The sequence below is a fragment of the Oryzias latipes genome, chromosome 4, assembly GCF_053564925.1.
Source record: "Oryzias latipes strain Hd-rR chromosome 4, Olatipes_Hd-rR_3.1".
NCBI classification, from domain to species: Eukaryota; Metazoa; Chordata; class Actinopteri; order Beloniformes; family Adrianichthyidae; genus Oryzias; species Oryzias latipes.
Genome location: NC_136240.1, coordinates 27,481,264 through 27,595,742, shown reverse-complemented (window position 1 = coordinate 27,595,742; position 114,479 = coordinate 27,481,264). Strand labels below are relative to the sequence as shown.

General features: G+C 40.6%; 10 protein-coding genes across 12 annotated transcripts; 6 read left to right on the top strand and 4 right to left on the bottom strand.

Annotated features, from left to right (window-relative positions):
* The first annotated feature begins 558 nt into the window (after window positions 1-558).
* rpl5b (ribosomal protein L5b) lies at window positions 559-5,407 on the top strand. Its single transcript, XM_004068153.5, has 8 exons — window positions 559-721; window positions 1,144-1,213; window positions 1,322-1,437; window positions 1,610-1,744; window positions 1,888-2,090; window positions 3,116-3,293; window positions 4,267-4,355; window positions 5,268-5,407. Exons 1-8 carry the CDS (start codon window positions 719-721, stop codon window positions 5,365-5,367), a joined length of 894 nt encoding a protein of 297 aa, XP_004068201.1. The 5' UTR covers window positions 559-718; the 3' UTR covers window positions 5,368-5,407.
* Window positions 5,075-13,299, bottom strand: dipk1ab (divergent protein kinase domain 1Ab). Of its 2 annotated transcripts, XM_078946210.1 has the most exons (6): window positions 13,281-13,299; window positions 13,042-13,121; window positions 7,564-7,698; window positions 7,381-7,488; window positions 6,552-6,725; window positions 5,075-6,474 (listed from the first exon to the last, which is right to left on the bottom strand). In XM_078946210.1, the coding sequence occupies exons 2-6, from the start codon at window positions 13,093-13,095 to the stop codon at window positions 5,662-5,664; spliced, it is 1,284 nt and encodes a 427-aa protein (XP_078802336.1). In that variant the 5' UTR covers window positions 13,096-13,121; window positions 13,281-13,299; the 3' UTR covers window positions 5,075-5,661. The 2 variants fall into 2 exon arrangements, with proteins under 2 accessions (XP_078802336.1, XP_023810219.1); XM_023954451.2 differs by lacking the exons at window positions 13,042-13,121; window positions 13,281-13,299 and adding an exon at window positions 12,811-12,924.
* A 7,511-nt stretch (window positions 13,300-20,810) lies between these two features.
* LOC144992047 (uncharacterized) lies at window positions 20,811-22,741 on the top strand. Its single transcript, XM_078946641.1, has 2 exons — window positions 20,811-21,170; window positions 21,266-22,741. The coding sequence occupies exons 1-2, from the start codon at window positions 20,990-20,992 to the stop codon at window positions 21,481-21,483; spliced, it is 399 nt and encodes a 132-aa protein (XP_078802767.1). The 5' UTR covers window positions 20,811-20,989; the 3' UTR covers window positions 21,484-22,741.
* Window positions 22,742-24,182: 1,441 nt separating this feature from the next.
* On the top strand, window positions 24,183-28,324 carry LOC101168360 (retinol dehydrogenase 8). Its single transcript, XM_004068149.5, has 6 exons — window positions 24,183-24,972; window positions 26,281-26,442; window positions 26,597-26,776; window positions 26,848-26,941; window positions 27,332-27,515; window positions 27,634-28,324. Exons 1-6 carry the CDS (start codon window positions 24,876-24,878, stop codon window positions 27,865-27,867), a joined length of 951 nt encoding a protein of 316 aa, XP_004068197.1. The 5' UTR covers window positions 24,183-24,875; the 3' UTR covers window positions 27,868-28,324.
* Window positions 28,325-29,333: 1,009 nt separating this feature from the next.
* dr1 (down-regulator of transcription 1) lies at window positions 29,334-32,945 on the top strand. The gene is made up of 3 exons (XM_004068148.5): window positions 29,334-30,213; window positions 30,384-30,547; window positions 31,775-32,945. Exons 1-3 carry the CDS (start codon window positions 29,994-29,996, stop codon window positions 31,919-31,921), a joined length of 531 nt encoding a protein of 176 aa, XP_004068196.1. The 5' UTR covers window positions 29,334-29,993; the 3' UTR covers window positions 31,922-32,945.
* Window positions 32,946-45,141: 12,196 nt separating this feature from the next.
* Window positions 45,142-52,557, bottom strand: LOC101174338 (uncharacterized). The gene is made up of 6 exons (XM_011474309.4): window positions 52,400-52,557; window positions 49,068-49,268; window positions 46,467-46,966; window positions 46,119-46,337; window positions 45,672-46,004; window positions 45,142-45,549 (listed from the first exon to the last, which is right to left on the bottom strand). Exons 1-6 carry the CDS (start codon window positions 52,416-52,418, stop codon window positions 45,346-45,348), a joined length of 1,476 nt encoding a protein of 491 aa, XP_011472611.1. The 5' UTR covers window positions 52,419-52,557; the 3' UTR covers window positions 45,142-45,345.
* Window positions 52,558-54,905: 2,348 nt separating this feature from the next.
* LOC101174094 (protein-glutamine gamma-glutamyltransferase K) lies at window positions 54,906-60,256 on the bottom strand. Its single transcript, XM_023954450.2, has 13 exons — window positions 60,115-60,256; window positions 59,850-60,032; window positions 59,059-59,310; window positions 58,217-58,335; window positions 58,026-58,133; window positions 56,790-56,967; window positions 56,569-56,707; window positions 56,290-56,482; window positions 56,029-56,182; window positions 55,668-55,952; window positions 55,420-55,580; window positions 55,199-55,335; window positions 54,906-55,082 (listed from the first exon to the last, which is right to left on the bottom strand). Exons 1-13 carry the CDS (start codon window positions 60,221-60,223, stop codon window positions 54,941-54,943), a joined length of 2,160 nt encoding a protein of 719 aa, XP_023810218.2. The 5' UTR covers window positions 60,224-60,256; the 3' UTR covers window positions 54,906-54,940.
* A 4,172-nt stretch (window positions 60,257-64,428) lies between these two features.
* cpt2 (carnitine palmitoyltransferase 2) lies at window positions 64,429-78,775 on the top strand. 2 transcript variants are annotated; one of them, XM_078946640.1, is made up of 6 exons: window positions 64,429-64,580; window positions 75,128-75,313; window positions 76,455-76,535; window positions 76,612-76,718; window positions 76,789-78,090; window positions 78,236-78,775. In XM_078946640.1, the coding sequence occupies exons 1-6, from the start codon at window positions 64,543-64,545 to the stop codon at window positions 78,562-78,564; spliced, it is 2,043 nt and encodes a 680-aa protein (XP_078802766.1). In that variant the 5' UTR covers window positions 64,429-64,542; the 3' UTR covers window positions 78,565-78,775. The 2 variants fall into 2 exon arrangements, with proteins under 2 accessions (XP_078802766.1, XP_011472612.1); XM_011474310.3 differs by lacking the exon at window positions 64,429-64,580 and adding an exon at window positions 74,937-75,053.
* A 47-nt stretch (window positions 78,776-78,822) lies between these two features.
* Window positions 78,823-82,626, bottom strand: magoh (mago homolog, exon junction complex subunit). The gene is made up of 5 exons (XM_004068146.5): window positions 82,418-82,626; window positions 81,862-81,920; window positions 80,945-81,055; window positions 79,088-79,170; window positions 78,823-79,021 (listed from the first exon to the last, which is right to left on the bottom strand). The coding sequence occupies exons 1-5, from the start codon at window positions 82,506-82,508 to the stop codon at window positions 78,922-78,924; spliced, it is 444 nt and encodes a 147-aa protein (XP_004068194.1). The 5' UTR covers window positions 82,509-82,626; the 3' UTR covers window positions 78,823-78,921.
* A 538-nt stretch (window positions 82,627-83,164) lies between these two features.
* aatf (apoptosis antagonizing transcription factor) lies at window positions 83,165-85,491 on the top strand. The gene has a single exon (XM_004068248.5). It carries the CDS (start codon window positions 83,723-83,725, stop codon window positions 85,397-85,399), a length of 1,677 nt encoding a protein of 558 aa, XP_004068296.1. The 5' UTR covers window positions 83,165-83,722; the 3' UTR covers window positions 85,400-85,491.
* The last annotated feature ends 28,988 nt before the right edge of the window (window positions 85,492-114,479 follow it).

Below are 114,479 nucleotides of genomic sequence, written 5' to 3'. Positions count from 1 at the left end.
GACTTTATAAAAAGAGTATGGGTCATTGTTGGAAAGGTAGTCACTGCCACAGTTATAACAGACATAGCTTACACCTATAATAAAAAAAACATAGAGGAAATTGTTTAAATATTAAAATTAAGTATAAAATAGTTACCCATAACATGAAAACTATTCCTCATGAAATAAATAGGCTATTTGAAGTATTGGCTCATTTGAAGTTCTGGAAGTTTCGAGTATTTAGACCCAAAATAGGAGATACCGTTTTTTTGTTTTTTATAAAGTAATAAATCTTCAAAATTGTTTAGATTTTGCTGGTTCAGAAAAATAAGATTAACAAACTAAAATCTATAGTTTAACTTGAAAATACAAATTGTTAGGGGAAAGGACTAATAATTCTAGATTATACTGCAGGTTGTATGTTTTGGGATTTTTTTTAATATAATTTAACACTTTTTCAAATACATTTAAAAGTGGCCATTTTAACTTTTTTATTTTGCTTTAAAATCTTCTCTTCCTCAACAGAACCCCCGTTTCACTAACATTTCATTAGATTTGTGGACAAATCCGCTCCAACCCGGTAGGGGGCAGTACAGGGCGAACGACACCACCGGGCCCATCCTGCCACAGTACATTTACCGAGCATGCGCACGTGAAACTTCCTTTTCCCAGTGCAGCGGAGTCAATCTTCAGTCTTTGGCTCCGGCCTCCTTTATAAGGAGACTAAAAAGACTGCAAAATGGTTTGTAAATCGTCCTAATTTACATATGTGCTGATTCCCAACACCCCAACATTGCGATGTATAGAATCAGATTAATTAAAACATGCCAAATGTGAGCAGATGAAGGAGGATTCATTCTTGCTAATGCATTTCAGGGTTTTGCCTCAACGTGGCCTGCCCGCCGCTTTTCCTGAGTCGTTGCTGATTGTCAGATATTGTGTTTGGCCACTTTGGTATTATTTTTTACGAGCGCTTAATCAACACATACAAGACGCTAAATCAATATTTTTCGGTGTCGTTTAGTTTCAGTAAAGCTTAATTAGCATGAATGCTAACTCCTCAGTCATTAACTAGCTTTCCTCTCTACATCAGTGAAAGTTGTGGTTTTTTGTGCACGCTGAAAGCTTCAGACGTCGTCTCTTTAAAGTTTTCATCTCTCTTAGGGTTTTGTTAAAGTTGTCAAGAACAAGGCCTACTTCAAAAGGTACCAGGTCAAGTTTAGGAGAAGGAGAGGTAAGAAACTTGACTTTTAGGAAATGTTAGCCCCCTAAACAAAGCAGCAATCTCAATTTCTACTAGCTTTGCATTTCATTCATATATTGATGTTTGTGTTTTACTCAGAGGGCAAGACTGACTTCTTTGCTCGGAAGCGCCTTGTTGTTCAAGATAAAAACAAATACAACACACCCAAGTATCGGATGATTGTCCGCTTCTCCAACAGGGACATCGTCTGCCAGGTGAGAGCCATGCAATCACCTTGTGGTCCCTCCAAGCTTAAACTGTTCAGTCATTGGTTGTCTGCATTACAAATGTCCTCATAAATGGATTTTAGAGACCGGAACATTTGCAGGGGCTGTACTCTCGCATTGCAATGAAGTCAGTCATAATGTGCTGTCCATTTTCCTGCAGATTGCTTATGCAAAGATTGAAGGTGACATGATTGTGTGCGCTGCATACTCTCACGAGCTGCCAAAGTATGGGGTCACTGTGGGTTTGACGAACTACGCAGCAGCCTACTGCACTGGTCTGCTGCTGGCCCGTAGAGTGAGTAGAATACCAAAACCCCTGTTGACTTTTTCTCATTTGAAGAATATCCGTCTGTATTTGTTAAGAGTTTTAGGCTCCATAGCTTGGATGAGAATTTGGGAGATATTTTTTGGGGTCTAATTTTGTGTTTTTGTTTCCAGCTTCTGAATAAATTTGGCCTGGATAAGGTGTACGAAGGCCAGGTTGAGGTGACCGGAGATGAATTCAACGTGGAGAGCATTGATGGACAGCCTGGCGCTTTTACCTGCTACCTGGACGCTGGGCTTGCTAGAACCACCACGGGCAACAAGGTTTTCGGGGCTCTGAAGGGGGCTGTGGATGGAGGCCTGTCTATCCCACACAGGTAGCATCCAAACCTTTTCATCACACGCACACATTTGGAAGATTGTATGCTGTGTTTAAAACCATGGCTATGTTTTACTGTACTTTCTCACAATGTTTAACGTCCTCCTTATAACTAGGCCGATACTTAATGGACTCTATCATTTCTCTAGGAAACCAAACTTTCCATTATCCCCCCTAATCACCTGATCTCATTGGAAAGGCCAGGATGTCCTTATTTAAGCACATCAGGTCTTCGTTAGAGGAGAACTTCCAATGACACAATCCTAAAATGTATGTCCCCCTACTGAGGGCATAAACGGATGGCCTGGTTCTTAGCAGGATATAGGAGTTAAATTTGAAGTGTTAAATTTTAAAATGAGATGGATGAAACATTTGTGCAGTGATTTCCAGCCTTAATTGTGAAACGACTATTGTGATGCGCTGAGTGGATGTAAATGCAGAGGGGATCTGACTGGGTTAAGCGGGCAAAACTGCCTGGTCTTTCTTGCTTAGTTGTAGAGCCAGGCGTATACGCCACTTTGGCGTTGTACGCTATTTATTTATTTTTTAATTGGAGTGGAATCAACTATTGCTTTTACGAATTTCTTTCAATTATTTTCCTGATGTTGGCTGTTTGAGGAGATGCTTTGAAATCAAACCAACATCCAAACGATGCAGCGTTCCTTTTCTTTTACCAAGTGTCACTTCTGTCCTCACGCTACGTTTGTATTGTCTTAAAGAAAACCGTGGTCACAGATTTTCTACAAATCTTCAGTTCTAAGTTATTTACTTTGGTGTCCGCTTCAGTGTTTTTGAAAGTCTAACAAAATGTGTTTGACAGATATTTACTCAGTTTGTTTGGGAATCGTGTCTTCTTCATAGCGCTCTTGGTTACGTAACGTTACACTGAACAGACTCCAACCAAAACTCAAATCTTTTGGTTAGCGCCCACTATGACTGTATTACAATGCTGTTCTTTTTGATTCAAGGGCTTTTCTTGCCTGAATGAGAGTTTGAGATTTAAAGCTGTGCTTTCCCTTTTAGCACTAAGCGCTTCCCTGGATATGACACAGAGAGCAAGGAGTTCAACGCTGAGGTCCATCGCAAGCACATCATGGGCGTCAATGTGGCTGAGTACATGAGATACCTGATGGAGGAGGACGAAGAGGCCTACAAGAAGCAGTTCTCTCGCTTCATCAAGAATGGAGTCAACCCCGATATGGCAAGTTTTCTTAAAAATATAGAGTTTCTCCTTTCTTTTCCTTTTAGTTGTTTCTGTGTTAGACAACAGAAATGGAATATTAGCAACTACATTTAATAGAAATGTAGATACTTTAAAATGTTTTATGTTTATACTTCCTGTTCATAAAATTGAGAACTTAAAACATCAGATCATTTTATCTGAAGTACGTAGTATTGTCAGGCACAAATGTCATTTTATAGCTGCTTGGAACTTTTCATCTCCCCCATCTTGGTGTTTGCAATGGGGTGTTTTCTGCTAACAGCTGCTGCAGCCACAAACCCCTTTCCAACATCGGTCATTAAAAACTCTTTTTCAGCTACGCTGCCTTCTGTGGAGTCAGTGATTTTGAAAGTTTAGTAAAACCGCTGCTGCTCTGTGGCGCAGTGGTTAGCACTCTTGCCTCATATGGACGGGCACCGTCCAAAAACATGCTTCATAGGTTCATTGATTACTCTAAGTTGTCCCTAGGTGTGAATGTGAGTGTGCATGAGTGTGTGATTGTGGCCCTGTGACAGACTGGCGACATGTCCAGGGTTTTTTTTTTTTGCTGAAATCATAAAGTTCTGGACTGGAGTTTTATATTTTGATAGATCTAAGGTTAAATTTGAACCAGTCTATTGTTGGAATGGAAATTCTTTGAATCGGATGATTTTAAAATTCTGTTCTTTTATAGCCACCAGCAGGTTTGTCAAAGTTGTGGTTTGAGTCCCATCATTTAATTAAATTACTTTTTTAAAAAGCTCTTTTAAAACGGTTTATTGCCGTTCAGTAAAGTAGATTAGCAGATTGTAACAAAATTTAATTAAATATGATGGGAGAAAATTGTTGCATCAGTTTTGTTGGATGATATGTACAGGTTGATTTTTATATAGCAACAAACTTAATATTTTATATTTAATCTGTAAATAGAGCAGTTTGATGTATAAAAATTTTATTGTTTTGGTGTTTTTAGATGGAGGACATGTACAAAAAAGCTCATGCCAGCATTCGTGAGAACCCTGTCCATGAAAAGAAGCCCCCCAAAGAATTTGTCAAGAAGAGGTGGGAAATGGCTCTTGTGTTTTTTTTGTTGTGGATCTTTAGAGACGCCAAAATCCTTTGTCTGATGGAATTTCTCTCATTTTGTTCCAAGATAAGAAACTGGTGTTTTTATTCAGTTTTATCCCTTTGTTTAAACACATACATTTTTCATTTAGCAATTTGAGTGTTCCTAACACTCTGGACGCTCCCTTCAGGTAAAAATGTTTATGTAAATATTGTGGATGAGGGAACGTTTATATTTTAAGTAGCATAGCACTATGGGACACATCGAATCACATGTATCACCGTCTATCTTGGAATATATATGAATACATGAGGCGCAACAAAATATAAAGTGGACTAATCGAGACAAAAGTCACGAGAATTGTCAAGACTGAAACTGCGTTCTCTCTAACTCTCAAACATCGTTGTGGCACGCTACTCGTTAGCCGCGTTAGCGTGTTCACAATAACCCCCAACCCAGTTTGTAATATGTTAAAAAAAGACTGATTTTTTTTGACAGAGCGCCGTGTTCCTTTCTAACTTTTTTTCTAATCCCTATATACGGCACTCCAGATTGTAAGACACACTGTCATTTTTATGAAAATAATTAAGTCTTATAGTGTGGAAAACATGGTACATTTAAGTTTGGCTGAATGCTAAAGCAAATGTTTTCTTTGAAAAGTGTCAGTCACAACTTTTTAATCACTCAGCTTCCTTTTACTTTCAACAACGATACATTCTTTTATCCAGTTTCTCTTTATTTTGTAACACAATTTTGACAGTTCTTACTGTAGTTGTATCCTTTTGCCAATAGGGGGCACTAAGCATCTTGTCGCCGATATCTTGAGCTCCTGGCTGGTTCAAACAAATAGAACAGACTTGTCATGTTAAACAAATACTAGAATTTCATTGATGCTTGTGGATCCTCAGGTGGAATCGTGCCAAGCTCTCCCTGGCCCAGAAAAAAGACCGCGTCGCCCAGAAGAAGGCCAGCTTCCTCCGCGCTCAGGAACAGGAGGCTGCAGACTGAGTTTGCTTTCAGGCTACATGCTGAAAGATGTTCTAATAAAATCGATGAAAAGACTGCGCTCTGGTGTTCTTTCTTTAACAAACAACACTCCACATGAGGTTAGAGTAGGTTGGTGTGTACTGCTGAGAAAATTGTTGAGGTTTGTGGAGCTAGATTTATTTTGACTTTTTAAAAACAACATCCATGATTTGTTTCCTTATACGCAGTCAGTTGTAGAAGAAATTGAAATACCTGTAAATTATAGCTGTAAGGCTGAACGTATAAAAACTTGATCTTGAAAGGTGATTCTGGAACTTAAGAATCTTTAGTGTGAGAGATCTTCTTCCACAGCAACGTCTTGAGATTGTTCAGAACCAGCGAGTGCTCCATTTCCATCTGATCCGCAGACCCCTTCAGAGCGATGCAGACGTAGAGCTGCTTCTCCAGCTCCTCGCTCACATCGGCCGGCGCCCCCCTTAGGATGTAATCTTTGAGGGTTTCACAGACCTTGGCCAAGTTGGGCCTGGTGACCTCTGTTGTGCAGCGATGCTTGGTGAGATCACAGGAGGTGAGGCAGTCGGCTCCATACAAACAGTCCTCGTCCGCGCTGCAGTGCTGCTGCCGAATTCTCTCCTGGAATGTCGCCTCAGGAACGATGTAGCGTGCGTCCACCACCTTAAAGTCATGGCGGTCGTTGTAGCCGAATGAGCCAGTGCTCACGTCGCACATGAGGAAGCTCCCGAATGTGCCGTGGAAAATGTCTTCGACCAATTCCAGCAGCCCAATGGAGATCTTGGCCTTGTGGGGCCACTGAGGTGTGAACCACTGGTCCATGCTGCGGCGCAGGCTAACCGGGATGGACATCTCCATGATCCAAGGCAGGCTTATCCCGTACAAGGGGGAGTTCGGGACCTTCTCCATCACATACAGGTCTCCGCAGAAGCCCAGGATCTTGGGTGTGTGTCCCTGGCCTTGGAGGACGAACGCCAGCAGGAACTCGTTGAGCTGCAGCAGAGCCCAAGTGGAGCGAGCTTCTGGCAGTGAGATGTAGCCGTCTTTATTCACATCAGCAATGGATAACACTTGGGTCGTCAGGTCGACGAGGCTGACCCGATCGCCAACTTTAGCCTGTGAAAAATCTTAAATATGTCAAACTGGAGCTTCTGGTTCCGTTTTATCTGAATACATTTTTGTTTTTTTCTGACCTTGAAGTGGTTGTTTATCATCTCCCTGAAGGTTTCCACTGAAGTTCCTTTGGTGGGCTTGTCGAAGACCGTTGCCTCCTTCCTCGGCTCCATCTCACCTTCCAGACCGTCATGAGGAGCCTCCATCTGGCACTTTATTATACCCTCCAAGTCGGCCCAGTTCCCTGAGTAAACCTACAGTGAAGGAGCAGCTGGATTAAACAAGTTAACCGCTTGAGATTAGTTAGATCAGGCATGTCCAAAGTCTGGCCCTGGGGTTTGAACAAGTGTTTAAATGTCCAGTGGCCCGCATGCAGGTTCCTTTCATAAAATCGGTTAATTTGCCCCCTGGCATTTTCTAAAAACTACAACTTCTTGATTATTGTTGGCTAAATAACGTTTGAAGCCGTTGTAAACCTCTGGCAACATGGCCCTTTGGTGACCCTTTCGATATTATTTCTAAAATGTCAACTGAAAATGAATAAATAATAGATCTTGAGATTGAGGGCCACTCCTTCCAGGACGGGTGGAAATGGCAGATTTTTCAGTAATATATGACACAACTTGGTCTGCCAAATACGCAAAGAGTCTGGCTAATTTGAAGGGGTTCAATATCAAGAGGGACAACAGGCCAACTATGAGAAGCTGTGACCGGTGCCAAAAATTCTCAGTATTTTTGGTAAAACAAGCATTTTGATGCATTTGTTTTCTGTGTGAAGAAATGAAAAGTAATTAATAGTAATTAAATGTTCATCAAAAAGTTAATTTACATTTAATGCTATTGAAATAGTTCAAAGATTGTCGGGCTGAATGGTTGACACCCCTGACTCAGATCTTACAGGCCACTGACCTGACTGCTGACTTTGGCGGTGAGGCACTTTGCCAGGTAAAGGGTGTCCTTCTCACAGAGGCTGCTGCAGGCCGAGCCTCCAATGACGCCTTTCCTGTATTTGTCACACTGAAAATAACAACCACATAAACTAAAGGAGATGTACACACCACGTCAACAGACTCGACACGTGGAATTACTAACAATGGAATTTTTGCAGTCCTTCCCTCGACAAAGTTCTGTGTAGGATGAGTACTCCACGTACACGATCCAGCTTCCCACAAACAATGCCAGCCAGGAGAAGAACAAGTATTTCATGTGCAGGAAAGAGAACTTGGCCTGTTGGCAGAACAGTTTAAAGATTCAACATTTCTGCTTCAAACATACAAAGAAAAAAAATCATTCTGTCGTAAATGTAAGTTTAAAAAAAGTGGATTTTTGACCAACTTGCCAACTGCAGCTTTGAACAGGGAATGATCAGCATGTGTGTGAGGCTTTTGATCAGATGTAGAAGTACGAACACTAAAAACACGCTTCATAGAGCAAATCAAAGGTTGCAGGTGAAAATACTTTGGATTTGGGCTTGATTTCATTATTTTATTCCTTTTTTTTCATTTGTAGAGCACTTTCCACCCCCATTTAACGAAGCCCAAAGTGCTGAACATTTTTTTATATCAACAAATAAAAAATACAAAATAAACATGCATGTATACGGAGCTCAAAGCTTGATGTTTTCAGGAAGCAGCAAAGAAACCTCCCAAACAGCACAGGATGCAGGAGCTAATCCAAAGGTGACAGTAACAAGGAGACCAGGCAATAACTAAGCTTCATTACAGATTCTTGCAGAATTTTTTCTCATCTTTTCTGTTGTCTGTGGGTTTTTGATACTTCACACCTCTAGGGCAGGAGATGCCAGTCATAGATACTGTGATGAACTCTCTTTCAATGTTGCAAGGGCTCCTCCTAGTGGCGGCGCAATGAAAGCTTCATCAGTTTGACATTTCGCTTCTTCAGAAATATAATCTTCCTCTTTTCTTCCAAACTCTGGGTCTCCCTGTGCCGGTCCCCAGCCCGGATAAAATACAAGAATGTGTCTGGCGTAAAACTCTCTGCTAAACCATCTGTGCAAATCAGTGAAAGATGATTTGCTGTGGTGACGCCTGAAGGGATAAGCCGAAAGGTGAACAACAACAACGTAAGTACAAGAACCAAAGGGAAAAATCCATCTAAGATCTCCATTTGGTCAAAATAAAAAATCACTCACAAAAGAAAGCCTTTGTCAGGGTCCAAAACAGAATCAATGTAAGTAAGAAGACGGTTAAATATGAATACAAACCCATAGAACAAAAATACTTCTCGCTGTTGTCTGGCATGGACAAATAGCAGCCCAAGTGAAGATGATGAAGTTTGACTGGGCAGCAGGAGCATGAAACTGGTCAGGTTTAAAAAAAAAAGACTTTTTAAATATACCTTTTCTAACTAAACACCTCTTAAAAATTGTTTTTTGTTGGTTGTAAATTTGTTGTTTTGTGATCATAAAGCCATTTTTTAATCAAGAGTTAGTCATGGTAATTCATCTGCATAAAGTCCCACTCTGATCATCTTTTGATCTGTTGTAAAAATGTTCCACTTGGTCTTTTCATGATTTTGCTCTAAATTCCCACTAGATGTGAATGTGCATGAGTGTGTGATCTGTGGCTCCGTGACAGACTGGCAACCTGTCCAGGATGTCCCCTGCTTTTGCCCACAAGTAGCTGGGATAGGCTCCAGCAGCCCTGTGACCCTGAGAGGGACAAAACGGGTTTAGATGATGTATGAATGAATGAATGAATGAATGAATGAATGAATGTCCTCCATTATGAGAAAATACTACAATATGTTAAAGATACCAAAAACACGATTTTCCCCAGAGTGGGTCTTCACATCATGGTGATGTTTGGATATGGTTTCTTAAAATTCCGCTGCACTGATGCAATTTCTGCTGCTTTTTAACTGTTAACCATCTTTTTTTTTTTTTACGTCTGACCACAACAGCTTGCAGCTACAAATTTACCAGCTCTGGCCACGTAATTTGCCACTACCTGTGTCCGATCAATTTTTCCATAAGTTATTTGCATTAACGGCCAAAGACATTCAGAAAAAATCTCTCTGTTGGGAAACACAATTTGGCTTTCTCTAATCAATAATGTGGGCTTCATTGCGTACTTACTGTTCATTGGATTATCCATCGATGCTTTGATGGTAAAAGACGTTTCACAATTATGGCTAATGAGGCTTTATTGATTGTGGCTTCTATGATGAATTAGAAGCTGACTGGGAACTGTGGCCATGAGCCAAAACGTGTCCTTACTTTACCGGCTGTCGGGCCTGCAGCACTGAAGCTAATTTAATAAAAGTAGAAGCTTTCAATGCGACGTTTGACACAGGAGAAGCTCAGGGAAATGACAGACAGACAGTCGTGTACGACACTGTACAATTACAAAACTGGATCTGATGTGGAAGTGTTGAGACAGTGAGAAAATCAAAGCTTGTCAAGAGCAACACAATCATGTTTTTGCAGCCACCACAGCGGCCATCTATTATGTATGATTAGAAAGCTCCCCCTCCAGAGGCTGGTGTTTAATGGGCTGCTGCTGTACACAGCTAAACTGATCTGAAAAAACAGACAAAGGGTGGAGACAGCTTTTTTCACCATCACTGATGAGATGAAACCAAAACACTGCCATAAATTATGCAAAGAGTCTTGAATGACCAAATGATGAAACAAATGGAAACAATGTTTGTACTGAAGTGATTTTGTTCTGCACTAGGAGCAATAGAACACACTGGAAAGAAGCTCTCAGTCCAGCTTGGCTACAAACACATAAATAATAAGTATCACACTGTGGAGTCATGAGAAACAGTTCGGAGCTGAGATGAAGTTTTCAGGGTTGTTGAACTGGAATCAATTAGATTTTGTTCAAACATTCCCACGTTGGCTCCAATTGAACTCAATTTGATTAAACATTTTGATTAAATATCAATTTGTTTGTCAAATTTTCAACCTCAAATCTGTTTGTTTGTTTGGAAAAAAATTGTTTTTAGATAAATAGTAGTATAATGAAGTGGAATATTAATTAATGAAGTGATGAATTCTGCTGACAGAGTGGCCGTTTTTTTTTTTACCACACTTGTTTCTTGGTTTTATATGTGTAAATATATATATATATATATATATATATATATATATATATATATATATATATATATATATATATATATATATATATATATATATATATATATACCATCCGTCTCAACATAAATAGGCCCACTAGTAACAATATTAGCATATTTTACAGATAAGGAGATGCTTTGATGACTGAGAGAGACTAAATTGTTATAAAGGCTAAAGTTGTAAATGCTCAAGGAGGCAATCATGCAGGACTCCCACAGCGGTAAATCCTCTGTTTTCTTGCTATCAAAAGATTAGATTTAATTTAATCATCAGAAAATGCTCACCCATGCTACCAATTGGTCTTTTAGGCCTAAATAAAAAGCAGTTTTAAAATCATTAAAAACTGTCTTTATGTTGGATGAAGTGTTTCCCTGGTGTGTATACAGGAGGGGTAAAAAAAACACATGTGGCTCTGGAGCCTCAGGCTGCAGATTTAGGTTTAGACCTATTAAACAGAACAGAATCACCTGACAGAAGAGTGTGTGCTTCATCCCTCCTTAACAGAAAAAAAATCTGCATATACGCTGCTGATCTGACTCATCACAGCTCAGAGGAACAAAGGTTGAAACGCAGCCCTCACTCCTATGCAGGAGAAGCCGTCATGGTTTCTCTCAGGAAGCCAGTGAATATATGTACTGTAGAGGGATTTATGTGGTGATCCGCAAACTGTAAAGTCAGAACTGAGGGCTGCACGGGGGTGTAGTGGTTATCACTCTCGCCTAAAGTGAGAAGCCTGGTTCAAGTCCCAGCTGAATATTTGATGTGTGACATGAATGTTCTCCCCATGCTTCTTCCCACAGTCCAAAAACGTGCTTCACAGATTGATTGGTGACCCTTAATCATCCCTTAGGTGTGAATGGAAGTGTGTGGTTGTGCCTCTAGTCCACACTTGTTCCTCACGTTCAATATAGGTTCCCCTCAAACAGAAATGGAACCGGCTTTGAAGATAGATGCATAAGAAAACGGTTAATGAATTTTAAAAATCTTGTGCTATTGTAGTTTTTTTTTAAATTTGTGATATTAAAATTATTTACAGACTCATCCAATTCAATCAAGGAAAAAAAGCAGAACACCATAAGTTTAGTTTTACAAGATCAAATTTAGAAAATAACTAAATGTAACCAAAACAAAACACTGTCATTCTTTAAAAAACAGAGCACGCCATATTCATTTGGGTTTCTTTGCTCTGCCAAGCTTTAGCTTTAAGGATTACTGATACTTTACACCAAATTTCTAATCATCCACAGTTTGTTTTTAGTTTATGATTCCTTTAGATTATTTCGGTCAAGTGTCTCCATTTTTACTTTTTTATGTTTTTGTCACTTCGGTTCACAGTTTGGTGTTTAAATCATGTTTAGGTCTGTATTCTAGCAAACCAATAGGAGCACATAAACGTCATCTTAGTTTTAGATCTGTTTATTATGTGAGAATGGTGCATATTAAAAGCCTGCAAATGTGCCAGAGTTAACCAAGAGACTTAAAGAAACACCTTTACAAACAACCCCTCAAAACGTAAAGATAAAAATACTCAAAAGGTTAATTACAATATAAAACTTAACCACAACTTGATTAATGTGAATCACGAAGCAAAATCTCACCTTATACTGCTCCAAAAAAGGGCAAAAACTAGATTACATGAAAAAAAAATAATTTACGTCTAACATTTATTTTTTAACCAAAAAGCAAAATTTGGGATGTTCTCGAAACTGGATCTGATCATAGGGGTTTAATTAAAGAAGAAAACATGACACAATACTTACTTTTAATTGATAAAATCCTTGGTTAGTCAAACATGATATTATTACAACAGATGCAATTGTGTTGCTTATGTTTTTAACTAATGTAATGTTTATTCAAATTGTTAGCATTTTTCCTATACGACAAAGAGTCCCATAATGAGCCGCATGCAGCTCTGGAGCCTCCGTTTGCAGAGATCTGCCCCAGAAGAACAAACGCCTTTGGCAAATATTAAAAGTTTCAGTTTTTAAAACCAAGAAACTTTCTTCAATATCTGAAGGAAAAATGTAAGCATTGAGATAAAAACTTTCTTAGTTTTAGTTGCTGTTTAGGAAGATTTTCACAACTCTTTTCTCTGAAATTTCCCTGTTAAAGGCAGAAAAGTTTGTCATTTTATTTAAAACGATTTTTCCAACATTCCTTATAGGTCGGACAAGAGCGATGAAAACAGGACAGTATAAAGCCTCGTCAAGGACCTGCAGCCTCAGAAACGCCACCTTTTGAGGTATGATGCTCCAGATTCACCGACATGGTTGCTACAGCAACCGGGATCTGGATGATGGTTGATTCCTCCAGCCGTCGAGTGTCAGTGGACTTTATGAGTCACCCTGTCGATTTTACTGCATATTAGTCAGTAGCCACAACATGAATGCAATCCCGTGACGGTGGTGGGGTCGATTCCCCGTTTCCAGGAGCGGAGAGGCTTTTCCCTTGCAAGCACAGCTTACCTGGACATGCAGAGTCTTTCTGAAGAAACCCAGCGGAGACAGTCCTCTCGCCATGGCAACTGCAGAACATCTCACAGCAGCTGCCGAAGGAAAAAAAAGAAGGAAAAAAAATCACATTGGCGAGCTGGAAGTGGAAAAGGTCCAAAAATGTGGCACGGATAACCCAGCGATGCGCGTCATGCACGCGCTTCCGTTCTCACTCCCGCCGCGCTCAGACCACAGAGATGCTGCTCCCTCACCTGTCAGCAGAGAGATCGTGGTCACTCACTGTTACTCACCGCCTCTTTCTAACAAGGAAAAATACTAAATTCAGTGTTCATAAATCAAAAGACATGTAGGCTTCCATCTCCTTACAAGTGGTTTCAAATTGCGCATCCACTATCATTTGGGGTGGAAATGAACCTCAAGTCTGCTGTACTTATTAACAGTGTTGTGCAAGTTACTTCCAGACTGTAATGCGTCACAGATTACCTAATATTTTTTTAAATTTCAAATAGTCAGTTGTAATGTATAACAGGATTTCTGTTTCTTTTTAACACCTGCCTGACACCTAATACATAGGTAACAATGTACCACATTCTGGAAAAAAAGAAATAAGAAATTGATGGTGACTTTTTTGCAACTAATGAATAGTGGTGTAACGATTAATCACTTCATTGATTAATCGGTTTCTATTCTTACGATCCAACCAGATCGATCTGTCTGAGGCAATTTGTTAATCGAATTGACCTATGCAATCATAAAATTGTTTTAAAAGGAAATGAACCGATTATAATTGATATTGGAAAATACCATTTGGATTGAGGCATGGTAGGTTTATTTCACTTTAATGTAAAAACAATCAAGTTTCATCACATCGGATAACGGATAACAAAGATGAGATAGCATTAAAAAAGGATCAAACCATCATTACAGTCCAATGTGTGGAAACACATGTGTTTATTATTTTGATGTGGAAAAACAACAGTGGGCTGAACTTCAGGAAACTAAAATATGAATGGATTTGCCATTAGTTCTTGCTTAGTTGTTTTTTTGTACAAACATTTCATTCACACTTGATTATCTTGCAAGAAAAACAAGGAATCTTCTTTATCATGAGAAAAACCCCACAAGAACATGTTTAACCCTTGTACTATCTTAGATGACCCCACCCTTACATTGACGTGTTCTCCCTACCATGACAAAGGTGGATAAAGGTGGAAAGATTTCATGTAATCCATGGACACCAGTGAAGATCACAAATCATTGAAGAAAAAAGATTCAGCGCACTGTCTAGTGGGTCTAGATGACCCAACTCCCAATGTTAAAGTGTCTATAGCACAAGGGTTAAAACACAAAAAAACACAATAATTATCGGAGTGGATTTTTAAAGTCTGCCAAAAGTCAGCACAAGATAAAACTGAAGATGCAACCCAGTCTCATCCTAAAATGTGTAGTAGCTACATTTGTCCACATGGAAATGCGTGAGAATTTTACAAAAACGCCCCCTAAACTGTGAGGGGGATACGTTTCATTTTTCTATTCATTTTCTACGAGCCTTCTCAGGATCACGTGACTTTGGAGGTTTGAATAGAAAAATGAAACGTATCCCCCTCACAGTTTAGGGGGCGTTTTTGTAAAACTCTCACGCATTTCCATGTGGACAAATGTAGCTACTACACATTTTAGGATGAGACCGGGTTGGAAGATAAGTCCAAGGGTACAACAGGTGAATAGCATTACTCTGGCAAATATTCAGGCAGCTGTGAAGAATACATCCACCATTCGAGAATCCTGAAACACATAACATGTATCTCCAAGCAACATGTCTGCCTTTCCCCCGAGGTACCATCAACAGAGAGAAGAGGAGGCAGGAGAACGGATGTTCCACATGAGACACAGGAGCACTTTTCCACCAATAACTGACTTCCATGACCCTGAGCTCAGCTCTTATTGGTATCACCTATGCAGACGACTTTTGATTTGGCAAAGAGCCGTGGAGAACAGGCCACAAGAACCTAGAGGGGCCCCTCCCGTATGGGGAACCACTATTGTTTTAGAAATAGTAATAACAATTTTGGATGACAATTAAATCGTGAAATGCAAATAAAAATGACTTAACACAGTTTTTGTTCAACATATAATCAAAAAAGTAATTAATTAAATTGCAAAGTGTTTTGTAAATACAGAATCCATCATTCATAGTTTTATAAATATTGTGATGTGGTAATGCATTTGCAAATGCATTTCTTAAAAAACATCACTGAACCACGTTATTTCCCCCCTTTTGTTTCTTTTTTTTAAAAAAAAAAAAAGCTTTTCATTTCACAGGTTGAGGAAATAGATTTTTTGCGTTTCCTTATTTTTTTCATTGGTGCCTTTTCTTAACCCTTTTGCATTTCCCCTCCCCATTTAGCTTTCATGTGACACTTTGGGCCTCAAACAGAAAAATAAATATCTTGTTTTTTGAACCATCATGATATGACAACTACAACCCTGTGCTGTGCCAGCGTTGTGCAAGGCTATGCCTGCCTGATGAAATTTGCATGCCCTCCCCGGGGGTGCGTGTTGATCTATAAACATAGGATATAGCATATCACTGGCACATAACATACCAATTTATATATTTATTACAGATACTCAAAAAGCTGAATTATATTTCAAAGACACTCTTGATCCTCCATACTTGTCTTTCAAAGGCAGTCGATGTTGACATGAGCAAGATTCCCTCTCCCACTCGGATTATGCAGAGTATGTGTGCATGAGTGTGTAGTGCGAAGAGTGATGTGGAGTACACACACGAGATGCGGTGCTTTTTGACAGTGAATAGTGGCCACAGAGAAAGGACATGAAGGGCTGGATTATAAATAGAACACAGGTGAATCAGAAAAGAAAGGTTCTTCAGTGATTGGTGGGGGGGGGGCTCAGAAAAGCTGATCAGACCACATTGCTAAAAAAAAATAATTTAATTCCCAATAACAATACTTATATTTGCATTTTTTGTACGAAGTAAATGTACTAAATTTAAATACACTTGAATTAATAAATCAAAGTTGCATTAATTCAAATAAAATCGTTGTCCTGTCTGAAAATGACTGTAAAACCATTGACAGAAATGTTGTTTCCTGAAGAATTCTATCATATTTAAGATATACAGTAAGTTTACCGAGAGCTCCCTCTAACGTTGATAGATGTGTATTGCAGATTCTGTTTGCAACAATCTCTGAACAACCAAACAATAAAAGCACGACTTTAAACATTTTATATTAAAGTTTTTATTTGTATCTAGGAATTCTTGATTGGAACCTTTAACTAAAGAAGTTCTTTTCAGGATTCTTTTTAAACTTTCTTTCCTTACCACTTCAAAAAACAGCAGTGGACAGGCATTTTGGATTGGATGCCCCACATTTGCAGGAATCCTTTTTTGACCCAAACTCAATTGTAATCTATTACTTTTTTCTGGATTACACTCTGCTGTGAATTTGCTGACTATGTTTCATAAATTTCTCAATGGATTCATGATTAGCTTGTTATATAATTTGTTGATTGTTTTCTTGAGTCTTTATTAGAGCTCTTTCTAGAAACTTTAGCTGTGAGTCAAATTAGTTGAATAGAGGCTTGATGAACAGTATGTTTTTCCATGTGCCATCCATGACTGTCTAAAAAAACATCTGGTGTGGTTTCATGTTTGCATGTGACCAGCCTGCAGGATGGAGGACAAAGCACAAGTCATGCTGCAGAAGAAGAACAAAGCCACAGAAAACCCTGGAGGAGAATACGCTCTGTGTGGTGAATTAACAAATTAATAATAGCACAGACTGATATAAACCTCCAACTGGAGCATCACTGTGTTCACTTAAGTCTGTGCTAAACCAAGCATGCTAAATCCCCCTCCTCACTCTTTAGACTGCTTTCCAGACGCATCCAGTGTTGGTTTTTTTGTGGTTCCAGTTCTGTAACGGACCCTAATCTAGGCCTCTGCCCCTCAGTGAATCTAACCTGTTCTTGGTAATGCTATTGGATGTTTGCTATTGAGATTCAGGACATCTGTTTTTTTAATAATTGGAGGGTTTGAAAATCACAAAAACCAAAACATTTAGAGCCATAAGTAGCTAAATGAACAGATTGTATGATACCGATGTTAAATTTAATATTCAATACAGAAAGGAATTATAACTAATAGAAAAGGATCAATAAAGTAAAGAAAATAAACCAAGGTCAACAGAGAACTGGAAGAAATGGGCAGCAAAATAGGATTGATATTTAGTAGGGTTGTGTATTTTTCCTTCTCACAGTATTTGATCAGGACCTCGATACACGGTCCACAAATATATACATAAAAGATCAAAGTCACGTTGTGTCGACACAATACAATGCGATTCCATTGCCTAAATGGATCCAATCTAGATATATATTGTTTATTTTGCATTTAAAACTAGAAATGAATTTTCTTTTGTTCTGTGTGGTTAAAAAGTGTCATTTTGATTTATTCTGATGAAGTGCGGTAACAGAAGGGTCATCAGATGTTTAGTGCACTCATGCCTTGATGAGGTTCTCTCACAGCCAATCATAATTGACTCGACTTGATAGAACCAAGCTTGTGATTTGACATCTTTTTGTTTGGATCAAATGTACATAAAAAAGAAAAATGACAGTAGAGACACAACAGCAAGAGAAACTAACAAAATCAATTGCTTACTTCGTTATTGATTTTTTACATTTTTTATCAATATAGTCCTGTTTATTTCATAGGTTTTTTGACCGATACTACTGTTCATCCTATTACTAGATTGATTTTTCAATATGTATCTGTATCCTATACATTTATTAATTAGGTTTTTGAAAGGGACAAAAACATTTTTACTGTTTCAAATGTAACCGATGCCATGTCCACAGGCCATCTGGCTAACATTCCTAATATTTAAGAATAACTTTGGAAAACCAGGTTTGAGTGACCTGAAGACTTTAGCTAAAAGTACGTATATTCTTAAGTGTACTGTAAGTATGCTCAGTCCAAAAAAATTAAGACAATATACACTGATCAAAAATATAAACGCAACACTTTTGTTTTTGCTCCCATTTTTTAGGGTATGAACTCAAAGATGTAAAACATTTTCCACATACACAAAATAACCAGTTCTGTGAAATATTGTTCACAAATCTTTCTAAATCTGTGATAGTGAGCACTTCTCCTTTGCCAAGACAATCCATCCCACCTCACAGGTGTGCCATATCAAGATGCTGATTAGACAGCATGATTATTGCACAGGTGTGCCTTAGACTGGCCACAAGAAAAGGCCACTCTGAAATCTTCAGTTTTGTTTTATTGAGGGGGTCAGGGGACTCAGACAACCAGTCAGTATCTGGTGTGACCCCCATTTGCCTCATGAAGTGCGACACATCTCCTTCGCATAGAGTTGATCAGGTTGTCTATTGTGGCCTGTGGAATGTTGGTCCGCTCTTCTTCAATGGCTGTGCAAAGTCTGATTTTGTCAGGAACTGGAACATGCTGTCATATACGCCGATCCAGAGCATCCCAAACATGCTCAATGGGTGACATGTCCGGTGAGTATGCTGGCCATGCAAGAACTGGGATGTTTTCAGCTTCCAAGAATTGTGTACAGATCCTTGCAACATGGGGCCGTGCATTATCATGCTGCAACATGAGGTGATGTTGTTGGATGTACGACACAACAATGGGCCCCAGGATCTCGTCACTGTATCTCTGTGCATTCAAAATGCCATCAATGAAATGCACCTGTGTTCGTCGCCCATAACATATGCCTTCCCATACCATAACCCCACCACCACCATGGGCTACTCGATCCACAACATTGACATCAGAAAACCGCTCACCCACACGACGCCACACACGCTGTCTGCCATCTGCCCTGAACAGTGTAAACCGGGATTCACTTGCACTTCATGAGGCAAATGGTGGTCACACCAGATACTGACTGGTTGTCTGGGTCGCCTGACTCCCTCAATAAAACAAAACTGAAGATTTCAGAGTGGCCAGGCTAAGGCACACCTGTGCAATAATCATGCTGTCTAATCAGCATCTTGATATGGAGCACCTGTGAGGTGGGATGGATTGTCTTGGCAAAGGAGAAGTGCTCACTATCACAGATTTAGAAAGATTTGTGAACAATATTTCAGAGAACTGGTTATTTTGTGTATGTGAAAAAAGTTTCACATCTTTGAGTTCATACCCTAAAAAATGGGAGCAATAACAAAAGTGTTGCGTTTATATTTTTGGTCAGTGTGTATAAAGTTTACTTTTTATAGTTGTTAACTTAAAATGTTCCAACTTGGTCTGTATTTGCCATACTTATACTTAAGTATTTATAATATAATAAACTTCAAGTGTACTATTTTCTGCTAAGGGGATGGATGACTTCCTGAAAGAATTCACAGTATTTGTACTTTAATATATTTGATTAGATAGATTTAAAGTAAAATTGGGCTCAAATAAACATTATAAACCATTTCTTTAGAATTGAGTCTCAATGAGTTGGGTAGAAAAATGCAGAGTCACTGTTTTATGACCAGAGCACCAAAGGAATGTTTTGCTATGGCTAAGATTGATCCATCAGCTTCTTTCTTTTTATCAGCATCCAGGCAGAAATCACAGAGGAAACAGAAGATGAGATAGTGCTGAACAGAGTAGATTTTTCTCTTTTTGTTGGAAATTAGATAATACTGTGCCAGAAGAGTTGAAATAGAAAACAATCTGCTCTTTTCTACCTGAGAGCACTTTTACACATACATTCACCATTGTGGGAGCAGCCATGCCACTAATTCCAACCTATACTACAAAAGCTGAATCCGAGGAAGAGAAAAGATCGTTGTTTCAAGTTAAATTGTCTTAATTTTTGTCTTGCAAGTAAAACAATTGTTTTAAAAAAGTTCTTTGATGGCAAAATAATCTCAGTTTGAGAAATCACGTATTTGTCACTAGAATCATTTTCTTTAAAAAAAATGTGGCAAGACCATTTTTCTTGCCCCACATGTAGATTAAATTTTTTGCTTATTTAGTGAAAACTTTTCAAATTTTAAGAATTTTTTTCTTAACATGTGACTGAAATAAGCAAGAATTTAACCAACACCTATTCTGGTTTTACCTTAATTTTCCACAACTTTTCTCTTAATGAGAAATTTTGGGGGTATTTTTCTATTGTCACGAGTTTACAACTTTTTTTCTCAGTTTTTCGTTTTAACGACTGTTTTCATAGACTTAAACAGAACCACTGCATGCCTCAAAGTTCTCCAAACGCCACAAGGTTTTTCCATGAAACCTCTCAATGTTTTTAAACTAAAATAAGCCATCAAAACAGTGTGAGTGTCATAAATATAAGAAGAAAGATCAGAAGTGTACATTTTGTTCCAACCACACAAATAAAACCAGGAGTTGTTATGACAGAGAAACGGCCTGGAATTGCTACTCTAACAAAACGCTTTCCATCAATATTTCACAGATGGCAGATTTGTCAAGCAGAATTGCTTTGTTTTTGCTTTTTTTTCCCCTATGGATTCAAGTTGCTTGATGTCCTCCCTTTTTGCTGTTACTAAAAGCCTTGTTAACTCTGAGTAAATGAGAAAAAGATCTATCTCTTGGGGGCTTTGCAGGGCCAGTCTTATGACTGTGGAACCATAATGGTTTGTACTGAAAGACGGTTGTTTTCAAATGACTTCCAGCCATGTGCTGAGGTTATGGCTTTTAAAAGCCAAGTATCTCAAGAAGCACGCTGGGTTACAAAACAAATCAGTGTTTCATGTGTTTCTGCAGTAGAAAGAGAGGTCTGTGCTGCTAGGAGGCTTCGAGTGTGGAGCAATTATAGATCTCTGGGTTATTCTTAGAGGCGCTCCCCTTTAGTGTTCACTCAAGCTGCTGGTTCTCACACTGCAAGACCTCTGCTGACCGGGGACCAAGTTTCAGGCTGTGCTCTCTGGATTCACAGCATCAGACATGAGTAAGTGTCACAGTGAGCTGACACAACAGGAGCAGGGACGGTTGAAAATTCGTCGGGACAGTGACACAAAGGCGGCTGAACTTGCCAAGATGGAGAAAATGCTGCAGCAGACCAAGAGCCTGATGGATAAGAAGACAGAGTCAGGTTCAGACAGTATGGCCTTCCAGGAAAACTTAGGTCGGTACCAAACTGTCTCAACCTTTGCACCTAATATGTGCTTTTGTGTTTGAGTGTCTTTTTCACTTTTCTTCTTTTGCTGCTGCTCTCTGCAGTGGAGGACCTGGAGGAAAAGGTGAGATCAAGCAGGCGCTACAGGAGAAACTCTCTTCATCACACGCAGATGCTGGAGAGCCAGATGAAAACGGTGAAGGGAGAGCTGGTGGGCACTCTGGATCACCTGCAAGAGCTGAGGAACGTCTTGAGACGTTCACAGCAGAAAGCAGAAGAACGAAAGGCTACAATGGAGAAGCTAGCAGCAGGGCTCAGATGAACCAAATGGCTAAAGTCTACACAAGTGGGACAGAAGTGTCCACTTTCAGTCGCTGTGCAAGAAAACAACCTTCTACTTTTGGGAATTTTAATGACTATAAACAAAAATGTCGCAGATCCTCCTGCATGTTTTCATGCAAGTGAGCTTTATTTTTAGAATCTTAAGTGTTTGAAGAGAATTACTGGTTTGTGTCAGAAACACAATAAATTTGGACAAGTGTTGGAATAAACTTTCAGCTAAGTGGTCCAGCTGTGGAGAACTGTGATGGAGATGTGTTGATTGTGGTTATAAAACGCCCTCATTGACTGTGTTGTGACTGTGTGTGAATGCTCCAACAAGTCCTTGAATTTTTCTAGTTTGATGCATTTATAAGAATGATTTGATCTGTTACAGCAGCACATCGAGATATCTAAATTTGGAGTTTCTGGAGCAAAAGAAATCATTTGAGTTTTTCTTTTTTCCAAAGTAATTCAAGTTGCCCGGACACCGAAATAGAATACCATAAAAATATTGAACATTTTTTACTAATTTATTATAAAAATGAATAAATGCAAAGCTAGCTTAAAAAAGCCAGTACAAAAAACAAGGATTTTAGTTTTGGATGAAAAAACAAAAAGAAGAGCTGGACCGGCTCTAACAATGGGAGGGAAATCATTCTATACTGCAGGAAATTGGAAACTTCAGAGGAAGCCAATTTCCTTGGAGCCCATAGATGCAGAAGCTGATAAATAAAATAAAGCTAAAACCACCTAAAGCCTTAAAAATTCAAACTAACTGCTCTCTTTAGCTCAATGGTCAGTTCCGCTGTGCAGTTCTGGGCTTTTTCCTCATTTTTCTCGAGATCTATTGTACTTCACCAGGTGAGATTTTCCATGGAGCTCCAGGTGGAGGGAGATCATCAAGGTTCTTGTATTCCTTACACTTTCTAATAATTGCTCCAACAGTTGATTTCTTCTCACCAAGCTGTTTGCTTATAATAGATTGGTTCATCCCAGTCTTGTCCCTGGTGTCATTTGACAGCTCTTTGGTCTTAATCGTGGCGGGGAAGTTAGAGTCTAACTGTCTAAGGGTGTAGACAGATGTAATTTAAAGAGATAACAGTTCAAACGAGTGACATTAATACTGGTAACAAGACGAAGATAGAAGAACTTCTTAAAGAAGAAGCAGCAGGTCTGTGAGGAACAGAATTTATGCTTGTTTGAAGGAACTTTTTACTTATTTTCTGTACCATCATACAAATAAACTCTTCAAAAGTTAACACAATGTGATTTCTTGGATTCTTTTTTTACATTCTTTCTCTCGCAGTTGGAGTGTGTCTATCCTGAACATTACAAACCAAACTCATCTTTTTAAAGTGGTCAACTTGGGGACATTTTTGCCCCATTCCGAGTCTTTGAAGTTGGTTTTACAATTCTGTTTGTGTTTGCTCTCACCCCATGGAGTAATCCATTTAAAAGACAGCAGGAACCTCAAATATTTTGGCTTTGGACTGACTAGTCAAATTAGCCAATCAGAGGAGACCTAGCATTAAGGGAGTGGATACCGGAAGCAAAACCTTTTGTGAGAAGAAGGGAGGAGGTAAATATTTGTGATTGTTTACTAAGTACAAAAAGTTTTTAACACAAAGATGAAAGTTGTTGTAAAGGTGTAAATGACTAATATTAGTCTTAAAAACCTAATCAGTCACTGGCCTGAGTGAAGTCTATGGTTGAATAGAAAAAGGCTTAAAATTTTAAAACTACAGTTATTACATCTTTCAACATTTGCCCAAATTCAGCTGACAATGGTATATTGCTGCTGTAAAATCCACAGGAGCCACATTGACGACTCAAGACTTCATTTAGAGAAGATTCCATTCTAGTGGGTGAGGTCACCTCAAAGCACTTTAAGTATCTCCTTTATCTCTAAACCACCTGGAACATTAAATCTGATTTAACACTGAGTAAGAATATGAGTAATAAGCGCAGGTAAACACAGCTGTTCATCATAAGCTGCTCCTCCACAGGCACATTGCATATCACAATTCATTTTCTTCTGTGTGATACACACAATAAAACCGTTTGGTATTCATCATGTTTGTAGCTTCTCAAACAAGACTGATGGGATAATAGCCTAAGTAGATTAAAATGAAGCAAACAAGTAGATTCATTTTTACATAGTGCTTTATGTTTGTCATATCACCACTACCTAACCACAATCTTTACAACATGGGAAGTTAACAGGGTTAGTGACGGCTAAACAGGGCTACAGAGAATGTCATCACCAACAGGGGGAGGGATGCGCCCCTTCCTACACCTTATAGTCTCACGCTTAAAACACCAAGATGTGGGGCAAGGACCCTGTAATCCAACAACAACAAGAATTGAAAAAGTATTTAATGACTGGAATATTTAATTAATCGTGTTCTTACATGGAAATGATTAACATAACTTCATCTATCCATCTATATCATCTATCTGTGTCCCTTCTTGGGTCATGGGGATGCTGGAGCCTGTACCAGGTACTGTAGGGCTAACTTACATTCACCAAACATTCACCCCCTCTCATTCATAGATCTGATCTGTAGCCTTGTAACACCGGAGCATTAAAGAGCTCTTTAGTCATTCTGTGAAGAAGTTCAGAGAGAGCCTCGCCTCACTGAGGAAGCTCCTCCTCTTCATCAACCAGGTCTGCACTGGGAGGCTGCAGTTGTTGCAGTTATTTCAGTGTTCTCCTTTCCATCACTTTCATCACATCATCCTGTTCTGCCCCAGGATGCAACGCCCTACCTTCTGCCTTCAATCACTGCATTCTGGTCACCACATGTCCAGATTTCTACACAGATTTTAAAATATTTTAGCCTCCTCGGGAATTACATCCTACTCTACATTTTTCAGACAAGCTCAGTGTTTACAGACCGGTCCAATTTTTCATCCACCTGCAGTCCAAGGCCTGTAAAAGAGGCACCCGCCTCAATCTCCTCACTGCTGATGGCGACACCTGCTCCATTTTAACTCAATGATATTGAAATTTCCTGTAAAGTTAATCACAAGATGTTTTTGTTTTACTCTTTCTGTGCAATTGTACTTTCATCATTCCAGTTTTCCATCACACACAAGTTTGATCAAATATAATTTTCTAACCTTGTACTTTTACCATGATATCAGATACTTTCTTCATCTTCAGTTCACTGCAACACAAAACTAGCTCTTATCTGCTTTAATCTGCCTTGATCAGCAGCACTATGTGTATACTACACTTCACGGTAATCTTCAGGGCAGGTGCATGAGGCTCTGCTGAGTTGCAGGCCTGAGGATTACGGTAAGGTCTTTAAGATTGCCTCCACATCCAGTCTTTTATTCTCCTCCATCCTTACCTGCTGCAGCTGCAAGACGAACAGTAAAAGCGGGAAAATGAACCAGAAGGTGGTCCTCATAACTGGCTGCTCCTCTGGGATTGGGCTCGCTTTGGCTTGCCGCATTGCAAAAGATGAAAAGAAAAGGTTTATGGGTAAGTTTCAATGATTTAGTGTGAGCCTAAACTGTTTCTGAAAACATCCTTATTTTAATATTTGTACAATAATATGTTTGAAACAATGACCGCAATATTTAACAGTACACTGAAAACAGGATGTGGATGTTTAACAAATTAATGTTTTAAAAAAGAGACACCATCAGCAGAACTTAAGTCCATTTTTTAAAGTTTGAATATTTGGAGGCTGAGACTAAAAAGCATTTTAACCAGGTTTTAGGGTTTTATTGACGTTCTCCATTCTTGCCTGCTGCAAAAGACAAGAATGATGGAGAATGTTTGTTTACATGGTATTTATTTGCAAAAAATACAATGAAAAGAAATGTTTATATGGTTCTCATTGTAATATATTCTGTTGCTGTATCAAAATTCTGCTTTTATTGTCTCCGTATTAATTTATTACATAATCACTCTGAGCATTTCCAGATCATCTCAATCTGATTCCCTGCATTTATCTCCAAAATATCTAACATGAGCTGATCCTCCGATCTTTTAATTCTTGATCCTACCCGCCCTCTTCACAGAGAACCAATATTACGGGTAAAAATGCTTCCTTTAAAAAAGATTCCACTAACGATGACAAATGTTTTCTCTTTGGTTTATACTTATTCTGTTATCTTATAGGATATTGTTTTTTTTGTTTTTGTTGTTGGAAAGTGTTTTTATAAAGTCACATGCATTTCATCCATCCTTATATACAAGCTGTGGTTGAGTTCTTTCCTTCACTTTGTCCTTCCAGGCTTTGGCATGATGGTTCTGAATGTTGTAAAGATTACTCCACAACTCACTAATGAGGCCAGCCATGGCTCTGGACCCCCCTGAGGGATCTAAAGGATCAGTGTTTTGTCAAATGGGACAATCTGAAATGTGACTGAAGAATTGAATCACCAACCCTTTCTCTGAAAGGCAACTGTGAGCCACAGCCACCCAGGATTATTTCAAATTCAGTCTATGTGGAGTGGACTGTGCTTACACTAGGTTTCTGGTTCCAAGGTGGGACAGATTATTTGGGTTTAATTTCTCCAAACAAAACAATTCTAAAATGGTGAACACCTTTCTTAGCACACCAAGCAGGGGTTAGGGGATACTTCTGCTGCTTAAAAAGAGATCATAGTTACAAGTTTTGGTCAAAGTCTTTGAAAATGACTGTTAATTTTCTAAGGACAAAAGATGCCTGAAGAGCCTCTAAAATCAAGCAGAGGTCATTGTGCTTATTATAAAACTACTTTTATTTAGTGACACAGCAACTAAAAACTGCATCTTCCACTGAATGTTTTTCTCTTGCAGTCTATGCAACCATGAGGGACCTGCACAAGGCTAAGCCACTGATAGATGCGGCTGGTCGGACACTGGGCAGAACCTTGGAGATCAAGAAGCTGGATGTTTGTGATGAGGATTCCATCAAAGATTGTATTGACAGCCTACCAGAACGCAGGGTGGACATCCTCAGTATGTCGACTCTAGGTTCCTTTCATACATGAGTATTGTCTTGATATAAGTGTTATGACGCACCATAACAGACTTATTGAAGTTCTTTTTCGTGCAACATCTTTTGAGCACACTTTGTCAACATGACCCCCACATTTTTATTTCCTGGTAAAAGTAAGCAATGCAGGGATGGGCCTGATCGGACCCATTGAATGTCAGTCTATTGATGAGATGAAGACGGTCATGGACACAAACTTCTTCGGACTTGTGCGATTGCTGAAGGAAATCCTACCCGACATGAAAAAAAGGAAGAAAGGCCACATCGTGGTCATTAGCAGCGTGATGGGCATTCAAGGTGAGGACGGCTGCAATGCCTAGTTGATCATTTGTCTGTGACTCTCTGACCTGTGATGTTCTCTGTTTTAGGGATTTTGTTCAACGACGTCTACGCAGCATCCAAGTTTGCAGTGGAAGGTTTTTGTGAGAGCCTGGCTATACAAGCCTTGAGATTTAATCTCAAGTAAGATACTCAAACACACAAGGACAAAATTGTTAGTAACTGTCTTTTAATAGACACTGTTTACATTGATGTACTTTGGGTTCACCTTTAATATCTATGGAGGTTGTGTTGGGCTCTTTAGTTAATTTTAAGTGACCATTGTTAGGTTTTTTTTTATTACCAATAGAGAAACATCATCAATTTTGTCTAGGCAAATATTGCTAAATATGTATAACAGTGAAACGACAAGACACCAGGTTTTCCTAAACCCCTTTCCAAATTACAAAAAACAGTTTCCAGTTTACACATAATTTAAAATGCCTAGTTACAAAAGAAAACCAAATTTCAACCCCTTTTTTTTTTTACCAGAATCCAAGCAATTGTAATTAAAACTGTGAACTATGTTTTTAGCATCAGTTTGATTGAACCAGGCCCGGTGCTGACAGAATTTGAACGAAAGGTCTATGACGAAGGTGTGAAGATCGATCTCAGCAAAGCTGACAAACCAACTGCTGATATGTTCACAAACATCTACCTGAAGAACTACAAGCAAATCTTTGAAACCCTTGGACAAAGTGCTGAAGACATCGCAGAGGTACACAGCCCCCCAAACATGCTCGTGTGTCAGTTATGTCATGTGTTTTGACATTCTGAAGCAAAGTTCTCTTTTGTTTTAGTGTTGTTGATTTTTTTGCTGTGTGTTTTCTTCTCAGCACACACTAAAGATCATCACCATGGAGAACCCGCCTTTTCGCCATCAGACAAACACACTTTACACCCCCATGACAACACTCAAATATGCCGACCCCAATGGTGACCTTCCAATTGACACATTTTACAAGATGGTGTTTGAGCACGACAAAGTCTTCAACGCTAGCCTTAACTTCCTCAAACTTCTGCGCTGGAGAAGTCGCAAGAGTTTCACCCTGGAAAAAGACAAGAACTGAGTGTTTCAGGATTTTAATTTCAAATGCAAAATACATCAGTGGTTCAGAATTTAAAATTACATTTTGAAAAGCCTTCTACAGAAGTAGTATTTGAATTGAGAGAGTATATGTATTTGAAGGCAATCTTAAATAAAAAAGGTTTGAGAAGTGTGTAAATTTTGATGCATGAGAACTGCTTAAACAGTTAACACAGTGGCGAATTCCACTGTGTTAATTAAAATTCACTTTAAACATGTTTAAATCCCACTTCTACCATCTTTTGATCTATTGTAAAATTGTTCCCAGTTATATTTTTCTGTTGCTCTCAATAAGCTGGCTAGCTTCTGTTAAAAAATCCAAAATTATTATTTAAACGAATTAACTAACACTAACAACAATATTTATCATAATTTCAAAGGAAGTTCTATTTCTTTATTAATTTTTCTATGCCACTAAATAAAGATCATTGTGAGAGAAACTACTGTTTGGCATTTTGAAATGTTTGTCTTTAGAAATTACATTAGATCAAGTTCTACAGGTAGAACTTGATTTAATGTATATTTACACTTTTTGGAAGTGTAAATATAACTTAAAAACAAAATGTTCACACATGGCAACGGGGCAACTCTAAGTCAGATAAAACAAAGAATAGTAGGGATGTAACACTTAATTAATTTATTTATCCAGATCAAAGTCTGAGACAAGTTGTTAATCAAATCGATAAATACCATAAGATCATTTCAAAATTAAATTGACTATAATCTTTACTGAAAAATACCATTTGGATTGAGGCATTGTAGGTTTATTTTACTGTAACTTAAAAATGACCACGTGCATCACAGTGGACAACACACACACACACGAGATGACAGCAAAACACTTTTGATTTAGCAAAGACGTGACCAAACAGTGTGGTAGAATGTTCTGATAATGTTCCATTTGTATTATTTTTTATGTGGAAAAACAACAGTAGGCAAAACTTTATGAAACTAAAATGTGAATGGATTTGACATTGGTACTTGATTACTGGCTTGTTTGTACACATATTTAATTTACACTTGATTATCTTGAAAGAAATACAAGGAATGTGGAAAAACTTCACCTTGCACTGTTAGTACCCAGGTATTTATCTCTGAGCCACATTGGTTGAATATTTGGCTGAAGATGTTCTGGATCAAAATAAGGTCAGTGAATCGTAATAAATTTACTGGTTCACTATGATCTAAAATTAACTATGAATCATATCAGCAACCACAAATTATATGAATCAAATTATTCTTAATATTAATGTTACAACTGCTAAAAACAATGCATTTGTAGATACATACTTTTTTTTTCTTCATTTAAAATAAATATATTTCCAAAAGTAGGCAATCTTAGAAAAATCAGAGATAATAGTTTGGTTTTGTAACGAAAGAAAAAAAAGATAATTACATCTGTAGCTCCCTGCGGAACAATTTCCAATCATTTGTTGTACCACCCGACTCCATCCTGGTGGGCACCGGAAATTGTTATAGCGCACACTCGGAGCCAATCAAAAACGCCCTTTGTCTGACGTCGTAACCGGACACATTTCAGCTAATGTTTGTACAGTACACAACTCCAAATTATAAACCTAAACAAAACATCTGCAATCAAATTTTGGTCAAGTTCAGGACTTACATATAAATACTCCAATTATTTACGAGTAGAACTGACTATAATTCTTGCGCTTCGTAAAGCAAACAGCTCCGCTTCATCTGCGCTTAATTGTTAGCTTAGCTTAGCCATGCTCTCCGCTTTCATTGGACTTGTGTGCTGCGTCTCAGTTTCGCCACGGACGACGGATATAAGGATATAATTTTTCTTCCCCCTCCCTTTTTTTACTGTAAGCTTCAGAGCAATCTTGGACATTTATTCGCCGATTAAATACGATATAGGAGCGCCGCTCAAGCAACAGAACCTGCTCATTGTTTGACATTTGGTTGGTAAGCTAGCCAGTGGGCTAACTTAGACTAGCTCGCTTGGCAACATTTCCATCGATATTTTCTTGAACCGTTATCTGTCTACTGTAACATGGACATAGAGAAGACAGTGAACGCGTGATAAATCTTCTCGAAGAAGCGGAGTTCCACTATTCTGTTCCTTTCCCCCCTTTTTTCATCACTATGGCTTCCTCGTCTGGAAATGACGACGACCTCACCATACCGAGAGCAGCTATCAACAAAATGATCAAAGAAACTTTGCCTAACGTACGGGTGGCCAACGATGCCAGGGAGCTTGTGGTCAATTGCTGCACAGAGTTCATCCATCTTATTTCCTCCGAGGCGAATGAGATCTGTAACAAATCCGACAAGAAGACCATATCTCCAGAGCATGTCATTAACGGTTGGTTCTCATTTACATGTATTTACCACCTCTTTAAATATCGCTCGTCCTTTATGTGGGTGGGTGTGTGTGTGTGTGTGGGGGGGGGGGGGATGCAAAGGAGCACGGATCCTCCTGCAAGCTTCACATCATAGAAAGTGTAGTTTCAACCTCGTGTTTCTGCACCACAGCCCTCGAGAGCCTTGGTTTCGGCTCGTACATCACAGAGGTGAAAGACGTGCTGCAGGAGTGCAAAACGGTTGCTCTTAAGAGGAGGAAGGCCAGCTCTCGACTGGAAAACCTGGGCATTCCGGAGGAGGAACTCTTGAGGCAGCAGCAGGAGTTATTTGCCAAGGTCTGATCTCAGAAAACTGCACCTTCAAATGTGGCTTGAACACCCACAATAATATTAACCTACAGATCATGATGAACACGGGCACACAACTTGTACTTTTCATTTGAGGTACAGAAGGGCTTGGTTTTGTTAACATTTTCAAAAGTTTCTAAACTGGTCATTCCATTTAAGGATATCAATCCCCTTTAAGATTGGATGCAAACAAATTTAGGTGTTTTAATAGAAAATACTTAACTAAGCTCATAGAGGAAGTATTTAAGATGAAAAAAAATCTTTTCCTGTCAAGTATTGTAGAAATGAAGACATGTACACACAAAACAATTTCAAATATCATATAGGCATACACATTTAAATCAACCTGAATGTAACTTCCTCTTTGAGTTATGCTGATTGTCCTGAAACAAAGCACTCTCTGCTCATTCAAAGTAAGTTAATGTGGCCCTTTCAGCTTTAACTGACAGGCCATGGTGTGTTTTTGCTAAAGGTTTTTTACTTTAAAGACCCACTCAAATAAAATATCATGTTTTTGGTGTTTTCTAAAATCTTCTTGTGGCATTTTTCTGATGATGGAAGACGTATCATAAGAAAAACAAGCTTCATATTACATTTCTGAGCATTTCTTCATTCAAATAGTTCTGAGTCAGGAGCAAACGACAAAATGCTGTGTGGAAAAAGCTACAATCGGCGGGCCACAAGCTTCCCTCTCTGCTCCATTCTGATACATCCTCTTGCAGACAAATGCATCCATGTACGTCTTTTTCCTCGTCTTAACAGGCTTCCGACTCAGCTATACAGCTGGAAATCCAATATTGCTTATCATTTTTGTCGCACTGGTAAAGTTAGGTTGGGGGTTTGAGGGGCTGTAAGCTAGAAAAATGCTACAAGAACATGTTAAAAACACCAAAAGCATGATTTTTATTTGAGTGGGTCTTTAAGGTCAGAGAGATGTATTTTGTTCACATTCCTTTAAAAAAAACATTTTGTTCCTATGTATTGCTTTGTTTGATTTGCTGCGTTGTATTTGATATTCATTTAATAAATATCCAACAACACAAGATAAACCTTTTTGAGAAGTTACATGTACGGTATATATTTAAAAAATTACCAAAAACTATTATTTCTGCAGTAACCGGCCGGACTCACTGCAGGTTGCCATGAGCTTGAATGGGTAAACCTGAAGTGCCACATTGTGTCAAGCACTCATGATAGAATGTGCGTCTTCTGCAGGCGCGGCAGCAGCAGGCGGAGCTTGAACAGCAGGAGTGGCTGCAGATGCAGCAGGCTGCCCAGCAGGCACAGATGGCAGCAGCATCTGCAAGCGTTGCCCAGCAGGCGGGCTCTTCTCAGGATGAAGACGAAGAGGACGAAATGTGACCCCCCCCCGCGACCCACTTTACTGTGTTTGAATTTAACGTTAGGAAAGTTTTGGTACACAAATCTCAGTTTTGCCATGAACAGGGACTTAAAACATGTTTGTGTACTTGAAATTTAGAAAGCTAAAGAAAGGGATGCGAGGGGAGAAACGGCCCCACATGCACATTCAAAGAAGCGTTTTTACCGGAAAATGGTAAAAATGGAAAGGCTGTTTGCGAAGTTTTTCATTAAATTTATATTCCCCTGGGTTTTTTTTTTCACTTTTATGTTCATTGTTAATTTATAGATTTTTCTTTACGTGTTGAGAGCACGTTCAAAGAGCAGACTTTGTGACAGATAAATTCACAGCAGATCTTTGCTCCTTCTGATACGGCATTAGAAGATCTGTTCAACTCATCCTTGGAGCTCAAACATGTTCAGAATTTCTGTTCAGGAATTTCCAAGCATCTGCTTTCTGCATCTTTCTCCCTTCTCGGTTTATTTGTCAAAGTGAATTCATGCAGCATGTGTGTTGGTATCTGTGCATCAGCGTCTGCCTGTGTACTGTGTAGGGTTAGATTTAGAGAGCATAGGCTAATGGCAGGACGCTAATGCCCATGTACTGCTGTTTGCTACATAGAGAACTTAAAAGGCATTATTGTTTAATTTTTAGATCATCCAGGCACTTCTTTTCCTTTAAACACCCACAGTATTGATAATTAGCAGCACCTACACATTTTTGTTTCATAGAACCAAAGATGGGGGATTTAACTTTTGTAGTTTTCTTTTCCTTTTTTAGATGTAGGTGCTGCTTAGTCAAGATCTTCTAAAAACCATGTCAAAGACAATAAACTTGAATCTCTGTGAGGCACTTGGGTGTCTAGGCTTACATTGCAGTTTCCATTCTAGTTCTTTTACAACATAATATATTTCCATCAGGAATTTGGGACATCTTTGGAAAAAACCAACCACCTTATTGTGATATGCATTTATTGTCTGTTCTACAGAAATGTATTCTTTCAACAATAAAATAATTTTTTATAGACTTTTTTTTTTTTAATCTTCTAAGATGTACTGTTCTGCTTGCTTACATTATTATGGTATCTTTTTCTATGACCTTTGTATAATAAAGCAAAGTACATTCTGCTTCATGCTTCCTAGGAAAAAAATAACAAAATAAAAATAAACTACTACATTAGTATATTTCTATCAACTAAAAGTGGCAGAACTGTGATCAAAAACAATGTTTCTGAAGTATAGACTAAATTAAACTACTGCTCAATAATTAGGTTAAATCTTGATTTTGAGCTTAATGCATTTTGTGGAAACAAAATGTGGAGTGGTAGAGTGGTCGACATATGAGTGGAAGGTCGCTGGTTCAGTTTCCGCTCTGCTTGGCGATGTGTTGAAGTGTCCTTGTCACCACTGAAACCCACATTGCTCCCCGGAGGTTATATGTTGGCGCCAGAGTTCAGCAGCAGAGCTGCTATCAGTTTGTGAATGGGTCTCTGACTGTAAAGGGCTTCTTAGAAGGTAGCAAACCGCTATGTAAATTACCCTCATATACTATTTACGTCACTTGATCCCGGCATGCTTTTCAAAAATCCATGAAAGCGAAAAACAGTTTTACTCTCAAACCTGACCTTTACTAATGAAATAAAATGTTTCTATTGCAACATTTACTGTAGAGTGAATGACAGCTGTTTATTCTGCTGTGGAGGCCACCATAGGCTGTTTTTTTGCTGCTAAAGTTTATGGAGCCTTATGCAATTGCACCTGTAACCCTTGTGCTATCCTAGGCACTTTAACATTGGGAGTTGGGTCATGTAGACCCACTATACAGTGCGCTAAATCTTTTTTCTTTAATGATTTGTGATCTTCACTGGTGTCCATGGATTACATGAAATCTTTCAACCTTTATCCACCTTTGTCATGGTTGGGAGAACACGTCAATGTAAGGGTGGGGTCATCTAAGATAGCGCAAGGGTTAAGCAGGCATCACCAGTCAGTGCAATATCAATTTGGTTATTGTAGGTGGTCCAGTCATTGCATGTTTTTACCTCAGAAACATCCTAGAACCTAGGGTTAACATTTAGAGTAATCAAATAACCTATGAAGCATGTTTTTGGACTGTGGGAGGAAGCTGGACTGCACGGAGAAAACCCATACATGCATGAGGGGAATATGCTAACTACACACATAAAGGATCCAGCTGGGATTCAAGCCAGAGCCTTCTTGCCATGAGGCAAGAGTGCTAACCACTGTTCCACAGTGCAGCCTGAGCTGGATCTTCTTACTCCATATTTGGTCAGAAAGGGAAACACTGCCCTCATTTGACAATGTAAAGGAACATCAGTTAGTGATAGGGGAGTAATGATTTGTTTTAACAATGATTCGATTCATATCACAATTTCTAGTTGACCATACAATTCATGGTCAATATTCGTTCATTTTGAATAATCCGATTCCCTGACCCAGAATCAACCAGCGTGACTCAGAGATAAAAACTTGCGTACTGAACAGTGGTAAATGGTAATGGTAAATGGCGTATACTTATATGGCGCTTTCTACCCTCTTTCAAAGGCCCAAAGCGCTTTACAGTCACAGTCCCATTCACCCATGCACACACACATTCACACACTGATGGCGGCTCCGCTGCCGAACACTGGCGCCAACCTCCCACCAGAGGCAAGGTGGGGTTCAGTGTCTTGCCCAAGGACACTTCGACACATGGGCGTGCAAGGCGGGAATCGAGCCTGCAATCTTACGATCATGGGTCGACCGCCCTACCGCTGCACCACGGCCGCCCAATGCAGGGGAAGCTCTCCACATTCCTTGCAAGATAATTAAGAGTACATTAAATATGTGAACGAACAAACATGTAAACAATAATTAATATGGTGCTAGTCTTATTAACCCTTGTGCTATCTTAGATGACCCCACCCTTACATTGACGTTTTCTCCCTACCATGACAAAGGTGGATAAAGGTGGAAAGATTTCATGTAATCCATGGACACCAGTGAAGATCACAAATCATTGAAGAAAAAAGGTTCAGAGGACTGCCTAGTGGGTCTAGATGACCCAACTCCCAATGTTAAAGTGCCTAGGATAGCACACGGGTTACACAGGCTTGCAGTTGTGTGGCATTTACCCAACCATGTCTGAGTGCAGAGGTCCTTCGGTCCCGGTCATGGTTGTGGTCTGTCACTGGCGGGGCTCCAATCCTGTGTCTGTCACAAGCTACTTGTAGTTCTGTGACTTGATGTTAGCCTGCTGATGACACTTTGAGACACCAAGTTCATCTGCAACATCTGACCGCCTACTACCAACCTGAAGGGGCACTATGGGAGGGGATGCTGCCCCCAGTATGTTCATGACTGTTTGAATGATGAAGTTGGAATGACTTACGGCTAAATCTGCTTTTCATACCGACAGAATGTTGAAATTGATGCCTCACTTAAAAGGTTCTTTTTTTTTTTTTTTTTTTTAGTCTCATCCTTTTTCTTTCTTCTTGAAAATGTTGCTCTGCTTTATGATGTGGAACATCCTTCTTTCGTACTCCTTCCTTTAATTGAATTCACCTGGCAAACTAATTATCACAGGTGTCTGAGATTGATTTAAGTGGTCCAAAGATGGGTTTAGTTGAAAAGCAAAGAATTGGATCTTTTTGACACTTCAAATACTTTTGCATAATAATTTGGAACACACTGTACATCTGAATAACTGACACAAGAGATTCTTGATCATTATTTAATCAAACATGGAAAGTAGTTTGTTTATGGAAGAAAACTTGGGCTGAAAATCCAAAAGTAGCAGAACCATTCATTCTAGCAGCGTCATGTGACACATTATATCTCCTAGGATGCAGAGTGTGGGCGAAACTGAAATAAAGACTTCCTGGGAGTCAGCTTGCGCTTTCTTTTGTGTGAACTCTAACGTGGCGCAGCAAACTGCTTCTGAAGCCGAAACACTTTCCACACGTTTTGCATGAAAATGGCTTCTCCCGCGTGTGAGTGGTCATGTGACAGGCTAGGTCGTTGCTGCGACTGAAGCCTTTGCCGCACGTCTGGCACGTGTGTGGCTTTTCACCCGTGTGGGTCCTCCTATGAATGATCAGGCTGCCCCTTTGGTTGAAACTTTTGCCGCACGTTTCACAGGAATATGGGTTGTCCCCGGTGTGAATCCTTGTGTGGCGCAGGAGGCTGTTGCTGAGACTGAAACACTTTCCACAAATGTTGCAGAAATGAGGCTTCTCGCCTGTGTGCGTCCTTGTGTGATACAGCAGGTCGCTGCTGCGTGTAAAGCGCTTTCCACAGGTTCTGCAGGAAAATGGCTTCTCCCCGGTGTGAGTCCTCATGTGACACACCAGGTCATTGCTGCGGCTAAAACCTTTTTTGCAAGTTTGGCAGGAAAAGGGTTTCTGGTCGGTGTGGGTCTTCATGTGATTCATCAGACTGCCGCTTTGATTAAAGCTCTTCCCACACGTGTCACAAGAATATGGATTTTCCCCCGTGTGGATCCTTATGTGGCGCAGCAGCGTACTATGAAAGCTAAAGCGTTTGCCGCAGATGAGGCACGGAAACTTCAGCAGGGAACCCTGAGCGGCCAAAAAGCTACTGGTGGCACTCTGAGTATCAGAGAGAGCAGAGCCTCCATAGTGTCTGTTAAAGGCTTCTTCTTGCTCCTCTTTGACCTGTGAAGGTTCAGACCCTTCAGGAGTCTGTTTGACGCACCTCTCATCACAGTCTTCATCAGTGAGAACCTCATCCTCAGCTGCAGAGATACAGAAAACAGGAAACAGGCTTAATTTGGCAGAGAAGTAAGTAAATCTTTGAGAAGATTCTGTAATGAAAACTCACAAATTACAGTTCACTTAAATGTAACAGAAGTAAGAAAGCTTTGAACCATTTCTTTGTGAATTGATAGTAGTGAAGGAACTTGGTGCCAGACTTCTTTTTATGAAGATGGAATACATATAAAGTATATATAAAAAGTTAAGCACAACATTGCATTTCCTAGTATTTCTTTATTCAAATTATTGTCAATTAGGAGCAGACGAAAAAAAATGACGGAAATGTACGTCTTTCTTTTTCCTCATCCGAGCTGGGATCTGGCTCAAAACTGTATGGCTGGATAGCTCCAATATTGCTAGGTACTGTATCTATGTTGCATTGGTATTGTTATGTGGGCAGGCGTGAGGGACGTTAAGCTAGCGGGAGAGTGGCTAAACAGATGGGCAATGGGGAGTGGGGGCCCACAACTCAAAGGCAAATTTTTATTGAACTATTTTAATTTTGGCCAAAAACAACTTAAAAGACCACATGGGAATGCGTTTACAACAGATTAAAAGATGACTGGAGTGGGACTCCAAAACAAATTCCAAGGAGAGGGGATTTGGGGAAGCTCCGACTCAAAATGGTCAACACTTCGGAAGATAAAAAAAATCTTAAAGACAGGCTGCTACCAAAATTTTTTTTTCTGCAGTGACTCATCTACTCATTTATTTGTGGTTTCCAGTTGACCTTTAGCATAGGGTACAGACCATCAATCTTCTCGGTATACTGACCCTCAAGCGACGCACACATCAGGCATTTGATTAAACTATTGAAGATGACAGAACATTGCTTTACCCTTGTGCTATCCTGGGCACTTTAACGTTGGGAGTTGGGTCATCTAGACCCACTAGACAGTGCTCTGAACCTTTTTTCTTCAATGATTTGTGATCTTCACTGGTGTCCATGGATTACATGAAATCTTTCCACCTTTATCCACCTTTGATATGGTAGGGAGAACACGTCAATGTAAGGGTGTGGTCATCTAAGATAGCGCAAGGGTTATCACACAGAGAATTAACTAAATCAATTAGTACCGTAATTGCAGGCAAAAGGAACACATAAAAATACAGAATAAAAAACATTTTATAAATCTGTAAACTAAGGCACGTCTGCTCCCCACAGTTGGAAAAGTTGTAGCAGTGCAAATTTCGTGAATCGCAAATTGGGTGCAAAACGGAAATGGTTCGGTTCATTTGCTAGCATTCTTGCAACAGTATATGGATAAATATCATGCCAGGAGTGTGGCTTTGGTTTATCTTTATTAGAAAAACAAACACAAACATTGTCCTGGTTATCGCTGTGCCTGTGTTCACCAGATAAACCAGCTACACTCTAAGTTTGGTGAGTTTCACCACCAGCTTTGGGGCTGTGACTGGTGGTCCCAGTGGTAAGTCTGTCTCTCCCAGGCCCAGTTTGACAACTTGCTGTCCGGCATCGATGGCTGAATTACTTAATAACTGAGAGAGATCTTCAGGACTTTGATACGGTAGATCCCCAGATTTGATTAGACAGACTTAAGAGTCTTGTGGGCCTCTCAGGAACTGTTTTTAATTGGTTTTATTCCTATCTCACAGATCAACACTTTTATAAGTATGGATATGTGCTCTTTGAGAATCCATGGAATGAGCTGCTGGGTTTTCCAGGGGTCAATGGTAGGTCCGTTACTTTTTAATTTGTATATGTTGTCTCTTGGGGATGTCGTCAGGAGACATGGCATTGACTTTTACAGCTAGGCTGATGATTCACAGCTATATATCGGTGTGTCTCCTGATGACCTTGAACCTGTTAATACTCTTTTAAATTGTATTTTAGACTTAAAGTCGTGGATGGCAGAAAACTTTTACAGCTCAGCCAGGACAAAAAAGAAGTTCTAATCGTCGACCCTGAAGACAAGAGAGAGATGATCTTACCAAAACGTAATCATTCACTGTGTGAGAAACTTGTGAAATTTAATCCCACGCATTAGAAATGTCGTCAAGATTTTATAATCTTAAAAATATTGCCAGAGTCCGTCCATTCCTCTCTCTTGCCAGCACAGAGGTTCTAATCCATGCTTTTATTTTCAGTAGGTTAGATTATAGCAATGCGCTGCTCTCTGGTTTATTACAAACATGGTTTGCTAGCTTACAATATTACAGAACTCAGTGGCACGAGGACCAGGGGGGCGGCAACACATTACATCCATTTTAAAATCGCTGCATTGGCTCCCTGTGCGTTTCAGGCTTGATTTTGCGATTTTTTTTGGTGTGTTTTTTAAATGTTTTAATGGTCTTAGGCCTTCTTATCTCTCATACTTCTTTTAAAGTATGAGCCTCCGCGGACCCTCATGGTCCTCTGGCACCGGCCTTTCAGTTGTCCTTAAGGTGCAGACCAAAACTTACGGTAAGGCTTCATTCTACCATTATGGTCCTCGCTTGTGGAACAGCCAGCCGGCGAGCCTCAGGACCACAAAAGCTCAAGACCCACCCTTTTGACATGGCTTTTATATAATCTTATCTGATTTTGTTTTGTTTTTAAAAAAATATTAATTGATTTTTTATGTATTCATTTCAATTTACTTTCACTTTTAGATATTTAAATACATTTTCTGTATCTAATTTTAACTTTCTCTTTAATAAGATTTCAGCTTCAGTGGTCAGTGATTGTTGCCCCAGTGCTTGCCCTTGCTATGGGGTCAAACATTGCAGCCTCACGACTGTGGGGTGGACCCTGTTGCTGTCTGGTGTGAATGGGCACTGTGGGGCTGTTCTGTAGCTAAGCTATTCCTGGCATAACAGATTCCTGATACATTGTTTTCTCAAAGAAGAACCAAGCCTTACATCTCTTTTTTTTATAATAGTCATTTATTCGTGCCTGTATGCATTATCTTGGGGGTCATGGGGTGTATGTGTGGATGGCGGGAAGGGCAAAGGGGTGTTTTTTTTTTCTTTTTTGTTGTTTTTAATTGTAAAGCACTTTCAGCTGCATGCACGAAAAGCGCTTTTTATAAAAAAAACAACAGGATTGATAGATTAAGTGCCACTTAAAAACACTTAAGAGCTTGTTCTTTCCTCGTACTGACACTGTGATTAAATTTTATGTGACTTTTTAATTCGGTGAGTAATGCAAAAAACCTCAACAGTGTGATCATTTTGTATAAAGTCAACACCACAATCTGCATGAAAAAGAAACATTTATTTTATAAGAAGTCAGATACAGCCTCAAAAACCAGACTGTGTATTTTTAACTTTAAAGCCCCCCTCCTCAGAGGAGGGAGGCTGTCAATCATTGGGATTAAACTTTTCATAAAAAGCTCAGTTTCTGAGAGAGGAGGTGGTGGGGGGTGAACATGTGGTCTGGCCTGCAGAGCTCGAAGGATCTCTCTGTCAAGGTCCACAGACTCCTCCACGGGCCTTTTCCTCTTCTTTCTTGATCCTATATAAAAATAAATATAAATATATTATTAACTGGGATGATGGAATGCTGAAACATGACAAGACTGTTACAGTTGTGGTATAAAGATCAGGTCTTTAGAGGGCATGAACCAGGGTTCCTGCAAATTTCTTCAAGTTAAATTCAAGACTTTTTAAGACCATGCGTATCAAAATTTAAGACCAATTTCTCAGCTTATTGCCCAACATCACCAACAACGAAAAATGAATTCCTTGAAATTCAGAACAGTGATTTATTAAACAAAACTATAATACCTCTGAATGTTAAATACAAATAAATGATAAAAGTAAAAAATGAACACAAAGTCAACTTCTTAGCTCCACACTTTTGGGAGCAATCTCTTGATCAAGTAGAGCTCCTTCTACCATATTTTCCTTATGACCTCTCTTTGAAGTTGAGTCATCTCAACTAGACTTCAAGTCTTCTTTCTTGAAGTGTTTTGCCACTCATCTAAGACTGGCAACCCCCTGCCCTTGTGCTGTTTTCCCATTGCACCATCCGATTGTTGGAAATCCTACGGTAGCAGTGCAGGCACTCAACAAGCGCTGTTGACATGGGCTGGAGGCCTGGATATGACCTGGCAATTCTGGCCACCGTGGGTCCAAATGGGGAGATGGCATTGATGCTGCACAAAACTCACGGCGTTGATAGCACCATAGCAACTTCCAGACCTGTGTCTTTATGAATTGTGGTTGATGCTGAGAAGAATATGAAGATAACAGAACATTGTGCTTGCTGCACAACTGCTTACCCACAAGAAGGGCAAAGAAGAATAAGTTGTTGGGTAAATCAGTGGTTGCAGCACAGAGCGTGTACGACACAATTATTAACGAGCTGAGGATTGAGGACTGTGGGGTCTTTGAAGATTTCTTCAGGATGGAGTCAGATGTCTACACACAGATACAGGAGACACTTTGTCCAAGCCTGAAGCTGGCCATCACTCTCCTACTGGGAATCTCCTACTGGGCTCTGAAGTTCGACTTTGTGTTGCACACAACACTATTTCACTCTTTATGCCTGAGGTGTGCACAGCCATCATAGAAGAGTACCCCTATGAGCAGTCTGGCACCCCCAGTACACCAGACGAATGGCAGGAAGTTGCAGACAAGTTTGGCACCAGATGGAACTTCCATCTTCCCTGCGGAGCATTGGACAGGAAGTATTTCCGTATTACTAAGCTAAAAAAGTCCATCAGCCTCTACAACGGGGGTCTGGAATCCATGGCTCGCGAGCCATATCTGGCTCTTTTGATGGCCACATCTGGCTCGCAAACAAATCTTTATACATTTTTTTTTCAGTAGACCAGTCCTTCTCGGGCGCGATGCGATGCCAGGGGGGTGCGCGGTAGTAGCAGTACTTGGAGAGAAAAAATCTGCGCCACTATCGGTTTACTATTATCTGTTATATCACAGAGTTTGTACCAGCCGGAAACCTGCGAATTGCCATGCCTGCGGCATTTGTGAGCAGGAAAGGGGAAGGGTAGTGGGCTCAGGCAGCGAGGGGAAACGGTGCACTGATTGTCAAAACTAAGAACATGCTGCCCGTCACATACCACACACAGCAGCGTGTGAGTATTGCTGTCCTGACAATGTTTGGCTCCACGTACAGTACAGACCAAAAGTTTGGACACACCTTCTCATTCAAATGAATGGGAAGGTGTGTCCAAACTTTTGGTCTGTACTGTTTGCATGTGAGCAGTCTTTCTCACGTCTAAAGAACATGAAGACCAACTTATGATCACGTTTAACAGATGAAAGTCTCAACGCCTGCATGAAGCTTAAACTCAGCACGTATCAACCAGACAAGATGATCAGCGAAACCACCATGCAGCACCAGAAGTCGCATTAATGCTGAGAAACTCATTTTTTAGCAACAGCATAACAATGTTATTAAAAAGAATCCACATATTTATTGTACTTTTAAAGTGTTGAAATTGCATAAAATGCACACATTTATTTGTATTTTTAGTTTTAAAGATATTGTAGCGCAGGGGTCCCCAACCCCCTGGCCGCGGACCGGTGCCTAGTAAGGTGAGAGGCTACCACGCAGGAATCCAGGGTTTGATTCCCTGAGGGGAATGAACACTGGTACTGGGGCAATTACCATATAAATGTACGTTAATGTGTTTTTAAAAAAAAAAATCAGAATAAAGAACCTTAAGTCTCCATGCGCAGCGTGGGAAAGGGATGCTACAATATTGTACGTCTCTCACAAAATTGCATTTAAAAATGTTGGTGTTTATGGCTCTCTTGGCCAAAAAGGTTCCCCACCCCTGCTCTACAACAACTAAAAAAGGTTTCTTTTCCATTGTGCTATTTGGACTGGTGGATGCAGGCTACAAGTTCATGTAGGTGAATGTGGGGGCCCTGGGATTACACTCTGACTGTGGTGTCTATAGCAGGTCGTCCTTAAAGCCTGTGCCTGTCAGGAGCAGAATAAGTTTCCCAGAGCCAAGCAACCTGCCCCACGATGACAGAGACATCCCCTACTTCATCATTGGGGACAAAGCCTTTCCCCTCCACACTTACATGATGAAGCTATACTCAGACAAGTACCTGGAGCATGACCATAGGATATTTAACTACGGCTGCTTAAGGGCCAGACGTGTGGTGGAAAATGCCTTTGGCATTTAGGCAGCCCGCTTCTAGTGCCTACACACCTGTTGGCTGGTTGCCCCAAGTTTTGCCAACAATATCACCAAGGCCTACAACTTGCTGCAACACCTGCAAGGTTGGAAATGGGTGCAAATACGATCAATGTGGAGAATGACATTGGCCAGATCAAACCAGTAGGGAGTGCTGGAAGAGGCCAGCTTGGAGGGGTGTGGGCCACGGCAGACAGCAGTGGACAGAGATTTTTTGTGCTTCTTTGAATGGATACTACAATAGCCCAGTAGGAAGTGTGCCTTGGCAGGAGGTCGCCATTAAAATGAAGACATTTCTGTGGTGAGACCTTTCATGCTCATTATGTTGCAAACATGTATTTATTATGAAAATCTAAAATATGTAAATATGTATTTATCGAATTGACTGTGTGACAGAACTGTATATTGTGAGTGTGACATAATCCACAGAAAATGACTTACTTCCTGTTGCAAGTCAATTCAGTCGTCATTTTCCACGATGCGGACTTCGCCACGTTGAAACCAGACGTTGTTAGTAAGCAGTGATTGATCTGAGTTGGCCTGACTTAACATTTCTATGGCAACCACTGCCGCTAATCAGGAGTGAGCTCATTGGAAAGCCACACCCCTTCTACTGAAAGCTGGCTCAGGAGAGTCCGTCAATAATATGTTTCGAACGTTAGAGGTTGGGGCCAGCTTGCACCACATGCTTTTATCGCAACATTTGATAGCCCAGTTTATAACTCGAATAACTTTGTACGTTTCTGGTACAAACAGGTATTTCCTATTTGGAACGTGGGGGTGGCGGCACTCAGTCCAGTTCCCACATACAGTCCATGGCTACGTTCACACTGCAGGGCTCAATGCTCAATTCCGATTTATTTTTTTGCAAGGCTGTTCATATTTTCCAATTAAATGCGAACTTTTGTGATCTCCTGTGTGAACGTGAAATGACCCAGAAGGGACCTTCATGCGCAGAAGAGTACTCAATGGGGAACGACGTCACTCGTTTGCAGAAGTAGCTAACGTTAACAATGGATAAACAAATTGAAATGTATCTCAGTAACATCTCTAAAACAAAGGCTTAATCGGAAAGCTGTATGTTTGTATGAAAGTTGTAAAAACCTAAATGTTTTTATGTAAAATGCATGTAACATGTATGCTCCCCAGGCATATTTGAAGCTTACTTTGCAAAATTGTGTTTTGTATTTTACTTACATTTTGTACAATAAAGTTTTAAAAAAAATACGTTAACAATGGATGTCAGTGTTGTCAACAGCGGAGCTCTTTTTGTATTATTAAATTTATTTTCACAAAGGAGCCATTACAACCTTCTCATTTTAAGAAGAAAGTTAAAAAGGAAGATAGCAAGGTTTTTGGCCATGGTGTTTTTTGGAGCAGTGTTGTTAGAAACGTGAACGTCGGTAAGAGAAACGTGTGGGTGCGGAGTCGCAGCCAGCCAGGAGTGGTGGGATGTACTGATCCCATCACCTGTGTATGCATTTAACAAACTGCCACACATCGTATTTCAGTGTTATAAAGTTAAGTCACAGTAGCTATTAGCCATGTGCAAATAACCCACCTGTTTCACCGCAAGAGCGACTAGCCAGGCTGGCCGCGACACCACCAGCGGGACCTGGGCTCTCCTCCTCCTCCCCCTCCACCTCGGGCTCCTCGTGGCCGGAGCAGCTGTCCAGTTCTAGTGACCGAACGCTGGGCTTATTCCCCAAAATGCGGTCCAGCTCTTCGTAAAATGGACAGGTCATTCTTTTACAGCCACTTCGTTTGTTCAAGTTTTTAACCTCCTTGTATTTGGCTCGGAGGCTTTTTATTTTTCGCTGGCATTGGAGCCAGGATCGTCTGTACCCACGCTGGGCCATTTCGCTGGAAATTTTTTCAAAAACCGCCCGGTTGTGATAATAGCCTTGGATTTTGGCCTGAATAGAGCTGTCACCCCAAATATTAATCAAATCGGTGACCTCGCGTTCCTTCCACTGACTGGTCTCAGCAGCACCGTCCGCCATGGTTGATGTCTATGTTCTCGTTCCCGCCTACTTCAACGCAGAATGATGACGTTTGAAGCGTATCGATGACCTACGGGTCGGATACATGTGGCCTGGCCGTTCAGACGGAGGTCGCATTTCAAAAGATCGGATCTGTATTGGATTCAGGACCACATACCCAAGTGGCCTAAGTCACACTTGAAAAGATCGGCTCAGATACAGATTGCATGGGCAAAAAAAAAAAAAAAAAAAAAAAAAAATGGAATTGGGTCGTTTCAGCCTGCAGTGTGAACGTGATTTTGGTAGGTTTTACTCACATCACTATTTTTAACAATAATACACAAAAATAGATATACGAAAACAACACTTTATTTTTACCATAACAAAGCACCACACAAACCTGACTGTCACAATTTACACGCAAGTCAAGTGCCTTTTTGTCACAAAATATATAACAAATACAGAATGTGTCACAGCAAAGATACCAGCTCTCCAAACTTTATCCATAGGCACAAATAGCCACACAGGTACTTCATCCATAGGCACACTAATTATCCAGGCCCTGACTTGCCAAAGCCACTTTTGTTGAAAGATGATCTGGGACCCTCATCCAGATGCTGTAACTGGGGGTCAGATGTGGACGGTTGCTGATGTTGGCTGCCTGAAGGCTGACTAGAATAATGCAAAATTGGAGTGCTTGAAAGCGGAGTGGCAGAGGTGGGCCTGGTATGGGTAGGCTCACCCAACACAGTAGTCTGGAAACATAAGAAGGTGATGTTGTTCATGTGTATTTTTACAAAAACACCAAGTAAAAGTAATATTTTTATACTTAGAATTCATTTGTGTAAATAATGACATTTTACTATTTCATGCTTACATTGTAAGAGGAGTCTGGCTGAACGTATGCTCTCTGGTACTGCTGCGGGGGCTGCTGCCAAGCGTGCTGGAGCGGCTGATGCGGGGGTTGCTGCCAAGTGTGCTGCAGCGGCTGATGCGGGGGCTGCTGCCAAGTTTGCTGCTGGGGCTGGTACTGCTGTGGGGGAGGTTGTGTTGCAACAGGCACAGTGGGGGGGTTCAGGTAACGCATCAGGAGGGAGAACGTCTCCCCCTGGAACTCTCTAAACCGTTTGGCGGGCACATCAGCACAGGCTGAGGCAAACCACGATGACCAGGCCGTTCGCTCGTCCACCAATCTGTCTCTGTCCCGAATCTGTGGAAAACACAATAACAGTCTTTTTTATGTTATTGGGGTCATCTATCAAACTTCAGTAAATCTGAGAACTGAATAAAAATTCCAATTATTTCATAAATATACCAAACTCACCCCTTTGTTAACCTCCTCCTCACGCCCCCTCTCGGCCTGCAAGAATTCCCTCAGGACTGTGGCAATGCCGCTGCTGTCTTTCTTCTGGGGCAAGGACTTCCTGCCTCGGACGCCTTCTGCGGGAGTGAAAGTGGGGGGCTTTGGAGATGCAGCCAGGGTGTCGTCCGCGTCAGATACCTCCTCTGCGTCACTGGCCTCTCCAGCAGGAACAGTGGGCACCTGGAAACAGAAGCACATGACATAAAGTAGAAGTGAAAATGAGAATCTATAATTTATTAATAAGATATTACACACAGGTTCAAAATGTAGAAAACACAATTCTATATTAGTTTCCTGGCTAGTACTTACATTTCCTAGTTCTTCCTCCTCATCAACACCAGCCTTCTTCCGGTGAGGATCGAGGAACTGCATTCGGCGTAACTTCCATTGCTGCTTCGGTGTCAGCTTCTTTGCCCCAGAGTTAGACTTGTCCTTACGGATGACTTTGAGGAGCTTGCCATAGTCTGTCCTCAAACTGACGAACCTCTTCCACAACTTCTCTGCAGTCCAGCCATGGCCCAGGGCGCTTGCGAACTCTGTCAGCTCAAAATTCCTCCGCTGCTTGTTCTTGTACGATGCATGCGTAAGGTCGTAGAAATGGGGCCTCTCTTTAAAAAAGGACACTATCTTCTCTTCGACATCGGGCTCCTCTTCACCATGGGAAGAACGTTCATCCCCTGTATCCGCCACTGAAGCCTGCTCAGACTCTTCATCCGATGAAGACTCCTGCTGTGGTTGGACCGCTTGGACCTTCGTTTTTTTAGGCGCTGGGGCTTTGCCTTTGCTGGGTGTCTTGGGTGACATGTAGTCTAAAAATTAAAATGTGCGCTTTTTATATACCCCTGGACTACCGGCGGCCAGTGGCACTTAATATGAACGGCCACAATCCAGAGGCATTTACACATGGTTCAATCAGAGCTGCTGCCGGTTGGCAATCCGGCAGCAACTGCCCTGTGGCTGCCCAGCTGTCGCCTGATTTCATAATGGCGTCATCGCGTCATCCTCGTCTGACTGATGCCTAGTGGACGCCTGACTCCCACCGCCTACATTCATGACCACACAAACTACTAAAAAAAATATATATATCGGGCCGTGGCATGAAATCCTAAAGATTCTGCTGATGCCTCCTCATCAGCAGTTGTATTTGTGACCGTATGATTAATAAGACAGGAGGACCAAATAAGTGAAAGGATATCACACCAACTTCACCTTTACGTTTTTTGGCAATGTCAGAGTCCGGGAACATACACTTAAAAAATTCTGAAATGCCCTTGTTTCTATTAAAGGACTGGTGTTTGTGAACAGCATAAAGAGTCTAGAAGACCTCTGCTTTCAGTGTTGTTGTGAACCCGAAGGACGAACGCAGATCGACTCTTAACTGCAGTCGCAGCGGGAGGGGCTGCATACGGTGCGGGGGCTAACATCTGCAGCTGTTTCGGGTGCAGCTGGCTAGATAGCTGACATGAACAAGTTCGCTCTTTTACTCCGAAGTATGTCAAGTGCTTTGTAGATTTGACATAGGAGTCGGACGCCTTTAATGTCATTGTTGCAGTTAGCCTCAAAAACGATATGCTTTATTCATACACACCACGTACATTTTCCCATAATCAAAACTGTAGCTTCTTACCTTGTTGTTTGTGGTCTTTGCCATGATGCTTTAGCGCGCTTCTTTTTCTTCTTCTTTTATTTTTAAACCGGTAGTGGGCATCTAGCGTACGCATGCATAACGACTGGTTCTGCCGCTCTTTATTTACGTTATTTGATTCAAATAATCGTAGTTGAAAAAAGAAATGAAATGCAAAACGGAAAAGTTTCAAACAGCATAATTTTTAAGGCTCGGAATTCAAATTGAAGACATTTTTAAGGCCTTTTGAGATCCCTGCGGGTGCCTGCACACACCCCGTGGAGAGGCCAGGAGAATAGAAAAGGGCAGGAGCAGATGATAGGCTGTAAAAAGCAGCAGCTGCCAGTTCCGGCAGAGACTCTGGCTTTGAGAAAGAAAAGCTAAGCTCGCTGAAGTCTGCAATAATGACAATAAACGATTCCATAAACACTGCATCGTCAATATAATCTTAAAGAACGACTTATAAATATGTTATGTTATTTTTCCTTTATCAATTGAAATAAAGGTTTTCTCTGTGCCGCTGACGAAGCTGTGGTTGCTGCTTCGTACCGGCGGTCGGACTCCAATGTCCTGTCCTGCAAACTTGCGTCCATGTTCCCGTGGGGAGAAGAACGGTTCAGGAAAAAACAGGACGGCAGAGTATTTCCATCTTTTGATTGCCCCCTCTGCTACTCCACTTCTTTTTCCCCACCTCCTTTTCTTTCCTCCCTCATGTAGAGGTCCCAGAGGCTCTTACGCCTTTTCTGGCACTGATCCACTGAAATACCAAAGGTAATTAGCTAATGCTACGCAGTAGGTAAAAAAAAAAAGAATTATTCAAACTTACGTGGCAATCCAATCTCCTCCAACACACTGCTCCAGAACTTGTCCTTCTCACCTCTATCGCTCCCGATATATCAAAGACTTGTCATATATTTCCGGCTGAGCACAAATATTAATTTCTCCTCCATGATTAGACCATGATCAAATTTGACGGTTGGCAGTAATCCACACTTCACTACCAAATTCAAGTCCCTGATTGGTCAAAGTTTGACCTGGTTTAGCTGGTTTAACACCCGTTCAATAGCCACGCTTTTTGTACGCTGAATGCAAATACAGTAAAAAAAAAACATGACTAGCCACGCGTGAACGCAAGAGTTTAACAGTGAAGCCCGAAACACGCGCACACTTAAAACTTTTTATTGGAAGTGGCTGCTTTTGTGCATGTTCCCGAGGGCGGTGTGAACGTAGCTTCACAGTTCACAACAACTAAAATTTATCAGATATGTGTTTAAGAAAATACGCACCATCTTTTGGCTTGTCTTCAAAACGGTCTTTCTCCTTTTCCTCTTTGAGTTCCACTTCTGGTTCTTCTTTGATCTGCACAGGATCTGGTTCCTCCTCTTTGATCTGAAGAATTTCCATTTCCTCCTTCATCTGCAGATTTTCTGGTTCCTCTTCTTTGATCTGCAGAGGTTTGTGTTCCTTCTCACAGATTTCTGGAAATTCTGGAGGACAACAATAAATAAAAAGTGGTAAATGATCAGAGGACATTCACACTGTGAGCATCCACTAATAACGAATCAGCTAGAACATCGGTTAGCTTTTTTCAGTCACCCTACGAGCATTAATAAAGGTGTACGTAAAACCTCACCAAACAATTACAAGAAGTATATCACTTGTGCTTCCACTCCCAGTGTATACCATACGCTCCCAAAAGAACAAGCACCCCAAAACAGCACACAGCAGTAGAAGACCAGTATAACACAGATTTAAAAACAGTCCCAGAATGTCAAATTGGAGCAAATATGCCCCAATTCAGAGTTAATTCTAACATCAAGATGGACTTTAGCACAAAAAAACTTCCGCATCTGGATCATTCAGATCATATACAGTGGGACAAAAAAGTATTTACTCTATTTCCCCCATATTTGCAGGGTCAGGGACCAGAGACCCCGTGTATACGCAAAATCCACGAATAAGGAGAACCACCACACCACCACCCACCCCTGCGGCCGAAGAATGCCCATCACCGATCCTTGCTCTTTAAAAACACTTCTGAAACATTTCTGATGCTTCTAAAACATTTATTAAGGAACATTGGAATATTGTTCAACATTGGGCCTCCACAATAAATCTCAAATTTATCGTTATCGCAATTTCAAGCTGTGTAATATCCATATCTCAAAAGTCGTCAAAAATAGTGATAAATTGTAAACCTTGAATGTGCTAAAATAATCTTATGGCAGCTTGAAATATCTAACGAATCGAATAAATCCCTTTATGCATTTGACCAATCAGATAGAGGCCTTCACATTGTAGACCAATCGGATAGACCTTTCATGTTAGATGTTGGCCACCTATGAAGATGAGGGTCATTAGGAGTATAATTTAAGGTATTTTGAATCTTATTTAAATTAAAAGTTGCAGTGAAATAGATTTGTTTTTGGTTGTTTTACTATTTGTTCATATACAGCAAGTTATATCGTCATCGCAATATTCATCACTATTATCGCACATCGCAAGCTTTCCTCATATCGTGCAGCCCTACTCAACATAAATAATTGTTTTTATTTTTTATTCAGAACAGGTAGACTGTACCGTAGCATACTTTATAACACACTTTAGGAGCGACTCTCTGTCACTCTGTGCCTTAAAACCAGGAGCCTGTGCTTCCTCCTTTATCAGTTAAGGGCATCTTCTTCCAGAAGAGGCACAAATTTTGGTTGGTAGCGATTTAGGAACTGGGCGAAGCAGTGCTTGCTCGGGTTGAAATATTACTTAGCAGTCGGCAAGGCAGGGCTCTACTCCCCTCGTCCCCGCTGCACCTCCTTCGGATGCAAAAGTCTCATACAAGCATCTTAAGCTGAGTTTTTGTGATGAACAGGAGGAGTCACATGTCTGAAAAAAATATCTGTGAATACGTGAAACCGTGAATAAGCGGGGAAACACTGTGAGGCACAAATTGTGGAATTTCTCCCACTTAAAAAGATGAGAGAGACCTTTTAATTTTCATCATAGGTATTCCTCAACAATGAGATACAAAATGAGAAAAAATATCCAGAATAATCACATTGTCTGATCTTTAAAGAGTTTATTTGTAAATTATGGTGGAAAATACGCATTTGGTCATCTACAAACAAGCAAGATTTCTGTCTCTCATAGACCTGTAACTTCTTCTGTAAGTGGATCTTCTGTCCTCCACTTGTTACCTGTATTAATGTCACCTGTTTGAACTGTTATCTATATTAAAGATACCTGTCCACAACCTCACAGTCACACTCCAAACTCCACTGTGTCCAAGACCAAATAGCAGTCTAAGGACACCAGAACAAACCTGTCGACCTGCACCAGGCTGGGTAGACTGAATCTGCAATAGGTAAGCAGCTTGGTGTGAAGAAATCAACTGTGGGAGCAATTATTAGGAAATGGAAGACATACAAGATCATTGATGATCTCCCTCCATCTGGGGCTCCCCGCAAGATCTCACCCCATGGGATCAGAATGGTCACTCAAGTTTTGTTCTAAAATTCATCTTATTTGAAATGAGACAGGTGATAAAAACCAAATCATGCCTGGCCAGCTAGGAAAAGTAATTGAGGCCTTCCAGAAAACCATGTTTGGAAAACATTACTTAAGGCATCTGACTGGTCAGTTTATAACTAGAAATATGTTCACTTTGGCAAAAATATGAAATATATGCTGGTCCTCGAGAGCCTCAATCCTGCCTGTTTTCCAGCTCTTTCTAGACTCCTTGATGCTGACAACCGAAATCAGGTGAATTCAGGAAACCAGGTGTGGAATCACTTGAGTAGGCTAATCAGCAGCAAGTTGGTCAAGGAGGACTGGATAACAGGCAGCGATGCGGGTTCTTGAGGAGCAGGATAAGCCACCTCTGTAAGATCATTTTAACATTATAAGTCTGATTTCTGTGGAATGCAAGCATCAACTCTCGTGTTATAGAAGTCCCACTTCAATTATTGTTTGATCTGTTGTAAACGTGTGTGTTATTGGTTATGCAGTTTTTTCAAGCCAAAATCAAAACAAATACCTAAAACCTGTGTCGTTTTCTACAAATGAGTTTCTGGAAAACAGCAACAGTTCCCATGATCCCTTTGTTTACACTCTCTCTTGCTAGTTTACAACCGCTCACAACCTAAGCTAGGATTATTAGCAGTGCATCAGAAATGGCCAGCAATATATCAGAGCTACTCGGCCGTACAAATCTGAGCCAGATGCCAGCTTCGACGACGAAAACCGACACTTACATGGATCTATTTGTCTGCCAGTGGATGCATCACAACGGAGTGGAGAAGGGAGTTTGGAGGGGGGGGGGGACCGAACCGAAAAGCCATGCACAAATACAGTATGGCTCCCCCCCCCCCCCCCCCCCCCCCCGTTTATAAGTCTTCTCCACGATTTGAATAAAGAAATACTCAGAAATGCTGTTTTAATTTGAATTTTCGTGTGTGTCTTCTATCACGAGAAAAATGCCACAATAATATGTTTAAACACAATTTTCACTAGACTGGCTGGGTCTTTAAGTTGATACATCATTTACTACACAGATCTGATCATGAGGCGTCCTGCAGCTCCGCGCGCGCGGAAGAAGAACAACAACATATGGATGAGCTCGTACCTGTCAGTCCGGCGGGCATGGCGCTTCGGTTCGGTTCTGGTTTCCCCGCGGTTCAAATGGTTTCTAAGGTGAACGCGGCCCACGGATTCTGTCTCCGTTGATAAAATGGAGCCGAAGAATGTAGGGAAAAACGACGAGCGGCGTTAGAGCGCCCTCGACTGGTAGAGCATGCATTTTCTTCAAATTAAGCTTTATTTAAACAAAATCCTTTACAAAAACGTTAAAAAAAAACTTTATTCAAAACACTAACATTACACACAGTAGAGCACTGTATATCAAATAAAAAAATAATAACGCCAAGGGGAATTATAACTGTTAAAAAACAACAAAAATAAAAGTAAGACTATCTTATTCTGTAAAGCTGATACAGATGGTGGGTTTTAATTTATTTGTTGGTACTGAGGGAAATAGTGTGTAAAATACTCTCTGAATTGAGAGATACTTTAAAAAAATTGTATTTTTATTGCTTAATTTAGTATATAAACATAATGGTTTGTTAATAAAATCAAGAGATTTATTACAGAATTGTGGAGATTGCTTATTATAATCATAATTCTGATATTATGTTCTTCCAAGTCAGGGACAAATGGGGATAGATTTGAGTCCTGATATGAAATGACAGTTTGTCAATTTGTTACAAACTAGCTTAATGTGCTTACAGGTCCAAAATATGTGTACTGTTTCTTCATAGTGTTCATAATATGTACAGTTTTTATTGAGCTCTTTTTTGAACCTTTGCATGTACTGATTGGTTGGGTAAAATCTATGTAAGATTATAACCCTTGTGCTATCCTAAGCACTTTAAAATTGGGAGTTGGGTCATCTAGACCCACTAGACAGTGCTCTGAACCTTTTTTCTTCAATGATTTGTGAACTTCACTGGTGTCCATGGATTACATGAAATCTTTCCACCTTTATCCACCTTTGTCATGGTAGGGAGAACAGGTCAATGTAAGGGTGGGGTCATCTAAGATAGCACAAGGGTTAAATGAAATCTCTTTGAACTTGTTGTTCAAAATATTTTTTTAACCAACAGATTTGTCTTTGAGGTAAAGTCCAAAAAGTTATCAATGGAGATTCAGTTCGAAGCTTTATTTTGATTTTTATTGTAAAGCTGACTTGTAAATGCAAAATACTGAGATTTTGAGAATAATAATGATTAAAGGTGATTAGTATAAATGGCATTTATCAATCAGACTGGTGGACATATTTCAATGTTATTATTAGTTCCTTACCCGTAAACCATCCTGCTCACCTGCATCTCACCTGCTGAGACGTGTTTCAGTAAGGAACCAAAAACCAGCGAACCCATCCGAAACCCATCCAAATTATGTCCACCCAAAGCAAATTTTGCCTGCAAATTGAGAATCAGAACCACCCCATTGAGCAGGAAACCACCAATCTGGCAACATTGATGTCCGGCAAGGTAGCTGAGGCGCTGTATGATGGGATCTGTGGTTATAATAAGGCTATGTGTGATCTCCTTCCCTCCTCTCCAACCACTGAAAAAACATTATAATGCAGGACTATGTGGTGTCCTTATTTTTAAAAGCAATTCGGTCACCATGCTCACTACTTCGTTTTTTTATAGCAAATTTACATAAAATGTTTATTAATCCACTGTGTTCTGATGAGGAAAAATTGATTGTTTATCAAAAAATACAAAAAAACAATTTTATTTGCAAAAATTGTTCAACCAAAATACAACGTGGTTGATATTGTGATTGACTTGATCTCTGAGGCACCAGCTTTCACTCCATGTGGGTGCCGCCCATTTCATGACATCAACTTAGAGCCGCCCATGACAGGATGTGTGCGTCTTGCCCACGAGAACAAACAACATCCAGACTTTTGCAAAGATGGATGTGCAAACTGTGCACATAAAATGGGACCATTTTGCAGATCACCACTAGCTCCCCAGAGAAAGTGTGTGTCTGTGTTAGCCTGGGGGCCGGTGCTGGCAGTGCAGACTCTTCTTAGAAGGGGCTGTTCCTCACTTATCTACGTCACAATGTGAGGATCTGCTTGTTTTTGTGGATTGGTAGGGGCTGGTGCACAGAGAGCAGGGTTTTAGAAGAATGCTCAAAAAGGCATGAGTGGAACAAAATACTGCTTTGGGGTTGTTTTTTGTGAGGACTTATCATTATAATACACTTAAAAACTCAAAAAAGTTGATTTTGCATGCTATAGGCCCTTTAAATAAACAAAACTCGTGATATTTTTTTTAAATGTGTCTTTATTCGCACTTTCTTGAAAGATAAAAGAACATATTTTCCCCCACACCAAAGAGCTTTAGCCATACTTCATTCCATAACATAATTTCCAAAAACCTCGAGGAAAGGATGCAATTAACTCTTGTAAAACAAAAAAGTAGTGTCATTTTTTTACCCCTACACATCAATATTTTCCCATTTTAGAGCAAAGTTAGCACAGTGTTACATCTTTTCACTTCAAAAGATAATTTTAATTATTTTTAAGCTTTCCCACAGTTTACAGAATCAAAGTGTTTCTTTTTGCGTAGTACTCTTGAGTGTTGCTGCTTCAGGCCTCCACATAGATGTCGGCAACACCGTGAACCTGTGTGAGCTGACTGCAGTGCAAAGAAGCCACAAATTTCTTTGCTCCAGCAAGGGTAGGGGTGAAGTCTTTGGTGATAGTGACTCTGCCATTGCTGCGAATATCTCTATGTGGAGAGAATCAGGTAATCAATTAAAATGAAAAAATAAATAAAACATAAAATAAGCTAGATGGTTAGAGGAGAGAAAAACTGTTGCAGCAAGAAAGTTTTCCCAGACTCACCCATATGTAATCTTTTGTACCGGTAGAAGGCCAATGCCTTCCACATTTAACACCACATCTTTTAGCTCTTCTGGTAGCGGGTTGATGAATGAAATCTCCACCGTCATCTTCTGTCCAACCACGGGTTTCCCGATCGGCTGTGTCAGCAGAACAGACGGAAGCTCAGGCTAAAAAACAGATCCAAGCACAGTAATATGTTGCAGATGTGTGCTGTTTCCTACCTTTATGATTAGGTCTGGGGTTCTGAGGAGGAAACCAAACTGAGTGGCCAACACCTGTTGGGTTTCTTTAACCCTGCCCAACAGTGTCAACATCAGGGCTCCCTGATCAACCAGCAGGTCTTTGTATTTGTCGTAAGTCAAGGCCAACTTTACTTTAGTCTCTGCAGATCACAGCAAACGGGAAAAGAAGTGAAGTGTTGGCAAAGGCAAACTCAGCCAGGCTATTTTAAGTACTCAGTGACTCTTACCCTTGTTGGGTAGTAAATCCAGATCTCTCTTCTCTTTTTGGAATGTAGCTTTGTGAACTCCAGTATAGTACATGACTGCCAGCTGGCTGTTCAGGCTTACATTACGATTCTCACAGCTGTGGTTGATAAACTTGACAATAAGCTCTGCATCGCTCCCCAGTTTGGGACCTTCTCCCTCCATGACCACTTTCATAGTTACATCTTTTGCAGTGGGAGATTCATAAGTATCCGGCTTGGAGCCATAGCTACAGGCTGTTTCCACGGCGACGCGCTCCTCTTCAGAGCCTAAACGTGAACAGAGATGCTAGTTACATAAAGAGAAATTGGGTCAGACAGATTCCTATAAGTTCATTTCAGTTACCTTCAGCATATTTGTACATGTGTGTGATATCATTACGCTCATCTGAACCCACAGCCTTGGTGCTGATGTTGCAACCAACAACCTTCTTCTCAGTGAAGATTTTACTGTAGGTCCCATCTGCATTCCTTTGCCATAAGATTCTATCACTGTTCACCTGCAGGGTAGTCAAAAGAAGCAGGGATAAGAATACATTTTCAGGCAGAAACCAATATCTGGTGTCATCACTAAAATGAACTGAATAAAGAAGAATTGAGTAGAAACCTCTGCAAACACAAAGGGGCAGTCATATTTGAGGTAGACTTGACCGTTGCGAATAGCAGTGAGAGGAGCAGGACCACAGCAATAAATGCCATTGCTCGTTTCCTGAGGTGTGGCATCAACAGCCTGCCAGCCTCCGTTTCCTGGGGGCAAGTCGGGACGAGCCATCCAGCAGTCATTCCACACATGGAAGTTCCTTTAGGTGAAGAGAAGCACTGTTTACTAAAAAATCGTGAGTCCTCTTGAAGAGAAAAGCCATGTCCCAAAAAAGCCAAGACATACCAAATGGAATCCTGATTCTTGTTCGTTATGGTGTCCATGTTCTCATCCACGTACACATCTATTGTCAAGGAAACGTCCGTGTCATGAGCAGAGTTGAAATTGGTCACAGTTCGGGTGGGAATGCCCAAACAGCGCAGCACTGAGGAAAAACAAGAGTCTGTGTTTCATTTTTCTGCAGGACACATGGGAAGAGCGAAAAGGCAAATTAAAAGTCTGTCAACCTGTTGTTGTAACACCGCCAAATACCCAACACTGGCCATACTTGACAGGTGAGCCTTTGCTTGCATAATATTGCTGCAGTATTTCTACACTTCCATTCCAAAATGTTGGACAAGTTCCCCCTGTATAGTCTCCTGACCATTTTCCTACCAATACCCCGGCATCATCATTGGAGTTGACCTAAAAAATAAAAAAGGCAGAATGTTATTTTGCCTAATAGTGTGAAACTGAGATCTGACAAAGTCCTCATGCTGTAGGAGAAAGAGATTCTGAGACACAGACTATTATCCCATCTCATCCAGCTGCAAGGCAAAACGGCATCACCAATAAAGGGATTTGTGTTTTTGTTGTCATTACACTGTGGTTGGTCACAACACTGGGCTCTTGATGAGGCATCTCATTTCCCTGTATACAAACTTTTGTCATTTAGCAGGCAGAAGCAGATATATAAAGAGTATTTCTGTGTTTAAATCGTGGTTAATCAGGATCAGACAAAAAAGTCTTGTCGCTAAAAGCTTGTAGTTTTTATGTACAAACTTCAACCGACAAGCCAAAAGCACGCTGCTCTGCTCCAGTCTAAAGCATCTACTTTTGGGCGACTAGATCCAGGTACGTCTTCGTTTTCCTTGTCTGAGCTGGTCTCTGGCTCAAAACTGCACGACTGGATAGCTCTATATTGCTCACCATTTTTGTTGTACCAATAACGTTAAATTCGGGTTGTGGGGGTTGTAAGCTAGTGTGAAGTGGGATATTAGCACATGCTTACTTCAATGCCAATATCTCGCCCACAACTTAGAAGCAAACTTATAATGAATTTCTGCCATTCTGCAGAATTTGTGTCCTTGACACAGGTTTTTTTCAATTTAGCCTAAAAACAACATACTTATAGTGGAAAGACCACTGGAATGCTTTTACAATAGATAAAAAGAGGATTGCAGGGCAACTTTAATCACGAAGGGGCCATACAGTTTAATATTACAGAGCATCCACAAAACGAAAATGTAATCCTACAAAAAGAAATAGAAGCAAACATGCACATTTTTCAGAATAAACATTTGAGCACTGTCAGACTGCACTGCAGAGAAAAAAATGATTTTGTGCAGGATGACTCTGTTCAGGAAAAGCATCGTAGATGGGCAGAGTACATTCAAGCTACATACGTAAACATACAAAGAACAACATTTGAATGTTCCAAAACAGGGCCACATTGTGGAGATAAAATCCAGGTGGGTCCTCACCATGGCAGAGACGATTCGAACCACATTCACCGGGTCTCCCCAACCAGAGCAGAGTGTTTTGCTCTTTTCCAGGATGTAGAGGCAAGTGGCCAGAATCCCACTGTCAAACTGAAGGAAAGATGGAGAAGAACACAGTGGATCAGAAGGTGTGGTGCTTTCTGCAGCTGGTCACCAAACAAGGACCATCATACCTGTCCATAGTTCCATGTTCTTGCTCCAATTTGGTTTACCCTGCCATTATAAATGCGGCCGACATCATTAAGGACATACTCCTGTCTCTCCTCTTCATCATCTAGGAAGACAGAGTCATCTAAATCAGAGCAAACAGGAAGAGCTATTAGATTATTTTTTATAATTTTGGAATGATGAAAAGCTTGTGAAATATAGACTCATGTTATACTACCAGAAAGTGGCACACTATAATCTTTTTGACTAGTGTTTCTTTTTTTTTTTTAACAAAGAATAACACAAAATGTGTTAAAATTTCCAAGCGCATGTAAACTCCATCATGAAGAGTTTTGCAGCAATGACAAGGAGGGGAGGTTTATCTGGTTATATATCTGTTTTAACTTTTCTTTATTTTATTCCTTTTACATTTTATTTGTAACCCCAGTGTTTTCCTCAGAGGGATCCTCCACATCTGTGATTGACCCTTCTCAGTGAACGGGGTTCCTGCAATGGGATCTCCCAGGTCTGGCTCTTATTCTTAGATCTGGGGGGGGGTCCTGTGGTATAGCGTATTCTGTGGACTTGATTGGGGGTCACTGAAGTAGACATGTCTCCAAAATATTGTTTCCCTGCTTCAGTACAAAGCCAGATTTCTATATTGCATAATTTTTCTTATCATAGTGTGTGTACGTGTGTGTGGTGGTGGGGGGGGGGGTTCTGGGTACTGTACGGGTTTAAGACAAAATATTTGTTTGATGTTTTGTCTTTTGTTTTTAAAATTTGATTCAAATAAAGTTTGATTTGATTTGATTTGATTTGAGAAAGATTCTTTAATGCATCAGCTGTGCAGCACAGCTCACTTTACCTTTACTCCAGGGGTTGAACAGCATGTAGATGTCATCAGAAGGGTTACATGTGTAAATAGCCAAACCATTTGGACAAGTTGTTTCCACAGTGAGCCGGTATCGGCCAATGACAGCAGTGCCTGGTGAATTCACTGACAGCTTAATTCTTTTGTCATTCTCTTTCACCACTGCAGCCTCCCAACAGTTGCCCTTCAGCTCTTCCACCAGAGGGACAATCACATGGGTTCTCTTTCCCACTTCTGGTATTGGCCCTGAGAAAGCAGAGGAGCCACATGTCAGACAAAATGCAAACATTTCCGGATGTAAATTGCATTACTGACTGCTGCCTGTGACATGCACAAACAGAAACAAACCAGTCACATTTTTACTAGGGGTGTAACAATTGATTTATTGATTTATTTCAAGAACGTTCATGACCTCATTTCAGATCTTGATCAGTTTTATTTTAGTTTCTTCCTGGAATGAGAGTTTTATCTGAAAGCACTTTCTTAACAATGTTAACTCAAAGTTCCAATGTGTGTTAAATAAAAAACTGACCTAAACGCTTTACACACTGCTTTCCACCCGGGGTGTGCAGGTGATGCGTAAGTGCACGTAAGATGCCAATAGGATGTCCACACAAACTACGCTTTGATTGTCTAATTTCCTAACTTCTAACAGCCAGGCTGCACACAATGGTCTCGCAAAGAGCACACGCCTCTCACCTGGACAGCACTAACGGGCTCTTTGTGAAGTGTAGAATAAAAGAAAAATCTGTAAGACACACCCGTTGAGTTTCTTGTTCACTCACCTGTTTTAAGGTGTAGGTGAAGCTTGTCAGTGTGACGGTTAAAAGGTCTCGACAAGGTTATCCACATTTGGAACGTCTGGCTTCTGCGGAGAACGCAGATGTTGTCCTGGTAAAGATCTGTGTGATGGTTTTTGTGGTTCTTTAATTTCATCAGGTCTATTGATTGCGCCTTCAGAATGAGATCTGTGAAAGCAAAGATGGAGAGTTAAAGAAATGTGACAGGCTTTTTTCCTCATGTGTGACGTCTAATCTCCTTCAAGTTCACCTTTACCCTTGTCCTTGCCCAGGATTACGGTGTCATCTTTCTCTTGCGGACGGTCAACCCTGACCCGCCTGGCTAACCTGCCAGTTGTTGATTCTGTCAGTGCAGACATTCTGAGGGAAACAAGCTGTTTCTCATTAGATGAGGTAGCAGTTTCCAAAAAAAAACCATCCACAAACCAGTAGGCATTTTCTCTTTTAGGGTGTTGATGATGATGAAATCACAGTTTTTTTTTCTTTATCTGAGTTCAGAACCATTTTTAGACGTTCTAATCAGAACACTCTCTGACTATGAATGGATTGCCTCATTGCAGAGGACTCCAACACAAAACACTTCAAACAGTTCAAATGACAAATTCCAATCAGAGTTCTTTGTGTTGTTTCAGTGTCATTTTAATGAAAACTGGAACGCAAGCACGTAAGTATTTCTATTAAAGTCTCAATCTGATAATCTTTTTATCTATTGTAAAAGGGTTCCCAATGATCTTCAAATTACGATTATGCATTTTTTAGCCAGTATAAAAAAAACAAGCGTTTCAATGTATTTGTCAATTTTTCCCCAGCAGACAGCCGTATCCACGGCTGTGGCTAAAGCTTGACATTCTTCCTCAGCAGTGCGTTCAGGAGCAGAGGAGGCAGGACTCACTGTGAACTCACAAATAGTGGTACTACTAATGGGAGCAAACATTTTTACTTCTTTTAGTGAATTCCACTCATAACGTGCATAGGAAGAAGACTGAGTGACGTAGTGAGTGCAGCATCTCTTCAAGAAATACCATCCAAGTAGAAGTATTGTGTGAAGCTTTAAAAGTGATATTTGAAAGTTCAAACTTACAAAAAAATCAAAGATTTTGATATATCGTCAAATAAATGTGTTTTTTTTATTAAAAACAAATTATGAATAAATAATATTTAAATAATAATTAATCGTATATATATATATATATATTATTGGGGGGCAAAACCGACACCAACTGACAGTCTCTATTCTCGAAAGTTTATTTTTTTGCAATAAAGAAACTGTGAAAAATTACATATATCTGGTTCCAAATCAACACTATTTGAACAGCGTGTGAAATAACAAAACAAATTTGTGTACCAGACCCTAATGTTTAATGAAATTACACACTAAAAAGAACTTTGATAAGCCCATGAAAATGCTTTGAATAACGTTATAATTTATGTTACATTGCACCAGCAAGCAGCACTGGCTGTGGCTCAGAACTTATTTGATGTTAGCACTTCCAGAAAGTTGAATTCACTTGCACAACAAATAAAATGAAATGCCATAAAGTCTGTTTAGTTTAGTTCAGCCATTACCTATTGAATTTTATGACTGTTCATGATTTCACGTTCTTATAGAATTACCGGTATGAAGCCCATTGAGACGACTATTGTTGTAATATTGGGTTACATAAATACCATTGAAATGAATGGAATGAAGAAATTGACTTTTAGAACGCAATTTTCAAAATACGTGCATCCAGTGCGGAACTTTTTTCTTTGCCGCACAGACCCAGAGAAAGGGTTAAGTTTATGATTACAGGTTACAGTTAAGCTGCGTTCACACCAAACGCGATTCACGCGGCCAGTGTCAAATAAATAAAATAATAAAAAAATAAATGTATACTGTATTCATCCCTCAATGGGGAAATTCTTCTCCGCATTTGACCCATCCCCTGGGGGAGCGGTGAGCTGCAGCTGAACCGCGCTCGGGAGGCAGTAGTGTTAAGGGCCTTGCCTAAGGACCCCCACTGGGTGATGTTAACTGCTCGCCATTGATTTGGTAATTGCCCCCCGGTACCATTGCTTATTCCCCTCCGGGAATCGAACCCTGGATTCCTGCATGGTAGCTTATAACCTTACCAACCGAGCCACCCAGCCACTTTGTCACCCAGTCAATGTTAAGTCAATGGTACGGACGCGATCCGAAGAACAGCAGTGCGATTTGGGCGGTGGCAAAGGTCTGGCAGCAGCACGATTTCAGTGGCGCAGTGCAACTTGCTACCTGTCTAAACTGTCCTTAACCAAATCGTCAAACAGTACCCGTCCTGGCAACACCCCGGACAGTATGTCACAGGGCCAATGGAGCTGGAACAATCCCGATCACTATGGCGGTGTTCTAACATCTGTCTTACCCATGATTTTGTCCTACCGATACTAACTGTGCATGCGCATGGCAAAATTACGTCATTTTGACAACAATTTAAAAGAAACACTGAAAAAATGAAATGATTTTTTTTGTTACCGGGACATTTGTTCTCTTTCATAAGAAAAAGGCCACACGTACATGTCAAAAACATAATTTTCATCGGAGGGGGGCATTAATAGCATGCATAATTACTTGAAGTGTCAAATTCTGAAAAAAACAGAAAACAAACAAAACTGTTAAAACTCACTCAGTTAAGGAGAAGTAGTTCTCTGTCAATGTGGAGTCAAGGAAGAGATCTTCTGCTCTCTCTGCTCTTGTGTCTCATCCTTCAAGTTTGGCCCTTCTTTTATACACTTGTTAAGACACAGCCTCCTAATTGCACAATCAACCATCATAGTGAAACCTCTAAATTAGAGATAGAAAACACCAGAATGTTCAAAACATAACTACCCATCAGTCAAAAGCTTGATGCCTGTCATTCCTCAGAAAAGTTTTTGTGTGAAATCCTAGCATCCTCTTCTCTTTCAAAAAAACGTTTTTACCCTTTTGCTTTTGCTTTCTTTATAAACACCTTTTTGCTGGATCTTTTATCTTTCTCTGCTGCACATTTTCTGCTGACATGAGTGACTGACCGCCACCCGTGTCAGTGTGTTGGTAAATACAGATCATATGCAGCCCCGCATCATCACACTCCCTCTTCAGTATTTAACACTTTCTAAAGAACCAGTGTCATGTCATATCATGTCAGGCTTTCGAAATGACAGCACAGCACATTATATAGTCACACTCTAAAGCATTACAATACCTCTTAAGGGAAATGCCAGTTGGCATAAAGCCCAAAGTGACCCTTGTACCTCCAGGGACCTGCCATGCATTGCAGCTGTTTGCTGCAAGGAATCATATTCTTGCCACAGACCTGAAGGCCACAGACCTTTGACCAAAGATTTTGGGTCTTTTCCACAGTTTGGAAAAATGATTAGCAAATATGATTCATATTTAACTTTAAAAGAAAATTCTTAAAGATGAACAAAGGGAATTGATGACATAATCTTTATTGTAGTAGGACAATAGGATCACGATTAGTCAGTACAGAAAGTTTGGTGACATTAGCTTTATTATCTTTATTAACTGTTGAGCACCTTTATTATGAATCATAGCTCTTAAAATGTGAAAAACTATATAAATATTAAAGATGAAATTTCTCAAAAAATATTGATTGTACAATGAATATGCTGACAAGTCTTCATTACCAGCTCATATAACTGTAGACATTTATTCATTTTTGAGAGACTGATTTTTATAGAATGATGTTTTCACGGAGGTTGCACTTTGTTGACGGTCCCTTGGCAGCGTCTTGCTGCTGTGTGTGTATTTACAGCTGGAAGAGATCATTTCTCATTAAAGTGCAGAAAAAAATATATTTTTTCTTTAGAAATGCATTTGTAGTTCACTCTCTGTGTGAGATCAGTTTTGACACAAGGAATGAGTCAGAAGTCAGAGTGCAGTTGTAGCGCACTTGTGATGTGCGCCAGCAGATTCAAGCACACACAGAAGCACATTTGAGCAATTGTGATCACAGATTTGAGGTTGTAACTCTAAATGAACACATGCAAAGGGGAATTTGTCTGTTCTGATTTTGTTTGTCAGACTTTACAGCAGAAGATTTTTACACACAGATGCAGATTTTTCGGTGCGCAAGTTTTCACATTCTATTTTACAAGTTCTAACTTCAAATCCACAAGCTCGTCCATTTAGACACATTTCTACCTTAATAGTTTGTGACCTAAAATCAAAGCGATGCATTTGTTCATACAGGTAGAATTATCTGATAAGGTAACACGATGGCTATGACAACCATTTTGTGCTATGGGTAGAAATTTTTCACGAGGTAGGATGAAGCGTTGCAAAATGGAAAAAGCACAGTCACACCAGTGTTTCTGTCGTGACCTGGGCAAATAAAGCAAATATTTGTTGGAAGACCTTAAAACTCTAGAATGGCTGTGGACAGTTATAAGCTAAGATAAGTAAACTGGGGCAACACCAGGAAATGGCTTTAAAAACAACAGTAAAGGTTTTAACTGAATTCTAAAGTTGACAGGAAAGTGAACTGAGTACCGGAGTGATGTGTGCTCGTCTGGATGTTCCAGCTAACAGTTGTAATGCTGCATTCTGAACTAACTGGAAGCCGTTGAGTGATTGTTGAGTGACACCAAAGTACATTGAGTTGCAATAATCAATTAGAGAGGTGATTGTCATGATTCGGAGGAGCGGCAGACCCAGATGCTGGAACCCAGAATGAGGACACAGTTAGGTGTGAGGTAAGTAAGGATTTTTATTCCTTCCTTCCAGGAAGATGGAGACAGCGTGAATGTAATCCAGAGAGGAGCGAAGCTTTAGGCGTGGCTGGAGGTAGTAGCGCGGCTAGCCGAGCGTGGTGTTTCCAGAACAGCGGGGGGGCTCGAACTGACTTCCACACAGGTGACACTCGAGAGCAGGAATCCTGAGACAGGAATAATAACGTTAGTTGCGAGATCAGCATAGGATGCATAAACATGAGCGAGACTGAGACCAGGTTAGTCACCATAAGGGGTAACGATCTGGCGATGAGTTGTGGAGCTGGGTCTCCTTAAGAAGGCAGAGTTGATGAGGATGAATTGGTCACAGCTGGTGGAGTCAGGAGCAAAGCAGAGGGGCGGGGCTGACAGAGGCGCCATGACAGTGATCAGGGCATGAATGTCTGTTTCGAGATCACTGCGACTCGGGGAAGGTTTCGTTTTAGCTAAAAGGTGCAAGTGGTAAAAGCTCATTTTATCAACATTATCAATCTGTTAGTTAAACTGGAAGCAACTGTCAAGATTCCAACCACCACCAGCCACCAACCACCAGCGTTTTCAAAACAGAACTACCCATCAGTCAAAAGCTTGATTCAATCCTTAGTTCCTCATCTCTTTCCAGTCTGGCTACATTTTTCCAAAACTATTTTTTTATTACCCTTTTGCTTTTGCTTTCTTTAGAATCACCTTTTTGCCTTTCTCTGCAGCACATTTTCTACTGACATGAGTGACTGACCGCCACCCATGTCAGCGTGTTGGTAAATACAGATCACACGCAGCCCTGCATCATCTCACTCCCTCTTCAATATTTAACACATATTTAGCACAATCACAGTGACACATCATAACTAGAGAGAAAAAACACCACAATATTTAAAACAGAACTACCCATCAGTCAAACGCTAAATGCCTCTCATTCTTCAGAGAATCGGTTGAGTGATGGTTGAGTGACACCAAAGTACATTGAGTTGCAATAATCAATTAAAGAGGTGATCGGGGCGTGAATGTCTGTTTCAAGATCTCTGCGACTCGGGGAAGGTTTCATTTCAGCTAAAAGGTGCAAGTGGTAAAAGCTCATTTTGACAATATTATCAATCTGTTAGTTAAACTGAAATTCTCTAATCCAATTCTCAAAAATACTCGAAAAAGTATTCCTCAAAAGGCTGGAAAATTTTGTCGAAAAACATAAACTAACATCTGACGACCAAGATGGTTTCAGAAAAAACAGATCAATATCCATGGCGATTAGGCAAGTGACTGAAGAAATGATTAATGGCACAGATAGTTAAGAGTTCACAGTAAAGGTGTTCATCGATCTGAAAAAGTGTTTTGATACTGTTGATCATAACATTTTAATAAGCAAACTGGAAGGATATGGAATACGAGGACTGGCATTAAACTGCTTAGACAGCTACATTAAAAACCAGCAGAAATTTGTCCAATTGGAAGATTGTAAATCATCCCTGCTAAATTTAAGGTGTGGAGTACCACAAGGGTCAATATCAGGTCCAACACTGCTCATACTATATATTAATGACCTCCACTTGGTATCAAATACACTCAAATACTTTTTATATGCATATATTATATATATATCATATATTTAAGCATATAGGATTTAAGTGACATTTTTGTTTTGTTTTCTGTCATTTTAATCTGTGCATTTCATCATTTCTGTAATAAGTTTGATAAATATGTGTAAATTCTTTATTGCTTTGACTACAATGCTTGAAATAAATCAATAAAATCAAAAAAATCAAATTAAATCATATGCCGACACCACAAGAATAGTCTGCAGAAGGCAGAATCTCAGGAAGTAAATAAAGAATAAGGGAAATTAAAACAATGGTTTGACAAAAATAAATTCTCACTCAATGTTAACAAAACTAAATTCATGATTTTCGGAAATCGCCACCTTCCTGCAGATCTAGAAATAAAAGTTGCCATTGATAATCATGTTCTGGAAAGAGTGACTAAAATCAGGAGTAATTATTCTTTTTATAATAACTGCCTTTTAGATGTTCTTAACAGTTTCGCTCCTGTAAAAACCCGGTCTGTTTCGTTTGTTAAATCTTCCCCCTGGTTCACCCCTGAACTCCATAAAATGAAAGCCAAATGCCGCCAGTTGGAACGGCTCTGCAAAAAAACTGGCTCTCCCCTTCATAAGGAAATCTACAATGAACATATTCTACAATACAAGGACTTGGTTTCTAACATTAAAACGAACTACTTCACTCAACTAATTGATACAAATAAGGGAAATTCCAAAATGTTGTTTTCTCTAATGGATAATGTCTTTCAACCCCGTAACAGTTTTCCCCCTCATTTTTATTCAGATGAGCACTGTAATTCTCTTCAGTTATTCTTTAACCAGAAAATTCTAGATATCCATCAGCATCTCCATTCCTCCACCTCTCCTCCCGTCCCGTCTGACTCGTTTTCTGTAACTCATATATTCACTTCCTTTCTCCTCCCTGATTCCAGTGAAATTTCCCGCCTCATCCATAAGTCCAAACCATCCACATGTTTGCTCGATCCCCTACCAACATCCCTGGTTAAATCCTGCCTTCCTTCTCTTCTTCCCTTCATTTGTGCCATTATCCACTCCTCATTGACATCAGGTATTGTCCCCTCACTCCTCAAGATCGCTGCCGTCAGACCTATCCTAAAAAAACCTGGCTCAGACCCCAATTCCTTTCATAATCTTCGTGCTATTTCCAACCTCCCCTTCATCTCAAAAATTCTTGAAAAAATAGTCGCCTCCCAACTTTCCCATCATCTCACCCAAAATGATCTTTTTGAACCTTTTCAATCTGGTTTCCGTCCCCTTCATAGCACAGAAACTGCCCTACTAAAAATCATCAATGACCTTCTCCTTGCAGCTGATTCTGGACTCATCACCATCCTCATCCTCCTCGACTTGAGCGCAGCATTTGACACCATATCTCACTCCCTCCTCCTCCACAGACTGTCAGCCCTCGGTATAGAGTCCACCCCCCTCCGTTGGTTTCATTCTTGTTTTTCAAGCCGCACTCAGTTTATTCAACTGAATTCTTTTAAATCCCAACCCTCACTCATTTCATCTGGTGTTCCTCAAGGTTCTGTTCTCGGTCCCCTCCTCTTCATTACCTACCTGCTACCCCTTGGTAATATATTCCGTAAATTCAATATTGATTTTCATTGTTTCGCGGATGACACTCAGCTCTATCTGTCCAGTAAACCCAACTCTTCTATTCCACCTGCCTGTCTGAAATAAAAACCTGGTTCACCCTAAACTTCCTCAAACTTAACAGTGATAAAACCGAATTACTCCTTGTAGGTTCCAAATCCACCCTTTCCAAAGTTTCTAATTTTACCCTTTCCATCGATTCCTCTGCAGTTTTCCCCTCCCCTCAAGTAAAGAGTCTGGGTGTCATCCTTGATAGTACATTATCATTCCAATCCCACATCAATAGCATTACTCGGTCAGCCTACTTTCATATACGCAATATTAATCGACTCCGCCCCTCCCTCACCATCCACTCCGCCTCCATTTTAGTTCATAGTCTGGTCACTTCTCATTTCGACTATTGTAATGCTCTTCTCTATGGTCTTCCCAACAAAACACTAAATAAGCTTCAATTGGTCCAGAATTCAGCTGCCCGCATCATCACCAGAACTCCCTCCTTCCATCACATCACTCCCGTTCTCCAGCAGCTGCACTGGCTTCCAGTAGCTTTTAGGATTAAATTCAAGCTCCTTCTTTACACTTTCAAAGCCCTCCATAGCCTGGCTCCCTCCTATCTCTCTAATCTCCTCCATATTAACACTCCCTCTCGCTCTCTTCGGTCTTCTTCTTCCCTTCAGCTCTCTGTCCCTCCGGCCCGTATGGTCACCATGGGGAGCCGTGCCTTCAGTCGCTCTGCTCCCCAACTCTGGAACTCTCTCCCCCCAGACCTCCGTAACACTGACTCCTTTCTGATCTTTAAATCCAGACTCAAAACTCATCTATTTAAGCTTGCATTTCCGGAACACAATTTCACATTTTCTGTCAGCTGATTTTACTAATGAATCCAATTTATTTATTGTTTTTAACATGTTGTGATTTTATTGTGTTTTACCTCTAACTACGTACGGTGACCTTGGGTGTTTTGAAAGGCGCTTTAAATAAAATGTATTATTATTATTATTATTATGGACGACAATATAAGCTTTAAGCCACAAATAAAGCAAGTCAGAGCTAAAATTCGTGAAAGCATAGCAGTGTAGGGAAAAACGCATCATACACTCACTCACAAAGCACGTCTACTAATATATTATTCCATAATACTATCACATTTACAGTACAGTGTAGGAGTTTGGGGAAATACTTATAAAACAAATCTAAAGTGTTTGTAGATTTTACAGAAAAAAAACATTTAAATAGTTTATGGTGTGAATTATGGGACACATACAAACGCACTATTTTTAAAGTCGGGTTTATTGAAACTAGGGGATGTAGTGAAATGGAAGACGGCTCTCATCATGTATAAAGCCAGAAACATTTTAATTCCAATAAACATACAGCAAATGTTCAGAGACAGAGATGGGAGTTACAATTTAAGAAAACAACTGAATTTCAAATAGCGGTGCATTCGCACTACAAAAAAGAAAATGTTTGTCAAATTGTGGTGTGGATTTATGGAACAGATTGGATAAAGGTTTAAAACAAAGCAAGCGTTTCGCTTCATTCAAAAAACGTACAAAAAGTCACTAATAGAAATTATTAAGGCCAGAAATGATTAATAACACAAAAGATGTAACTTTTGCACAGTTGGCATGCAGAATGTAACATGAATGTTCTCTACAAATCTGTAAATACAGAATTGCGCATTGTACATATCTTTAAAAATAAATACGCGCATCATCAGGTGTTGTAAAATAGGTGTGGGATCAGACAAGATTTCTCTTCAACCCACTCCTTTTCATGCACACTGTCTTACTTTATGTCTATGTTAAACGACTGTGTTGATTTGTGTTTGAAATAAAGAATCTGAAACTAAAAATAACTGTCAAAGATAACCCCCAGATTCCCAACAGCGGTAGAGTCAGCTGTAGATCTGTCACCAGAACAATGCTCTCTGTTTTTGACTCATTCAAATACAGAAAAGTCTGGCTCAACCACTGCTTTACGTCATCAATACACTCAGTCAAAACATGTTGTGAGCTTTTTTCTCAAACTGAGGGGTAGATATATCTGCAGATCATCTGCATAAAAAGGAAAATAGACATTATCCTGTGCAATGAAAGAACCAAGGGGCAGCAGATAGGAAGAAAAAAGAGCAGGACCAAGCATAGAATCTTGCGGTACCCCACAGTACAGAGGAGCCACTGATAAGAATGCCTCACCAGTCTTAACAGAAAAACTTCTCCTTGTTAAATAAGACTTAAACCAGTCAAGTGCAATTCAAAAGTAAAAACTGCAGATTGTGAGGATATAGATATGACAGTGGTAGAAAAAATGTGGTGAATAGTTTCTCTGAGCCGTTAACACATTTGTAACTTATCATTAGAAACTGGAAGATTCCCAAACCAAATGAAAATGGAAAAGAAATCACCGTGACAAAATCCCCCTGAAAAAGCAGAGACAAGCACCCATTTACAAACGATAGAACTGTTTCTCTCCTTCCACAATTTTCTAAAACTCTAAAACAAATATTTAAAGATAAATTTGTTACATTTATTGATAAATATAACATCAAGAATAAAAATTAATACAGTTTTACAGAATCAGAACAACTTCAATGATTCTCATTGATGAGGAAATCACAAATGCTCTGGACAAAAGAAATATGCAACTAGAATTTTCCTTGACTTCAAAACAGCATCTGACTCTCTCAACCATGACATCTTTCATGACAAATTGGAAGCATATGGAATAAGAGGAGTAGCTCCAAATTGGATTAAAAGCTTTTTACTGGAAAGAAAACAATGGATCAAGATTGATGAATTCAGAGGCCAAGATTATTTGTAGTTGTGTCTCACAAGGGTCAATTCTGGGCCCACTTCTATTCAAAACTCACAGAAATTGTATCTTCAGTGTTTCAAAACCTTTAAATCTCATATGCAATTGTTTGGCTCTCTGCAATGGACTTGCCATCATGACAGAACTACAAGCTGGCACCTGGTTTGGTGGGTTTCTTTCTGGTTCCTGATGTGGTTAACCCTGTTGCTGTCAAACTGAGACTGGTGTGACGACCAAGAGTTCACCTTACCTTTCATGTCTTGAGAGTCAAGCCTGTCAAAAACGGTGTGTTAGTGCCTGACTCCATCCACTATCCAAAAATATTTATATATATATAAAAGGAAAAATTCAACAAGGTAAATGAATTAACTTCTTCCAGCTCCTTTTTCAAGCAATACAATAAACTCTAGTTCATTTTAGTTGAAAAATTTTATACCAAACTATCGTGTTATATGTGTGTATTGTATGCATTACTATAAAAATTCTCTGATTCTGATAATGACATTATCTACTTGTATTTTTGTATTATATTTGTTATTTTTTAATCAATACATTACTTTATTTCTGAAATGAATTTGTTGTATCAGTATGATTTCTTTTTGTACTGTTCTACAATCAATGCTTGAACCAGAATTAAATTAAATTAAATTAAATTAAATTAAATTAAATTAAATTAAATTAAATTAAATTAAATTAAATTAAATTAAATTAAATTAAATTAAATTAAATTAAATTAAATTAAATTAAATTAAATTAAATTAAGTTAAATTAAATTAAATTAAAACCTATGAACATATCTGTACCTCTAATTCTTTGGTAAACACCAATATGTTTGATGGTATGATATGTTGCTGTCTTCATGCGCAGACAGTATGTTTATTACTTTACTGATTATTCTACTGAGCAGCGCTTTTTCACAAAAAGAAGACATCAAAAACACCAGAATGTTCATAACAGAACCACCCATCAGTCAAAAGCTTGATGCCTCTTATTCCTTAGAGAAGTTTTTTGGGGAAATCCTTACATCCTCATGTCTTTCAAGACTGGCAACATATTTAAAAAAAGAAAAAAAAAATTTAACCCTTTGGCTTTTGCTTTCTTTAGAATCACCTTTTGCTGAATCTTTTGCCTTTCTCTGCTGCACATTTTCTGCTGATATGAGTGACTGACCGCCACACATGTCAGTGTGTTTGGTAAATCAAGATCATACGCAGCCCCGCATCATCACACTCCCTCTTCAATATTTAACACATTTTAAAGAACCGGTTTTTTGTCACATAATGTCAGGGTTTCGAAATGACAGCACTGCACATTACAATAGTCACATTTTTAACCCTTGTGCTATCCTAGGGACTTTAACATTGGGAGTTGGGTCATCTAGACCCACTAGACAGTGCACTGAACCTTTTTTCTTCAATGATTTTTGATCTTCACTGGTGTCCATGGATTACATGAAATCTTTCCATCTTTATCCACCTTTGTCATGGTAGGGAGAACACGTCAATGTAAGGGTGGGGTCATCTAAGACAGCACAAGGGTTAAAGCTTTAAAACACCTCTTAAAATCAAATGCCAGTTAGCACAAAATCCTTGTTGGACTGCAGAGACCTGCCATGCGTTGTAGCCGTTTGCTGCAAGGAATTATATTTTTACTTTTTCATGGGTTGATGTGCCTCTGGGGAAAACGCATACTAAGATGTATATTTTTTGTGCACCATCTATAGGTAGACAGCAGAACTACAGGAAGAATAAAACATTGTTGAGGATTCCGTTTTTTATTGCAGTTTGGCGGGTGTGATTAAACAGTTTAAGGGCCGCATATGGATTTGTTAATGAAAAAAACTATGTAAAAAAAAAATATATATATAGTCGACTTGCAGAAATCATCAATCACCTTTTCAAAGTCTGTTTGTGGTTTATGTATTTCAAGTTTCAACCGTAGTTCAACACCAGTTTTTCAGCTTTCAGTTTCAAGTTATCGTATTTTGGCTTTCAAAACGTTTGGCCTCAATTTGGCACCATAGATCCACGGAGCCCCTAAAGGGACAATGAAGAAGAAGAAGAAGAAAAAAATGAAGTAAAAAAAAAAAGACTAGCTGTAAGTAAGGCTTTTCTTTTCTTATTTCCTTATATTGTTTTCCGTCAATGTTCCTTTAGGGCACATGTGTCAAACTCAGGCCCGCGGGCCAAACTTGGCCTGCAATGTAATTATAATTGGCTACCGAGATCATATCAAATATTATATGACTAATATTACAAATCCCACAATGCATTGCTAGTATGTTGGCGCGCAGTCGAAACCGGCAAGCTTCCTTTTTTCTGTTGACAGTCATTGATAGCCATGCTCCAGTCACATGAGAAAAATTAATTTCACCCTCCACAAAAATGGCCAAACGAGAGATGGACAGAGGAGGCAGTTTATCTGTTCACTAATATAAAGGACGGATCTGTTTGTCTTGTGTGTGGAGCTAACGTGGCTGTAACGAACGAATATAACATAAGAAGACACTTTATGAAAAGTTTAAATCAATCAATCAAACTTTATTTATTAAATAGCGCTTCTCATGCAGTTGTGCAGCTCGAAGCGCTTTAACATTAAAAACAGAAAACACACAATATTACAGTAAAAACCCAACCAACCCTTCACCCTTCCCACTCCCCTCCGTTAAAAAATATGACCCATGGCCCCCACGTACAAAGAATGATGACTATGTAACTGTTTGTAAGTAAATAAACAAACAAATAAAGAAATATACAGACAAGTAAGGCTTGGCTCTGCCATGAGTAACAGTATTTGGGAATCTCTTCATACCAGGAGCCAGCCTGGCAATGGGAGCATCACCACAGCGCCCACCTAGACTGGGACAACGACGGGGTCCACTTCACAGCCGTGAAGCTGCAAAGTTAGACTCCAGCTGCCCCAGCAAGGGCAACAACCACGGCAACAACCACCGACCAAGCCGGCAAGCCCTGGAAGAAAAAATCCCCACAATTAAATGTGGGATAAAATTTAGCTCAGAGTCAAAAAGTATGCCTAGGTTTCTAACACATTGAGAAAGTCTAAAATTATGAAGATGTGGTGAAATCATCTCTCTCTTGTCTTCAGAACCGATGATTATAACTTCAGTTTTGTCCTGGTTACGCTGTAGGAAGTTTTCTGCCATCCATGACTTTATATCTAAAATACAGTTTAAAAGAGTGTCAACAGGTTCAAGGTCATCAGGAGACACGGCGATGTAAAGCTGTGTATCATCAGCATAGCTGTGAAAGTCAATGCCATGTCTCCTGATGACCTCCCCAAGAGGCAACATATATAAATTAAAAAGTATTGGACCTAAAATCGACCCTTGGGGAACCCCACAACTTATTTCATGGATTCTTGAAGAGCACGTATCCATACTTACATAAAAGTGTAAGGTAAGAGTAAAACCACTTAAGAACATTTCCAGAGAGGCCCACTAGACCCCTAAGTCTGTCTAATAGAATCTGGTGATCTACTGTATAAAAAGCAGCACTAAGATCCAGTAGCACCAGAACAGAAAGTTTCTGTGAGTCGTAGTTTATTCTAAGATCATTACCGATCTTTAAAAGTCCAGTCTCTGTACCATGGTTTGTCCTAAAGCCAGACTGATATTTTTCTAAAATTTTGTGGGTATTTAAAAACTGATGCAGTTGAATGGCGACACCTTTTTCTGTAATTTTACTCAAAAATGGTAAATTGGGTACGGGTCTGTAGTTATCTAGATTTTTTGGATCTAATTGACTTTTCTTTAGAAGGGGCCTCACCACCGCCGTCTTACAGGCAGAGGGGAAGACCCCCGTCTGAAGAGAGCAGTTTACCAAATTTAAAAGCTCTGACTCAAAGAATCCATAAAATGTTTTAAAAAGTGAAGGGGGAATGGGATCTAAAAGGAAGGTTGTAATGTTTACTTGGGATACTACTCGACCAAGCATCTCCGCATTAACCAGGACAAAACTCCCCAGTGTTTCTTCTGGTAGAAACAATGCTGGTGATCTGTTAAAACCAGTGTATGGCATAGATGAAATGTTTGATCTTATAGCATTGATTTTACCCATGAAGTGGTCTGCGAAGTCCTCACATGCAGCATTACATGATGGCATGGAGGACTTGTTAAAGTCTTTGTATATTAAAATATCAATTGTTTTAAAAATAAAGTTTGGTTTGTTTTTTTAATGAAATGACTTTTGAAAAATCATTTTCAAACATTACATATCAGTTGCAGTTCATTTTTCAATAAATATTGAGTTTGGCCCGTGACTTTACTTCACTGCTTAATTTTGCCCCACTGTGACTTTTAGTTTGACACCCCTGCTTTATGGATCTGCTACTGTAGGGAGCTTTGTCATTTGTGAGATTCAATAAAGTTAAACAGAAAAAAATGTATCACGTGACGCGCGGTTCCAGTTGCACTTCCTGCTTCTAGTCTACCTTCCTCCGCTGGTCTTGGGGTTCTGGTTCGTATTTTATGCGGTATCTGTTATCAGCTGGTCGTCTATCCAGCCTCTAAGGCGCTGTCATTTCCCCGCAGAATTATGGCGGCTTTGGTTTGGGTTCAGCGGACCGCGTCTCTGAGGAATCCCGGGAGTCTGCTCCATTCCCGGAGCCCAGTTTTGCGGCTTCGCTGCCGGTTTCATGTGGGCAGGAAATCCTGTTCCTCAGAGTTCCTGCACCGGAGCGTGGTTCCGTCCATGCACTACCAAAAAAGTCTGCCACGGTAAGTATGTGCGCGAGGGGTCACAGGGACAAGCTAATTTAGGTCAGAGTTCACACTCAAGAGCCAGCAGGCGGCGCTGCTGAGAACCAAAGGGCTTTATTGTGACTTGTGTTTGCTCTGCAAAGAATGCAATGAAATGAAATGGCTGAAACCTAAAACAAATAAACAACCATTGTGTAAAAATGAATAAATTAAACTGGGATTAAGTAAATATGATCAAAAATGGCATATAAAACAATACGGAATACTGTATATGCATGTATTAAACAAATTGGTTACACTGGCTGGGTTGTTTCATTCATTTGAATCAAGCTTTATTCGTCAAAAGCAGAAACAACACAAGGTCAACAATGTTATGAAATGCTTTGGATGATAAGAACCATCTGGTAAACTAATAAAAATAAGACTAATTTGAAAAATATGTATTAGTTCCAATTTACCACATACTTCCCATCATCGCCGACTGTTCATGACTCAGAGGGCTTCAGCATTGAAGGTTTCTGTCAGTCCTGATCTAATGACTGCATGTCCTCTGTGTCTCTGGACAGCAGTCATTAAGGATGACTGTGGAATTTGGGCTTTAATGAACATGCTACCACCCACCCCCCACCCCAGGCATTCCAAATAGGAAGTACTCACTGGTTCCACAAAGCCAAAATCCCATAGACTAGAGAAATAAACAACAGCTACTCAGTCATTCTACTTGTCGGAATAAAAATTCTTGCCCTCTAACCTTTTCAACATGCTCTTTTTTTGTCATTTTTTACATGAATTGGTTCAAGTTTGACAAGATTTAACTTTCAACAAGCCCAAAAACAGTCTAAAAAATGTGCGTAGCTATGCATCAAGGCAAGAATTGTAAATGCGGATTGCCACGTTTACATCCATTTACATAAACGTTTCATTGGAAATGTGAACTTAGCTTAAAGGTTTTGGTTCCAACTTTTCACTTTTAACCACAGCACAGGTCTGAATGTTGCTATTAAAGTATCTTCCAACTTTAAATGTTCAATCATTTTGTTTTTCTCTGATTGAACCTGTTTGACACAGAGGTTAAACTGAGCAAAACTAGTTTTATACATGATAATTTTCTTTCTGTTCTATGAAGCCTGGTTGAACTGATTGTCTTTTCCTTGATCAGACTACCCATCCCCAAACTGGAGGACTCCATCAGCAGATACCTGGCTGCCCAGATGCCTCTGCTGGATGATGATCAGTTCAGGTCTGTTTTCTGTTGTTGGTCCCCTTGTTGTTATCACCTTAATCTTAAATCGAGCTGCCTTTTTGTGAACATCTAGAACCACAGAGAAAGTAGCTCAAGACTTCCTGAAGGGGGAGGGCAGACAGCTGCACGAGGAGCTGGTGCTCATGGACAAGAACAACAAGCACACCAGCTACATTTCAGGTGTTAGTTTGCTTCACAGCATCACAGACAGATCATGCTAACAGCTGCTAACATGTCTGCCTGTCCGCAGCTCCGTGGTTTGATATGTATCTATCTGCACGCGACTCTTTGGTGTTGAACTTCAACCCCTTCATGTCCTTCAACCCCGACCCGAAACAGGAGTACAACGACCCGCTGGTGCGCTCCACCAACATGGTGTGTTCAGCGGTGCGCTTCATGAAGACGCTCCGGGCCGGCCTGCTGGAGCCCGAGGTTTTCCATCTGAACCCTGCCAAAAGCGACACGGCCACGTTCAAGAAGTTCATCCGCTGGGTCCCGTCCTCGCTGTCCTGGTATGGAGCCTACATGGTGAACGCTTATCCCCTGGACATGTCTCAGTACTTTCGTCTCTTCAACTCCACGCGCATCCCCAAACAAGGGCGGGACGAGCTTTTCAACGATGAGAAAGGCCGGCACCTGCTCGTTCTGAGGAGAGGAAATATGTACGTCTTTGACGTTGTTGATGGCGATGGCAACATGGTGAAGCCGGTTGAGGTCCAGGCCCACCTGAAGTACATCATGTCTGACCCAAAACCGGAGGCGGAGTTCCCGCTGGGGGTCCTGACCAGCGAGAACCGGGATGTCTGGGCAGGACTGAGGGAGAAGCTGATAGCCGCTGGGAATGCAGAGGACCTGGGAACGGTGGACAGCGCCCTCTTCTGCCTCTGCTTAGATGACGAGACCATGAAGGATCACATCCACATCTCCCACAACATGCTGCACGGCGATGGCTGCAACCGCTGGTACGACAAGTCCTTCAGCATCATCATGGCTAAAGACGGTCAAGCCGCCATCAACTTTGAGCATGCTTGGGGCGATGGCGTCGCCGTTCTTCGCTTCCAAAACGAGGTCTTCAAAGACACCACGGAGCGGCCGCTCGTGCACCCCGGCTCTACGCCGGCAGCAGACTCTGCCTCGGCCGTGCGACAGCTGGACTTCAAACTAACCAGCGAGCTGAAGAACGACATCAAGAAAGCCAAGCAGAACTTTGACTCAGCCGTGTCCAAGCTCACCATCGACGCCATGGAGTTCAAGAAGGGCGGGAAGGAGCAGCTGAAGAAAAACAAGCTGAGTCCGGATGCTGTGGCCCAGCTGGCTTTTCAGATGGGTTTCCTGAGGCAGTACGGGCAAACGGTGGCTACCTACGAGTCCTGCAGCACCGCAGCCTTCAAGCACGGCCGCACAGAGACCATCCGGCCAGCCACTGTACACACCAAGCGATGTTCCCAGGCTTTTGTTCATCAGCCGGGCGCCCACAGCGTGGAACAACTGCGCGGCATGCTGCACGAGTGCTCCAAATACCACGGGCAGCTCACAAAAGAAGCAGCTATGGGTGCGTATGAACCACAAAGGCATGAAAACCAGACCATAGCATTTCTTTTCAGAGCCAACCCTCATACCTGCTTCCATGACAACACACCACTTTAACTAAGGCCAACATTTCCTAAATAACCCCCACTTTTCCTGCTCTCCCCCAGGTCAAGGATTTGACCGTCACCTCTTCGCACTGCGCTACCTAGCTACCTCTCAAGGACGGCCGCTGCACACCTTGTACACAGACCCCGCCTATGCTGCCATCAACCACAACATCTTGTCCACCAGCACCCTCACCAGTCCTGCTGTCAGCCTGGGGGGCTTCGCTCCAGTGGTGCCGGACGGGTTCGGCGTCGGCTATGGCGTCCACGATGACTGGATCGGCTGCAATGTGTCCAGCTATCCAGCACGTAACGTGCACGAGTTCCTGCAGTGCGTCCACAAGTCTTTGGAGGACATCTTTAGCGTTCTGGAGGGGAAGCCGCTCAGCTGAGATGGAGTCATCAGACTTTGCCTTGAGGGTAAATGATTGTAAGATTTGGGAAACTTACTGTATGGACTTTAATTCACACGTGAATCATTGAAGCAGATTTTATACAGCTGAACACAGCGTGCCTCATTAATGAAGATGAAGAAAAGTCGTACCTCATCCGTTGATGTTCTGTCTGTGGTTTAATTTAATAATAAAGCTAATGTAACTAAGACTTTGACATTGTTGTCTTTAACGCTCATGAAGGAAGGATGCTGCTGGTTTTCCTCAACTGTTTATTCAGAATAAAAAATTCCCCAAAAAACAAATGTACAAACAAAGTAGAAGAACATAAACGTGCACGGAAGTGACGTGCGCATCTTAGATGGGCTTGATCTTGAAATGCAGGCCGATCAGACTGAAGACGAGACACTTGAGGTCCTGGACCAGGTAATAGAAGACTCTGAGACCTTCAGGATCCCTGAAAAGGCACTGAGGTCAGACCAGACCGGAACACATGGGAGCAGCCTCTGGGGGAAATACTCACTTTGACTGATTCACGTCGATTAAGGACCCGATTTTAGAAGTTGTGAAGGAAATGTGCTCGTCTCCGATGACGATCTCCAGCTCCTGTGAACATGTCACATGACCATCAGCAGACCATCTCAACATCAAACCAACTTCTGTCAAACACAGAGCGAAAATACATCCATCCAAGAAAATGTAAATGTATTTAAATAAAATTCAAAAAAAAACTTGAGAATAATAATTAAAAAAAAGTAACTAGTGTAAAGTGAAAGACTAGAGCTTGTAATTACAGTTGAGGTTAAAAAAATAGATTTATCAGATTAAATTAATCTCCAAATTGATTCACCCAAAACAAAAAAACTGATTTTTTAAATCACTCGTGTTCCATCAAGCAAAAGAGATGTTAGTTCAGATTTATGGATTCATAGCTTGAAAAGGGTGATTCGCTGTGGCAACCCCCTGATGGGAAAAGCCGAAAGAGAAAGAAGAAGCTTTATTACTAAACAATCCACTGTTTTTCAGTTCAAATCTTCTTCCTCTTTCGGCTTCTCCCATCAGGGGTCGCCACAGCGAACAAGTCGCATGGTGAAACTTGGCAATGTTTTACGCCGGATGCCCTTCCTGACGCAACCTTCTCAAACCGGGCTTGGGACCGGCACAGAGGTAGAGAAGGGAACAGGGAGCAGCCCGGAGTCGAACCCTGGTTTCACGGACGGAAGGCGCAGCAAATCAGCACGAGCTAAACCGGCTCCCCTGTTTTTCAGTTCAAATCATTAGGAATATAAACACATTTTTCATAAACTAAATGTTTAGGATGGATATTTAATAAATTATAGACAGTCATTTTGAATTAAATCAATTTGATTTCATAGTTTGTTCTACAGTTGTACTACAAATGATAACAAAAGTGATAGAGAAAAGCGTTGGTATGCTGTAAAAAAATAAAACAACAAAAGATAATGAAAATAAAATGTATTTAAGTCGAACCCAAAATGCTAGTTTCAGGCTTCTGAGGACTGTCCAATGGCGTTAGGATGAGGGGTTGCTGTAGGTTTAAGTTCTGGGTTTATTCGGATTGTTTTTACAGCCCCTAGAATCACTGATGAGAAGTCCTGTTAACTTATGTTAAGAGGCTCAATTTTCAAAGGGTCTTATCTAAAGTTACCAGGTTTGGGGGAAAACCCCCCAAAAAACGTGTTGTGACAGCAGGCTTGGATGGTCTACCCCTTCCTCAGTCATATGCAAGTTTGCTCAGCCTCTCTGTTCTGGGTCTCAAACCTTAAATAACGACAGTCGCCTCGCTGTAAAACTTTTACATCCTTTTAAAAAAAATACGTTTTAATGGAGGATGGGGGTAAATATCCAACGTTATTCACATGATGTCTATATCCTACAAAGGAATCAGCGTCGCATGCCACTTTGAAAACCCACTTCTATGAAAATTGTGTTTTTGGAGGACATATGTAAAGAAAATTCCGTTTTATTGCATTTCTGAGTATTTCTTTATCCAAATCATTGTAGCTGAGGTGTAGAAGCTACAACGACAAGCCACAAGCTCTCTGCTCCGGTTCATTCTGACGCACCCACTAGTACTCGTTTGAGCTGGTATGTGGCTCAAAACTCTACGGCTAGGTAGCTCCAATATTGCTCACCATTTTTGTTGCACCGGTAATGTTAGGTTGGGGGTGTGAGGGGGCTCTAAGCTAGCGGGGAGCATATGTAAACAGATGGATTATGGGAAGTAGAGATACGTCTACTCGACGGCAACTGTCCAAAACGGAGGAAGCGTTGATCACAGTGGGACTATTGCTTCACTGGGACACACATGCCAATGTGTGAATGTAAGCGAGTGCCAACAGTGAGATTCATGACAGACCTGTCTTCCAACTCTGTCAGGTGGCGGCCACAGAGCATCATCTTCCTTGGTTATTTCGCTGTCGTCAATGATCCTCTTGAGCTCCTCCATCACACTTTTGTGCACATAGGCCTGCATGGGACAAAACGAACAAGTGTCAGCACTTTTTCTTTTTTTAAAACATCTGCAAGACTTAAGAAAATACACTTAACACACTTTCAGACACACTCAAATAAACGTGTAAACACCCTCGTCCACGCATGCATTAAGACGCATAATCACTCATGAACTCCTTAGTAAACATACGCTTCAAAACAATCAATAAATTCAAAAGAAAAGAATTTTGTGAGCATAAACTCCATAAAATACTCTCTACACTTTTTAGCACTACTTGTGTGTGTTCACTACAGGCTTGACTCACAGCATGGATTCACAAGCACTCTAAACACACATTTGTGAACATGCTAAAATACAGATTTGAGAAGACACAAACCACAACTCCTACATGCACACACTGTTGATAATCGTTAACACACTCAAACACACATGGGTTAGCACGCACAAACACATTTATCTGTGCACACACTCATGTGCAATCTCAAGAAAACTCAAAAAGACAAAACACACACACAAACCCTGCAACAGAACCAAATAAAAGCTCTGAAGCAAGAGGCACATGGATCAGAACCACATGTGTGATTGAGGATAAGAACCACTTGTGAACTCTGCACCAGAGCAGTGTTGGCTCATCAGAACCACACATGGATTCTGGATTTAGAAAAAGCGTGTTTCAATCTAGATCAGAAACACACTTTAATTGTGGATTAGTACTGTAGATTCTGGAACAGACCACCGAACTGAGACTTCAGATTCTGGATCACAGAACCGGATTTGGACTCAGCATCCAAGCCAAACTTACATTAGGGATCGGCACTTACCTCCTTCCTGATCATGACGTCATTCTTGTAGTTGCTGTTGTTGGCGTACCTGAGTTTACCTGCAGGGAAGCAAACAAGTTGGTGAAGATGAGGAAGACTCCTCACGGCTTATGTCTCTCATTCATTCAAGCGAATGTAAAAACAAATGGTTAGAAACACGCACACGTGGACGTTTACCATTCAAATGAGACTTTATTTAAAAAACAGGAAAGTTGTGTGGCTCAAGATCACCTTAACAATCAGTTTTAATCATTAAAAAGGTTTTAAAGTCAGACATGGTGTCAGCCTGAAAAACTTAGAATCCATTACACAAAAGAGCCACATGATGGCTAAAGGCAAGCGGCTCTGCCTCCATTAGCTTAGGGCTACTTACGAAACAAGGTGGAATTGTAGCGAAAGGGAGGGTTTTAGGCGGGGTATAAGGTTTTACTCCTTCTTCGACGAAAGATTAGTGTTAATTTTCAGTTTTAAGTTTAGACAAATATGGCGCTAACACCAACGCGGCCCGACGTAGCTTAGCCGCGTTAGCCGGAGCTAACCGCCGAACAGGACTCACCGTCAGGCCGAAACTCAAATTCCAAAAACTCGTGTCCAAACTTCCCCTTGTGCCCGACGTAATACCTCAGATAAAAATCACTTGTAGACATGTTTGCTCCTAAAATGACTCTGCGGGTCAACTCAGAATATCAAACCAAGTAGCTGGAGAAGCCCCGAGTCGCCGAGCATTTCACGCATGCGCACTCGAGTCGAGACCACAGATCTTTTTACACCTCAAACTTTGTCTTCCAGGCGTAAACAAGATTCCCGCTGAGATCTGCAACAGCGACTTTGGAAAGTTTTTATTCATAGATGGCCAGAGGAATGAACAATTAACATTTTCTTGTGGAACATCCTGTGGCAACGTTACATGAGTTTAGCACAATTAACAGCTATGTGACAGATAAGCCTTGGCTATCAAAAGTCCACCTGAAATATAAACACAAAGTACATCTCAGTTTACTGTAAACGAACACTTGCAGTACCTTATCAGAATTAAGCAAAAAAGAAAAAAGAAAAAAATATCTTCCAAAAGTAATTATTTAGCACTGAAGAATCTGGTGAATAAAAAAAGCCCGCACCAGGAATGTTTTAAAACTATATTTTGAGAACATCTAATTAATAAAATAATCAGCTCCATAGACTCCACAGCTGCAGCAAATTCCTCCTCATATTGCATGTCTCTTTGATTTTTTTCTGCCGGTCTGCTTTACTGACAAGCAAATCTGCTTTTCAGCACAAAAAATTCTTAAGTATTTCCTAAAGATGTCAATTTAAATTAATTTAAAATAATGAAAAACAAATAACGAAATTTTAAAAAAGTAAAAAAAAAAGATTTTAAAAAGTTGTAATTAATTTGAAAATATCTAATGGTCTACTGTAATCTTGAAAATAAAACTCTCCTGATTCTTTAACAAAACATTTTTATGTTTTTTTTTAATTAGGCCATGAAAACCTCAAATTTCTTTGATCTTACTTTTCAAATTGAAGTGTTACATTTACTTAATTTCTTGCAGCACAGAACAGAAAACGTGTGAAAACTGTCATAGAAAGGAACAAAATAACGTATTTGGGGTTTTTTTTAATTAAAATTTATTTATTAAGTTACAAGCTTGCTACTATCTATTTAAATAGAAGCGCACAGTTTGTTGTCTGGCTTCAACGTGGCTCCAGTCCAAGTTTTTCTTAGGGGAAAAAACGTAATGAAACAAACACGCGAGTGTTTCTGCCTTGCAGACAGCGTTCAGGGATAATCCAAATACCTGTCGCGTGTTGCCTGCGTCACCGTCGTGCTGTCGCCTCAGTGCTGCGTGCATGGCTCGGAATGGCGGGTTCTTTTTCACAAGCGCTTGAAGAACTTCTGAACCCTGAGCCCACATTCATAGATCCGGAGGATCACGACGTTCAGGAGTCCACGCGAGCGCGCGTAATCCACAGACCTAACGATGAAGAGGAGAAGGACGAAGACGAACAACACGCCACGAGCGCGCTGCGGATACGCAACTGCGATCCGCAGTCTGACACGCGGTACAAGGGGAGGGTGGTGACCCGGAGACAGCTGCTGGATGAAGAGGAGGAAGAGGATGACACCGAGGAGGAGGAAGCTGATCAAAAATGTAACAAACCATACTTGAAAGAGAAGAAGGTGAAGTTGGAGGGGGAAGAAGAAATCAGCGAAAAAGATGAAGATGAGAGTGAAGAAGAAGAGGAAGATATGGAGGAGGAGGAAGATGACGATCATTGTGAGGAAGAGGAGGAAATTCAGGATGGTGATTCCCTGCAGGATTCTGATAATGCCTCCTTGATGAAGACCTCTGACTCCTTAATGGACTATCATCGTCTGGCGGAGGGCGTGGAGGATCTGGAAGTTAGCGAGGAAGATGACGATGAGGAGGAGAGTGGAGAGTCTGGAGAAAGTGATGAAGAAGATGAATCTGTTGAGGAAGAGGAGGGTGTGCACACATTTTCTCAGGACAAAGTGGACGGGGAGGTGGAGAAGGGGATGGCTGTGAGGAACCAGCTGGCTCTGTGGGACCAGTTCCTTGAGGCCCGGATCAAGATCCAGAAGGCTCTGGTGTCGGCTAACCAGCTGCCGCAGCCTCACACCTTCCCAGAGTTCCAGAAGAGGGGCGGCACAGAGCTGCAGGGGGTGCTGGGAAACACCCACAAGGCTTTGAAGGCCCTCCAGAGGTCCCTGCTGGAGCTGCAGGACCTGCTGCTGGAGCAAAACCCAGACACGAAGAGCATAGCGGGTCACAGTGAAGATGAAGAGCTTGTCAGTGATGAAGAGCATGCAGAGCGGCGAGCGCCGAAGCGAAAGCTGGAGATGGCGGACTACCCAGCCCTCATGGCCAAACGCTTCTCCTCCTTTGAGTCTTTCCGCACCGCCACGCTGCAGAAGTGGGACGACAGAACCAGGCTGGCGGGGGGCCGCGGCGGCGGGGGCTTCGGGGCCTTTGACAGGAGTGTTGTGACCCAGGTGCAGCAGGTGCTGGAGGACAAGGAGAGGCTGGTGCAGCGTACCCAGATGCAGCGCTCCGAGTACAGAGTTCTGGGGAGAACGGAGAAGCGCCTGGACACATGTGAGAACACAGGCGAGCAGGAGGGGCTGCCGGCCTCCCTCAAACCCAACAGCCACCTCAAACATCTAGACGAGGACATCTTCGACGACGACGACTTCTACCACCAGCTCCTGAGGGAGCTGATCGAGCGCAAGACCAGCGCGACGGATTCGAACGAGCAGCTGGCCACGGGCCGGCAGTGGCTGGCCATCCAGAAGCTGCGCAGCAAGATGAAGAGGAAGGTGGACACCAGAGCCAGCAAGGGCCGCAAGATCCGCTTCCACGTCCACTCCAAGCTGCTCAACTTCATGGCGCCGATGGACAACAGCTCCATGAGTGACGAGGCGCGCAGCGAGCTTTTCCGCAGCCTGTTTGGACAGAGCACCCTCCTGAGGCCGGAGTGTAATCTATTACTGCAGGACAGCAAAGTAAAGGAGTAGTTTTTTCAGTCACTGTCAAAATCTGAGGGTGGAAATCTGTAATCTGGTTTGAAATGTAATCTTGTTTCCTTTAATAAAATTTGACAAAAGTGCATAGGTTTCTGCTCTGCTAGTGGGAGGGAGGAATAAGTCAGTGGAAAAGTTTGAAAAAAAGTACTGAAGCTCAAACTTTATTCAACTCATAAACAAACAGTTCAAGGACAGCAGTACAGTGGCCCAGAAGGGTCACAACTCTTTAGATTTTGCAACACAGCATAAAATAGCACACTACAATTCATCACAACACCAAACAAATTAACTCACAACACAAACCAATAACTTACGACACTTGAACTCACAACACAACAGTTGAACTCAAAATGGAAGTTAAATTCAACAGAAGTTGCTGTGCTTTTATTCTGAAATTCCACTGGGCTAAAACATTGGTGGTCACGTCTCCATTCAGGGTTCATAAACTCGTTCAAAGATTCTCCTGCAGTTTCTCTGAAGCTGAGATTTGTCTGTATGTCAGCCGCTTCCTTCCGTGTGTTTCTGTGACCCACTTTGCAGGCCCTCTCAATAATCCGAGAGGGGAAAATAAAAAAATAAATAAAATTAGGGGACCTTTTTTATTATTAGCATTGTCGCTATGAAAATAAGAAAAATGTCAGTTTGTTAAAGTTTGACAAAGATTCACAGATTCGGACTTCCGGCCATCAAAACTCTTCTGAACAATTTTATCAAAAGGCAAAAAAAAAGATTTTTCTTTAGAAATGCATTTGTAGTTCACTTTCAGAGTTAATACAAAATGATTGACATACTTCCATTTGCATTTAAACGTTTATCAGAAGAGTTACTGAGGCCGGAAATCTGTAAATATCTTTCAAACTTTAACAAACTGATAGTTTTCTTATTTTCACAGTGACAAATTGTTTTGTGTTGTGAGTTATTGTGTTGTGTTGTGAGTTAAAGTGTTGTGTTGTGAGTAATTGTGTTGTAAGTTATTGTTTCGTATTATGAGTTATTGTTTCGTGTCGTTGTGTTGTGTGTTATTGTATTGTGAGTTATTGTTTCGTATTATGAGTTATTGTTTCGTGTCGCTGTGTTGTGTGTTTTTGTGTTGTGAGTTATTGTTTCGTATTATGAGTTATTGTTCCGTATTGTGAGTTTTTGTTTCATGTTGTGAGTTGTTGTGTTGTGAGTTATTGTGTTGTGAATTATTGTTTCGTGTTGTGAGTTAATTTTTAAGTGTTAACTTGAGATTTCACAAAATAGTACACTACAATTCGTCACAACACTAAAAAAATCCCACATTTGAACATTTATCAGAAGAGTTACTGAGGCCATAAATCTGTGAACATCTTTTTAACTTTAACAAACTGATATTTTTCTTATTTTCATAGTGAAAAATTGTTTTGTGTTATGAGTTATTGTTTCGTGTTGTGAGTTATTGGGATGTGAGTTATTGTGTTGTGAGTTGTTGTGTTGTGAGTTATTGTTTTGTATTGTGAGTTATAGTGTGGTGAGTTATTGTTTTGTGTTATGGGTTTTTGGGATGAGAGTTTTTATGTTGTGTTGTGAGTTATTTTTTGTGTTGTGAGTTATTGTTTTTTGTTGTGAGTTATTGTGTTGTGAGTTGTTGTATCGTGTTATTAGTTCTGGTTTGTATTATGAGTTAATGTGTTGTGTTGTGAGTTATTGTTTCGTATTGTGAGTTAATCTTTTTAGTGTTGTGACGAACAGATTAGATTTCACAAAACAACACAAAATAACACACTACAATTCATCTGGGGGGTATTCCATGAAGCATGTTTACACTACTCTGACTTTAAGCCTGAACTCTGGCTGAAATCCGCCTGAACTTGCTTACTCTGGGTATGTCAGTTCCAAAAGACCGGATATGAATTAGCGTAATTACGCTCGACTTGGTAACCCTGGGTTAATGCACATGCACAGCAAGTACATAAAGACATTCTCAATGGATCGCCGATTTCCGGAGTCACTATGGAAACGCGTGGAGAAAAAAAGAGAGCGCTACACTTCAGTGAGACGGAGACTGAGATTTTAATGACGGCGTATGAAGATTATACGTCCATCAAAAAAGTAACATGACTGCATCAGTAAAACAAAGAGTTTCTGCTTGTAGTAGAAGAACAGACAACGTAAACGCACGAGTTTCTGATCTTGTTTCCATTTTCCTTGTGACGCATATATATATATATAAAACTTTTCCAATTTTGCCAACTTAAATGAATTACTTCTATGGTAACAAATAATTGAGTTAAATTTATTCAACCTAATTTCATACATGTGTAAAGCTCAAGAATTGTTTATACAACTCAAATGTACGTATTTATCTAACTAAATGTCATATTACTCCAATTCAATTAATATTTTTTCCATCTTAATTAATTATAATTCTTGAACTGTCATATGTCTAAATTTGAGCGAGCCCGCAGATATACTCATTTGTATAACAATAAAAAGAGCAACATGCGCAGCCTGCTTAAATTCATCTATGAGTTTTCCATCACTGTCATTACTAGAATTCATGGTAGGGGTTCTATAAAAACTCATTATCCTCTCCCTCCCTCTTACTCGTGGTGCAGAGACTTAAGCATAGTAGGACAAAATAACTCGGCAAAACACTGTAAAATACCTAAACAACTAAACACATTCGGTCAAAAACCCACACTTAAACTCTAATCCGACAAGACAGGCAAAGGGAATGGTATCCCACAATCCCTTGCGGCAACGCTGATAACAGCAGCACCAAAGCTACACCTACTTAATTGAATTAATTTGAATGAAAGTAAAATAACTGCCTGAAAACTACGTGTTAATTTTAAGCTGACTTAACAAAATAAATGATTTATCTTAACTGATGCAAATAATTAAGTTAGATCAAAGTCAAAAAGTTTATCTTTCCAACATCCATATGTGGTCTTATCACCCTCTCATGGTGGAAAAAGTTTTATCTGAGCTTCTTCATCCACTAAATCATCTTCAAATGGACACGCCATGCTGCTTCACCTCTCTGAAAACAAATTAACCTTCAACCAAACCTGCTCCAGACCAGGTTATGTTTAGAGCATGAGTTACTATGGCAACTTGATATATCCTGATACATACCTTCATTTCTGGAACCGAAAGCTGAGGTTATCAACTTCCTTAGCCTCAAACTTACCGTGGGAGCTAGCATAACCTGCTTTCTGGAATACCCTCCTGTTGGACTGTAAAATGAAATGATGGTCTCCACCATCTCCACCTATTGTGCGACACTGACTCGGGTCCTCAAACATCACAAGGGAGCCACCAAGTTGTTCATCTACACTCAAGACTACGTATTTAGCCCAAGTTGAAACATTTTTATTTATTTTTTTAAGAGTTTTTACAGTCCAAGTATTTAAAAACTTGATGTCGATTTGGGCATCCACAAAGGATGATGGACTTCTGACTGATTTTTTCAGAAATATTTAGTTATTTTCAAGCGTCAGCTGTTGGCTTTCAGCATAAACAGGTGATGTCTAAGAAGGACATGCAACGCTTGACCTCGGGCTTGAAGTGCCTTCAACATTTCCAGCAGAGCTGTGCTGGGATGTGAAGCTGCAGGAAAGGAAGACTTTTATTTTGGCGTTGACTTCCTGAAGTTTAATCTGTTGTTTTAAAAATGGATCCTGTTTTTACAGTCTAACTGAAATCTATTTAGGGAGAATATAGGTGAATATATATTTTCTTCTGAGAGAAGAGCTTCTATCTGAGCAATAACAATAAAATAATAATGAATCAGATTTTAGTTTCTCTGTTTTTGTATTCATGTTAATGAAACAATAATGCTGCCTCTATTCTTAAAGAACTACATTTATTGGTTAACATTTGGCTTTACAAACTTGTGTGGATTAGAATTTTGAATAAAAAACATTTGCAAACCTATTCAGACTGCAGTTGAAACCTATTAAAATGCAATCATCTTTAAAAATTTGCTGTTCAAGTTTCTCAAATCATTGAAATGAACAAATTTGAAATGTGCTTTGACATATTTCTAAAATATTTGCAGGACAACAAAGTTGTTGGAAAATATTTTAGAAATGAGTTCTACACTAGGAAAAAAGCAAAAAGCAATGTGGAGTCATGCCTCGTGTCTAAACTACAAAAGTGTTTTAAGGTCAGAAAGTCACGGTCACATGACTTCTAATCAAATCTAATCAATGTCTTCTAATCAATCAGATCCAAACCTGTGAAAACGGCTTTATGGTTGTGATTCACTCACAGTTTAAATTGACGTAAGTCAATAATTCAGGAACAGCCGATGAATTTATTTCCAGCTATGAAAAAAATTCACTTATGATTTGCTTTCAGATAAATACTAAATGAAGGAAATTTGGAGTCGGGTGTTTGATTTTTGCAACAACTGGTGTCAGAGCACGAGGTTTTGGGGGAAGCTTCAGGATGTTGTGATTTAAACTTCCGTCCAAAAAAATGCTTCATATATTAATTGATTACATTAAATTGTCCCTTCATGTGATTGTGAGAGTTCATGGGTGTTTGATTTGTGACCCTGCGACGGACTGGCAACCTGTCCAGGATGTCCCCTGGTTTCACCCACGAGTGGCCGGGATAAAATTAAATAAAGGATCACTCAGTTTGTAAGAACAATAACATTGAAACAATGTGCAAAAAGAAACAAAAAGTTGTGTTAATGGCTGCAATGTGCCTGCTTTGTGCTACACGTCTTTCCAAACGAGGTTGCAGGTTTGTTACAGCTACTAAATCATGCTCAATATTGAGCCTAGCTCTGTTCTTTGTTTTCAAAGTGGCAACAGCAGAAAATCTCACAAAGATAGGATGTAAAATGGAAGCAGAATGAGTGGATGCTCCATCTACACACACAGCAGAATTCAGGGAGTGTCTGTGCTGTAGACCTCATCATGGGTTACCATGTAAACCATGTAAAATAGAGCTAACCTGGGTTACATGGTAATCAAATTGAAACTAAACAGACTAAGCTGAACTGGGCATCCCTGCCCTTAGACCCTACTTCTTGGTAAGGATATTCTATCTTTCATTTACTGTAAAAGCTTTACATCGAATGCACAGGATGGATTTAAAGAATATGTTTAAAATAAGCCCGGCACTTTCTTCACCAAATTTAAGGTTTCTGTAACTTTTTTTGACCTGTCTTTTTCTAGCCAGTGCCATTCAACCTTCTGCTCAAGCTGAGGTCATTCCCATCAAGTGGTGATGTTGTAAGTCCCAAAAGACTTAAAGCGGGGTTTGGACTTCTGAGGCACCTGCCTCCAACTACCACCCAAACCACAACCTCAGTTTTATTTGCCAAAGGCAAAGATCTTTTTTTTCTTTACTTTTAAAGCTTCTAAAACTTTCTTAAGCAGTCTTTTTTTTGCTGTCTTTACTTTATTAGGATAAATGGGTTTGCATTTTCAGAAACAGTAATTTGTTTTTATTTCTAATCTTCAGCTTTATCCATTTGAAGTGAAAGGTAAAGTTTTTTTGTGTTGGGGAAACCAGAGCACCTGGAGAAAACCCAAAATTAAGTCATTTCTACACCCGAATCCAAAAATGCACATTGTTTATTTCTATGAATCTACAGTTTGTTGTATTTTCGAAATAAAAGAAGTGAAAAGTAACGTTTTTAAAGAAATCCCAAAGAGTTACCGTAAATTCTGGACCACATAGCGCACCCGATTACTAGCCGCACCCACCCATTTTCACGTGTGTGACTACTTTTATACATACACAAGCCGCGTCGGAATACAAGCCGCATGTATTAGGCAACATTGTCATCCTGACAAATCACGTCCTGACTCCCAGAGTGAGTGCATTCGTTAGCACACTGTGGGTGAAGTCAGCTTTGCCTCAGGCTGATGTATTTGAGTATATCTACATCTGCCAAACAGCATGGAACTCTATTCTGTTCACAAGCCTCAGTTATGGTTTTTTTTATTCATTTATGTATTTATTTATTTATTTATTTATTTATTTATTTATTTTTTAACTTATTGACAATCAAGTTATCATACATAAAATTACAAACAGTAACCATATAATCAACATTACCTCCCTCAGTTATGATGAGGAAATTTACATCCGCGATCCCCCATTTCCCATGAGTCTTAGGGGCTAAAGGCGGGGCCAATGCCATTCGCCATTCTGTTGTAAGCGTTTAAGAATGAGCAAGTATCAGCAGTGCATGGAGGGGTAAACGGGTAAAGCTCTCCTTCCGCTTGTGTCGCGGCAGCGTTATGGGAGTAACAGGGCTGGTTAAAACAGTGTTTTTCAACCAGTGTGCCGCGGCACACTAGTGTGCCGTAGGAGATGGTCAAGTGTGCCGTGGGAAATTGCCCTCATTAATCATTAACTGATCTAAAAACATTTTCCATCTCCAGGAAATCAGCTCTTTGTTCATCCAAACAGGCCCTGATAAAACACTGAGTAGTTACGAATATAAAAGATCTTAAAATAGCTTTTTCTTTGTGTTTATTTGATTCTATTAAAGACATTTTGATAAGAATTACGGTACCACGATTTACCTGCAGCTATAGCGGTTTGCGGAAAAGTCCCGCCCCTTTAACTGTCTCCGCCAATGATTGTTGAAGGCTTAATCACATGTCATCAGTCTGACCAATCAGAAGTGGTTAAAGTCTTCACTTCCTTGTTCTTAATTCTGCGCATAAAGTCTCTCAGTTCCAACAAAAATACCAGCTAAAGCTCGTCTTTAGCGGTGTAGCTTTCCACAGAGTACGGTGTCAGACCGTGAACAAAACTATGAAGCTTAGAGACGCAAGTCTTTCTGCCCTTTTTGGGCAGTTTTCACACTACATCTCCCATGATGCATTGGCTTAAAGGGCCAGTGTCCCAGCGCACAATGAGTAATCCGCGTGAAATGTCTAGAAACCTCAACGAACAAACAGTTTCTAAATTTTCTAATTTAACTTTTATTTCATGTCTTAGAAAAAACAGCCGCAAATTCCTGCTTTTTCGGCCACAATTATCACAAAATGCACGTGAGATTGCGGGGAGGGGGGGGGGGGGGGGGCTGTCGATCAATACAGACCATGCCGGTACAGAGATGCTGGTGTGCCGCGGGGTTTTTGTCAAGGTTAAAGTGTGCCGTGGCTCAGGAAAGTTTGAAAAACACTGTTAAAAAACACACCGCTAAAATAAAGCAGCGGCGACTGAAAAGCGCGCGCCTCAGCACGATACGCGCGCCTCCTCGCGGCACGTGGGTCAGAAGTTTCCTTCCACAACAACTGTGTCCGAAAATACGTACATCGCGGCCGCCACTTAAAACCATAAATTAACCGCATCACTGAATAAGCCCCACGGCTGTAAGTGCAGGAAAAAAGTAGCGGCTTATAGTCCTGAAATTACAGTAGTTATTTCCACGCTCCTGGAAAACTAGATCTCTTAACAGTCCCCAGATGACACATTCCCACAACATGAAAAAAAAACCCACTAGTTTTTTCAAACAAAATCCTTATTTTGATTTCCATTTTAAATCAAATATCTACATTTAAAAATGTGTTCTTTTGAAGGTTTAGTTTTGAATAGATTTGTTTTATTCTGGAAACTAGAGAACCTTTAACCTTCATTTAGTCCCTAGCTCTATCCTACAAAGGTTACATGGTAACCCAAACTAAACTAAACAGAATATGCTAAACTAAACTGGGCTCTTGCCCTTTGACCCTCCTTCTTTTTATTCTGGAAACTAGAGCACCTTTAATCCTACATTTGGTGCCTAGTTTTATCCTATAAGGGTTGTTAAGGCTTCTTTAACTTTTGTTTGTCCTGTCTTTTCTTCCCCCCTGTTGGGATGCGGATGTCCTGTTGAGGTTTTCTCCAAGGAAAAAGGAACTCTTCCGCTTCAGATTCAGTCAGCTGTCTCGCACCTAACTTATTTTCTAATTTTGGAAGTGAGTCACTTGGCGTTGGCTCAGTTCTCTGCAGCCTTGTCTTGGGAGGGGTACTAGGGCGTGGCGTGCATTGTGACGTTCTCATGTCTGTGCTCTGATTAACCTTGCTTTGTTTTTGATTAATCGGAGGCAAATGAAAACGTTTTGTTGGAAGAGTAGGTGAGAGATTTCCTTTAGTCAAATTATGTCCACGCGTCAGAGACAAGGGTTCCAGTTTTGGTCTTTTTAAAGGAACGAACATGTTCTGATGTTGAGAGCCAATCTTTGGGTCCGAATCACTTAAATGGGAAACTTTCATCTTTTCAGTGTTGCAAATTGGAGGATGTGGGTGCCTGTAGTTAACCTTGTCTTCTGAGATATCTACAGAAGAATCTGTCATCTCCAGGCTTTCAAATTCAACCAACACTTCATCTTGTATGGTATATTCAGAGGTACAGGGTTCCTCACCAAAGCTGTAGTGGTCTTTACCAGGGAAGGGTGGATGATATGTTTCCAAATCGACAACAGGTGCACAAGGCGGTACTTTTATTTTTCTTGACGCATTAAACGGTTTCTTTGTACTGGAAACCTCTATTTCCCTAGTGTTGTGAGGAGGGGGATGTGGGCGCCTGTAGTTGGATTCGTCCTCTGAGCTATCTTTATACGTATCTGACCTTTTCGGGCGGACACTTGCATCCAAGACCTCCTCTTGCTTAATATGTTTAGAGTCACAGTGTTCTTCATCAAAGCTGTAGTGGTCCTTACCAGGGAAGGGTGGATGACATGTGTCCAAATTGACAACAGGTGCACAAGGCGGTATTAGTTTTCTTGATGTCTTAAATGGTCCCTTTGTGGTAGAAACCTCCATCTCCCTGGTGTTGTGAGGAGGAGGATGTGGGTACTTGTGCTGAAAACTTTCTTCTGAGCCTTGGTCAGATATGTTTTCCATCCTTTGTCTCGCATTTTTAGGGGGGAAAGGATTTGCAAACTTATTTTGACTGTTATCCTCCGCCTTCTTTGTATCTCGGATTGGTATTGGAGGCGCCTTTTTTTCTTTCACAGCGGTCGAATTTGAAGCCCCATGCTTATGACGTCTATTTGCTAACATTTCTTGCAGAGTTGCATGACTCAAATGGGGCGTGTGACAAATAATACTACGACTTAGTAATATAACGTCCTTAAGCCGGAACCCCCCTATTTCTCTTAATTCTTCAAACATTTCTTCATCGTCTATTTCCAATAATTTGAGAAGTTCGATCTGTTTTTCGATCAGATTGTTTTTGTCCAGTGCCAGCAATCTGAGTAGCGCTTTGTCAACTGTCATTAGTGCTCTGAACTTTTCAGTGTCGATGAGTTTCTGTGAAGCAAGTGCTAAATCGAATGCAACTGATCTCTTTTTATTTTCTGTTGTGATTGTTTCATCCTTTACAACTTCAAAGGATCCATGTGTAGCTGATTCAAAAGCAGCCTTTATCATAAAGCTGTTATCAGGTTCTGGAATCCTTTCTTCACATATTCTCTGTCGTTCTTTTTTCTCAAAAGATTGTACGTTACAAACCAAAGCAGCCTGGCTTGCTTCCAAATTTTTTGCTTGTTTTTCTAATGCAATCCTTTCAGCTTCTTTCCTCTGAAGATGCTGCTGGAACCTTAAAGCCTTTTCTTCTTTTAGTCTTTTTTGTTCCTCTTCCAAATGTTTAAAAGCCTCTTCTTGGAGCCTTTGGCGATCTTGTGCTCTTTTCCTTTTTTTAAATTCAACTACATCAACATGCTGGGGTTGTTCCTCATCGCTACTGGCCCCCTGTACTTCTAATTTCCTCTGTTTGTTTACATGCCATTGTGCAAAACGTTGTCTTTCTATTTGCTCGTGAACAGTCATTGCCCTTGAGGAAGGCCGATTTCCTGTCATTTCCTGTCCACACCTTGAAAACATTGTTGTTTTCTCTTTTTGAGTTTCTTTGTTTTACTGACGACAAACAACTGAATCGAAAATTTCAACCAAATGTTAGGTCTATAAGTTAATTTCACGGGGTGCTCGATGACTCATATGACATCACTACTTTTTTTCTCTAGACACCAAACGACATCATTTGACAGCATTTTACATCACTGCAGGAAATGTTGTAAATGCATTATGATGTCATCAAGTGGGCAGGGCTTGTGTGTGTAACTGGATGAAGTCAGTTTACATCATTGACTGTTTATGACAACAGAATCGAGTGAGTGTAATGTCTCCCATAGAAAATGGCTTACTTCCGGTTCCAGCAAGATGAATTCAGTTCTCCTTTTGGCAGCATCCATGTTGGACGTGGTTAGTAGTTTGTCACAATCGGTCTGGGTTCATGTTTTTATAGCAAACCCCCTTACCAATCAAGAGTGAGCTTGTTAGAATTCCAGAATGTGAAAACATTCCAAGGTGTGAATGTGTGTGTGAATAGGTGTGTGATTGTGGTCCCACATCAGACTGCCAACCTGTCCAGGGTGTACCCTGCTTTTGCCCACAAGTGGACCAGTTAAGCTCTGGCACCCAAGCTGTAATTACTACAAGCTCAGTGAGACATGTACAACATAGTTTTAACTTGGAATAGCAAGTTGCTACCGGTACAAAATAAAAAACGCATATTTCGGGGCTTCATATAAGAACGTGTGAGGCTGTGCAGATGTGCAGTGAGCAGAGCTTCTCTCAAAATGCTGATGGCGAAGCGGGGCAAAGTTCCGCTGTACTTCACAGTAGGGTTGTGCCAATGGATGATACCATCGTCCATCTTGATGGGTGACTGACATCACGATGGAGAGATACCATCGTGATGCCACGCCCCGGCCACGCTGCGAGTCGACACCATAACCACCATTTACATGTGCAAAATATCTTGATCGGATCATTGGTCGGATTAAAATCCAACCGTGTACATGAGCCCAGAAATTTTTTTTCAGATTATAAAAAACATTCCCATTACCTGCAGGGAAGCGAACAAGTTGGTGAAGATGAGGATGACTCCTCACGGCTTATATCTCTCATTCATTCAAGCGAATGTAAAAACAAATGGTTAGAAACACCCACACGTGGACGTTTACCATTCAAATGAAACTTTATTTATAAAACAGGAAAGTTGTGTGGCTCAAGATCACCTTAACAATCAGTTTTTATCATGAAGATGAAGAGCTCGTCAGTGATGAAGAGCGTGCAGAGCGGCGAGCGCCAAAGCGAAAGCTGGAGATGGCGGACTACCCAGCCCTCATGGCCAAACGCTTCTCCTTCTTTGAGTCTTTCTGCACCGCCACGCTGCAGAAGTGGGACGACAGAGCCAGGCTGGCGGGGGGCCGCGGCGGCGGGGGCTTCGGGGCCTTTGACAGGAGTGTTGTGACCCAGGTGCAGCAGGTGCTGGAGGACAAGGAGAGGCTGGTGGAGCGTACCCAGATGCAGCGCTCCGATTACAAAGTTCTGGGGAGAACGGAGAAGCGCCTGGACACATGTGAGAACACAGGCGAGCAGGAGGGGCTGCCGGCCTCCCTGAAACCCAACAGCCACCTCAAACATCTAGCAATAATTCGAGAGGGCAAAATAAAAACAAAAATGAAATTAGGGGACCTTTTTTATTATTAGTATTGTCGCTATGAAAATAAGAAAAATATCAGTTTGGTAAAGTTTGACAAATATTCACAGATTCGGACTTCCGGCCATCAAAACTCTTCTGAACAATTTTATCAAAAGGCAAAAAAAAAGATTTTTCTTTAGAAATGCATTTGTAGCTCACTTTCAGAGTTAACACAAAATGATTGACATACTTCCATTTGCATTTAAACGTTTATCAGAAGAGTTACTGAGGCCGGAAATCTGTAAATATCTTTCAAACTTTAACAAACTGATAGTTTTCTTATTTTCACAGCGACAAATTGTTTTGTGTTGTGAGTCATTGTGTTGTGTTGTGAGTTAAAGTGTTGTGTTGTGAGTAATTGTGTTGTAAGTTATTGTTTCGTATTATGAGTTATTGTTTCGTTTCGTTGTGTTGTGTGTTTTTGTGTTGTGAGTTATTGTTTCGTATTATGAGTTATTGTTTCGTATTGTGAGTTTTTGTTCCGTTTCGTTGTGTTGTGTGTTTTTGTGTTGTGAGTTATTGTTTCGTATTATGAGTTATTGTTCCGTATTGTGAGTTTTTGTTTCATGTTGTGAGTTGTTGTGTTGTGAGTTATTGTGTTGTGAATTATTGTTTCGTGTTGTGAGTTAATTTTTAAGTGTTAATTTGAGATTTCACAAAATAGTACACTACAATTCGTCACAACACTAAAAAAATCCCACATTTGAACATTTATCAGAAGAGTTACTGAGGCCATAAATCTGTGAACATCTTTTTAACTTTAACAAACTGATATTTTTCTTATTTTCATAGTGAAAAATTGTTTTGTGTTATGAGTTATTGTTTCGTGTTGTGAGTTTTTGGGATGTGAGTTATTGTGTTGTAAGTTGTTGTGTTGTGAGTTATTGTTTTGTATTGTGAGTTATAGTGTGGTGAGTTATTGTTTTGTGTTATGGGTTTTTGGGATGAGAGTTGTTATGTTGTGTTGTGAGTTATTTTTTGTGTTGTGAGTTATTGTTTTTTGTTGTGAGTTGTGTTGTGAGTTGTTGTATCATGTTATTAGTTCTTGTTTTGTATTATGAGTTAATGTGTTGTGTTGTGAGTTATTGTTTGGTATTGTGAGTTAATCTTTTTAGTGTTGTGACGATCAGATTACATTTCACAAAACAACACAAAATAACACACTTCATCTGGGGGGTATTCCAGGAAGCATGTTTAACCCTTGTGCTATCTTAGATGACCCCACCCTTACATTGACGTGTTCTCCCTACCATGACAAAGGTGGATAAAGGTGGAAAGATTTCACGTAAACCATGGACACCAGTGAGGTTCACAAATCATTTAAGAAAAAATGTTCAGCGCACTGTCTAGTGGGTCTAGATGACCCAACTCCCAACATTAAAATACCTAGGATAGCAAAAGGCTTACACTACCCTGACTTTAAGCCTGAACTCTGGCTGAAATCCGCCTGAACTTGCTTACTCTGGGTATGTCAGTTCCAAAAGACCGGATATGAATTAGCGTAATTACGCTCGACTTGGTAACCCTGGGTTAATGCACATGCACAGCAAGTACATAAAGACATTCTCAATGGATCGCCGATTTCCGGAGTCACTATGGAAACGCGTGGAGAAAAAAAGAGAGCGCTACACTTCAGTGAGACGGAGACTGAGATTTTAATGACGGCGTATGAAGATTATACGTCCATCAAAAAAGTAACATGACTGCATCAGTAAAACAAAGAGTTTCTGCTTGTAGTAGAAGAACAGACAACGTAAACGCACGAGTTTCTGATCTTGTTTCCATTTTCCTTGTGACGCATATATATATATATAAAACTTTTCCAATTTTGCCAACTTAAATGAATTACTTCTATGGTAACAAATAATTGAGTTAAATTTATTCAACCTAATTTCATACATGTGTAAAGCTCAAGAATTGTTTATACAACTCAAATGTACGTATTTATCTAACTAAATGTCATATTACTCCAATTCAATTAATATTTTTTCCATCTTAATTAATTATAATTCTTGAACTGTCATATGTCTAAATTTGAGCGAGCCCGCAGATATACTCATTTGTATAACAATAAAAAGAGCAACATGCGCAGCCTGCTTAAATTTATCTATGAGTTTTCCATCACTGTCATTACTAGAATTCATGGTAGGGGTTCTATAAAAACTCATTATCCTCTCCCTCCCTCTTACTCGTGGTGCAGAGACTTAAGCATAGTAGGACAAAATAACTCGGCAAAACACTGTAAAATACCTAAACAACTAAACACATTCGGTCAAAAACCCACACTTAAACTCTAATCCGACAAGACAGGCAAAGGGAATGGTATCCCACAATCCCTTGCGGCAACGCTGATAACAGCAGCACCAAAGCTACACCTACTTAATTGAATTAATTTGAATGAAAGTAAAATAACTGTCTGAAAACTACGTGTTAATTTTAAGCTGACTTAACAAAATAAATGATTTATCTTAACTGATGCAAATAATTAAGTTAGATCAAAGTCAAAAAGTTTATCTTTCCAACATCCATATGTGGTCTTATCACCCTCTCATGGTGGAAAAAGTTTTATCTGAGCTTCTTCATCCACTAAATCATCTTCAAATGGACACGCCATGCTGCTTCACCTCTCTGAAAACAAATTAACCTTCAACCAAACCTGCTCCAGACCAGGTTATGTTTAGAGCATGAGTTACTATGGCAACTTGATATATCCTGATACATACCTTCATTTCTGGAACCGAAAGCTGAGGTTATCAACTTCCTTAGCCTCAAACTTACCGTGGGAGCTAGCATAACCTGCTTTCTGGAATACCCTCCTGTTGGACTGTAAAATGAAATGATGGTCTCCACCATCTCCACCTATTGTGCGACACTGACTCGGGTCCTCAAACATCACAAGGGAGCCACCAAGTTGTTCATCTACACTCAAGACTACGTATTTAGCCCAAGTTGAAACATTTTTATTTATTTTTTTAAGAGTTTTTACAGTCCAAGTATTTAAAAACTTGATGTTGATTTGGGCATCCACAAAGGATGATGGACTTCTGACTGATTTTTTCAGAAATATTTAGTTATTTTCAAGCGTCAGCTGTTGGCTTTCAGCATAAACAGGTGATGTCTAAGAAGGACATGCAATGCTTGACCTCGGGCTTGAAGTGCCTTCAACATTTCCAGCAGAGCTGTGCTGGGATGTGAAGCTGCAGGAAAGGAAGACTTTTATTTTGGCGTTGACTTCCTGAAGTTTAATCTGTTGTTTTAAAAATGGATCCTGTTTTTACAGTCTAACTGAAATCTATTTAGGGAGAATATAGGTGAATATATATTTTCTTCTGAGAGAAGAGCTTCTATCTGAGCAATAACAATAAAATAATAATGAATCAGATTTTAGTTTCTCTGTTTTTGTATTCATGTTAATGAAACAATAATGCTGCCTCTATTCTTAAAGAACTACATTTATTGGTTAACATTTGGCTTTACACAAATAGACTTGTGTGGATTAGAATTTTGAATAAAAAACATTTGCAAACCTATTCAGACTGCAGTTGAAACCTATTAAAATGCAATAATCTTTAAAAATTTGCTGTTCAAGTTTCTCAAATCATTGAAATGAACAAATTTGAAATGTGCTTTGACATATTTCTAAAATATTTGCAGGACAACAAAGTTGTTGGAAAATATTTTAGAAATGAGTTCTACACTAGGAAAAAAGCAAAAAGCAATGTGGAGTCATGCCTCGTCTCTAAACTACAAAACTGTTTTAAGGTCAGAAAGTCACGGTCACATGACTTCTAATCAAATCTAATCAATGTCTTCTAATCAATCAGATCCAAACCTGTGAAAACGGCTTTATGGTTGTGATTCACTCACAGTTTAAATTGACGTAAGTCAATAATTCAGGAACAGCCGATGAATTTATTTCCAGCTATGAAAAAAAATCCCTTATGATTTGCTTTCAGATAAATACTAAATGAAGGAAATTTGGAGTCGGGTGTTTGATGCGTATTTTTGCAACAACTGGTGTCAGAGCACGAGGTTTTGGGGGAAGCTTCAGGATGTTGTGATTTAAACTCCGTCCAAAAAAATGCTTCATATATTAATTGATTACATTAAATTGTCCCTACATGTGATTGTGAGAGTTCATGGGTGTTTGATTTGTAACCCTGCGACGGACTGGCAACCTGTCCAGGATGTCCCCTGGTTTCACCCACGAGTGGCCGGGATAAAATTAAATAAAGGATCACTCGCTTTGTAAGAACAATAACATTGAAACAATGTGCAAAAAGAAACAAAAAGTTGTGTTAATGGCTGCAATGTGCCTGCTTTGTGCTACACGTCTTTCCAAACGAGGTTGCAGGTTTGTTACAGCTACTAAATCATGCTCAATATTGAGCCTAGCTCTGTTCTTTGTTTTCAAAGTGGCAACAGCAGAAAATCTCACAAAGATAGGATGTAAAATGGAAGCAGAATGAGTGGATGCTCCATCTACACACACAGCAGAATTCAGGGAGTGTCTGTGCTGTAGACCTCATCATGGGTTACCATGTAAACCATGTAAAATAGAGCTAACCTGGGTTACATGGTAATCAAATTGAAACTAAACAGACTAAGCTGAACTGGGCATCCCTGCCCTTAGACCCTACTTCTTGGTAAGGACATTCTATCTTTCATTTACTGTAAAAGCTTTACATCGAATGCACAGGATGGATTTAAAGAAAATGTTTAAAATAAGCCCGGCACTTTCTTCACCAAATTTAAGGTTTCTGTAACTTTTTTTGACCTGTCTTTTTCTAGCCAGTGCCATTCAACCTTCTGCTCAAGCTGAGGTTCATTCCCATCAAGTGGTGATGTTGTAAGTCCCAAAAGACTTAAAGCGGGGTTTGGACTTCTGAGGCACCTGCCTCCAACTACCACCCAAACAACAATCTCAGTTTTATTTGCCAAAGGCAAAGATCTTTTTTTTCTTTACTTTTAAAGCTTCTATAACTTTCTTAAACAGTCTTTTTTTTTTGCTGTCTTTACTTTATTAGGATAAATGGGTTTGCATTTTCAGAAACAGTAATTTGTTTTTATTTCTAATCTTCAGCTTTATCCATTTGAAGTGAAAAGTAAAGTTTTTTTTGTGTTGGGGAAACCAGAGCACCTGGAGAAAACCCAAAATTAAGTCATTTCTACACCCAAATCCAAAAATGCATCATTGTTTATTTCCATGAATCTACAGTTTGTTGTATTTTTGAAATAAAAGAAGTGAAAAGTAACGTTTTTAAAGAAATCCCAAAGAGTTACTTATTTCCACGCTCCTGGAAAACTAGATCTCTTAACAATCCCTAGATAACACATTCCCACAACATGAAAAAAAAAACCACTAGTTTTTTAAAAACAAAATCCTTATTTTGATTTCCATTTTAAATAAAATATCTACATTTAAAAATGTGTTCTTTTGAAGGTTTAATTTTGAATAGATTTGTTTTATTCTGGAAACTAGAGAACCTTTAACCTTCATTTAGTCCCTAGCTCTATCCTACAAAGGTCACATGGTAACCCAAACTGAACTAAACAGAATATGCTAAACTAAACTGGGCTCTTGCCCTTTGACCCTCCTTCTTTTTATTCTGGAAACTAGAGCACCTTTAATCCTACATTTGGTGCCTAGTTTTATCATATAAGGGTTGTTAAGGCTTCTTTAACTTTTGTTTGTCCTGTCTTTTCTTCCCCCCTGTTGGGATGCGGATGTCCTGTTGAGGTTTTCTCCAAGAAAAAAGGAACTCTTCCGCTTCAGATTCAGTCAGCTGTCTCGAACCTAACTTATTTTCTAATTTTGGAAGTGAGTCACTTGGCGTTGGCTCAGTTCTCTGCAGCCTTGTCTTGGGAGGGGTACTAGGGCGTGGCGTGCATTGTGACGTTCTCATGTCTGTGCTCTGATTAACCTTGCTTTGTTTTTGATTAATCGGAGGCAAATGAAAACGTTTTGTTGGAAGAGTAGGTGAGAGATTTCCTTTAGTCAAATTATGTCCACGCGTCAGAGACAAGGGTTCCAGTTTTGGTCTTTTTAAAGGAACGAACATGTTCTGATGTTGAGAGCCAATCTTTGGGTCCGAATCACTTAAATGGGAAACTTTCATCTTTTCAGTGTTGCAAATTGGAGGATGTGGGTGCCTGTAGTTAACCTTGTCTTCTGAGATATCTACAGAAGAATCTGTCATCTCCAGGCTTTCAAATTCAACCAACACTTCATCTTGTATGGTATATTCAGAGGTACAGGGTTCCTCACCAAAGCTGTAGTGGTCTTTACCAGGGAAGGGTGGATGATATGTTTCCAAATCGACAACAGGTGCACAAGGCGGTACTTTTATTTTTCTTGACGCATTAAACGGTTTCTTTGTACTGGAAACCTCTATTTCCCTAGTGTTGTGAGGAGGGGGATGTGGGCGCCTGTAGTTGGATTCGTCCTCTGAGCTATCTTTATACGTATCTGACCTTTTCGGGCGGACACTTGCATCCAAGACCTCCTCTTGCTTAATATGTTTAGAGTCACAGTGTTCTTCATCAAAGCTGTAGTGGTCCTTACCAGGGAAGGGTGGATGACATGTGTCCAAATTGACAACAGGTGCACAAGGCGGTATTAGTTTTCTTGATGTCTTAAATGGTCCCTTTGTGGTAGAAACCTCCATCTCCCTGGTGTTGTGAGGAGGAGGATGTGGGTACTTGTGCTGAAAACTTTCTTCTGAGCCTTGGTCAGATATGTTTTCCATCCTTTGTCTCGCATTTTTAGGGGGGAAAGGATTTGCAAACTTATTTTGACTGTTATCCTCCGCCTTCTTTGTATCTCGGATTGGTATTGGAGGCGCCTTTTTTTCTTTCACAGCGGTCGAATTTGAAGCCCCATGCTTATGACGTCTATTTGCTAACATTTCTTGCAGAGTTGCATGACTCAAATGGGGCGTGTGACAAATAATACTACGACTTAGTAATATAACGTCCTTAAGCCGGAACCCCCCTATTTCTCTTAATTCTTCAAACATTTCTTCATCGTCTATTTCCAATAATTTGAGAAGTTCGATCTGTTTTTCGATCAGATTGTTTTTGTCCAGTGCCAGCAATCTGAGTAGCGCTTTGTCAACTGTCATTAGTGCTCTGAACTTTTCAGTGTCGATGAGTTTCTGTGAAGCAAGTGCTAAATCGAATGCAACTGATCTCTTTTTATTTTCTGTTGTGATTGTTTCATCCTTTACCACTTCAAAGGATCCATGTGTAGCTGATTCAAAAGCAGCCTTTATCATAAAGCTGTTATCAGGTTCTGGAATCCTTTCTTCACATTTTCTCTGTCGTTCTTTTTTCTCAAATGATTGTACGTTACAAACCAAAGCAGCCTGGCTTGTTTCCAAATTTTTTGCTTGTTTTTCTAATGCAATCCTTTCAGCTTCTTTCCTCTGAAGATGCTGCTGGAACCTTAAAGCCTTTTCTTCTTTTAGTCTTTTTTGTTCCTCTTCCAAATGTTTAAAAGCCTCCTCTTGGAGCCTTTGGCGATCTTGTGCTCTTTTCCTTTTTTTAAATTCAACTACATCAACATGCTGGGGTTGTTCCTCATCGCTACTGGCCCCCTGTACTTCTAATTTCCTCTGTTTGTTTACATGCCATTGTGCAAAACGTTGTCTTTCTATTTGCTCATGAACAGTCATTGCCCTTGAGGAAGGCCGATTTCCTGTCATTTCCTGTCCACACCTTGAAAACATTGTTGTTTTCTCTTTTTGAGTTTCTTTGTTTTACTGACGACAAACAACTGAATCGAAAATTTCAACCAAATGTTAGGTCTATAAGTTAATTTCACGGGGTGCTCGATGACTCATATGACATCACTACTTGGTTTCTCTAGACACCAAACGACATCATTTGACAACATTTTACATCACTGAAGGAAATGTTGTACATTCATTATGATGTCATCAAGTGGGCGGGGCTTGTGTGTGTAACTGGATGAAGTCAGTTTACATCATTGACTGTTTATGACAACTGAATCGAGTGAGTGTAATGTCTCCCATAGAAAATGGCTTACTTCCGGTTCCAGCAAGATGAACTCACTTCTCCTTTTGGCAGCATCCATGTTGGACGTGGTTAGTAATTTGTCACAATCGGTCTGGGTCCATGTTTTTATAGCAAACCCCCTTACCAATCAAGAGTGAGCTTGTTAGAAATCCCGAATGTGAAAGCATTCCAAGGTGTGAATGTGTGTGTGAATAGGTGTGTGATTGTGGTCCCACATCAGACTGCCGACCTGTCCAGGGTGTACCCTGCTTTTGCCCACAAGTGGACCAGTTAAGCTCTGGCACCCGAGCTGTAATTACTACAAGCTCAGTGAGACATGTACAACATAGTTTTAACTTGGAATAGCAAGTTGCTACCGGTACAAAATAAAAAACGCATATTTCGGGGCTTCATATAAGAACGTGTGAGGCTGTGCAGATGTGCAGTGAGCAGAGCTTCTCTCAAAATGCTGATGGCGAAGCGGGGCAAAGTTCCGCTGTACTTCACAGGAAATTTTCAAATTCAGCAACCTGATGGATTAGAGCAGGGGTTCTCAAACTGTGGGGGGCGCCTCCCTGGGAGGGCGTGGAGGTATATCAGGGGGGGCGCGAGTCACCCGGTGGGACAAGGCTCAGAGGGGAAATGTGGCCCTGAAGTGCAAATCATTCAACAAATCAGTAAAAAAAAAAATGTTAAAAAGTAGAAGTACATTTTAAAAACAAAACAAAATTTCAGAAACCAAAACTTAAAAAACAAAAATGAAAAAACATTTTAGCAAACAAAATTAATTTCCAGAAAACAAAAAGAAAAATGAAAAAATGAAAACATTTCAGAAAACACAAAGAAATATTAAAAAATGAAAACATTTCAGAAAACAAAAAGAAATGTTTAAAAAACATTTTTCAGAAGACAGAATTAATTTCCAGAAAAAAATGAAATGTTCAAACATGAAAAACATTTCCAAACCGCAAGAGTAGGTACTATGGGAAAACGCTGATTGGATGATGACGTTAGTCCATCATTTGAACTGGAAATTATCTTAAATAAAGCAATGCTGTATTTTATCGTCCAACAACAATGTACAATAATAATCAACGTATTTCCTATTTACATGTTAAATCAAAAATGGAGCAACTGTTAATGAACTTTTAAGTTATTTTTTTATATTTTGCCTGACACACAAGAGCCACCCAGAAGTAGTTTGTGTGCACTATTGCCATGAAGTTTTGTTTTGTTTTTTTGTTGAAGAAACACTTGAGGTTTACAATTTGTAACAGTTGTATAAGGTGTTCAATAACTTACAATTATAACAAATATAGAAATAAGAAAACATGTACTAACGACAAATGTAAGATAAATTAAAAAATTATAACAATAATACAGAAAAATACTAACTTAAATAAAAAAGATTCAAACAAAAAGTTAATGTAAAAAAATGGGGGTTACATTGGCATTTAATGATTCTTAACGTAGGGGGTTATCAAAAAGTTGCAAATTACAGACAATACTTTGGAGTTCAATAGCAAGTTTATTTTCCATGAAGTTTACATATGAAATGTAAGAAAAATATGGTTTGATTTTAAGGAATCAACATTTATGTATATAGAATTTACCCAAAATAATTAGAACATTTAAAATAAATTGTGTGTTTCTGTTTTCTAAAATGAATCAAAAAATGATGTCCTTAAAAAACACATTAGAATAAAAACATTCAAAGAAAAGATGCTGAGTTGTTTCAATATCCACATGACAAAAAGAACAATAATTTTCAGGAATTCCAAACCGTTTTCTAAGTAATTCCTTGGAAGAGTAAATTGTCATGACTGCCGGTGCCCCTCCCTCTCAGCGGCCGCTCATCAGGTCTGATTCTCCTCACCTGTACGCCTCAGTATTTAAGCCTGCCACGTAGTCTCAGTTATTGCCGGAACGTCTAGCCTTTTTGCCTGACTACCAGCCTCGTTGTTGTGATTTGAGCTGAAGTTCAAGTTATTAACCTTACGCCCTGTCTATGTTAACGCTCCAGGTCCTCAAGCCAAACAACTACTTACCTGTTACGCTTCCAGAGACCAAGCATTCTGCCTGCTCGTCAGCCGACGCTCTCACTCCGTGTCTTTCTCCACAAGACTGCTATTCCAAGTCGGATCCATCCCAAGAATCTCTCATTCCCGGCTCTGGCCTCTAGAGGACTTCTTCATTCAAGGTTTCCACGCTTCACCCCCCCTCTCGCTTCTCCCTAAGTGACTGTTTTTCGACTCTCCTCTCAGCCTGCTGGCGGCTCCCATCTCTTGCAACGCCCTCTGGTGCCTATTCCGAGTACTGCAAGCTCCAGCTCCCCAGTCTCCTCAGCCCAATAAATATTAAGTTACATTCCTGGGTCTGTCGTTTTTGGGTTGGTCCCCAAGATCCTTCCTGACAGAACGTTCTGGCCACAATGGACCCAAAGACAGCTCAGGAGTTCCAATCCCAGGTTGAGGGTGCCTTCAGGAACTATGATCTGCGGATGGCTGAGTTTTCTTCAGGTTTACGTGACATAACTGAGAAACTCGCTTCTATGAGTGTTTCCCAAGGATTACCGCCCTCTGTCACTGTGCAATCCATCAACGAACCCAAGATGAATCCACCAGAAAGATATGACGGAAATCCTGCTTCATGTCGGACTTTTCTCTGTCAATGCGAACTGATTTTTTCTCTTCAGGAATCTTCTTTTCCCTCAGAAAAATCTAAGGTTGCCTATGTAATTTCTCTGCTGACTGGCCGGGCGGCTCAGTGGGCAACAGCTGAATGGACTCGTGACTCTATCATCTGTTCCTCATACAGGAGATTCTCAGAAGAGCTCAGGGAGATTTTCGACCCAGTAAAACCCCATAGAGAAGCTGCTCGACAGTTAACCAAGATACGCCAAGGGAAAGAGACAGTTGATGATTATGTCATTCGTTTCAGGACCATTGCAAGTAACAGTGAGTGGAATGAGGAGGCCCTCTACGACATGTTCTATGAAGGTCTGTCTGACAACGTTAAAGATGAACTGGCAGCACGTGAACTTCCAAGTCGCATCAATGACTTGATGTCCCTAGCCGCTCGCATTGACAGACGCATCCAGGAGAGAGGGAGAGAGAGACCACAAAGATCACGCCCCGTTTCACATGAACAGCAATCCTGTTTTTTCCCCAAGCAGTCAGCCCCTTCAGGCTCAAGCACGGAGGAGCCCATGCAGTTGGGTCGCACCCGACTCTCCAAAGAAGAGAAAGATCGTCGTTTCCAGCAGAACCTGTGCTTTTACTGTGGCTCTCCTGGTCATCATGTCAATAACTGCCCAGTAAAAGACCAGGCTCAACACGAAAGGAGGAGACGTGTTTGAGCCTTTCTGTGTCCTCCTCCTCTCATCCCAACCCAAGAACCAGAGCATCTTTTCACGTCAAGAATCAGGTACTCACAGAAACTGTTTTTATTGATTCAGGGGCTGATGGCAATTTTATGGCAGAGGCGATTGTACAAAAGTGGGGTGTTAACGTTTCTTTGTCTCAGCAACCTTTGAGTGTCAAAGCCATTGATGGACATGTGATCACTAACAGTCTTCTTGTTACAGAACCTGTTAAGATGCAGATCGACAATCACACTGAAACTGTCAGATTCCACATCCTCAGGAATATTGACCTACCCGTTATACTAGGACTGCCTTGGTTGCAACGTCATAATCCTCAGGTTGATTGGCTTACAGGACGAATCCTGACCTGGAGTACTGACTGCCACAGAAACTGCCTTGGTGCCATGGAAACCCCATCAGTCCCTAGCCAGAAAATCATCTCTATTGAAAAATACCCTGACCTCTCTAAAATACCCACCCCTTATCACGACCTTAAGGAAGTGTTTAATAAGGTAAAAGCTACCAACCTACCTCCACATCGCCCTTACGACTGTCCCATTGACCTCTTGCCAGGTACTTCTCCCCCCCGAGGTCATTTATACTCTCTGTCGGTCCCTGAGAGAGCGGCCATGGAGACGTATATTAAGGAGTCTCTAGCTGCTGGACTCATTAGACCCTCCTCCTCCCCAGCTGGGGCAGGGTTTTTCTTTGTAAAGAAGAAGGATGGGGGTCTAAGACCTTGTATTGACTACCGAGGGCTAAATGAAATTACAGTACGCAATCGTTATCCTCTGCCACTCATGTCCTCTGCCTTTGAACTCCTTCAGGGGGCCAGGATCTTTACGAAGTTGGATCTTCGTAATGCCTACCATTTGGTGCGGATCAGGGAAGGAGATGAGTGGAAGACGGCATTCAACACACCTTCAGGTCATTATGAATACCAAGTCATGCCATTTGGCTTAACCAACGCTCCCGCAGTTTTTCAGAACCTGGTTAACGATGTGTTAGGGGACATGATCAACCGCTTTGTTTTTGTTTATCTGGACGATATCCTGATATTTTCTCGTTCAGAGGTTGAGCATATCCAACATGTGCGCAAGGTTCTCCTACGCCTACTCCAAAACCAGCTATATGTTAAGGCTGAGAAGTGCGAATTCCATGCCACCACCACTTCTTTTTTGGGTCTGGTCATCGCTGAGGGCAGAGTTAAGATGGATCCTAAGAAAGTCCAGGCAGTGTTGGAATGGCCCAAACCCGAAAACCGTAAGCAATTGCAACGTTTTCTAGGATTCGCCAATTTCTATCGGCGCTTCATCAAGAATTACAGTAAAATCGCTTCGCCTCTACATGCCTTAACATCATCCAAACAGAGCTTTTCTTGGAACCAGAGAGCAGAATCTGCCTTCAAAGATCTAAAGAACCGCTTCACATCGGCTCCTGTGCTGGTTGTTCCTGACCCCAGTAGACAGTTCATTGTGGAAGTAGACGCTTCCGACACTGGGATCGGAGCAGTTCTATCCCAACGCAGTCTGGATAACAAGGTGCACCCTTGTGCCTTCTATTCCCGCCGTCTGTCCAATGCTGAAATGAACTACCATGTCGGGGAGAAGGAGTTATTGGCTATTAAAGAAGCATTAGAAGAATGGCGGCACTGGTTGGAGGGGGCCGAAATTCCTTTCGTTGTGTTTACTGACCACAAGAACCTGGAGTATTTAAGAACTGCCAAAAGGATGAACTCACGCCAAGCTCGCTGGGCCCTTTTTTTTAACCGGTTTACCTTCTCTTTGTCCTATAGACCAGGGTCTCGAAACGTGAAGGCTGATGCACTGTCCCGAAGGGATGAATGCCCCCTGAAGAAGGCCTTTCCTGAGTTTATACTGCCTACCTCTGCTCGACTCGCTGTTCTCAGTATCGACATAGAAGAGGAGGTAAGGTCGGCTAACCAGGACTCTCAATCTCCTTCTGCCTGCCCCGTAGGACGTCTCTACGTACCTGTAGATCTCAGAGCCAGGGTTATTCAATGGTTTCACACCTCACGTATGTTTTGCCATCCTGGACAGAGAAGAACACTCTCCATCATTGGACAGCGCTTTTGGTGGCCCAACATGAGGAAGGACATCAATGAATATGTCTCTGCTTGTCCAGAATGTGCCCAGGTCAAAGTAACTACGTCCCCACCTGCTGGATTTCTGCAGCCTCTGTCCGTCCCTAGAAGGCCCTGGTCCCACATCTCCCTGGACTTCGTCACAGGACTTCCACCATCTGAGGGCAAGACAGTGATCCTTACGGTAGTAGACCGTTTTTCTAAAATGGTTCATTTTGTTGCTCTACCCAAGCTCCCCACGGCCAAGGAGACTGCTGAGGTCTTACTCAACAACGTCATTCGTCTCCATGGCCTTCCCAGAGATATTGTCTCAGACCGGGGACCCCAATTCACTGCTAAGTTCTGGGCGGAGTTCTGCCGGTTGCTTGGAGTCTCTGTGAGTCTGTCCTCTGGTTTTCACCCACAATCCAATGGCCAATCAGAACGGCTCAACCAACAGTTGGAGACCGGCCTCCGTCTTCTCTGTAGCCGCGAGCCTGCATCTTGGTCCCGCAATCTGGTCTGGGTTGAGTATGCACATAATACGCTTCCTTCGTCTGCCACAGGGTTGTCCCCCTTCCAGGTGGTGTTTGGCTACCAGCCCCCTCTCTTTGCTTCCCAGGAGGGGGAGGTTTCTGTGCCATCTGCCCATGCGTCCGTTCGCAGATGTCAGCAGGCCTGGCGCAGGGCCCGGCAGACTCTCCTACGGACCGTGGAGACCTACCGCACCACCGCAAACCGACGGAGGATTCCTGCTCCCTCCTATCAAGTGGGTCAAAGGGTTTGGCTTTCTACCACTAACCTGCCTCTTCGTGTGGAGAACAGAAAACTGGCTCCACGGTTTGTTGGTCCCTTTCCCATCTCCAAAGTGGTCAATCCGGTGGCAGTTCGCCTGCGTCTACCCAGGACTCTCCGTATACACCCTACCTTCCACACTTCCATGGTGAAACCTGTCAGGACCAGCCCTCTTGTCCCTCCTGCTGAGGCCCCGCCACCGGCTCGATTCATTGATGGGGGTCCTGCTTATACAGTGAGGCGCCTGCTTCGTTCTCGCCGCCGTGGACGTGGCCTACAGTACCTAGTAGATTGGGAGGGTTATGGTCCTGAGGAACGTTCCTGGGTTCCTGCTCGGTTCATCCTTGACCCTGATCTTGTTGCCCAGTTTCATAGTGAGCATCCTGACCAGCCTGCCCGACCGTCAGGTGCCGGTCGTTGAGGGAGGGGTACTGTCATGACTGCCGCTGCCCCTCCCTCTCAGCGGCCGCTCATCAGGTCTGATTCTCCTCACCTGTACGCCTCAGTATTTAAGCCTGCCACGTAGTCTCAGTTATTGCCGGAACGTCTAGCCTTTTTGCCTGACTACCAGCCTCGTTGTTGTGATTTGAGCTGAAGTTCAAGTTATTAACCTTACGCCCTGTCTATGTTAACGCTCCAGGTCCTCAAGCCAAACAACTACTTACCTGTCACGCTTCCAGAGACCAAGCATTCTGCCTGCTCGTCAGCCGACGCTCTCACTCCGTGTCTTTCTCCACAAGACTGCTATTCCAAGTCGGATCCATCCCAAGAATCTCTCATTCCCGGCTCTGGCCTCTAGAGGACTTCTTCATTCAAGGTTTCCACGCTTCACCCCCCCTCTCGCTTCTCCCTAAGTGACTGTTTTTCGACTCTCCTCTCAGCCTGCTGGCGGCTCCCATCTCTTGCAACGCCCTCTGGTGCCTATTCCGAGTACTGCAAGCTCCAGCTCCCCAGTCTCCTCAGCCCAATAAATATTAAGTTACATTCCTGGGTCTGTCGTTTTTGGGTTGGTCCCCAAGATCCTTCCTGACATAAATACAGAAAAGGTGGATTTCCTTGGCTTTAGGAGGAATGGGGAGTTTTAAATATTTAGTACGTATTTGTTTCTTTTCTTAATTATTAAAATATTGGGTTATAGAATTTGGATTTGAGATGTAGGGAAAGGACGTTTCGTTAAAATATCTTCTGATTTGATGGTTGGGGAGTTTGGCAGTTGCTATTTTGTGTCCATCAATCAGAAGCTTGGGGACAGTAGGATGTCTGTAAATGACTATGAAATAGATCAGAAACTGACTTTACAACAGTTTGAGGAATGGCCTTAACAATTTTTTCAAAATCTTTTCTATTTGTTAGTGAACCATATTTAGCTTTGAAATCACAAAGACAGGAGGGTAGCATTGTCATTAAGTAGATGCATTAATGACCAAATTCCTTTTTCAAACCATTTTGGAACAAATACAGATTTGTTTCTAATAGTGATGTATCTGCAGATCCATTGAGGAGTGTTGTGTGGACTGTAATTATGTTTAAAAATGAGTTTCCAACACAGAAGAACTTTTTGATAAAAACATGAGAGTAGTTTTTAGTTAGCGTACCTTTTTTAATATAGTGTGTTTCTTTTCCATGTGAAGTTAAAATTGATTTGATTAATAGATTTAATGGCTTGTTTAGGGACACCTATAGAATAGGTCGGATATATGAATCTTGTTATGCTTTGAATTTTGGTGAGAAGAATCCCACGAAAAATAAAAAGATCTCTCTGTGCCCAGTTATTTAGGAGACAGGAAAAGTTCTCCAGTTTGTCCCAAACATTCAGTTTTTCCAAGTTGGTTTTGTTTTTAGTCATATGCATTCCGAGGTATTTAACTGTGGATTTAATAGGAATATTATAAGCATTCAATAATGTACATGGTTTAATGGGTAGATCTCATACTTGTTTAGGTTTAGTTTGAGGCCTGAAGCTTTTGAAAAGATGTCAATAGCTTTAAGAATTTTGGGGATGTCATGTAGATTATTCAGGAAGATTGTTGCATCGTCGGCTAGTTGGCTTATTGGAACTTCGGCATTTGCAACTGACAGCTTATCAAAGTAAGCATTTTTAATGAGCAAAGATAGCATTTCTGCTGCTGCAATAAAAAGAAGAGGCAAAATGGGGCAACCTTTGAAACGTCGTCTGAGGTAAACATTTTAGATATTAAAATGTGGATGGGAGAGAACTTTTTGCTGCTCAACCAAGAAAAAACTGAAGTCTTGGTAATTGGTACTGAAGCTGAGAGGGATAGGATCCAATTTTATCTGTCAACCATTTCTATGACCACATGTACAGTCCCTGACAAAAGTCTTGTCGCTTATCCATTTTGTAGAAACAAAAGCGTATAACCTCACTTTTAATGAATCCATTGGTTTTAGAAATGTCTCATATGAAAGCTAAAACCCTCCCAAATTATGTTCAATATACTAAAATAAAATTGCTTCACAGAAGAAAGATTTATCATTTAATGAACACAGAAAGGTCACATTTTGGCAAGACAAAAGTTTTGTCGCCTACAGAGAGTAATGTGAAAATTTAACAAATAATTTACTTCAAAAACAAAAATGTGTTGAATAACATCAGTGAATTAAGTAGAGCTACTGTGAAATCCATATTTAATATCTTGTATGACTTTCATGAGCTTGAAGGACAGCATCCATGCGGTTTGACAATGATTCATACAATTTACCTCGGTGTGATTCTAGATGCAGATCTGAGCTTTGACCAACATGTGAACCAAGTAACTAAATCTGCATTTTACCACCTGAGGAATATCGCCCGAGTTAGACCCTTTCTCCCTAGAGCCAGTGCTGAAATCTTAATCCATGCTTTTATTACATCAAGGATAGATTACTGTAATGCCCTCCTTTCTGGTGTAAAGAAAACCACACTCAATCGCATGCAGCTAGTCCAGAACTCTGCTGCACGCCTTTAAATGAGAACTAGGAAGAGGGAGCACATTACACCAATCTTAAAGTCTCTGCACTGGCTCCCTGGCAGCTTCAGGGTTGATTTTAAAATTCTTTTAGTAGTTTTTAAGAGTGTCCATGGCCTTAGTCATTCTTTTATATCCGACTTGCTTTTAACTTATGAACCTCCCAGAGCCCTTAGGGCCTTAGGTGCAGGCCTGCTGAGGGTCCCCAGGGTCAGGACAAAAATCCACGGCGAGGCCTCATTTAGAGACTACGGGCCTCGTCTGTGGAACAGTCTACCTGAAGATGTGAGGGCCTCATCCACTGTTGAGGTTTTTAAAAAGAAATGAAAGACACACCTTTTTAAATCCGCTATTAATTAGATTTCATG

Bases quoted from the DNA above. Each gene is read 5' to 3' on its own strand.
- rpl5b (XM_004068153.5), top strand. The intron at 1,214-1,321 runs GTAAGAAACTTG...TGTTTTACTCAG, and splicing joins CAAGTTTAGGAGAAGGAGAG to AGGGCAAGACTGACTTCTTT. The intron at 1,438-1,609 runs GTGAGAGCCATG...ATTTTCCTGCAG, and splicing joins ACAGGGACATCGTCTGCCAG to ATTGCTTATGCAAAGATTGA.
- dipk1ab (XM_078946210.1), bottom strand. From the start codon at position 13,095: ATGGCGAGAGGACTGTCTCCGCTGGGTTTCTTCAGAAAGACTCTGCAT. The intron at 7,489-7,563 runs GTTAGTAATTCC...TGTTATTTTCAG, and splicing joins AGGACTGCAAAAATTCCATT to TGTGACAAATACAGGAAAGG. The intron at 6,475-6,551 runs GTCAGAAAAAAA...GATTTTTCACAG, and splicing joins TGATAAACAACCACTTCAAG to GCTAAAGTTGGCGATCGGGT.
- LOC144992047 (XM_078946641.1), top strand. From the start codon at position 20,990: ATGAGTAAGTGTCACAGTGAGCTGACACAACAGGAGCAGGGACGGTTG. The intron at 21,171-21,265 runs GTCGGTACCAAA...TGCTCTCTGCAG, and splicing joins GGCCTTCCAGGAAAACTTAG to TGGAGGACCTGGAGGAAAAG.
- LOC101168360 (XM_004068149.5), top strand. From the start codon at position 24,876: ATGAACCAGAAGGTGGTCCTCATAACTGGCTGCTCCTCTGGGATTGGG. The intron at 26,777-26,847 runs GTGAGGACGGCT...TCTCTGTTTTAG, and splicing joins CAGCGTGATGGGCATTCAAG to GGATTTTGTTCAACGACGTC. The intron at 26,942-27,331 runs GTAAGATACTCA...CTATGTTTTTAG, and splicing joins GCCTTGAGATTTAATCTCAA to CATCAGTTTGATTGAACCAG.
- dr1 (XM_004068148.5), top strand. From the start codon at position 29,994: ATGGCTTCCTCGTCTGGAAATGACGACGACCTCACCATACCGAGAGCA. The intron at 30,214-30,383 runs GTTGGTTCTCAT...TCTGCACCACAG, and splicing joins TCCAGAGCATGTCATTAACG to CCCTCGAGAGCCTTGGTTTC. The intron at 30,548-31,774 runs GTCTGATCTCAG...CGTCTTCTGCAG, and splicing joins AGCAGGAGTTATTTGCCAAG to GCGCGGCAGCAGCAGGCGGA.
- LOC101174338 (XM_011474309.4), bottom strand. The intron at 46,967-49,067 runs GTGCGTATTTTC...TTTAATTTTTAG, and splicing joins TGAAGACAAGCCAAAAGATG to ACTACATGTCACCCAAGACA. The intron at 46,005-46,118 runs GTGAGTTTGGTA...TGTTTTCCACAG, and splicing joins AGGAGGAGGTTAACAAAGGG to ATTCGGGACAGAGACAGATT.
- LOC101174094 (XM_023954450.2), bottom strand. From the start codon at position 60,223: ATGTCTGCACTGACAGAATCAACAACTGGCAGGTTAGCCAGGCGGGTC. The intron at 56,183-56,289 runs GTTTCTACTCAA...ACTACCCTGCAG, and splicing joins GCCCCTTTGTGTTTGCAGAG to GTGAACAGTGATAGAATCTT. The intron at 55,953-56,028 runs GTAACTGAAATG...GTTCACGTTTAG, and splicing joins CATGTACAAATATGCTGAAG to GCTCTGAAGAGGAGCGCGTC.
- cpt2 (XM_078946640.1), top strand. From the start codon at position 64,543: ATGCTGGAACCCAGAATGAGGACACAGTTAGGTGTGAG. The intron at 75,314-76,454 runs GTAAGTATGTGC...TTCCTTGATCAG, and splicing joins TACCAAAAAAGTCTGCCACG to ACTACCCATCCCCAAACTGG. The intron at 78,091-78,235 runs GTGCGTATGAAC...GCTCTCCCCCAG, and splicing joins CACAAAAGAAGCAGCTATGG to GTCAAGGATTTGACCGTCAC.
- magoh (XM_004068146.5), bottom strand. From the start codon at position 82,508: ATGTCTACAAGTGATTTTTATCTGAGGTATTACGTCGGGCACAAGGGG. The intron at 81,921-82,417 runs GTGAGTCCTGTT...GCTTCCCTGCAG, and splicing joins ATTTGAGTTTCGGCCTGACG to GTAAACTCAGGTACGCCAAC. The intron at 79,022-79,087 runs GTGAGTATTTCC...GTGCCTTTTCAG, and splicing joins ATCGACGTGAATCAGTCAAA to GGATCCTGAAGGTCTCAGAG.
- aatf (XM_004068248.5), top strand. From the start codon at position 83,723: ATGGCGGGTTCTTTTTCACAAGCGCTTGAAGAACTTCTGAACCCTGAG.